This window comes from Leptodactylus fuscus, chromosome 9 (assembly GCF_031893055.1).
Source record: "Leptodactylus fuscus isolate aLepFus1 chromosome 9, aLepFus1.hap2, whole genome shotgun sequence".
NCBI classification, from domain to species: domain Eukaryota; kingdom Metazoa; phylum Chordata; class Amphibia; order Anura; family Leptodactylidae; genus Leptodactylus; species Leptodactylus fuscus.
In genome coordinates this window covers 24,479,049-24,593,034 of record NC_134273.1, presented here as the reverse complement: position 1 = coordinate 24,593,034, position 113,986 = coordinate 24,479,049, and the positions used below count along the sequence as shown (strand labels likewise).

At 44.5% G+C, this 113,986-nt stretch overlaps 1 protein-coding gene across 1 annotated transcript; it reads left to right on the top strand.

The window, feature by feature from the left end:
- Positions 1–27,103: 27,103 nt before the first annotated feature.
- Positions 27,104–109,040, top strand: LAMC1 (laminin subunit gamma 1). Its single transcript, XM_075286265.1, has 28 exons — positions 27,104–27,839; positions 81,307–81,611; positions 82,164–82,294; positions 82,827–82,993; positions 84,409–84,597; positions 86,423–86,540; positions 86,629–86,727; positions 87,456–87,592; positions 88,731–88,853; positions 90,234–90,423; positions 92,267–92,379; positions 95,242–95,463; positions 95,646–95,834; positions 95,923–96,168; positions 96,300–96,453; positions 97,936–98,078; positions 98,216–98,394; positions 99,659–99,815; positions 99,901–100,106; positions 100,914–100,993; positions 102,017–102,154; positions 102,276–102,420; positions 103,013–103,162; positions 104,429–104,543; positions 104,630–104,829; positions 106,200–106,358; positions 106,442–106,541; positions 107,454–109,040. The coding sequence occupies exons 1-28, from the start codon at positions 27,476–27,478 to the stop codon at positions 107,708–107,710; spliced, it is 4,776 nt and encodes a 1,591-aa protein (XP_075142366.1). The 5' UTR covers positions 27,104–27,475; the 3' UTR covers positions 107,711–109,040.
- The last annotated feature ends 4,946 nt before the right edge of the window (positions 109,041–113,986 follow it).

Sequence of the window (113,986 nt, the reverse complement as noted above, 5' to 3'; positions counted from 1 at the left end):
TTTTTTAACCGGACACAAAGTCGGACATGCAGGACTTTGTGTCCAGTTAATAAAAAAAATGGTTTCGCCGCTGAGAGCACAAAACTCTCACAGCCAGACACGGTCTTCCAGGTTTCTGTCTTCTGTTGGCAGAAGACGGAAACCTGAAAACGGAGATTGGGCGCAGGTGTGAACCCACCCTTAGCCTAAAAGTTACATTTTTACAGCACAGTTTTTTTCACTTTTTACAATCTTGGTCATCTGCAAAGTGACTTACTGGATTCAAGCTGAAACAACAAGGGGTTGAGCCATTATAGACACTGCCATTATGTGCCATTATAGACACCCGACCCCCTCTGATCAGGTGGATGGTGGACCGAAAGTCCCCTTAAGACTGAGTTAACACAGAGTTTTTTTGACCGGATTTTGACACGACATCCACCTCAGAATCCAACTCCAAAAAAAACACCTCCCATTGACTTCAATTGGAGCCATTCACTTCTTTTTTCCTCTAGCGTTTTTTTTCCGCTCGAGGAAAAAAGAAGCGAGCTGCCCTATCTTGACGCGGATTCTGCGGCTGAATCCGCCGCGGCGCGAGACTCCCTTCCAACTAGGCCCATTCATTTGGGCCTAATCTGGAGCAGAATGCCGCGGCTGGTGCACTGCGTCGGCATCCAGTTGTGGCTAGCCGCGGGAGACTTTTTTTTGGACTGGATTCTAAGGCGGCCTCCGCGTCAAAATCCGGTCCAAAAACTCGGTGTGAACTCACCGTAAAGCTGCTTCGTGCTTGTGTGATCGGCACTCCATTCACTTCTATGGGGCTGCAGGAGATTACAGTCCTGGTAGCCTCATAGAAGTGAATGGAGCGCCAGTCAAACGATTACACTGGCGCTCTGTTCGCATAGACTATAATGGGGGCCACATTTTTCAAGTGGATTCGGGGACAGAATCCCTGAACGGAAACCAAGTGCTGGTGTGAACCCAGCCTTAGCCTGCTTAGGGGCTCCTCTAGTGCACCTAGTGTTGCTTTCTATGGTTAAACTGGTTTTTGGAAATATTAATATGAATTTAAATATGGCTGACATGTACATAACCCAAACTGCAATATACTTACCTTAGTAACTATAAATGTCAGCAGTGCTGATACCGACCTCTCCCCATTGCTGTGCGTTTACCATTTCTTACACAATAAGGTTCATGTCATGTAATTGTGGGAGATAAAATTGAAAAAGTACAAAATTATAAAAGTACCCCATACTATACAATGCTTTACACATAACAAATCCTATCCTAAAAATACTGGGTCCCTTTTTAAAAACTAACACTACATAGCAAATGCTTGTTTCAAAGCTGTATGTACAGTGCTCCCTGTATACAGTATACGTGCTTGGCAGCAGTGCGGAGCATTTCTACAGCATTTATAATCAGTTTTAATGGTATAAATGTATTTACCGTGGGAATTTTTTGTAGGGTAACAGATACAATTATCTGGAAGTTAAAGACTCCAAAGGCAGATTGCCAGTATTTATGTAGGGCATACATGGTCCAAGAATGAACATGTACACATTGTATGCTGAGAAAGTGAGAGTGTTGTACGATATCTGTTACTACACAAGTGGCTTTATTAAGACTCCAGCAATAGGACTGCATTCACATGGGCATGTTTTTATAGCATGTGTATTTCCTGCAAAAAAAACAGTGCACGTTTCTTCAGAAGAAAAGGTAGTAAAAAAATCAGCAGTGTAAATTTTGCTCTTGCCTGGACTCCAGCTCCAGTAAGGTTATGTTCACACGGCGGAATCTGTACAAGCTGAAAATTACTCGTATATACTCGAGTATAAGCCGAATTTTTCAGCACAGTTTTTGTGCTGAATAAGCCCCCCTCGGCTTATACTTGAGTCAGCAAAAAAAAATAATTTAATTTTTTTTTTTTTTTTTTTTTGGGGGGGGGGTGTCTATGACCAGCCACAATATCAATGTATAGAATCTCCCATAAAATAGTGGAGAAAAAAAAAGAAGCTTTAAAAGAAATACAAAAAGTTCTAAATCACTCCTTTCCCTAGAATACATACAAAAGTAGAGAGTTACTGTGAAACACATTATACAGTACATTAGGTCTCCCTGTGTCTGAAAGTGCCCGGTCTACTGAATATAGGGGATCTGCAGGGCTCCTGTTCCGTCGGAAATGGGTTAATAGGAGCACTGCAGATCCCCTATATTCAGCCAGGCTGAATTCCAAGTGTGGGGGGGGGGAAACAGCCCTCAAGCTCAGGGAAGGGGTAGACAGACAACCAAAACACCCCCTCCCCTTCCCCAGCACCCAGCAACTACTGCACCCAAAAACTCCGACCATTTTAATTTTTGCAATTTTCCAGTAGCTGCTGCACTCCCCCCCCCCCCCCCCCCCTCGGCTTATACTCGAGTCAATAAGTTTTCCCAGTTTTTTTGTGGTAAAATTAGGGGCCTTGGCTTATCTTCGAGTATATATGGTATTAATTAATATTATAATATGATATTATATTAATTAATCTTTACTTTACCAGTGCTGTGAGCATTTCCATCAATACTGCGGTTAGCGGGGCCCCTGAAGTGAGTGGTGAGCTGCGTTCAGTATTCACTGCTGTGCTCTGCACTTACTCTATGCTATGGGTGCTGAGTGTTGAGTCCAAAAGTATGGGGTAAGCATGGGGCAGAGTGATGAGTATTGAATGGCAGCACTGTGGGTGCTCAACAGTGTGAGACGGTTTTTTGAGCCGGATTCTGAGGCGGAGTCCGCATCAAAATCTGGCCCAAAAAACCCAGTGTGAACTTACCCTTAGTGGTCATGTAACCACTAAGGCCAATTAGCGGCCTCAGGAAAAGGACCTGTGATGTCACAGGTAGTGACATACAGGCACTTTGCTGATTGGCCTCATTGGCCATGTGACTACTAAGGCCAATCAGCGGCTTCAGCACATCTCCAAAAGAGACTCACCGGAGCGAATGAACCGGGAGGTGCGGGAAGACACCGGAGCAACTGGGATAGGAAATATGCTTTTTTTAAAAAAAAAAAAAAATCACTGCCCACAGCTTATTTAAACGTTAAAAGGGTTGTCCATTTTCTCTTTAAGAGGTTTGAAAACCTAATTTTTACTTATTTGTTGCCAAACTGAGGACGATAGGAGACAAAAACCACTCCCCAATAAATCCATAAATTTAATGTCTACTCCGAGAGTCTCTAAAAAAAACTTTGATCTTTGGTAAAGCATATATTTAATGTGGCTGGAACTTTTCTAGCAAATAGTGAGCGTGACCCACATTTTCTCTGCCCTAGTGCTTTCTAGGAACTGCTGCTTAATCCAATGATTTATATGATTTATCTTCGTAATCCACTTGTGAACGCAGATTGTGAAACTTTTAACCTCAGTGGATTTACCTCTACAATAGTCTATACAATGAGAACAGAGATGTGAAGAGGCTTGTCAAGGACTGACGGTGCTGTAAAGCTGCAGTAAGTATGAGCATGCCAACATTGCTCCTCGTGAAATATGTGTTAATGCAGGCAGGTCGACTTTTAATAGCTGATATGACTCAATTCTCGCTGGCGTAAAAATCTAATTCTACTTGTAATAACGTGTACCCAGGAAAAATCCTGAATTGTCATTGTTTATTTATTTCTACTTTGTATGTGAATTTTCTAAACAGAACGTCAAAAAAATTCAAGTCATGAACTGCAACCACTTATGGAAGGAATGTGGTCATTTTCTTAGAAAGCAGAAAAGAGGAGGTTTGTAAATATGGAATGCATACCAAGAGGGCCCCATACACATCGGGGGAGCTTTACTTAGACTTCTCCCTTCTGCAGACTTTCAATTGAAAAAACAGAGAAAAAAAAATATGCAACAAAAAATGCAGCTATTCTACAACGTGTGGCCTCAGTCTAAGGAGAATTTTCTGATAGATTCAAGAATATATTCTGATGTGGGCAATATACTGAATTTACATGCAAACTTAGATAGCCAATAGGAAGACATTGGCCTAGATTTAGTATTGTGGTTAGGGCTAGATACTGGTGTAAACATGGCACAATGTGACACATCTGGTTTGGGCTAAAAAATTTTGACTAGTGGTTATGGATTTTCAGAAAAAGGGGAATTGACTTAAAGGGGTTTTCCGGACGGAAAATCTTCTTTTTTTAGAAAGGTCTGTTAATGCTAGTAATGAGTTAATAAGTGCACCCATATATTTTTAGCAGTGTTTGGAGTGATTTCTAGGTGTCTCTGGTTGCTGCTGGCATCCTCTGCATTTGTTTACATGGTGTAACTTCCTGATGTGCAGCTTCCTGGGTACCTTTTACACTAGTTCCCTCTCACTCAGCCCACTCCCTGTCTCCCTAGCTAAGCTATCCCACCCACTACTAGTCTCTCTCCCTGTCGCACTAGCTAAGTTATCCTGCCCATTACTAGCCCCTCACACCCTCCCCCAGTCTCCCTGGCTAAACTATCCCGCCCAATACTAGCCTCTCACACCCTCCCCCAGTCTCCCTAGCTAAGCTGTCCTGCCCATTACTAGTTCCTCACACCCTCCTATCCCCAGTCTCCCTGGCTAAGCTATCCTGCCCATTACTAGCCCCTCATACCCTCCCCCAGTCTCCCTGGCTAAGCTTTCCTTTCCATTACTAGCCCCTCACATCCTCCCCAGTCTTCCTAGCTAAGCTATCCCGCCCATTACTAGCCCCTCACATCCTCCCCAGTCTTCCTAGCTAAGCTATCCCGCCCATTATTAGCCTCTCACACCCTCCCCCAGTCTACCTAGCTAAGCTTTCCTGCCCATTACTAGCCCCTCACACATATGACTATGCCAACTTGGGGAATGTGGCCCAAGTTACATGTGACTATTGTGCAAAATTCTAAAGTATTGGCCTCTATTGTACCCTTGCCTCGGATTTTGGAATATGACATAAATAAGTTATGTCATTCATAGTCCATCAGGTGTGTTATGTACCTAGTATGGTTTATAGGCTGGGAATAGTTTTGTACACTGCATGCCAGCACTATATAGGTCTGTTCTAGAGAGCTGTACAGCCTCCATGTGCTGTAGTAATTTACATTTTAGTCCCTTTTTATGGCCTCATATTTTGCATGTACTCTCATCAGTGAAGACAGAGAACAGAATTTATCCCAGCTGAGACACTATCCCTCTCATGTGCCAATTAAGCCTCATTCAGACAGCGTGACGCAGCCACCCCTGGAAACATTTTTGTTTACCAGCACAATCTGGCTGTGTGGACCGCACTAGAAGACAGCCGGAATCCTGTAAGGGAACACCTGCCAGTACTTTTTCACATCTGTGGGTGGATTTTGTGACACTGATGAGGTCCAGCTTGTGGAAATTGTTGGCACAGAAAAAAAATCACATACCAAAAAACTCCCTTGGGCTAAAACTTTTTTTTTTCTGTACTAGTTCAATAATGTTTTGACCAAGACGTCTTTATGATACCAGAACAGCTGGAGAGTTATGTACACAGCAAGGCCATGTGCACAAACCCCGTGCACCAGCGCACGAAGATCCCACAAGTCCGTATTGTGAACCTGTAGGCACTCGGCAAGATGACAAATTGCATCTGTGATGTAACGTATTCTGCCCTACAAGTAATACCTGTGCGAAGGAGCCGAACTTGCCAGGGGATACGTCTATACTAATCCCATTTTTTGCCCACATTTTTGTTTTTTGAGCTAATTCCAAAGCCAGGAGTGGATTGAGTAGAAGGGAGAAGTATAAGAAGCTTCCTGTATATTTCCCATTCCTTGGCTTTGGCAAGAATTTATTCACTTTGCAGGTACTTTCTGCCACTGCCAAATTGTGGAGTTTATGCTACATGGTGCCCCAGCCTCAGTTACACTCACCCTACCTTTACGAAGAGGTGCAGAACCAGGGATGTGGGATATTTTTGGTGCAGACATGTCACACACTAAAGATGCACCACTTTAGCACCAATCTAGACCAAAAAATTGACGTAGGCAGAACCCCCACATTGAGGAAACAAGGCTTTTTTTGTTGCAGATTTTGTTGCAGTTTTGGAGCCAAATTCAGGAGTGGATTAATCAGAGGCTAGAAGTACTTACCCTTCGTTCACATCTGTGTTCGGTATTCCATTTGGGGGAGTCCACATGGGGACCCCCGAACGGAATACCGAATGCAACCGCAAGCGGTGTGCAGTGAAAGTAAACGGACCCCTTAGACTATAATGGGGTCTGCGTGCTGCCTGCATGAGCCATGCGGATTGTGAACTGCTTTCCTGTCCTCATGATCCCTGTGGAGATCTGCCGGCAAGCACATGGACCCCATTATAGTCTATGGGGTCCGTGTGCTTTCACTGGCACACCGCTTGCAGTTGCATTCAGTATTCTGTTTGGGGGAGTTCTCACACAGATTCCCCCGGATGGAATACCAACGCACATGTGAACGAGGCCTTACTATATCTTTCCCATTCCTTTTGCAGCCACTCCTAGGTTTGGCTCAAAAAAACGCATCAAAACCTGCAACAAAAGAAGCTGCGTTTCTGCAACGTCAGGCCCCAGCCATAGGTAGTTTAATATATTCCCCCCATCGTGTCTTCCTCTGCCCCACATCAGATCAAGTACATTGGTATTATATGCTACATATATTATGGCTTTAGTGGTGTAGTAGTGTAGCCTACTGTTACAGTAGACCCAAAAGCATCCTTAAATGCAAAAAGGAAGAACTATAACCCTTATTGCAGTTTCTACATATATACATACCTGTCCTGTAACACATCATAAAGGCCGTAAATAAAACATATGACTTGTAAGTTAATTGTACCACTCGCAGCCAGTAAAATAAGGACTAGTAGGCAGCAATGATAGCGGCAGAAAAAGAACATTAGGCCAAGGCCCCATGTAGTGAGCCACAGCAAAGAAAAAAAAAAATGCTGCGGAAAAGACCACAGACTTTGTGCTCCTATTATACCTATACGGAAAACGCCAGCATTTCCGCGTTGACATGCTACAATTTTCAAAAACGCAAGCATTTTTGAAAACAGCTTTTCCGATCCAAATTTTTTTCTGCAATGTATGGATGGAATTAGCTAGAGTGTTTTTTGCCACCGTGTGTCTGCCGCGGATAAAACACTGCCTGTTTGGAACGTGGAGCCCTCATTTATCTCTGTCGCAATCTTAGGGCCCGTGCACACGATGTAACGCAGCGCTGATTCTGACAAGTAAACTCGTGCCAGAGTCAGCGCTTCAAAACAGAATCCCATTGACTTCAATGGGTTCCGTTTAATGCGCGGAACACATTGAAATCAATGGGTTAAAAAGCCTCCCATTGATTTCAATGTGTAGCGCACGTAAGACGGAACCCATTGAAGTCAATGGGATTCTGTTTTGCAGCGCTGACTCTGACACGAGTTTACGTGTCAGAATCAACAGCGTGTTACATCGTGTGAACGGACCCTTAGTTATAAGGATAGGATCTATAGTCTATAGCATGTTATAGAGCAAGAAGAGCTAAGAGGATTGATATACAGCTTTTTGGAAAAAAGATTCAATATATTGAGTAGTATAACTTATTGATTGAAATCCCTGCTCTTTCTGTGGTTAGGAGTCAAGTGGGCGGTCCTAATCAGTGATTGACACCATATGTGAATGTAGGCTCATACAGGGAAGGCTGCCGATCGCTGACTGAGGCCTTCCCACTGGACTCCTAAACATAGAGCACAGATGGATAAGTGACATGATACCGGTAGATTGGACTGTACGTTCATGGTGACAGATTCCATCTAAAATCATTTACATCTTAAGAACGTATTACTGCATTTATTGTCTTTCAGCACAACCATGGCACTAATGTAAGATAAATCCTGCGGGATTAGCGCTATACGTCACGCCATGGTATAAGGATCTAGGCTCCCACACATGTGTCTACACCTGTCTTTCCTGCATTATAATTTTTGTTTCGCATTTCCTTTTGTAAGACCATCCCCCATACTGTCATCCGCACTCTTGGCAGGGGGAGCTTCCCTGTGGACTCTGTTAGATAAAAGTATGAAAAGAATGTTCCCGTGGAAAGCCGCGTTGGATAGGGACCTTACAGTTTATAAGAGAATGTCATAGATCAATATGACATGAGAATTCTCCCACAGAATGTACATCCTTAGTAAGCCCCAGGGAAACTGCGAGGTAATGCCGTGAAGGCCTTTATGTTATGGTGTTGTCTATGCTTTATTTGCTGTGTATGTTGCTACTGTAAATACGTAATAAATACATATCAAGTCTAAGAGTAAAATTTCCAAAAATGCTGTATGTATAGCCCAGAAATGTATTACAATTCTACACGTTGCAATGTCACTCACTTGTTCTTTGCTTTGGTACATTAATGGGTTGTCCATACTCGCTAATATTATTGGTTACCTTGGACATACCGATCACAATGGGTGTGAGAACTTCATGGACCAGCTGTTTGCAACTGGGGAACTATACTGCATATGCTGTCCATCGCCTTCAAGAACGGGAAGCTGCTCTTGGAAGGCTTTCAGTGCTTGCTAATGCTGCCATATACATAAGACAGCAGGCACTGGACTGGCAGCTACGGTATGTATCAATGGGTGACGTGCTCTGATGTTCACATGCCATTGTAGGTGCTTTAGACAGTGGACAGAGGTTAGCATGGACTCTCTGACTTGTCTGCCAATATATACAGATGTAGCATTGTTGAACTTGGCTTTCTGCAGCGTGATAATTTTCTGCAGCATAACATTTGAGGCCATTGAAAGTCCATTGCAAGAGTTGATTTAACATAGTGTTAATCTTTGCTACATCTGTACGTAACAGGCTGTCATACACTTTGTGTTCTGCCACCTTTCTATCGTAATCAGCATAAACTTATTTGGCAATGTGTTTTACGCTAGGTTCACACCTGTATTCCGGTTTCTGTTCTTCAGGACCTGAAAAATGGAAACCCAATCTGCTTAGAAAGCGGTTACCTGCTATATTGGGGTCTTTCCATTTTCTAACAAAAAAATGCGGACTTTTCTCTCTGCGTTTTTCAAGTGGAATCCCCCAATGGCGATCAAACGCAGATGTCAACCCAGCCTTACAGTAGCTTTTGTGGAATCAGAGCAGACTGCTTAACCATTGATTCTCATGAGCATTAAAGGGGCCCCAAATGCTTTTTCATACTCAAAACCTATCCAAGCGCCAGAAGCTACAGCAATGGAGGGGGAGCGGAAGTAGTCTGCTCCTAGCCAAGTAACAGGGGCTGAGCTGCTGCCCAACCACTGTATAGTGGTGATGTCAGGGAACTACGAGGCCATTCTGCTTCTGGCCACTGCTGTTGCTTCTACTGCCCAGAGGTAGCTTGATCAACAGATCTGTTTGAGGCTAAGCTGTTGGATCCCCACAGATCAGTAGATCAGATACTGATGACCGATCCTGTGAATAGGTCATGAGTAGAGATGAGAGAACACTATTCGAAACAGCCGCTTTGAATAGCACACTCCCATAGAAATGAATGGACGTAGCCATCACGTGGGGGGTTAAGCGGCCGGCTGCCGGCAAAGTCTGCATTCTGGCTGCTTCCATTCATTTCTATGGGAGCGTGCTATTCGAAACGGCTGTTCCAAATAGTGTTCGCTCATCTCTAGTCATGAGTATAAAAAATAGGTTTGGGCCCAGAAAACTATTTCACTCTAGGTTCATATTAGCAATCGGGTCTCCATCTTTTGGGTCCATTTGGGGACCTGAAAGATGGAAATCCTATGCTCTTAGGGTCCATTCACACAGTTTTTTGGCGAGGAATTTGGCACTGAAAATTCAAGTGGGAGGCTTTTTTTCCACGTGGATTTTCAGCGCCAAAATCCTTGCCAAAAAACTCTGTGAATGGACCTTTAAAAAGTGGTTACCCGCAGAAATCAGTGGTTCCCATAGACTATAATGGGGTCTGCCTGGTTTCCTCTGAAAATGGTGAGAAAAACACCTCCTGGCAGGACTTTTCTCTCCGCTGAGTTTATGGAGACTTGTACAGAGACGTTAATGCAAGTGTGAACCCAGCATAAGACTAAGACCCCACATTTTTTTCCACAGTGTCTTACATGGTAATCTCGCAGAGTTTTCCTTTGTGGACTTTCTGCACCTATTATGCCTAGATAAAAATTGCCAGCATTTCCATGGGTATAATTGTTATGCTACGATTTTGCAGATTCGCAAACATAACTTTTTCATTACAGATTTTTTTCTGCAATGTGTGGATAGGTTTAGCCAGAACCACTTTACAGGTACTGTAAAACACTTTGTTTTCGCAATTTGGGGCTCCGGCCTTAACAACCCATGACCCTGTCGCGCGGCTCACCACCTGCCTTGGACTCAGTAGCGTAGCATAGCGGTGCAGAGGCAGCAATCACTACCGTCCTGGAGCTTGAGGGGGCCCAAAGGCCTCTCTACAACATAACAGAACACCAGCATTATAGATAGCACATGGTAAGTTGGAGCTCCATTACAGATTTTTCATTGGACCCAAAAGCTTTAGATACACCTCTGTTTGGACTATTTTTGGTAGGTACAAACCATTGCATATTGGGAATCCAACTGAACCTGAAGTTTTGGGCATATTCTGACCCAGCCATTGAGCCATCACAATCTGGCCTTGTAAAAGTCGCTCAGATCCTTAAGCTTGCCCATTTTTTATGCTTCCAAAGCGTAAATTTCAAAGAATGACTGTCTGTCTGTGTCTCCAAAGGATAACCTATTATTATGACCAGTGGGAGTTTCCACAGTGGCTCCTCTGCCATTCAGAATACCCAAGTGAATTCATCGTAACTGTGTTCGGACATGTCTATATTTGGATGGCGAGCAGAACGGTAATAACTAAATAACATACACTGAATAAAACATGTCGCAAAATATTAACCAAGATCCCATGAGATTATATATGTTCTAAGAATGGAAAGTCCCATATGGGATAACCAGTATCCTTGTTATTTGTTCTAGCGTGGTCAAAAAGACCTGCAGATTGGATACAACTGGCAGAGTTTGCTGCGCCCATTCTGCAAGCAGTGATTTCAGATCAAAGTCTGCAAATCCGAGGCTTGTTTGAGCCTGTTAGAAGATAACTCACAAACGTGCACCTGGCAGTCCTCCAAATGTGCCCTTTGCCAGCAAAGATAAAAAAAAAAAATAGATTTCATACAATCGACAGCTTGTTCCTTTGGTAACATTTTCTGCATTCTTCCTATGGCTCTCCCCAGGAAGCAAAGAGTCAACCTGGCGTCACTGGTGACATCATGACAAGTTAGTTGGGTGATGATTGAACATTGGTTATGAGGTCAGGGAAAACACACTTCTGTTCCAAAACAAGTATTAAGTACAGGATTACAAGCAAGGTTCAACATAGAGAGGTCAAACATATCCCCTCTCAAATAGGTTTACGCGATTCTCAAAGGAATAAAGTCCAAATTATCCGAAACGCAAAAAAAAATATCTTAAAGAATTATAGTTCTAATAAGGAATTATAGGGATGTGTTCCATGTGTATTTGTTAGGTGTCCTACCAAGTTTAGTCGTTAACAAATTAATTTTCCCTGTGGAGGAAAATGGAAAATTTACTTATAGATTATATGTGATTGTTGGGGACCCCAGTCTGTGGAACAGGATAAAAGGTATACAAATTACAATATACCTTCTGTATCAATTCCTCAGAGTTTTCTACAACTCTGCTTGCTATCATTCTTTGTTTATTTTCAGGAGATTAAAATCAGTCCATGGTCATGTGATGTACGGTCCATGGTCAAGTGATTTTCAGTCCACGGTCACGTGATTTTCAGTCCATGGTCATGTGATGTACAGTCCATGGTCATGTGATGTATAGTCCATGGTCAAGTGATATACAATCCATGGTCATGTGATTTTCAGTCCACGGTCATGTGATGTATAGTCCATGGTCATGTGATGTACAGTCCATAGTTATGTGATGTATGGTCCATGGTTATGAGATATACAGTCCACGGTCATGTGATGTACAGTCCATGGTCATGTGATTTTCAGTCCACGGTCATATGATGTACAGTCCATGGTCATGTGATGTACAGTCCATAGTTATGTGATGTATGGTCCATGGTTATAAGACATACAGTCCATGGTCATGTGATATACTATGCACCCGTGTTTCCATTACATGACCGAGGACTGTATATCACATGATCATGGACTAATTTTTATCCATTGATAGCAAACAAAGAACGACAACAAACAGAAATCTAGAAAACCTTGAGGCATCGATATGGAAATATATTGGAAATTTATATAACTTTTAATTATACAAAATAACATTTGTCTCCCAATATCTGTCTAAAACTGAACAACCCCTTTAATGATAGCTATTGTGTTGAATGTCATATTAATAAGACCCCTACGTGGGACACCAAGATTGATTTCCACGTCCATAGAGCCCCTACTATTATTCAGGAATTCAGTCAAATGGATAATAGATGGAGGTCCCTGCCGGGTCATCCACCCCATTCCATAATTTGTAATATAGATTATAAAATGTCCTTATAACAGCTGAGAAGTACAAGCAAAACTTGTTAGCAGGGAATGTGTAGAGTTTGCCAATCTCAGGCAGTAAAAATACGATGTGATAAGAAATAAAATGTGATAAGAAGTAATGCCATCAGAAAACCCATACTACTCGCGCAATATTTTCTATAACAATTGTGAGTTTTCCTTTACACAGCAATGATCCAATACAGAATTGTTTCCATTAGTGGAGGAAAAAATCCAAAAATAAATGAGCAAAGCCGGAGAATTTCATGATGTCTGGTTGTGCTACAAATCTATCAGCGAGCTGTAAATATAGCATTATTGCAATTACCAAATGAACGTTTGTGAATGGCAAAGAACAGGCAAGAAATGTATTTATACCGTACTATGGCACAAAAGCTGCATTGAAAATGAAGCCAACGTCCAAGTATGTTTGTGCAGCTGCTTAGCAACGAACAACAAGGGTGACAAAGCTGGTTCTTACACGTCCTTGTGCAGATGCTGAATTGTTTCCTATATTGAGATATAAGATTGTATGAATACTCTGCTTTCAGCCCTGACTACTGGGAGAGGAAGATGAAGAACAGAACACTAAATTATGTGGTTTGCAGCCTAGCCTCTACTATTACTCAGGAAACCAGCGCTTGAAGTCCTGAAAGCGCTGCATTTTTCGCCTTTTTTCAGGCGGAAATCCTGTGGACTCCATTATAGTCTATGGGGTAACCACTTTTTTAAGCGGATTAGGTTCAAGCAGACCCCCCAAATGGAAACCCGAACGAAGGTGTGAATCTAGCATAATAGGTGCTGGTTCAACTTCTAGAACACCCACCCCACACCAATAAATCTTAAAAATATGTTTAACCTAAAAACATGATTTAACCAACAGGTAATTTCTCATTTCCTGGCACTACCTTAAGGGCTAGTTCACACAGTGGAAACCTTTGTTTATTTCAAAACTTTCTTAAAGTCACCACTTCCAATAGTTTTTTACATCCATTAATAGACGCTGTTCCACTGATTCCGGCAAATAATTTTTTTCTTTAGCCCCCACCATTCCCAAGCAATAGTTTTGGTGTCTAATATGCTATTTAGACTCTGTACTGTCAAGTGGGCAGTGTCAGGCAGGAGCAGACAAGGAGTGTGAGTCTCAGCTCTGACACTGGCTACCTCTGATTGGAACTCTAAATCACACCCTCTCCCTGACATCACTGGGCCTAAATAGCACATCAGACACCAAAACTAACTGCACTTATTACTCAGGAACAGTGGAGAGAATTCCAACTGTACTGGAATCAGTGGAGCGGCACCTATTAAAGGGATCCTATCATTCAATCACTTTTTTTCTAACTAACACGTCGGAATAGCCTTAAGAAAGGCTATTCGTCTCCTACCTTTAGATGTCTTCTCCACGCCGCTGTTCGCCTAAAATCCCGGTTCTTCTCGGTATGTAAATGAGTTCTTTTGCAGCACTGGGGGCGGCCCCAATGCTGCGAGAGAACTCTCCAGCGCTTCCTCTATCTTCTTCTGTAGCGAGGTCTTCACCGCGTCTTCTTCCAGTGGCAGCTTGTAACTTCTAGGCCTCGGGCCTAGGGCAAGCCGACTATGCATGCTCGTGGCCACAAGAAAGATGGCCGCTTACATAGTATTGTGAGTGGCCATTTTCTCATGGCCAGTGAGCATGCGCAGTCAGCTTGCCCGAGGCCTAGAAGTAAGAAGACAACCCAGGAAGAAGACGCTGTGAAGACCTCGCTGCAGAAGAAGATGGAGGCGGCACTGGAGAGTTCTCTCGCAGCATTGGGGCCACCCCCAGTGCTGTTTGAGCGCTGGGGCCCACCCCAGTTCCGCAAGAGAGCTCATTTACATACCAAGAAAAACTGGGATTGCAGGCGAACGGAGAAGACATCTAAAGGTAGGAGACAAATAGCCTTTCTTAAGGCTATTCCGATGTGTTAGTTAGAATAAAAAGTGATTGAATGATAGGATTCCTTTAACAGATGATAACTAGAATTGGTGGAAGTGGTGAAAGGTTCTCTTTGAGGATAAGGCCCCACATAGTGAAACTGAGCGCCACTGCGCATGCCGAGCGCCATTTTCTTGTAGCTACCTATAGAACTCAGCATACTGCTCAGTATGCTGTTCTATAGTGCTTCAAATCAAGTGCATGCGCAGTAATGCTCTGTTCTGAGAGCTACTGCGCATGCCCGAGCGCCATTTTGGTGTAGCTCTCTATAGAACAGCATACTGAGCAGTATGCTGAGCTCTATAGGTAGCTACAAGAAAATGGCGCTCGGGCATGTATAGTAGCTTGATTTGAAGCGCCAGGAGCGAGACAACAGAGGATGTAGAGGGTACAGCAAGTGTGGTGGAGGAGGGCATAATGGAGCTCAAGCCACGGAGGGGCGTTACTGAGGTATGACGTGGGGGGTGCTCGCTGGCCCTGGCGAGCACCCAGGGTGCTCGGTGAGCCTCATTAACATATTGTTTTTACAGATTTTTACTAAAACCGGGGGGGGGGGGGGTCTTTGCAAGAACTGGAGGCAGCACCTGAGTAGCCTTTTTAAAGGCTAATCAGGCATATGCTTAGCTCAATATCCATTTTCTGAATGGTAGAGCCCCTTTAAGCAGATAGGTTTTCCATTTTTGGAAACCTGAACGCTAGTGTGAATCTAGCATGAATTACCAACTGCCGTACCAATACTTGATGACCTACAAATGACTAAATATTGTATTTTTTTTGTATCATTTATTTTTTTTAATCCTTTTTAACCTTTTTTTTATGCCGCTGATATTTTTAAAAACATATCAGAAAATTTAGTTCATTCTTTGAATAAGATCGAAAAAGCTGTCCAAAAATACTAAAAAGGGCATCCAACGGTTTTATATCACATCAGCTAAGATCCATTCCAGCCCTTTGATTTATTCTTATATCAGGATCTCTATAATGTATGTGCATATATGCTTTATATACGTGATTTTTACCCTTGTAGAGAAGTATAGGATTCAACTCTGTAATGAAATCTGTAGCACAAACAAGACAAAGACAGACCATGAGCATTCACTCTGCAGCTTTTTTGGCACAATATCACAACTCATGGATGACTGTTTGACCGATGTTCTCATTTTCTGGTTTCTCGACTCGTAGCTGCTCTGGTCCACCAGTCACCCACATGATAAGATATTTGATCATTCTGATAGCCAAAGCCTTTGTGCCTCCCACCCCTTCATTTTTTTTGCTTTCATCTGTTCTCTCAAAGTTCCCTTAACAATGAGGGTTTCTTTTTGTCTGTAATGTTTCTTTTTATTTATTGGATGGTCTGCGGGTGTCTGGAGTCATTATCATTATTATGATTGTGCTCATTGAGAAATGCAGACGAGCCTGTGGGAAGCCTACACATCATGGGGGTCAGGCCAGGGCATGTCTGAGAGGAGGGGAAGGGAGTCTAGATCCCCCTTTCCATTTGCTAGACAGGCAATCCATGTCCTTCAGACTGCAGAGGACGCCTATGGTCACATCCCACGACCACTCTCATTACTTTCCTACCTTGTGGCGTTAGCAACATTACCATCTTTTGGTGATGCTTGAGGAAACATATAATAATGAACAATTACTAACGGATGTACATGAATTATTTCAGTGCAAAATCTAGGATTCAATCGCAAATCTGATAACAAGCCTAGATGGTCTGCGCCTGCTGGGTTTGAATGGATAGGATGGAGCAAATTTCTAAAATAATAGAGAACATCAGATGTTTTCATTAGACTCAAGACACACATGAAGATTTTCCCACTTTTATAGGGCAGGTTTTTCAAGGCAAAGCCAGAAGTGGATTTAGCCTGAAGGAGGAAGGAGACCTATAAGCACTTCCTTTATATTTCCAATTTCTATGGAATCTTCTTCTGCCTTTGGCTAAAAAAAAGCAAAAAAAACACAGCACAATTTGCACCAGAAAAAAGCAACAAAAACCCATTAGGATAAGTCATCAATATCACATTGGCGGGGTCCGATTCTCAAGACCACCACAAATTGGTTGAATGAAGAGGCAGCTGTGGGGACAACAAGCAATGCAGCCTCTTCAATGTGCCGATGATATCACGTTCAACTTTTTGAAAATTTCAAGAGCTTGTAAATTACATGGGTGTCAGACTCCTACTGAGGGCAGGTCATCAATATCACTTGCCTAGAACACCAAATAATGAAGAACAAGCCATGGACAATAAATTTTAAAAAAACACCCGCTTTGTGGTCGGAATGTGTGTCCTTACCCTGAATATGAATTGCTGATCCTCTCCTCCATACAAATTCGATCTGCCTATTCTTGTACTGAAACGTCCTTCAAACAAGTGAAATAAATTATCTCAAGTATCCGAATGGCAAACAAATTGTGAACTGGCAAGTTGTGAATAGTTGACTTGATTGTCTCACCTCTGTGGTGTTATATATATATACTTACATGCACTCACTTGTAGGATTGTCCATACAGCTTTCTTTAGATTAAATGGATGGTCTGAAGAAAAACAACCCCACATAGAATGTGATGTTTGAGACATATGCTCACTGGTCCCTTTGAAAATGATGCTTTTTGGCAGAAACTACACCCACCAGTGCTCACCAATGGTCACATGATGTTATAGTTTAAAGAGGACCTTTCACATCCTCATAGATGTGCGGTATTATACACCGCTAGAAAACCACCAATGTTGCTGGAAGTACTGGTGCCATAAATTTCAGCACCAATACCACACTGTCAGATGGGCAAGCCTTACAGTTCATCATCATAGTCTTCTTCCATAGACTTGTACTGTTAGGGGGGTGCATTCACCACAGCCCAGCGGTGATGCTAGGCTGTAAGGCCCTCTGCTTTCTGGCGCTATATAATGCCACACATCTATGAGGAGTTGAAAGGTCCTGTTTAATGGCAACATTATGCTGCCACTAATGGGCAGGGTTTTGGCCACGTGCAGTTAGTCACATTATGTGTACACTTGCCCTAATATGTACATCTGCTCATTAGTGTAAATAACTTAACTAATCAATATGGCAGCAATTACACTAATAAAAGGAAGCTGAGTCTTCCCAAAGGTCTTTTTTATGTAGATTGTGAGCCCCATATAGGTCTATCAGTATGTCTTTGGAGTATGGGAGGAAATCCACGCAAACACGAACAGAACATACAAACTCCTCGCAGATGTTGTCTCTGGCAGGATTTGAACCCAGGACTCCAGCGCTAACCACTGAGCCACCCTGTTGCCCCTCTTCCCAAGGGTTTTTCACCAATACAGGAAAGAAATGTTAGTTTTAGTTATGTTAGAGTTTTTGACCATGGGGTGATTGTTGGGGCCATACAGGATGATTTGGGGGTATCTCAGGTTCTTCTGATCTCCAGGAATTTTCAAGTGCCACACTCTCAAGATGTTATAGAGAAAGTTAGAGATGAACTAGAAGCTTGTACTGAGTTCTGCAGATGAAAAGCCTTTTTATTCGGAGGGGTGAAAGAATAACGTCCAGACTTGTTCACACTAACAGGAAGGAAACAGCAACTCCAATAACTATCCATTGTAACTGTGATGTGAAGAAGAACATCTCAACCCACCATACCTGAGTGAATGCAGCTAGGTACAAGAATCTGCATCGATAATAATCAGACACAAAAAAGTACACTGCTTACAGTTACAAAAGAAAAGGATGTAATAAAAAGTTACACATAAGCAAACAGTATACAAAATAAAAGGAGTAAAATAAAGAAAAAGACCTCTTACTCACCCTGACCGTGGAGATTGACAAAGAAAGTTGGACGGATTATAAGATCTCCAAGTATCTGGTGACCACATCTGAATCGTGTTCATGTCCAATTTTGTAGGAGACTTACTTTAGCTCTTTTTGGGAAATTGGCATGACTGGGGCCTGCTAATTATATTACAAGTCAAGAGTGATATGACTTATATTTGTAATATACTATAACTCATTTGGGCCCCTTGTATTAAAATGATGTTCCTGGCAAGTGATAGAGAATGTGTTAACAAATCCAGGAGATATGTAAATTAGTTTGCTTCTGAAGGTTGTCAGTCTATGTGCTTGGACTCAGAGAAGCGTCTGTGCTCTCTCACCATATTCCTGGACGCAGATGGTTATAAACATGAATTATGACATACGTGCCTTTGGATTAGTATTGTTCCTCACTGCGCTTCCAACTTCACATCAGTTTTTTTGTTGTTGTTGAAATCATTGGGAGATTTGTCAATAGGGTAAAATCAGTTTTAGGCCAGTACTGTTGTATAGTCATCCACAAACTATGGATAGATAAGCAGATTAAACATACCCAGACCCTTTGTTGCAAATAGCATACGCAAAACACAAAAAAATAATTCATTGTAAAGTCCAAAGGATATATATTACAGTGGGAAATTCTAGCTCTTCCATGAATTTCCAGCCGAAGAGAATTTTCAAGTATTATTGTAGTGGTTATCATACAATTTATGTCAGTGTTTATGTAGTGTCCATATTGGACAGCTCAACCATGTTTTCTGTCTCATACTTCCATGTTAACAGCCCTTTGGGACTATTAATGTGAATTCGGCAGCAAACAGGATGTGTTATCAGTTCACCGCACAAATACTCCGCTAATCAAAAAAAAAAAAAAAAAACTAAAGCTCAGTAATGGGAACAAATGGTTCTTGTATGTTCTCATATCTCACAGACAAACTAGAAGGCCAAAGTTAATAATCATCAAATGAAATGAGACATACGATGTTATGTTTTCAAATATTCATTCTTGGAAAGTTCTGTGTCTTTCAATGGCTTTGGAAATCTTGCCTGGAGGCCCTTTTTTTTTTTGGTGAAAATACAATCCAAAAATGTAGCAATGATTGTAAAAATATTGACGATTCAATGGGACAGGTTTACTATGGTGGGTGCAACTCAATCTTGGCTGAAAATCTGCCAATTTTTTGCAAAATTTAGCACAAGTTACTGCATCTAATTTCAGATCAAGGGTGTGAGGTTTCACCAGAGGGGACACCATTAAAATGAGACTAAATGCACCAAATTGATGCAAAAAATTTGGTTACAAACTAGACCAACCACCTTCAGGATAAAGTTGTGCTAAAACGCACGTTGGGACTGGTGACATCCCATGATAGATATGTCTATTTTTTGGTCTTCTTTTCTAAATGTTAGTTACAATTTTGGAATATATGGGCCTTGATGTTACATGTCACATTACATATAGTTACTAGATATTGCTGCCTTTTGGATTATAAATTGTATACTTTATTATACTGTTTTGTGTGGAGAGATTGCAAGAGTCAAATGTTCACAACATACAGTTGTCTTCTCGGAGCCCTCACAAATATGCAACCTTGTATGGGTCAATCATGCATGTTTACTGCCCCAGGGAGAAGGGGAGAAGGAGCTGATATGAGGAAACGTCTTGTCCAAATCTGTAACATCTATTACGCAAGTTTGTTTTTGAAATGGAATTTTTTGCAATGAAGAAAGAAGGCAGCAGTCAAAAGGAGATCCTTACTTATTTCATTTATTCTATGGCACCAACATATTCCGCAGTGCTTTAAAGATATTGTCATCAGTCACCGTCCCAAGTAGGACTCATAATTTAGATCACTATGTCTGAGGTGTATGGAATAAATTCATGCAAACACGGGGAGAACATACAAACTTCATGTAGATGTTGATCTTGCCTGGATTCAGTCCCAGGACTTCAGAGTTGCAATGCCACTGTGCTAACCATATTTAGTAGATTGTATGAAGGGATTTTTGGTGTATGGCAGTATAATGGTCAAGAAGAAATGAGAACAGTATCTGGGTTTGATAAAACATTTGGGGTATCCTTGTGACACAGCCAGAATCTGTATGTGCTTGGATCTATGTTAGAAGCAACAGGACAGCCAGTTATGTGAAGGAATTGCACAGAGGCAGCAGCATGGTAGGAAATTGTTTAAAGGAGACTATTTAGACAGCTGTTCAATTTTTGCATCTAGGAAATAAATAACAATAATTAAAAGCACAAGGGATTGGCCCAAGTTTTTAAGTTATCCCATATCCACTGGGTAGGGTATAAGTTTCTGATCAATTGACCACTGAGACCAATACCCAGAGGAATGGCCAAGCATGTACGCTGTACTCCATTCACTGTCTATAGAACTGCTGCAGATATCTGAGCACTTGGCTATCTCTGGCAGTCCCATACAAAATGGCAGTGAGCATATCCATCCTGCTGTTCCATTCAGATAGGGGAGAATGACCCCCATCCTGTAGACAGGGGATAACCTTAAACTTGGGTCAACCCCTTTAATGACATTAAAGGGGTATTCCCATGACGCTTGTTCACTAACCTGCAGGCTGTTGTGCTCTATTCACTTCCTGCTTTGCTCGGCACATTGGTGGGCGGGGTTTCAGTTGCACGGGATTGGTTGTAAATGAATTACCACAGTGTGAAGCTAATGTAGCAAAGCTGGATTTGAGTCAGTTTGCATTACATACAGAGTTAACGGACTCCCTATCTCAGCCCTTATCAGCCAAATTCAATTAAACTGACTGATAAGAGCTCAGAAATCCCAGAGCTCTATCTGAGAAGCTCCACTACTTAAAAGACACAAACAGCTCAGAGCTGCTCCCCCTGAGAGCAGGCAGCTACATCACTTGACAAATGAGAAGATAATCCCAAGGGCCATAGAAACGAGTGTAAACAATGAAGTGAATAAGTTAAGATAGCAGCCAAACAAAGCAGTTTTGATAAAGCAATGCATTTAGGAAAAGTCTTAAATCCACATAAACTAGCAGTATAGATAGGATCCTTATGATGGAACAACCCCTTTAAGTGGGATTCATTATGTTTATGCCACAAAAGTGGTGTAAAATCTTCTCAAATCACTGATTTGCAGCTATTTAACATCACTTGAGACTAAAGTAGTTGCAAGTAGTGTTTATACACCATGGGTATGAGCGGGGTCACCACCCATGCCACTTCAAATGATAACCACAAAAGTGGTGTAAATAAAGGCCGAATCTACTATAGCCCTGCGGTTGCCATAGCTTTGCACCTAGATGTAAGGGGGCTAGGATAGGCTTAATTCATGATGGTGCACGGGATCCCAAAACCATCATAAAATGCACTGGTCTTGATAAATCCCCAATGACTACATTGATATATAATGATTAATTTCACATTTTGTTAGAATTTACATGTTATATACTGACCTAGGTGGGGTATCATAAGATACTTGTAAAAACAAAAAACATATAACATACTCTGCACTTACAAGGGTCACTGTGCAATTTATCTCTTTCAGGGACCTGAATAGGTTTAGCATGGTTGGTCCTTCATGAACCCCATGCTGACTTTACCTTTCATCTAAGCCATCTCAATAACTAGTTGGCGATTGTAGTCATCCAGTGGAACCATTCATTTGTCATGGTTTGTCACTACCATTATCCTAACCCTCTGGTCATCACTGTCATTATACAAAACCTCTCAACTACCAGCCCTGCAGAAGTAAGTGCAGTCATGCAGCAAATCCGCCCTCAGCATGGAGCGCCCTTGATCTGCCCAACATCTCCCAATGGAGGCGCTGCAACTTTGCAACCTTTCTGACACTGCCATCGAAACCTTCAAATCCATGTTTTTATATTCTAGAGAACAAGGGGCGTTTGTTCACATCTACATTTACCTTCGCATGAAGACATTTGTACAGTGTTTTAACCATTTGGATGCTTTTATGACCCTACTATGGTCTATAGGCCAGTGCTATTATTCAGATATGATGTATCTTGGTGTACAATTGGGTCTGGCTATACAGCGACTTTGGCAGCAAAAATATCTCAAGCCACATGCAGTTTAGATCAGCCACAATACACACTATAGGTGTCCCCGATTTTATCCTTTGATATGTTGGGATGTATTTTGTCACCTATTTGCAGGAACTTGAAAAGATCATTTGCTGTTGCAATACTTGGTGTGGCCCATAGGTGGTGTTACTATTCCAATCCAAACGTATGTAGCTGAAACCAATTCAGACTTACAGAGTTGTATAAAAGTGGAGCCTATGTTTCAAATTTAGGTCTGACAAGCCAGGACATGTGGATGCATGGGCCTCACCATTGGTCATCTGCAAAAAATTTAAAAAAATGTCTTAATTTTTCTAAAAGAGGATTTCCATGACTTACATATTGATAATGTATCCTTAGGATATCATCAATTTCTGACTGATGTTGGTCTGACACCCGCTGATCAGCTATTGAAGAGCAAGGAGCATTCAGACAAGCGCTGCAGCCTTTGTACCGCTCACCAAGGACAGCGATGTACATTGTGCAGCCCTCTGCTTGGTATTGCAGGTCATTCACTTGAATGAGACTGAGCTGCAAACCAGCCAAATGATAAATCAGCATGACGTCACCGGATTTTAGGATTTACCGAAGATTGCTGCCATTAATCTGTGGGGGTCCCAGGTGTCGGACTCCCACTGGGCAGATATTGACAACCTAGCCTAAGGTTATCTCATCAATATAGAAGTCCTGAAAACCCTTTCTCATTAAATTAAGTACAAAAGGAACTAATATTGATGCAAACTTCTATCTGTGCAACTTATATTACATTCTGTGAAAAATGTCTGCCCATCTGCACCTTGCCAACAACCCGGGAGCGCGACACTAGTAGTACTAGCCCCTTCACGGTTAAAGAAGTACTACAATGTGATTTCCAGTCATTTCAGTGGAAAAATTTTGCTGCATGCTGTGCTAGTTTTTCCAGCAAATAGGATGGACTGTACTATGGAGAATGAGGTCTTTAATGCAGCTGTGTACAGGGTCTTACATAGGAGTGGTCTGGGATGTGATCATTTGTCAGCAAGGTTGATAAAAATTTGATGACAGTTAGACATCTTCCATTGCCTGTCGCTGGTATATCTCCATGCGTAATGATATTACATCATGTGACCGCATCACCTACCACAGCGTTGCTCAACCTTTTCAAGCGTAAAAGTTCCAGCCAAGTAAGGTCCCATTCACATCTGCGTTCAAGTTTCCATTTCGGGAGTCCGCTTGGGGACCCCCGAACGGAAACCTATATGCATTAAAAATCAGTTACCTAAGGAAACCCACAGAGCACATAGACCATAATGGGGTCCGTGTGGTTTCCTGCTGCATGCAGGACTTTTCTCTCCGCATGTTTCGTGGGGAAACCGAGCAGAAATCACACGGACCCACGTTATAGTCTATGGGGTCCAAGGGTTTCCCAGGTAACTGCTGTTTAATTAGTATAGGTTTCTGTTTGGAGGGTCCCCAAGCGGACTCCCTGAACAGAAACCCGAATGGTGATATGAATAGGGTCTAACCCCAATGGACACTGTGGTTGTGCGTCACGTGATAGATCTAGATCCGGATCTCAAGTGGGCAAGAAAGACTGGCACACATAATGCACATGCAGGGGTGAACCTGCCCCTCTCGCCGCCCGAGGCGAACTACAGAAAGCCGCCCCCCCGCCGGGAGGAGGGGCGGAGCGGAGGGGGCGTGGCGGAGCAGAGGGGGCGTGACGATGTGCAGAGGGCGGGGCTTAGTGCCGTTTGCCGGCAGAGACCAGGCAGGGAGACGACCTGCTCTCTGCCTGAGCGTGAGAAGAGGCTACTGGAGCAGAGCTGCTCCAGTGGCCTCCCCAAACCACCGCTCGGTGCTAAGCCAGCCAGCTTAGGTAACCAAAAATGACGCCCTCCCTGAGGCCCTGGCATAGCGCGGCCAGAAGCGGTCGCTTCAGGTCGCCTCATGGGAGGTGCGGCGCTGTGCACATGCACCGAGCAAATCCTTTAGCTTGTGGGGCACCTGCGGCAAAAATACACTAAAAGTTCTGAGGGTCTTTTAGCTTCTGACCAGCTTTTCACTCATCAGATCATAGATCAGAAACCATCACTCTATTCAGCACAGATTACCCACTGCAGAAGAGACCTACCCCTTAACCTTGACCCAACGTCTTCTGATTTCTGCCTCTGATTGGCAGCTACCATGCCTCAGTATTTGAGATAGTGGGTGGTTGGGGCGGCACTAGCCCCCCCAAGAACATTGGAACCTGAACAATTGCTTAATCTGTCATTTCCATAGCACTGGTTCTCAGCTATGACGTGTATCCCCTAAGAACCACTGATCTATAGGCTACCTCCATAGGTCACAGGGGTCTCTTGTGTATTCTCACTGAAGTCCTCTACTGTAGAAGAGAAAGTAAGTTTTTCACAGGTTAGCTACCTATAGGGGGCACTAGAGAGGCAGCTTTCTTCCTTCTGAGGGGGAATTAGTTTTGTATAAAGAATTAAAATTAAAGGGGCTCTATCAGCAAAATGTTGCTGTATGAGCCCCACATACGTGTGAATAGCCTTTAAAAAGACTAATCAGGCACCGCTAATCTTATTTTAAACCTCCGTCCTGTTTTAAAATAAAACTATAAAAACATATATGTAATCATACCTGAACGTGCACCGACGTCATCTTTTGGCACGCCTACTTCTTTCTTCTTCTTTCAGGAACGTCCTCCGGTCCTGGCTCTTCCCCGGCTTCATCTTCTTCTGGCGGTTCAAATCCAACTGGTTGAAATCCGGCGCGTTCGCAGTAGCGCTCCCTCCAGAGCCACACTTTGGTGGCACTGCCATTGAGAAAAATGACACTGGAGTGTGTGCAGTAGCTCCGGAGGGAGCACTACTGCGCATACACTGGATTTCAACCAATTGGATTTGAACCGCCGGAAGAAGATGAAGCCGGGGAAGAACCAGGACCGGAATAGACCTAGTCGGGAGGGAGTGTTGCGCCGTGGACGCTGTGGAGGATTCCGCCACAGAATCCACGGCATGAAAGGCGATATTGCCTATCGCGAGCGGCATAAAATCGTTAGTGGAAAAAAGAAGTGAACTGAAGTCAATGGGAGGTGTTTTTTTTGGAGCCGGATTCTGAGGCAGATTCCACGTCAAAATCCGGCCCAAAAAACCCCGTGTGAATTTACCCTTAACACATACACTCACCGGCCACTTTATTAGGTACACCATGCTAGTAACGGGTTGGACCCCCTTTTGCCTTCAGAACTGCCTCAATTCTTCGTGGCATAGATTCAACAAGGTGCTGGAAGCATTCCTCAGAGATTTTGGTCCATATTGACATGATGGCATCACACAGTTGCCGCAGATTTGTCGGCTGCACATCCATGATGCGAATCTCCCGTTCCACCACATCCCAAAGATGCTCCTCTATTGGATTGAGATCTGGTGACTGTGGAGGCCATTGGAGTACAGTGAACTCATTGTCATGTTCAAGAAACCAGTTTGAGATGATTCCAGCTTTATGACATGGCGCATTATCCTGCTGAAAGTAGCCATCAGATGTTGGGTACATTGTGGTCATAAAGGGATGGACATGGTCAGCAACAATACTCAGGTAGGCTTTGGCGTTGCAACGATGCTCAATTGGTACCAAGGGGCCCAAAGAGTGCCAAGAAAATATTCCCCACACCATGACACCACCACCACCAGCCTGAACCGTTGATACAAGGCAGGATGGATCCATGCTTTCATGTTGTTGACGCCAAATTCTGACCCTACCATCCGAATGTCGCAGCAGAAATCGAGACTCATCAGACCAGGCAACGTTTTTCCAATCTTCAATTGTCCAATTTCGATGAGCTTGTGCAAATTGTATCCTCAGCTTCCTGTTCTTAGCTGAAAGGAGTGGCACCCGGTGTGGTCTTCTGCTGCTGTAGCCCATCTGCCTCAAAGTTCGACGTACTGTGCGTTCAGAGATGCTCTTCTGGCTACCTTGGTTGTAACGGGTGGCTATTTGAGTCATTGTTGCCTTTCTAGCAGCTCGAACCAGTCTGGCCATTCTCCTCTGACCTCTGGCATCAACAACGCATTTCCGCCCACAGAACTGCCGCTCACTGGATGTTTTTTCTTTTTCGGACCATTCTCTGTAAACCCTAGAGATGGTTGTGCGTGAAAATCCCAGTAGATCAGCAGTTTCTGAAATACTCAGACCAGCCCTTCTGGCACCAACAACCATGCCACGTTCAAAGGCACTCAAATCACCTTTCTTCCCCATACTGATGCTCGGTTTGAACTGCAGGAGATTGTCTTGACCATGTCTACATGCCTAAATGCACTGAGTTGCCGCCATGTGATTGGCTGATTAGAAATTAAGTGTTAACGAGCAGTTGGACAGGTGTACCTAATAAAGTGGAGGGTGAGTGTATGCACAACATGGCGGTGCGCCTGTACCATAAATAGACATCACAGTCAATCTAGTCTCAAAGGCGAGGCACATGCTGAAAATATGGCCAGAGAGTGTCAGATGATAAATAACTCACTAATTATATTTATTAGATTTTTATTTTAAATAAAACTGGAACAATTAGCCCCAATTCTAATACAATCCTTGTACCACTGGTGGAGTAGGGGGCGCTCTGCCTCTCTGGGTGCCCCCTAGTGACGGGCCACTAATCTGACGACCCCCCTGAAGTTCGTGTCCCGCGGCTCGGAGTTTGCCGGAAAGTGCCGAAGTGCAGCCGCCGCTCCCGGGATCCCGTTGTAAGTCATTGACATTCATTCCCAGGCTGCACCGCGATCCCAGAGCCCCCACCCCGTGTCCTCGTCCGGCCCCTCTATCCTGTCCCATAGAGGAGAGCGCTGCACACTCTATCCCCCACCCAGAGCCAAGTCCCGGGAGCCGGAGCCCTACACCTCCCCGGGATCTAACCCAACCAGCCGACACTCTCGTCAGCCTGCCCGGGAGGTGAGCTCCTGTCCTGCCCAATCTCAGCCGCACACTCCGGAGCGCAGCAGAAACTTTCCTGGGAAGTTGCAGAGATCCCGGCTGTGCTGCCACCTATGAGCGCTGCCTCTCACCTCCTCCCCCGGCTGACTGTGACCCTTCCCGGCAAGCAGCCCTAGTCTTCAGCGTAGATCCCCGGTACCGAGCCCCGGAGGATGCGGCCTCCCGTGTTCCTCGCCCTGTTGCTCCTGCTGGAGGCAGCCCGGGCCGCCATGGACGAGTGTACGGAGGGCGGCCGGCCGCAGCGGTGCATGCCCGAATTTGTGAACGCGGCGTTTAATGTGACGGTAGTGGCGACCAACACCTGCGGCTCCCCGCCCGAGGAGTACTGCGTGCAGACCGGAGTCACCGGGGTCACCAAGTCCTGCCACCTGTGCGACAGCAGCCAGCCCAGCCTGCTGCACGGCCCCGAGTACCTCACCGACTACAACAACCAGGCCGACATCACCTGGTGGCAGAGCCAGACCATGCTGGCCGGGATCCAGTACCCGCACTCCATCAACCTGACCCTGCACCTGGGTGAGTGCAGCATGCCATGTCCAGGGTGGTGGGGTATGGAGTGCAGCATGCTATGTCCAGGGTGGGGGGTTATAGGGTGCTGTGCCCACCATGTCCGGGGTATAGGGTGCAGTGCCCACCATGTCCAGGGTGGTGGGGTATAGGGTGCTGTGCCCACCATGTCCAGGGTGGTGGGGTATAGGGTGCTGTGCCCACCATGTCCAGGGTGGTGGGGTATAGGGTGCAGTGCCCACCATGACCAGGGTGGCGGGGTAACGGTGCTGTGCCCACCATGTCCAGGGTGTCAGGGTATAGGGTGCAGTGCCCACCATGTCCAGGGTGGTGGGGTATAGGGTGCTGTGCCCACCATGTCCAGGGTGGTGGGGTATAGGGTGCAGTGCCCACCATGTCCAGGGTGCAGTGCCCACCATGTCCAGGGTGGCGGGGTATAGGGTGCAGTGCCCACCATGTCCAGGGTGGCGGGGTATAGGGTGCAGTGCCCACCATGTCCAGGGTGCAGTGCCCACCATGTCCAGGGTGCAGTGCCCACCATGTCCATGGTGGCGAGGTATAGGGTGCTGTGCCCACCATGTCCAGGGTGGCGGGGTATAGGGTGCAGTGCCCACCATGTCCAGGGTATAGGGTGGTGGGGTATCTTTTGCCATGTCCATGATGTTGGGGTATATGGTTCTGTGCCCACTCTGTCCATGTTCAGGGTGGTGGGGTATATGGTTCTATACCCACCCTGGGCAGGATGGAGGGTATATTGTGCCATGTCTACGATAGTGGGATATACATTGTGCCACACCTATCTCATTCATGTCCAGTGTTGTGCCATCCTCACAACATCCTTGTCCAAGCTGTTGTGGTATTTTGTGCTATGTGGTGCCAAGCACCTCTATGCCCAGGGTGGTTATACAGTATTGTGCTTTGCCATGTCTCTTAGTGTTAGGGTATATTGTGCCATACTGACTACAATAGTATCATGTGAATAGCATGTCCTGAGGCATGGTGGTAGCCATAGGGTGGTACAAGCTAAATGTGGCAGCAACACTTTAACTGTTCTTTGGCACTGTGCCATCTTGTCATATACTAGTAGTGATCTGTGTGAATTTTCTTGCAACAGCAATGGGCAAATCTTGGTGGCCTAGGTATTACCTTAACATGTACTGGTTGTGCAGGAGAATTTTGCACACATTGGTTATGGGTGGTCAGGTTTGTTTCTGCAATGTACCTGTGTACAGGAGTCGTTTTTGCCCAGTAGCCAGTGCCCATAGGATTGTGCAGCTGGCACCCAGCTGCTTGGGTCCACCCTTACCCTCATACATGTTACCACTCCTCTATGTCACTGGCACTTGCCTCCGGTGTCACATTCTCTCTAGTTTCCTTCCACACTTGATAATTGCTTCTGAAGTTGTGAGCAGCTCTTTCCATATCCTGGGGCCGTGTAATACACAACCTCTGTTGTGGACACCATAATAACAGTGCTGTACTCTCTCCCTGCCCTGGTGCCCCTTGGTCTATCACTGATAGCTTGGCTTCTCTTGGCTCCTTACTTCTGCCTACTTGTCTGTCTCTTTGCACCCCACATCATATTTGTGTCTGCTTTACGTCATGTCAGTCTTGTTGCAACGATTTTTGCTTTTTCCACCACATCTGATGCCATTCGTTTCCCTCTAGCACTGCGCTCTGTTGCTTTCTCCTTGTCTTTGGCTCCTGACATCTGACTTTGCCATCTTCTGCTCTGCCTGTTGCACCCCAATAGCAGACTGAAAATCTTCTGCCACCCTGTTCATAACCCCGCCCTGTACATAACCCCTGTCTGGTGCTTCCATCTTTCCCCTGGAATCATACAGCCGGGACTTTGCCTGACGTTACCCCAGCTTCCTTCCTGTCACCGTTTCTGCCTGCTATGCCCCACCTTGTTTTGGCGCTTTTATACCTAGTCATTATAGCGGTGTATAACTATTAGTCCAGTCGCTAAACATTTGGTATAGAACATGACCTACACATATCCAGTATTATCAATATCCAGTACGGTGTCTTATACGGTTATCCATTGGGTCCATGCTCAGTGTATTCTCTGTATGTGAACATAGGCTTATTGTACCTTTCGCCATCATAAGCTGTGGCCACACTGTACATTCTTGCTGTAAGTTGTCAGTAGGTGTCAAGTGTGTGCAGAATTCTTTTTTTTTTTTCTGTTTTCTTTCAATTTGGAAGAGAAATGTTGACAGTAATTATATGGCCAACAAGGAGATGTATTACTGTGATGTACATATAGCCTCAAGGACGTGTTCACACTGCACAGACTTTCTGCAGCAAAATACAGTACAAAGTGACTGATCTAGAAAACCAATACAATTGAAGTGCCAAAAAAAATCTGCGTCAGATAGTAGACGTGTGTTGTAAAGGGACAGCAGCTTTTCAATGCGTTTTTCATTCATTACAAGGCAGTGACTGAAATCCGTGTCACAGCAAAATCCATATGCAACACGTGCAGATGTGTAGACTGCTTCAGCAGCGTAATGTTTATAATGTGTATGAGTATAGCTTAAAGGGGTTGTCCATGATATTTCAGTATTGTGGCAAGAGGCTGGGGAAGGTGACAAAAAAAAAAATATATAAACAATGCTTGCCTGTCTCTGGTGTCCCAGGGCTTTTCTGGAAGAAGGCCCCGCTGTACGTGACCACTTCCATGTCCTTTCCCTAGGCCACTGATTGACCATAGCGGGTACTTCTGCCATAAAACCATCGGGGCGTGCCACAAACTATGCAGTAGGTCTGGCTGGCCAGGGTGGGATATCTGTCCGTATCTGAGGCTAGGTCTATTCATTTCAGTGTATGGGTCGGTGAAAACCACAGATACCAATTTGTGTGTTATCCGTATACTGCACACGGATGTGTATATGAGGCCTTAGGGTGCATTCACACGATGTAACGTGCAGCGTGATCTGGCATGTATACGGCGTGTCAGAGTTTGCGCGCCGTAAAAGCTCCCATTGATTTCAATGGGAGTTAGGATCGTATACGCCGCGTATTGAAATCAATGGGAGCTTTTACGGCGCACAAACTCTGACACGCCGTATACATGCCAGATCACGCTGCACGTTACATCGTGTGAATGCACCCTTAGAAGGCTTTCCAAGTATTATCAGCAAGCACCAGGCAACAATCCAAAAAATCCTGAGATACCTGGCTTTGGCCTGTGTGCACATCATGCTTTTGTGTGCCCCAAAAAGAAGCTACTAAAATTCTCCTATATAGCCAGCATTTAAGTGGCGTTCACACTGCCACTGCTGTCCGCCCCAGGGTGTCCGTGGTTGAATGGGTTTTCAAAGGTGACCGCCGGTGCGCGTTTTCAGCCTCATGTCCGTTTTTTTTCCGTGGACACAAAAATCCTACATGGAGAACTTTGTGTCTACGGGAAAAAAAACAGACACCAGGCGGAGAGGCTGAAAATGCGCACGGGCGGTCACCTTTGAAAACGCATTCAAATGAATGGGTTTTAAAGCCGACCGCTCGCAAACCGCCTGCTGTCCGGTTTCAATGGCGTTTACAGCGGACACCCCGGAGTGGACAGCAGCGGCAGAGTGAACGCCGCCTTACCTGTACCTCCTGACTAGTTTTAGGCATGGCAATGACTGGAGAATACAGGAATGCTACAAATTTCAACAATTCACATACGTTTGTACTGTATTTTCTTAGAATTTTTGATGCATAATTGGCACTGAAAATCCACCAGTGTGAACAGGGTCTTCTTTTCCCCCAATAAGATCTTATTTCGGTGCATTCAAAAAGTGGGCGTGAAACATTCCAGCAGGGCTGTGTGAACCCGTCCATAATGAATGAGGTCCGGGGCGCTGATTATACAGTCCTATGAAAAAGTTTGGGCACCCCTATTAATCTTTAATCATTTTTAGTTCTAAATATTTTGGTATTTGCAACAGCCATTTCAGTTTGATATATCTAATAACTGATGGACACAGTAATATTTCAGGATTGAAATGAGGTTTATTGTACTAACAGAAAATGTGCAATATGCATTAAACCAAAATTTGACCGGTGCAAAAGTATGGGCACCTCAACAGAAAAGTGACATTAATATTTAGTAGATCCTCCTTTTGCAAAGATAACAGCCTCTAGTCGCTTCCTGTAGCTTTTAATCAGTTCCTGGATCCTGGATAAAGGTATTTTGGACAAACAATTCAAGTTCAGTTAAGTTAGATGGTCGCCGAGCATGGACAGCCCGCTTCAAATCATCCCACAGATGTTCAATGATATTCAGGTCTGGGGACTGGGATGGCCATTCCAGAACATTGTAATTGTTCCTCTGCATGAATGCCTGAGGATTTGGAGCGGTGTTTTGGATCATTGTCTTGCTGAAATATCCATCCCCGGCGTAACTTCAACTTCGTCACTGATTCTTGAACATTATTCTCAAGAATCTGCTGATACTGAGTGGAATCCATGCGACCCTCAACTTTAACAAGATTCCCGGTGCCAGCATTGGCCACACAGCCCCAAAGCATGATGGAACCTCCACCAAATTTTACAGTGGGTAGCATGTGTTTTTCTTGGAATGCTGTTTCTTTTTGGACGCCATACGTAACGCCTTTTTTTATAACCAAACAACTCAATTTTTGTTTCCAAAATGAAGCTGCCTTGTCCAAATGTGCTTTTTCATACCTCAGGCAACTCTATTTGTGGCGTACGTGTAGAAACGGCTTCTTTCTCATCACTCTCCCATACAGCTTCTATTTGTGCAAAGTGCGCTGTATAGTTGACCGATGCACAGTGACACCATCTGCAGCAAGATGATGCTGCAGCTCTTTGGAGGTGGTCTGTGGATTGTCCTTGACTGTTCTCACCATTCTTCTTCTCTGCCTTTCTGATATTTTTCTTGGCCTGCCACTTCTGGGCTTAACAAGAACTGTCCCTGTGGTCTTCCATTTCCTTACTATGTTCCTCACAGTGGAAACTGACAGGTTAAATCTCTGAGACAACGTTTTGTATCCTTCCCCTGAACAACTATGTTGAACAATCTTTGTTTTCAGATCATTTGAGAGCGGGCTGTCCATGTTCGCGACCATCAAATTTAACTTAACTTGAATTGTTTTGTAGAAAGAAATGGTCCAAAATACCTTCATCCAGGATCCAGGAACTGATTAAAAGCTACAGGAAGCGACTAGAGGCTGTTATCTTTGCAAAAGGAGGATGTACTAAATATTAATGTCACTTTTCTGTTGAGGTGCCCATATTTTTGCACCGGTCAAATTTTGGTTTAATGCATATTGCACATTTTCTGTTAGTACAATAAACCTCATTTCAATCCTGAAATATTACTGTGTCCATCAGTTATTAGATATATCAAACTGAAATGGCTGTTGCAAACACCAAAATATTTAGAACTAAAAATGATTAAGATTAATAGGGGTGCCCAAACTTTTTAATAGGACTGTACCTTTGTGCAATTAGACCTTTTAATTTTTCCCTCACATAGAAGCCATTGAAAAGCTGGTGCAGAAAATAGCACCTCAGGCCGTGTGTGAGTGAGCGCACCATCTGCCAGGCCGCCCGTCCCCTGCTCACCCCGCCTGCCATTAAAGGTGAATGAACCTTTAGTACGAGGTGTGTTACTAGTTCAGACCCGGACACCGCGCTCTATGGGATATTTCTGGGGATGAGCTCACTAATATGTCCGTCTGGGATATTTTTGGGAACAATTGTACAGTTCAGTCTATTTTCTGCCATTGTTGAAGTGGAAAGAACAATTTCGTAGATGAAGTGCAGGAATACAGAGACCCCTTCAAAGCGCTCTGTCCGCTCTTAGCGTACAGATATGGCCATCTTAAGTCACGCTATTTTGTCTATCTGCCGTGCTTTTCCTGCTGGATCCTCCCGTGCGCCCGCTGAACTTTTACTGAACTCCTTGTAATGAAAAGTCCTTGAACTAATACGATGGGAAGTGGCAAAACTAAATAAGTTCTGTAAAAAGCATTGACATTTTATCCAGTCTGGCTGGAAAGATGTTTTTGTCCCGTGTGTGTAGACAGGATGCCTCCATTTTTGTGGAGGTTCTTCATTAGCACTATGAACCACGTTTCTGAAGGATGGTTCACCTAGAAAGTTTGCAAAAATGTGCCTCAGCTTGGTAGATTTCTGGCCTAGTGTGGTGCACGTCAGCCCTTGTGCCCCGCACAAACGCCTCTATGTGGGTTGGGGGCACCTTGGCCACCTGGATTTCCTTATACTCCCAACTGATAACTTCTTTATAAGGCTACCTTAGATTATTGTGATTAAATGCAGCATTCAGAGGCCTTCAGTACGCTGGCTGTGGTGACACTACAACTCCCAGCATGCTCCATTCACTTGAGTTGGAGTTCCAAATCCAGCAGACCAAGTATGCATGCTGGGAGTTGTAGTTTCTCAGCCGCTGAAGGTTTAAAGGGTTCATTTACTCATTTGATGTCACTTCTCTAGGATATGCCTTCACTGTCTGATCGGTGGAGGTCTGACCTCCAGGACCCTCGCTGTTCCTGAGAATGCAGTGACTGCAGTGCTGAATCAGCGTTGTCGCCCCTTCAGTCTCTGCCTGCACAGCGGCGCCCGGCCACCCACCCTGCACAGGAACAGAAGTACGGCTCCACTCGAGAACCCAGAGCCGTCCGCTCCTTCCTGCAAGGATAGAGGAGAGCAATGCTCTGCAAGGAGCAATGAAAAAAAGTCAAAATATCTTGTTATGGTCAGAGAAGTTTTTTGTAGTGTCTTTATAAAAGATTATTCTCACAGGGCAGATTTATTGCTCAAAATTTGATTTAAAATCCGTTCCATTTATTTAAGTGAGGCAGGTAGAAGGCCTTGTAATTGCTCATTGAGATGAATAGAATGGGTCAGCTCTGCAATATATCTGCTGTGTGTGAATTTACCCTTAGAAATGATTATATTGCTGTTGTCGTGTAAGCGGCTCCGTGACTGGTCTGCAGGGCTTTCTACATTATGGATGCAGCCACATGTCGGCTCCACCATATAGCAATCTGATCCTGAATTCTAGTATTAGCTAAGGTAATATTTGCTTGTGAGGTGTGTCTGGTATTGTCAGTAGCACCTGCTAGACCTTGTACATATGCCGGCTTTTCGGGTGTCCTACATGCGTCGCTCTGAGGTGTACACGTGTTTGCGTGGCTATGGGTAGGGGGTAACTGACCACGGCTGGTCTGACCATTGGAGAATGGAACAATAGGTTGAGCATAGGCGCTGCTTAATGTGTATCGGGACCTCTTATGTCTCCCCGATAGTTGGAAGGTGACAGGGGAAGGATGGATCAGACATGCTGAACTTCAGTAGGGGCTTTCTTTCTCTCTTTTCAACTAATCTGAGCGTGCATGTATGTATGATACGTGGGAGGATAGCTATTAAAGGTGAATGGACACTTTCACCTTTAATCAACATGTTCAAGGACTGCAGTAGGTTGTGCCATTTGGACATCAAGGGTGTATTCACATGCTGCGGATTAGTTGCTGAAAAATCCAGTTGCCTAAAGCCCCATACGTACTTGCCCATGGCCAAAACCAGATGAAGACTGTCCGCCACAATCCCTGTGCATATGGCCTCGGAAACTCTGTTCGAACACAAAGTGATAATTGCTGTGCAACATGTTAGAAATGCGCAGTGCAGGACACGTTGCACCACAGGTTTGTTTCTGCAGTATGTGGATAGGATTTCTTTAAGTCCATACCACCACCCTACTATGCAGTGAGTACGTAACGCGTGCCCCTGGCCTTTAAGCCCTTACGGTTATTTCTGCAGCCTGTCCATGGCCGTTGGCAACCCCCATTCAGTTAAATGGGACAGTACCAGAAATGTATGCATCAAATCCGCCTAGTAGGTTGCACCATTAAAAATCTTGACAGACTCTGGTAAACGTCTCCCCTATAGACGGCTTTGGCTCCGCTCGTATCCCCAGACAGATGTTTAATAACTTTACATTTTATGATTTGTTAATCTGGGATATTGAGAATATCGTTGCGGCTTTGGATTGAACATAAAGAGTAATAATTGTACCGGATGAGTCCTCTTAGGTAGACGCACGCCGCTTAGTAGCTCCGCACGAGGGAACACGTAGTTAATAGCAGATTGTGCGGATTAGAAGCAGATTTCCTTCTCGTCTTCTGGCTCGCAGGCTCTTACTTCATATGTCTCACATCTTGTTTATATTGGTTAATTGGACTTCTATTACCGCAAAAATAAATCATCGTTTTCTTGTTGCTTTGAACTTCGCTGTTGTGTCCTGTGAAGTTGTGCGGGGCTCTGAACGTCAGGCATTGCCTTATTGCTGGGAGCTTATGGACAGAGCTGTCAGTTGCAGGTGGCGCCGCGCTCAGCTGCTGTGCACATATTTTGTAGGGTTAGGGTTTTTTTTTTTCTGGGAATCTTTGGAAACCTTAGCAATAGTGTTAGTGCAACACAGATGTGGAGAGAAATGAGTATGCACCGACTTGTCCATAGACGCCATTGAATAGAGTTGTGTTGGGCTGTGTTCACACAAATAGGTCCGTTTCTTAGCCATAAAAATTGACAGATTGGTTCAGTTTTAGCGACTATGGTGCGTCACATTTGCATCTTTTTATCATGGCTGTCATTCGGTTCGTTTTTTTTTTACCCAAGCCATTGACCCTTTTCAATGGCCATCATTCTGTTGCAAATCTGTTTTGACAGCTGTTATAAGCGGACCCAATGGGGGAGATTTATCTTGCCTTGTAAGCCAGTTTTCTGCCTGCGCCTTCCCTATGAATGAAGCACAAGTGCACTTATGTGACCAGTGCTCCATTCACTGCCCCGGGACTTCAAACTCTAGTAGTCTCATAGAAGTGAATGGCGTGGTAGTGACGTAATCACACTGGTGCTTTATTCACAGAGTGTGCAGGGGACCTTTACTGATCGCTGGTGTACCCAGTGGTTGGACCCCTAACAATGTGCCTCTTATCATCTAACCTGTGGATATAGGGGAAGTGTATGTAATGGGACAACCCTTTAAAATGTCCTGCAGCTCCCCACATGGAGGGATGATGTAACATGTGGATTCATATCACAGGCCTTGGGGGTGACGAGCCATATAGGCTCGTATCACTGCTGATGCCGATGGTTGGCTGCAGCAGTCTCGTGGATGTATGGCACATCATTGTTGGCTGCAGCAGTCTCGTGGATGTATGACACATCATTGTTAGATGCAGCAGTCTCATGGATGTATGGCACATCATTGTTAGCTGCAGCAGTCTCGTGGATGTATGGCACATCATTGTTAGATGCAGCAGTCTCCTGGATGTATGGCACATCATTGTTAGCTGCAGCAATCTCCTGGATGTATGGCACATCATAGTTAAATGCAGCAGTCTCGTGGATGTATGGCACATCATGGTTGGCTGCAGCAGTCTCCTGGATGTATGGCACATCATTGTTAGCTCGTGGTTCTATGGCACATCACACCACTAATATCTGTGACCTCTGTAGCATTGGCACTGGTCTGGTGCCCCATTAAGTAGTTTGAGTTTTTAAGTCTTAGTCTTTCTTTTTTTCACTCGAGCATGTATGTTTCATATTTTATGCGTGACGTGTATACGGTTCACATTTAGTATCATGGACTTGGGAACCTCTTGTACTTCTAGGAAGTGTCACCTCCGGCCGTCCTCTATCTCTATATGCAGGTCACCTGTGTGACTCTGATCCTTTTTAGTCAGGGGATGTAGGCACAATATACACTTATTTAGTCTAGGTTCATCTACTTGGCAGACACCGTGCCTGGAAATACCTCGCCCACATTGCCAATTCCGCGATGACATACCTGCGCGTTAGTCTTTAAAGGAAATAAAGCCAATGTTGTTTCAGGTTGTTGTCACAGCAGTTTTGGACTTTATTCCTCGTTTTGTCAGTCTAAGGGACTCTCAGGTTACGTGTTTACTTTTCTTGGTATGAATAGGAAGGGATTGCTTACTATTCAATATCCGCCGTAGACTTCAATGGAAAGGTAAGTGAGTGATCACAGAGGACTGGGGCTTCAGGACGTGCGAGATGTTAGACTTGGGAAGGAATCTTCTTTGGAGGTTCAGAAAGTCACAGCAGTGGGCTAAGGGTGTGTGTGCCAGCACGCCTTGCAAATGGTGTATTTTGCTAGTATTAGGCTACATGAACACGGCCGAGTTTGCACATAGCCACAGAAGACTGCTCTATAAGGAACTTAAGCATCAGACCCCACATCGGATGGGCCTCGGCCTGCAAAATCTAGGCCAGGGCTGTGTCGCTGCATTTAACAAGTCTGCAATGTTCTTCTGGTACTTGGCCATACATGTAAGGCTTTGGACGGCTGCGTGACATATGAACAATACTAGGTAACATTAATAGCTAAACGGATAGATCACCAGACAGATTAACACAAACACATGGAAAAAAAAAATCCCATCCACACGCACAGCGGAAACTCTGCAATTTCCAAAAGTGTTGCAGTTTTGGAAATCGTAGCAAGTCAATCATACCTATGTAAACACTGGAAGTTTCCCTATAGGTATAGTAAACAGCACTGCGAGAAAAACCACAATGCATTGCCTCCGATTTGTTCCACAGCACTTTTTTTTTGCCTTAGGCTGAGGCCCCGCGTTAGGAGGAGGATTGAACGTTAGGAGTGGATTGATCAGAAGGTTAAAAATCTAAGGACTGACTTGATATTTCCCATTCCTTTTGTAGCCATTCTTGACTATGACTCAAAAAAACACAGCAAAGTCTGCAAAAAACCCAAAAAGCATTTGTACAATGTGGGGCCTCAGCCTAAAGGGGTTCTGGCCCCAAATATTTATTCACTCCTTTACTGATAACTTGTCCACAGGACATCTGGACAATGCACAGATCAGTTGCTTGCTACATGTGTTGCACCCCTCCCAATCCCTTTAAGTACAGACCAACCATCATGTCTCCAGCAGGACGTTAGGTGTGAATAGAGCAGTAAGACGTCGCATTTTGTAGATCTAACTTAGTAAACACTCTGTTCAGTAGAAACGTGCGCTGCATGAGCTGGGTATAAACCACTTTGCTTTGTATGCCAGTGTGTGCCCTCACCAGTAAAGTATTTATTGTTGACACTGAGAATTTTAACCCATGAATTACATTTTTCACATACTTTCGACTCTATAAAATCAGGATCCTGAATCCAGACTTTTCCCATAGATCTGGAGCGGCACAGATGATGAAATTACATAATCCGCCGCCTACTCCTTCTGGAATTTTGGGAAAATAAAGAGAATTGTGTTTGAGAAAACAAGGCGGCATTATGGAGTGGGCCCATTCGGAGAGGAATGTGTTTTAAAGGAGGCCGTTCTCCCTTAAACACTACACATGGTGGAATGTGATGTTACATAGGCAAGACAATTGGTGCTGTATTCATGTGGATGTATGGGCATGGAGCGACCCTTACTTAAAGGAATACCTAGACATGGAAGTGTCTCACTGTACAAGTGTCTGAGAAGTGATTGGTGCCGTTGCAGGTTTTATCCAGCTTTCCTTATAACCCTGATTGACACAAATGTGCATTACTCGGCCTCATGGTATATAGCGGGGTCTGATTTCTTACAGTTCCATACAACAGCCCCATAGACACTCTTTGGACTTCTGTATGACTTTGTATGGGAGCGTTCACACTACCGTCGGTGTCCCACAGCTAGTGTCCTCTGCTAATATCCGTGCAAAATCTTGTGCGGACATTGGCATCGGACACTAGCTGTATCCGTGACATTTTGTATTGATTTCAATGGACATCGGGTGCGTTCTTTTACTGTCTGTGTCTGTCCTTAACTGTCCGTTCCCAAAGATGTCCGACTTTTCAAGCGGACAGCAAAAACCTACATATCGGGTTTTGCTGTCCGCTTGAAAAGTCAGACATCTTTGGGAACGGACAGGCATGGACAGTAAAAGAACGCACCCGATGTACATTTAAATTAATGCAAAATGTCACGGACACAGCTAGTGTCCGCGCAAGATTTTTCACGGACATTAGCAGCGGACGCTAGCTGTCGGACACCGACAGTAGTGTGTACACCCCCTATGGCCAATACTCATAGGGAAGAATATCTCTACAATATGTGTTAGAAAACCAAGGTATACTTTGCTACCGTATAGGCACAGGTATGTATCCTGTACAATGTATACATGTGCCTATACTGTAGCAATGTATACCACTGATTTAAAAGCTGGGGAAGAATACCTCTATTATATAACAGTGTACCCTACAAGTGGTCACATTGCCCATGGTGCTGTTATACCCATTATCTATGGTGGCCATATTTCTGATTCCCAATACAGATTTCTACCCTTCCCGCACACTTATTACCACTTTACTGTGCAACTGAGCTTTTTCATTGCAAAGAATTTTAAGGGGTATTCCCGCACCTTACTCCAGTCCTCTGTCCCAGTGGTTAGGTGGCTACTGAAGAATGAAGAGCGTTGTCTGCTATATAAATGAACTTGTTACCTTAGTGGAGCCTGACTCCATGTGTAAGGAGGAATCCGGACTGGAAAATCCTGTCCATACATCATCCAGATCTCCAGGCCTAAACTCGGTCTGGAGTCCTGGTCTTCCTCCACCATAGTGAGCTGTGATTCCAGCAGTCACTCAATCACCAGGGTTCCACTGTCCTATATAGTATACAGTGGTGAGGCAGGGACTCTTAGATCACTATAATGGAGTGTGTCTCGGTCTGGGCGGCTCAACTGGATTTTCCCATGCTGGGTTCCTCTTTGTCCATGGGGTCAAAGTGTGCTTAACATTTCCTTGACTTCCATAGAAGTGAATGAAGAGAGTCTTACACATTGTCACCAACTCTCTATTCACTTCTCACCTGGATGTGGCTGACCCTGCATCTAATAGACAGTAGTGGAATATCCTATGGATAAGGCATAAATGTCGTAGGTGAGTATACCAATTTAATGCCATCCAGGAAACTTGTGATAATCCGTGCCATGGTAGTGCCCATATAGTAATATTCACAGCCATATTGTAGTCCATGGGATTGTAGGAGACACTGGTATTCAGAAGGTGAGAGATGTCCAGGTTTGTTGGCATCTATACATATACGCACAGTATGTGTACACACGCACTACTGGTGGTGAAGTGACTAGCACATCTCTTCCTGGTAGCGGGGCTGGAGCATTAGAGACATGATTTACATCGGTGCATCCTCAGCCGGCAGTGTACTATAATCAGGAAGCTATTAGTCAGTGACCTTTCAGAAGGACAAGCAGCCCTCGTACATTAATGGGGCTGACCCCTTGATGTGCTTGTGTCTGGCCCTGGCTTTTTCCTTTGATTTTTAAAATGGAAATAAAAAATATTCTGTTCATGCGAAGTAACTTGCAGATGAACTGCGGCCTGAGTCTGTGTAAGGAGATATATATATATATATATATATATATATATATATATATATATATATATATATATATATACACACACACACACGGTATATAATCTCTTGCCTTGATCAGAAATACCTCTAGTTACAATCATGCTTTGGAACAAAAGGAGAGACCTATTGAGTCTTGTAGATGTTGGCTTCTGATCTTGTGTACAGATATACAGAGGTTTTTGGGTGTTTTGCCATGGATTCATATGGAATAAGACCTTATTAAGACCATTTTCAAAATCTGTAAGTCTTTTTGACAGATCAGAAAAAAAAGGGAACATGACCTTTTTCAGGGTTCCATAAGTGATCATCCCCAATGATGCAAAGTGGCTGTGAAAAATGGATGTTTTAATCCATCTTTTACAGCCATTTTTAGCACGGTCATGTGAGTAGGGTCTGTGCCTGTTTTCTCCTCTCTTTCAAGAACTAAGTATAAGTTATAAAGGTTATAGTGCCTATGTTCAGCTCTCCAAAAATGAAGGCTACAGGGGCACATCGCTCAAAGAAGTGCCTCAGGACTTGCTTCTTGGGAATAGTCAGACGCAGCCACTTGTACTTCTGTAGGTGAAGACTCTAGAATGTTTTAGGACTAATGCAGTCATATATGTGACCAAAATAAACCTTAGGCCTGGTTCACATCTGCATTCGGTAATCTGTTTGGATAGTCCGCATGGGGACCCCCCCGAACGGACTACCGAACGCATTTGCAAGCGGTGAGCAGTGAAAGCACGCGGACCCCATAGACTATAATGGGGTTCATGTGCTTTCCGCACGAGTCATACGGACAGGAAAGTAGATCACAAAGTACTTTTCTGTCCGGATTTTCCATGCAGACACTGCGCAGAAAGCACACGGACTCCATTACAGTCAATGGGGTCCGTGTGCTTTCATAAGCTCACCGTTTGTCAATGCGTTAGATAGTCCGTTCATTGGGTCCCCATGCAGACTGCCCAAACTGATTACCGAACGCAGATGTGAACCAAGCCTTAATTGTTTAGGGCATATAGACCTTATAGAGGGCGAGGGCTGCATTTTTTTTTTTTTTTTTTATGAGCCAAAGCCAGGGGTGTTTTGAGCATAAGGTAGAAGTATAAGAAGTTCCTGTACGGGGCAACACGGTGGCTCAGTGGTTAGCACTGCAGTCTTGCAGCGCTGGAGTCCTGGGTTTGAATCTGGCCAAAAAGACATACTGATAGGAAGAAAAAAAAAGACGTTCCTGTATATCTTCTATTCCTTCTATGGCCACTACCAGGCTTGTCTCAAAAAAAAAAAACACCACAAAATCTGCAATATAAAAAAACAAAGCAACATGTAAAACTCCGTTTGTATAAAACGGCATGCAGTTTTTTATTTTACAGGTAAAATCAGATATAAATGAGTGAAGACACCGCACCAAAAACTGCAACCAAAGCATCAGTTAGGTGCAGCCAGAACTGCAAGCAGTGTGTGAATGCGGCCTGAGAGTTTGTTTTGCTTTACATTTTCTTCCCATAGTAATTGAATCTCATCGTTCCCGTCCTTAATTTTTGCAGCTAACCAGTGCCACCTGTTCCCTCCCAGCAGCCGGGGCTACATGTCCGTCACGCAGGAAAAAAACGCTTGGACGACTGTTTTGCAAACTTGTCTCTGGTTTCTGTTGTGGATCAATCTTGGGAATCGAGGCATGTTTCCTGCCCTGGTCAGGGGGACACATTGGAGAGGCTGAGGTCAGGGGAAGGGAATAGGTTTTGTATACTGTTGGGACTAGAGAGGGGAGCTTTTGGGAATGCTCATGGATATTCTGGTTGTGTTCACCTCGCATTTGACGGGGGATGGGTAGGGATTTTCCAGATCACAGGCTAAACTGCCTTTTTTGTAGCATTCCAGCTTCAGTAAGCCCTTTTTTTCAGCTGAGTTAAAATGCAGGCCCATTCCAGGGACCGGGACGACAGGGGGAAACAAAGGGAGCGCTGTTGATCGCAGTTGGTCAGAAATGTTCGGGACAGTCGTTGCGTGTGTCCTTGTCCTCTCCGCTGAGATGAATTTTCCAATTTCCGAGTGCTAGGAGGGGGCAGAGGACAAAGCTCCGGGGAGAATTAAACTTAACATCTGTATTTTTCCAAGTTTTTGTTCTTCAATTTCAATTTTTTTTTTTTTTACATTTCTTTTTGCCTGTGGGCCTTTGAGCATTGCTCCCACGACCTGATGTTAAGATTTACTTAACCCAGACAGTGCTGGCGCCGATGTATCCCTGCCACTTTATTTTTATATAAGGAGCGAGCCTGAATACAACGCTTGGCATGCAACGCACGGATAAGCCACCCTTTGTTTATGGCATACACTTCTTCTATAATAGTAGCAAGGTTTGCTCTGTGGGGTATGTTTGTCACCATACAAAGGAATGGTCATCTGAATGCCGGGGACAGAGATGTTTGTATCTTGACATATTGGTCTCTAAATCGGATTGGGAATTAATTTGTGTACAAGGGTTTTGTTGGTAGAGTTGCGAAGAGGCACAGTTTTCAGACAAGTGCCCTTCGGGGGGGAGGGAATGGGAAATGAACGTCGGGTGCAAATGAGAACTATGCAGGTCTTGGCCTACTTCATCCACCGTAGATTCTTCTCCGCAGACCCACCTCTGCTCTGAGGCAATCGTACAAGAGGAATTCCAAAAATCCCCCATGGTCACGTCATAGGACCGTGAGCTTTTCTGAGGTGTGCACCCGCCGGTTTGGCATTTGGTCTCCAGGCCTGAGGTTTGTCAGGAGCTCTCAGGGAAATGTTTGACTCCAGATTACTTTAAGAGGAGTCTGGACCTTGTGTAAACACTCGAGTAATCCATATTGCAACTGTTGGCGAGCTGAATTGGCTTAGTATCCTCAGGAAGTGATGCTGCGATCTTCAGTTTTTGGCTCCGGCCACTTCAGTTCCTCCCCAGGGGTGAAGATTTTTCTATTATCGGTCGTCATTCCTCTCCATAGATAATCTTACAGCGCTCGGTTTTCCTGCTATCATATTTCCACCCACACTTTAAATAACATTCGAGGCCGAGAATTATCTCTTTCTACAGGAAGAATAACAGTTTGACTCTTTTCTGAATTGTTGAAGAAAATGGTATGAGAACGAAGAGAGCTTGTTTGTGGAAATGGCGCAATAAATCTACTATTGTCTGCCAAGTTATATCAGACGAGGGATGTCTATAAGTGGTTATCTCTATTTTCCGCTTGGATCCTTCTTTCTAGAGCTATGTTTACATTTGTGCCGCGTCTGCCTGAAGTCGGTGAACGAATAAGTCCTGCACGGCGGTCTTTTTCCTCTGGCGCATTCAGTTTTAAAATAATGTCCATCTTCCAGACCCCATTATAGTCAATGGAGTGTGGCGGACTCCGCGTGTAAGAGCTATTACAGCTGTCTGTATGTCGGTTGTCTTGGTCCCCTCACGGACTAGAAGAACGGAAAGGCGAAACTAGCATAACTTTGACCTCCCCATATAGCGGTCACCATCTAAGAGGAAGATGAGACTCCACGGACTGTTATACCCCAAACCATCCCCCGATACCCACCCAAATGCAACTCCCCCCCCCCCCCCCACTTTACTAGCTTTGGCAATGCCAAATATCTATTCGGCGTGCCAATAAAGCTTATTTGATTTGATTTGAATGCCTGCCTTAAATTGACAATTGGGTGTTACTGTCCCCCGTGACCATGTGCAGGTACGCACCTCCAACTGGGAACACTCGGTTGTCAGTTTATTCATATATTCTTATACCTATATTCACACGAACAAGCCAGATTTTGACCATGTTTAGCATGGATCTGTGTGAGATCTGATGGACCCATTCATCAGTAGGGGAAAAATAAAAGCACACCCCCTACTCTTTCCAGGACCGCACACAGCCGAGTAGACTGGTCATATACTGTATATATAGACTAAGGGGAGAACGGCACAGTGTCCGAATGAAGTATTAATTTCATGGGAATACAGTTATTTAAAAGGAAGGCCTGTCAGGAGAGGTGACCGCTTCTCTATAAATTGGTATTCCCAATAACCACACTTACACCTTATCCTGGGGCTATAGAGTAAGTGATCACAGGTGGTCCGCCCATTGACTTCTATTGTACTTATCGAGATGGCTAGGTAAATCACTCACTCAGTCCCATAGAAGTGAATGGAGTGACTTCTGCTCTGTTTCTTCCATAGACTGTATTTAGGATCTTGTATAACACTGTTCGCCTCAATCGTGCTGCATATGTTGCCGCTTAGCCAGGAATTGCACAACGCAAATCGCCTGCGGTTTTATTACACATTGCTGCAGTGAGCCCAGGGATAGCTCATAGAAAACGAGAACGGCGGCATTTACCGTACTTTTTACCCTGTGATTGTTGTTATAAGGTTTTTGACTGCATAGAATAAAATGCTGTCTAAACGCAACGTATGAATGTGCCCTTAGGCCATGATGATATGTGGGATACGCATGCATTTGGTCTTGTAGCGATAAACCATGGCATTACGGTACCATCTGAATATACCTTTAGGGGGATTGTTAGAACGATGGGGTTGCTGAGATTGTATGTTTTTTAGTTTTTTCTTCTTCTGCCATGGTACCTATAGATGTAAAACGCAGGTGGCTGGGAGAAATCTCACAAGATTTCACAGGGGGGTAAAACCTTTGCATGCACAATGTAGCCGACCTCCTGCCTTCACTGTATAAATACGGGGTCATTGTTTGAAATCTCTTAAGGTTCCCTTTCGTGACTTGCTGGCGTTTCGTTTTCTTTATTGACATTGGCCTGAATTGGAAGGAAAGCTAAAATCTCACAGGGGTCTACATCCTCTTATGCCTGTCGTGTCCGGCTCACTAAGCTACGACATGTGGATTATAGTATGTGCCCGTCTCCCTTATGCAGCAGTTCTCTGTATATAGCGTCTTTGCAACCGGTATACAATGTCAGGTTACCCTACGACGTAATCCGTGCATGGAATTACTTGTCAGGTGACACATTGCAACAAATATGCAGCTTGGATGGTGTCCCATATGATTTATTACTAAGATGTCATTCCGATTGGGGGAGCACTTGTAATATCTCAGTGCACCCAAAGCAGCAAAGTGCTAAAGTCTCAGAATTTCTCCGAGCTCCAGCCTTGGAATTCGTCTGCCCCCTTAGGGGGTCTCTGTCAGGCATTCTGACAAAGAACTGCTTTTACATGTATGCATGTCTGGACTAGAACAGGTTACAGCACACTTTTATGTTTTAAAGGGGCATCCTCCCGCTCCCCTGTTAAATACCCCCTTCATTCTTTCTCCTTTGTCTCTTTAATTACATTTTTGTCTCCTTTTCCGCCCTTTTGCCTTCTTTCTTTTAATCACATACACCCCCACCCTTTGTGCGGGCTCATCCTCCTGCCTGGGAAGCTTAGCCATTGAGTCCCGTGCTTATTTTAAGGCACTGCCAGAGTTAGAATTTGATGGCATGCTGCAGCTATTTGCAGAAAGGCTGAAGTGGAGTGTCAGGGTGGGTGGGGTGGGGGGCATGGGGTTGCCGCCGCTGACTTGCCTGACGCCACTGGCACACACTTCTCAGACAACATCCTGCACTCACCTGCAAGCTTCCCTTTCATGTGGAGAAGACTTGACCCTCTCCAAGTCACAATGGTGTATTATAAATGACATATTAACACTGAGCACCTGGTGATCGCCCAGCAAATATTCACCCTCCCCTTAAGCGGGGTCTCCTATTTTTATGTAAAATTCACAAATCTCCTGAGTCAAAGGCCTCGTGTTTGAGGAGTGTGTGTGATGTTCGCCTTCTCTCCAGGATATTTGCAGCTCAACTTAGTCTGACTTTACATGGGACCGTATAAGAAGCTGTCCGAATATTTGCCTCGACCCGGGTCTGAGTTCTGCATTAACAATCAATCAATCTGATACACTAGCGCTATGTACCCCTGCTATTTTTGACAGTGGGCGCTGTGGTTAGCATTGTTGTCTTGCAGCCCTGGTGGTCCTGGGTTTGGTTCTGCTAGGGGCCACTTTAGAGCACTGCAGCTTCTCTAACCAAGCGATCCTTGGTAGGCTATATATTGCAGTTATCGGTCATATTGTGCGTGGATGGGCCCGATCTGCCAATGTTAAAAGGGTTTTCCAGCCCCCAGACCATTTTTACACAGGTTAGGCCACCAATCTCGGAGGGGTTCATCATCCAGACGCCATACAGGTTGCTCCAGACGTGCGGAAGCTGCTGCTGTCGATTGGGATAGAAACTGCTCAGCTGTTATTCAATAAGGTGCAATGCTCCGTAACACAACACCACCACTATAGAATGGACGCCCCTATTCAACTTCTATTCCCATCCACAACCCAGAAGCAGCCTGAGCAGTTGGTCGGTGCGGGGTCCAAGTGTCGGACTTTTGGATAGGCCGTCGGTATGAAAACTGCTTATGGAGTCCAGAAAACCCCATTAGGCCAGCTAATATGTTTTAGATAAATTTTAGCTGACTGTTGATTTTGGCGTGACCGACGAATGTGTATGGGGGCCACCCGAAGTCCCACCAACTCCAATGAAGGGTCAGGCATCCTAGATTTCAAGATGTCCAATCCTGTTCTCTGTAAGGTAACCACCACCAGAAGAGTTTGGTGGGGGGCTTTTCCTCTTCCCCTTTCAAAACATGTAGACTGGACTGAGCTGGGGAGGTGGGCCTGGGGGATCTGTCAACAAATATATGGCTGACCTTTGACTGCAGCTCTCCGTTTGGGCTTTAAAGGGGTGTCCCTATTAAGATGTCTCTATACTCTAAAAGGACAACTATGGGTTGGCCATATACCCTACTGGACATGGCAGTGTCTTTACCATAGAAGCAACCCTAAAAGTTAGGTGCTAGCAACAGATTACCTCTTGGGGTTTGTCTTAGACCAGGTATAAGGAGGTTACGGATAGCTTCTACATGTATGAGGCTACGGAGCTGTATTACCTCGGCTCTCAGACGGAAGGATTGTGCAAAACTATTCCTTTTTCTTCTCTATAAACAGCGCCATATTAGTATGTTGACTAAGAGTGGTATTGCAGTTTAGCCCTTATGATACTCCTATGTGTGTATATGAAACCCTCAAAAATGCATTGGATATGGTTTGCTCCCCCCTCCACTCGTAAAGTCCCACATAGGAGGCAGCAGCCCTGGCACACGCCACAGACACGATTTCTTCAGCGCTGCTCTAGGTGTGCCGAACGTCTCTGGAGAAAATCACGCTCACCTGCAGATTTCCTCCACTTCAAGTTTATGCTTAAAACATATAGCTCTGCCCTTCACCTCGCCAAACAAGACTATTTCACCGCCCTCATCTCTTCTCTCTCCAGCAACCCTAAAAGGCTTTTTGAAACCTTTCACTCCTTACTCACACCCAAGGTGCAGACGCCATTCACAGACCTTAGTGCTGATGACCTGGCCATGTATTTCCATGATAAAATTGATAAGATCCATCAGGAAATTACTGCCCAAGCCCCAGGTGGCATTGACTCCCACACCTACGATAGTACTGTTCCCCTCACCAGCCGCACTTCAGACTGTCCATTCTCATCTTTTGAACCTGTCACAGAAGAGGAAGTCTCCCAGCTACTTTCTTCATCTCGCCCCACAACCTGCAGTAGTGACCCCTTCCCCCTCACACCTTCTCCAATCTCTGTCCCCTGCTGTCACTATTTACCTTACTAAAATATTTAACCTCTCTCTCTCTTCTGGAATCTTCCCATCCTCCTTCAAGCATGCTGTTATAACCCCGCTACTGAAAAAACCCTCCCTGGACCCATCCTGTGCTGCTAACTATCGACCCGTCTCTAACCTCCCCTTCATCTCTAAACTTTTGGAACGCCTGGTTTATTCTCGGTTAATCCGTTATCTCTCTGCTAACTCTCTGCTTGACCCCTTACAATCTGGTTTCCGCGCTCTGCACTCTACTGAAACAGCTCTTACAAAAGTCTCTAATGATCTACTAAAGGCTAAATCCAATGGTGACTTCTCTCTTCTTATTCTTCTGGACCTCTCTGCAGCTTTTGACACTGTTGACCATCAACTTCTCCTCACTATGCTCCGCTCAGTCGGCCTCAATGACACTGCGCTCTCCTGGTTCTCCTCTTATCTCTCAGACCGCACTTTCAGTGTATCATTCGCGGGCTCTGTTTCCTCCCCTCTTTCCCTTGCTGTTGGGGTTCTTCAGGGCTCAGTCCTAGGCCCCCTGCTCTTTTCTCTCTACACAGTCCCCATTGGACAAACCATCGCCAGATTTGGCTTCAGGTACCATCTTTATGCTGATGACACCCAATTATACACATCTTCCCGTGACATCACCCCTGCACTCATACAGAACACCAGTGACTGTCTTTCTGCTGTCTCTAATATCATGTCCTCGCTCTATCTGAAACTAAATCTCTCTAAGACTGAACTACTACTGTTTCCACCATCTAACAGATCTGTCCCTGATATATCCATTGCAGTCTCAGGCCTTACTATAACTCCTAGGCAGCAGGCCCGCTGCCTCGGGGTCATATTTGACGCAGACCTTTCCTTCACCCCTCATATTGAATCACTCGCACGTTCATGTCACCTCCACCTCAAAAACATCTCCAGAATACGCCCTTTCCTTACCAGAGATACACTAAAGACACTTATTGTCTCTCTGATTCATTCTCGCCTTGACTACTGTAACTCCTTACTAATCGGTCTTCCCCTCACTAAACTCTCTCCTCTACAATCTATTCTGAATGCAGCGGCCAGGCTCATCTATCAGGCTAGACGCTACAGCGATGCCTCCGGTCTGTGCCAGTCACTACATTGGCTGCCTATTCATTATAGAATAAAATATAAAGTTATTACTCTCATCCACAAGGCTCTCCATAATGCCGCACCTCCCTACATTTCTTCCCTCATCTCTGTCTACCGCCCAACCCGTGTTCTCCGCTCACTCAATGACCTAACACTTACATCCTCTATTATCAGAACCTCCCACGCTCGTATACAAGACTTCTCCCGAGCTGCACCACTTCTCTGGAATGCTCTACCCCGGACAATAAGATTAACTCCCAACTTCTACAATTTCAAACGCAAACTAAAGACGCATCTTTTCAGACAAGCCTATCACAATTCCTAATGCACAAAATTGTCTGAACACTGTATAAGCAATGCCGCCCCTGCTACCTCTTGTGTCACCCCCTCTACCTCATAGATTGTAAGCTCTTTTGAGCAGGGCCCTCAGTCCCATTGTGTGAAATGACGTTCTTTGTTATGTATGTCTGTATCTGAACCCTATAAATTGTACAGTGCCGCGGAATATGTTGGCGCTATATAAATAAAATGTATTATTATTATTATGTGTGCTGTAGACAAGGGCTCGTGTGAATATTTGACATATAGTGCTGTGTAAGACATGAATGAATGACTTCATGGTTCTAGCCTACCGGCTCTCCAAATGTCGTTTTTCTTTACATTTTCCATGTCCGCCACACATAAATGACCATTTTGTTAGTATGGCGGCTGGTAATTTCATGGCTTCATGCTTGTAATACGATAAGTTGCTTACATAGCCAATGTGTCGCTTTGCACATAAAGATTCATTATTATCCAGTGTTTGTAACGGAAGAAGGAAGGCGACTTGGAAGAATTGGATGTTGTGAAACCTGAAGCGGAAGAAAAGGGTTAAAGTAGAGGGAAATAGAATTGTGGGGACCTATTGGGGGGGGGGGGAGTTCTTCTTGCATTAAGAAATGGGGTTTTTATATTGAAACCGCAGATGGGCTTCCGATGTGAGGCTGAGTTTGTAGCGAAACGCAATCGAAGGACCCTCAGAGCGACGTCCATCATGCAGTTACTTCTATGGGGGCTTCTGATTCGTTCTGATGAGTCGGAACAAGACAGGATTGTTCGAAAATCATCGAACGGATCGGACGCCCCCATAGATGTCCATGCTTCACAGAATGCACTTGGATGTTGCTCCGAGTGTCGTCCAACTGCATTCTACAGCAACTTTTGTCCTGCGGAAATCCATAGACCGCATAGACTATAATGGGGTCCACCTTGGGGTCCATTTTTCTATCTGCCAATTTTAGGCAGGTGTCTTGCAATGGTGTACTCCCCTTCCAAGCATGCATGTATATGTGGTGTCAGAAGGAATATCTGTCATATGGTCGATATTGTAGAGAGAAGCTTGGCTGACACATCTAACCTGTCATATTACTCAGAATATCTTGGCAAGTCTATTTTAGCAAGACTTGCACAATGTCTTCTGACTGTAGATTTTGGATTCCATGTTTGAAGCCCCAGGATTGAAGAATGAGGCCGTGCTGGAGAATAGTACGTGTGAGGTCTGTCTGTACCCTCATAGTCCTACAGTGGTGGTATATGCTGTCACTACTGTAGCTCACAGATACGGTTTTATCCACATTATGGCAGCGTTGACAAGATGGGTACAGATTTAACGGAATATTTTAGAGCTGGCATTGTCATGTGAGCCGATGTGCTGCCAAGTTTATATGGGCGCAAATGCTTTTCTATTTACTTAAGCTATCTTGATGGTGGTATTTTGGCATTGCGTTTACTATGGGAGCCGCATTAATATCTTACTTGTACGTGTAGTTTTTCAGTCTCAGGGATCCGCATGAGTAGTTACAGCCGTACCGGTTATAACTTAAGCTTAGTAAAACCGTAATCCTTGACCTTGTGCATACTATAACTATGCCATGCTGTAGGGCAAGGGATTTTTTTTTTTTTTTTTATATATATAGGGGATCACAATGTACTTTTTTTTCCCTATCAGTATGTCTTTGTACTATGGGAGGAAATCCTTGCAAACACGGGGAGAACATACAAACTCCTTGCAGATGTTGTTCCTGGTGGCATTCGAACCCATGACTCCAGATCTGCAAGGCTGCAGTGCTAACCACTGAGCCACCGTGTTGCCCGTGGGCAAGGGATTACTGTGAATAAATTAAGTGCTTTACGTATTTGTGTTGTAAAATGAGTTGTATATCCATCACTTGTCTCTTGTAAAGTCCTAGGAACGAGTCAGTAAGGACTGTAGGATGATCAGGACTTTTACATGATAGTGAATTTGGCTGATCACAACAACTCTACCCAGTGTACAACATCCATTTTTGTTTTCTAGCCCTCTAAGTGATTGTTCTTGTGAAATCTGCTTAAGTTATCGGGACTGAGCATCCTATAAACCCAAGTTGGGTTCATTATTGGCCTGTTAAGGTTAAAGTTTCCAGTTAGTCCGCTGTAGGCCTTGTGGGCACTACAGACCCCTGTAAAATATTCTGGGGCCTGTTCTGTACCTCTGCGGCTTTCGATTCCAGAGTTTTATCCCCACAGATTCCTTGACAAGTAAATGCTGCATTTATTCTCCCATAAGAGAGCGTCGACAGGATTCATCCTGCAATAAAGTGCCATACAAAGTGTCTGCCTGCCACGGGCATGAGTCCGTATTTGCCATGTACATGTAGAATTTTTACCGCTTTTTTCTGCAGTGGTAAAACCACTACAATGAACGGTTTCAGACACCTAGACACAGTCATTTACAATCTTTAGACTGTCGGTAACCTAGCAGGATACGAGGTTTTGTAAAGACTATATGTGCTTAAAGGGGTAAAGGGCGAGGTAGAGGCCCTAACTAGGACCCATCATGTATCTCCGAGTGCCCTACAGCAGTCACTTGTTCTGCCTCTGGTACTTATGCCCTTGAATACAAGTTGTATTTCTGGCAGCCTATATTATTTGTGAATGGACAGAGCCGAGGGGCCGTGGCAATGTGCTGATGGGTCATTCTGACAACCCCCTCTCCCCCTCCACTCACTTTAGTTGACATGTGCTTTTCTCAATGGGGGCAGCGGCCCCAGCATTTTTACCTGCTGACGTCTATTATGTGTCTAGCACTAGGCTTTGAAGTTGTCGGGTTTAAAGGCTGCCCGTCCTTTGTAGATGTGTCCGGGCCTTTATTCATTGGGGTGTATTTTCATCCTCTCCTTCTAATTGACTTCCAGGTGTTTGAGTATACGGCCCATCCACTCGCCCACATAACGGCACCCTCCTCCCTTTACTCAGGAAATGCCATCTTTGTCCTTTTTCTAGTCAGCTTATCTCTTGTTGCTGGGGGTCGCTCATGGAGCGCTCTTTGATGCTAAATCCCTCCTGCCCATCGCATGCCCAGAGGGAAAGCCCTGCTGAGTAAGATTTCCTGGAGAGCGCCTCGCAAGCTCTGAATCCGTGCCCTGCGGCCCCTACTAAGCCGATCACATTGATTTGCATTGTAGATTAATTAATTATACTCGCTGGTTTCCTTGGCGAAACAAAAGGCGACCAGGCGGTTTCTCATTTGTGAAATATTGGTCGAAGTCATTAGTGTTGCGGAATGATAACAAGCCGCATTAGCGAGACATCACTCCGTATTGGCATGGTTGTCGTTGTAACCACACCAGGCCCTCTGATATTTCGTCCCTGGTCTACAGGAAACAAACACTCCTTATTATAAGGGTCACTATGTATAGGTCTGTATACCGCAGTGCTATGATGGAAGCCGTTGTCGCCTAGATCTCCATATTTCACTACCTTACTTTAAGGAGCCCATTCACATAAGAGCAAAGTTGGACAAACTCCCGGAGTGTATGGCGCCGTACGAACTCTTCCCTGATAAATGAAGGATTGGGTATTGTGAATGCTGACATGCCCAATACTTCTCAAGAGAGCCAACCCACCACCAGAGTTGTCTGGCAAGATCTTGTTCAGATAAATCGGGTGTGTACATATATGGGAGGGCTTGTGGGGTCAGTAGGAATGGCTGGCAGCTATTGAACGTGTATGGTCAGCGTTATACAACATCATCCTAAAAGATGGAAGAAATTACCAATGGTTCACGATCACAGATCGTCTAGTCTTTACCCATCTTTAAACTGGTTATAGACCTTAGATATGACTTGGACTTCTAATACTTTGAGGTCTAGGGGGCTTGTGGCCTTCACCGCACATCTGAAGTCTCCTGTTCTGTGATTTGCCCCCACGTTAAGCAGTGCCAAAGTTGTCCTAGAGCGGATACATCCCCAGGAAGACACTAGTTCATACACCTTCATTAGCTATCACGTGAATTCGGAAAGTCACTTTGGCCGACATTTCTCTCATGTGTATGGGGTCCTTTACTGTAAATATCTCTGGTTTGCTTTGTGTATGAAGTGTTGATCTGTTCATCAGACATCTAACTTTGCGCTTCTTCACCCCCCCCCCCCATGCGCATTATATTTCACAACGGCACTTAAGTCTTCTTGTAAGCCTTCACTTTAATCCTACCACAGAACAATGAAGATGTCATCTTTTCACGACTTTGTTTTCTTCTTCCGTTGCGAGCAATAGTTGACCTTCTACCTGACATAATCCGAACTAACGGAATCCTAGCAGAAATGGCACTTGGATGACTGAATTCTTTTGTGTTCCGACTTAAGTAGGTGTATCTAAGTGGCATCGGATCAAGGCCTGGAAGGTCGTCTTATGTCTGAGCTTGTTGTAGATCAGTTGAACAGATTAAGAGACTGGTGAGGTGGGGGATATTGTGGTTAACCAGCGGCGCTCGACTGTGGGTGGAGAGATATTTAGACCCATCAGTCCGTTCTGATCTTCTCTTCAAAGATTCATTCCAGACAATACATCTTTTGTAGAATTTATTCCTAGTGTAAATGAGTCCCCTGTGTCTTCGGGTGGTGAGATTCCCCGAGCATGCACCCATTAGCTTACTTATTGTCTGTATTATACAGTAACCCGCTTTTTTAGCCCGTTGACATTTTTGTAGAATGTCGAAGATGTTTCAGAACATAGGATAGGTTGTGACGGCGCCATAACCGATGCTTGTAAAGTCAGAATAGCTTCTTTGTTCTAGGTCCATACATTGCTCCATGCCTTGTTGTCTGTGTAAGGATGCATTGACTTGGAAATTATCATTACTGCGGCAAATTATGACTCATAACAAGAAACACATAATCCAGTGATATAACAGTAATGGGATAATATTATGGTCCTTACCATAAATGCTTAGACACTGGAAAGGAGATGTCAAGACAAATATGTCTCCTCCTATTTCAACTCTTGTCCATGGTTATTATGGTCAGATCTCTTGTCCATAGTTGGATATGGTCAGATCTAGGAGAATTTGTGTCCTGAAGATATCCCCAGTCTATATTAGGGCACGTGGACTTCGTGGAGATAGATTCCCCACTCATGACCCCTTCTGTGGGCCAGAATTGGGAGATGCTTTGAGTGGTGACCCCAGTACTAGCAGACATGGATTGTCCTTGTATTACGTCTGTTACATTCATAGGAATGACTATATTTTCTCAGCTGTAGCCGCCACAGCCAAATAATCTTCTTACCGATTTGTCATCAGGATTAGCTGATAGGGATGCATTCTAATAAGGAGCCATCTCTTCAGGGATCACAAGAAGGCATGCCCATGAGTGCCACATGTGAATGGAACAGTGGTGGGCATGCTTAGCCAGTACCTCTGGGATGGCTGTCTTTGGCAATGAGCAGTGGTTAAGCCCTACATTCTACCGCTTCATTGGCAGACCCCCCATCACCGGCAGTAACAAAATACCCCCAACAATCTAATATCTATCCCTAATCCTTTGGGCAGGGGATAAATATAATTAGTAGGAAAATTGTTGAATAAAATAAATTTGTGGTAGTAGAAGAATTCTCATTGTGGGGGTGGATGGAGCGGGATGGGATTGGTTTGGGAACATTGGCTAAGAACTTGTCCAGCAATAAAAACATGGAACAGTCACCAGTAAACAATACTATGTCTGCAACTGCAATTTATGGGGGCCTTCTGGAACAGATTTGCCTTAAATAATGAAAAAAAATTGTGTCTCGTACTTAGAACAAAACAATTCTCATTTTCCAGGCAAAATTTCAAAATGTTCGCTGTAGAAAAGCATGCAAGTGGATGTTGCAATCCCGGAGCGTACAATGATAAGTGCCAGACATCTCCGAAATACAACTACAGTTTAACAGTAACATTAGATTATACTATCGACATCTGAATAGTTAAAGGGACTGTTCAGCCAGGATCTCGAACAATTGTGTAAGTCAGTCCCTACAGAGGAAGGTTACCTGCCAACTTTTTGGTGTTTATTGCTTGTCTGCTTTGTAGCATTGCTCCATTTTGGCCGAGCTATGACTATAGTTGTGCTACTGCTGTATCTATAAGGGGTGTGAGGTAGTCTTAGACACACCCCCTTCTGATCATTGGTTCAGACTTCTGCTCTGCCTCCTTAGATTGGTTACAGACCAAAAGCATCGATCAGTTGTGATCCAACAACCTGATTCCTACCTAACCCAATGTCTACTTTTGGGGGAGAATCAGGAGGTTGTTGTTCACATTAGATGGTTTCGAAGACCTGCCGAAATCAAACAGTCATCATATGTGTGCAGCCATCTTTAGTTACCTTGAACATAGAATGTAGATGGGAACCTCCTTAAAGAATTCTGTAGATCTTGTATGTGAATAATCGTTCTCTCCAGGTACAGCGCTGCACTCACAGTTGTGGCTGGACATGGTACAGCAGCTCAGTTTTATTCACAGTAGCCGGACCAGACCCTGCGCTTGTTTAATCATCGAATGGCACCCTTGAAAGGGCCCCCTTCATTGTGATGACCTTCCCCCAGGATAACCAGATTTTTTTTCTATAGAGAATTGCTGATCTGAAAGGCTCAGCAAAGCGTTTCAGGTGAACAATGGGTTAAACTGGAGTGCAGAGGAATGTAAGTGTGTGTGACTGTGACTAGGCCTGCTTAGAGAGCAGAAGTGCAGCCATTCGTGAAATGCAACAACTTCGGTGATCATTGATCTTCCCCCAGCTGGAATATGTCAGTTTTCACCCACCGCCCCTCACGTGCGACACTCCGCAGATCTGCTGAGGCTGGTATTTGTAGTAACTCTATTCTTATTTATGCCGATTAATCTTTCCATGACATCGGAGTCATTGTGGATGTCTTAAACAATGGAGAGTGGGTGAATAAGTCAGTGCAGTCAGGATTTCAAAGGGATCTTCCTATCTCAGACTTTTATGGCCTGTGCATTGGATAAGGAATGCAGTTGTAGGGCTAATAGTCTCGTATCTATCTGATCGGACCTCCAAGTAACTCCGACTTGCCAATGTTCATATGATGGCGCTATACAAGTAAGAATAATAATAATTCATAAGTACCAATACATGGAGTGCACTGTGAAAATGTTTGCATGACCATGTCCCCTTTTAATAAAGCCTGTCCCTTTTGTCGGTGTGGTGTGCCCCCTGTTGTAATGTGGGCGTGATATGTGCTACTGCCTATGTCACGTATACTATGACCAGGGACCCGGTGGGTGGATTGATCTGGGAGATTCTCCCACTCTTCCGAGACACTAGGAGGTCTCCCTTTTTTTTTTTTTTTTTTTTTTTTTTTTTTTTGCAGAAGGTTCCTGGACATCTCGGAAGACTTGGAAAATCTAAGTTTATGGTTTTTTAAATTTGGCAGGAAGTGTTCTGTTTCCCTGCAGCGCCATCACAGGGGAAATAAAGTATTACAGCGTGCCCATACAAACCTGTGTAGTGTAGGACAGGACGGGTCCAATGGTGCAGTAAAGCTCGAGCTACAGAGGATGGACGACATCAGAGCAGTACACACTTTGGGTGCTATTTTGGGATGATTCCAGTGGTGCCCAAGGGACCCTATTGATTATAATTGGGTCTTTTTTTCTCATGTTGACCATCATTCAATGTGCAAACTAATGCATTATCTTCTCCTGCTTTTTATATTAGTCATTTTTGCAGCGCCTTATAAAGTCAGTCACGTCCATTTCTTGAAGCCTTAATGCTATCCTCCTTGAGATGGTTTATACACAAGTGAATTTTTGGCTTCTGCAGATCTTGCAGTTCTCAGTGCTTTCCCTGTCTCCGGGGAAGGGGCCTTTATAATTTGGCAGAGTGAAGACTGCAGTTCAGTTTCCCACAGGAAATTCACTAATATTTAAGACTGATCTGTATCACATTAGCATTATAATAGTCACCGTGTGCCATATTTATCAATGAGCGGCTGGGACGGCTCTAGGATGAAGTCAGCGCGGTGTATTTATAGGGATGGGGAAGTAAAAATAAATGGCAGGCCTGGTATTGGCGGGTATTTATGTGGAGAATTTGGGAGATTTGGCATCAGAGAGGTTGCATATATAGAAGTATAAGCAACATGGCAATCTCTGTACTGCGGCTACAGAGCTACTGTATAGTCTGCCCCCGATCCCCGCTAAAATACACACACGTATATATATATGTGTGTGTGTGTATATATATATATATATATATATATATATATATATATATATATATATATATATATATATAATTTAGATTTGTTGCACCCTATAAAAGCGTTCTTGACTAATATAGATCCTTAACATCCTAACAAGTGTTTTCTATCTCCTGCTCCCTAATGTTGCCCCTGTCCTGTCCTGAGAGCCGGGCGGTGATCTTTGTGTGGGATCTCCCTATGTGCTCACCTGCAATGACATCACCTGAAGATAGCAGGTCCTGTCATCACTTGCCAATCCTCTGCTCACCACCCTAAGAAAATAAGCCCGGAGGGGAAGGGAGCAGAGCGGAGCCGCTATTGAACCTATAATACACCTGGTTAAATACGGCTCTGTACCTCTCGTAAGGTGCAAATGATTTATGACCATGTTGAGTTGGTTTTCTTCTGCTAGACTTGTCACGAGACCTGTGTGGCCAGTGTCTCGTAGTCCTGAGAGCGCGGCCCCTCCGTGGGGTCCATTAATAACTATGCGGGGTATGATTTCATTCACATAAATAGACGGCAGGACTTGCATTAGACGTATCTTTGTATGTTACTTGGATTACACCTGGGGACGTGTTCAGACTGGGACATCACCGTGACACATATAATGGCCCATTTTATATATAGGGAAAAAAAAAATATTTGCGTAAGTGAACCCAGGTTTATATTATGAGATCAGAGACCCAATAACTTCTTGAGCATCGAAGCAAAATCAGTATTGGGGCTCGTACTTACCTTGTGCCACTAGAATAGCGGTTTATTTACATGGCTGAAGGCCCTTCAGGGCCCCCTCAAGGTTCAGGGCCCAATGGCGACTGCTATAGCTACACCTTTTATAGCTAACCCCCCCCCCCCCATTGAGTGTTACACTTGGTATGACCCACCATGGAAAGTGACTATTGCCTATTTCTTGCCATCAAAATGGCAGTCACCCTTCAAAACCATTCATACGTGGTCTTATAATCCAAGCTGACTGTGTAGGCTACATGACTACCAGAGCCCTAAATGTGTCTGTAGTGTGCTGTGTACTAATAAGGCTGGTCTTACGCGACCGTATTGAATGTACGGTCTGGTCCGCAAGTTGCTGATCAGCAACATAGACTCCGCAGACGTCCGTGTCCTGCCGCACTCGCCCATAGAGTTCTATGGGCGAGTCCGTGCAGTGCCGCAATTCACGGCCATTACGGATATGTCTATATAAATTGCGGGCCACGGTTGCGGTCCGGCCACACCACGGATAAAATATCCAGTGGTGTAAGAGGCCACATTGAATATAATGTGTCCGCAATTGAAAACCCTCAATTGCGGACCATTTGCGAACTTACATTACGGCCGTGTAAGACCAACCTTAGTGGTATACGTGAGAGAACTTCCATACTATAGTGGAGATGTACTTTAAGGCCCTTCTTCTAATTCCCTGCATTGTGCCCTGCGACTGACTTAGACTATGACTTTCCGTGGTCATTGAACCCTGGACAATCCTCTTTCACATACATTAACAGGCACTCTAACTATGGCGACCATGTGACGGCACTTTTTTGAGTATTTGCTCCTAGTACTAAAATGAAGAGGTTTTATAATACATGCGATAAATGGTTTATGGATCCTGACTGTGTTCGCTCTCCTTGTGTGGTTGGCTTCCGGCCTCCATGTCCTCTGCACTCTTTCTCCTGATATTGTGACCTCCGGCATGTAGCTGTCACCTCAACCTCTAGCAGGAAAAATGTTGCCTGGAGCGCTGTGTATTTAAGTCCCTACCCTCTTGTGCTATTGTTCAGTGTTTCCATGAATTAGGGAGGGCACTAGAAAGGAGAGTGAAGGGTGTGTAAGCAAGCGAGAAGGAAAACCCTATGTCCTCATATAACACCTAGTGACACAAATGTCACAAATATTCTAGACCGGGGAAACAGGTTGACTCTCTTGTGTACACCAGTAAGGTATTAGATGATATCTGTGGCGCCTGTCTAGGATTGAGATATAGAATTTGTCTTGGAAGTACCACAATGGAAATGAGAAGGATCTGGGAGACCTTGGCAAGTGACAAACTGTTATGGCTGGGCTACTTGTTGGTGGCCCTGTCACGTTAATGGGACACTTGTTTTTTGGTCCCTTATCAACTCTAACCCCCCAAAAATGGAAGAAAAGGTGATCAAAAAGTCATATGTACCCCATCATGGTCCCCTTATCACACAAGACTTCATTTTTCTACAAACCGAAGTATAAAAAAAGAGAGTAAAGAAGACAGAGAGTGAGTTTAGGAGTCCTGAGGAAGGTACTGTGTTGGAGAGATTATGACGGAGTAGTTTAACCAGGATTACCAGGTTCAAGAAAATGTTTTGCATTATGTTATGTGGAGTCATGATGATAAAGTACATCTTGTCCCACAAAAAACAAACCCTCATACTGCTATGTCAACAGAAAATTTTTTTAAAAAATCTGGAATCGGGGGGAAAAATGGCCCGGTCTTTATGGTGTTCATGAATTATGTCCTAAGTAGGTGACTATCCCTGAAAATATTTTGGAGGCCACATTTCTGTAACCCAGTGAACAGATGTTATTGTCGTGTTCTGTAAGACTGAGTAGCGGTCGGGTACATCCACCCTTCATTTGGTATCTGGCCGCAGTTCAGAAATTAATATTTCCTAAGTGTTTTTACACATTTCACGTCTCATGACCGGGATGGATGAATGGTCTCTCGCGAGCAAAATGTCCATCCACCATCCATCAAACATCACTATGTCAATATAATTCAGTATTCAGCTGTACAGTCTTAAAGGTGTAGGATTAGGTTATTTTACATTCTCTCTACCTCTAATCCATTAAAGGGAAGGGGAGTCTACCACCACCAAAATCTCTTTGAGACCACTTATATCCTGTTGTAGGTTCGATTCCTAATACAGACGTACCATTTTTTTTATTTTTTTTTTTAGTTCAAAGTGCCATCTTGCTGTCAAGAAAATCTTTTTATTCTATATGCAAATGAGCTGTTAGGTGCACTGAGGGCGTGGCCATACTGTTTGTGTGCATATTTACCTGTGGCACCACCCACTACAGTACCCTAACATAAATATTGACAGGCACAGACTTAGGGATAGTTCACGGATTTTGACCGCGGATTTTGCCTCAAAATCTGCCTCCATACAATGGAGCCCTATGTGAAATGCTAGCGTTCGATTTTCCACTAGTGTTTTTTTTCCGCTTGTGGAAAAAAGAAGTGGGCTGCCCCTTCTTTAGGCGGTTTCAGTGGCTCAGTGAGCCGCGGCTTTTGCTTGGCGGCAGCAACCTCTGAAGTCGGCCCATTCATTTGAGCCGTTAGGGGGGGGGGGAGCCGCGACAGTCGTGGTAGGCCGGTTTTGACCTGGGAGTAACACGGCTCCACGCGTCACTCTCTGTGCCAAAATACCCCCCCCCCCCTTACCGTAAACCACAGGTAAAAACGGGCACTTGGGTAGTCATGGCCACACACATGGGTGGTCATGGCCATGCCCTTGGTGCTCCAAACAGCTCGTCTGCATACAGAATATTTTTCTTGGCAACAAGCTTGCACTTTAATAGACGAAAGCTATGTTCACAGTGTGACAAACCAGCCCTGCCTCAGCGTATAAGGGGCTCAGAAGAGATTTTGGTGGTGATGGTAGGCCCTCTATAGAAGGTGTGGGTGTAATATTGCCTCGTGAGAAGGAATGTATATCTGATATCTCCTTCTACTGCATTGTAATTGCCTGCCATTAGTAGGTCTTACATTCCTTGCCGGCGTTGGGTTATGTCAGGATTTGTACAATCCTCTCCTTTTAAGTCGGCTTTCTTTGTGTTAGCATTGTGAAAAAACTTTTTTACCCCCCTAGCTCAATAGTAAATGCGAGGTGGGATCTGTAAGGTAATTGACCTTACAGCCTCTTAAATCACAGGCCTTGGATTGGGAGTCAAACATCGCTCTTGTAAATGTCATTTTCTCCTGGAGACTGGCACTAGGTGTGTATGTTTGCACTTGGAGAGGGAGGAGGAGTAGAGAGAGGAATCTCGGGGAGGAAGGAAACACTGTCCAGATCTGGTCTACAGAACAGAGTCCATAAAGATCCCCCGCCTTAGATTTATGTATGCTCCCCTCTATAATGTGTATAACATGGAGCTATGGCCTCGCCCACACTGGGTAATCCTATCGGAAGGGTTCCTACAGTACAGGATCGGATCTAGATATTGCAGGAATGTAAGTGTCCTTGTCCCACCCGCTTGTAGTATTGTACTCTGCACTTTTATTTCCATTGTCATTACTCATAATAGAGTCATGTGGAGTGGAAATTGCCTGCAGATGACATGCCAAAAACTTCACACAAGGATATCTTAAGTGTCACATATTTTCACTGCAAATTTCGGTACCTTACTTTGAAAGCAAGATGGCCTCCACTTCCTAGCAGTAGAGGATGGATTAGGAGGTAGAGATTACATCTACCGGTAAATTGCTTGTCCAGCCAGCAAAAAAATAGTGGAAAAAATCAAAATAGTGTAAAAATAATTGTCTGATTTGCCACGTTCCAGTTCTGTAGCGTCACAGGTCCGCTGCTAATCTTGACTTCCTGTTCCCTCGCAACACACAGGAAATGACTGCTCGGCCAATCACTGACCCACTAGGGTGGGGCACTGTTTTGGCCACTGATATTGAGTGGTCATATTGTGTGTTGGTTAGGGGGTCCCAGAAAAGGCAGTGGTAAGAAATTGGCTAGTTTAGTTTCACATCACTTGCCCACCCAATACCATGTTATTCTTTAGAAGGGAAATCCAGCAAAAAAGAATATGACATGTCTAAGGCCTGGTTCATATCTGCATTCGGTATTACGTTCAGGAAGTCCACTTGGCGACCCCCAAATGTAATCCCCAAATGTAATAGCTAAGAAACCACATGGACCCCATAGACAAAAATGGGCTCAAGGCAGCATGGTGGCTCAGTGGTTAGCACTGCAGCCTTGCAGCGCTGGAGTTCTGGGTTTAAATCCTGCCAAGGACAACATCTGGAGTTTGTGTGTTCTCCCCGTGTTTACATTCCAAAGGCCTCTACTGATAGGGGGCGAGACTATAATGTGGTCCGTGTGTTTTCTGCGTAGTGGGAAAACCCACTGACCGCATTATAGTATATGAGGTCCATGTGTTTTCTTAATAGCTTCTAATGTGTTCAGTAAACCATTAAGGGGGTCCGCGATCGGAATACCGAATACAAATGTGAATCAGGTCTTAGATGATTCTCAAAAGACCACATTGAGGAGCCCGTAAGCTCAGTTTTTCTATTAATTTCCATGCATAGGTCTGCGGTACTTTAGCGTCCAAGCCCACCGAGTTCACTACATGACTGTGATGTATCCAAGGACATATGTTATAGTGGATTTCCCATTTCTATTCATTCCACACCACATCCTGCAGTTCCCATTTATAGTATTTGTCCAATCCATGGAATGTTTTAAGTGCCAAATTCTTAACATTCCAGATTAGCCGGCAGACCTTGAAGTTATCTCAAGATGTGCATTTTAGTGTATCTTTAACTTTTAATAGGATAGTTATTAAAAATGAGCATTTGCCTGGTTCTCGAAGACCGAGGGATGAATGTTAATTATTAGCGTTTTCCATAGACTAGGAAGTCAAAGTGTCGAAGGCCGGTCAGGAAGAATCCGGTGGAATTACACATACAGCTTCCATGATGCTTTTACCACTAGGCCCGCCGGTAACGGCAGGTGGCAATGGATTCAGACCCTTCCCCCCCTTATATCCCATCTGTTATGACGCTCCAATTTTTTTCTCCTATAACCCCACCTTATGACCCTCAGGCCGCAATGACATCACTTCCAGATGATGTCGCCTCTGGATGACCCACCAGCTGTAGATCAAGAATGAGCGAAAACGTAACAGGCCAGCATTGTCTTACTGTTGGTGTGACCCTATAGCTTTCTGATGAGGGCGATGGCGGTCACTGGGTACGGGGTGGCTTCTTCTCTCTCGTGAGACCAGCTTAAGAACATCTGGCTTACATTTTGGATTCATCACATTGTGTCGGCATCTGCCGCTCATTTGTCTCCTATTCCTCGCCGTTCATGACGTTTGGTACATTTTTTCCTATTTTAGGTTTGCATGGCTGACTCCTCCTAGAAATTTCTGTTTAGAAAGTCTGGATTGCTACGGGTTGTCAGTGAGGTTTTTATTAGCCCGCTGATGAATCTAATCTATTTTTATTGCTCCGAGAATAAAAACCAGGACAGCGTTTACAGTATATGCATAAAATAGATCGGCCTAATGGAATCCTTTTTATTGTGCTGGTCATAAAAGCTGTTGGCCCCACATGCTGTACGACCCCATAGTACGGCAGGATTGGCGGCGCTGTATCTATTGCTGCGTTACACCGACCACTGATGGCGCCATTCTCTATTAAATGATGTATATTGAAATTTGACCTAATTGATTTTTTTGCTTCTTATATCGGAAGTCCAAAATGAATTTCCCTAAAATGGGGTCTTAAAAGTGTTTTTAGTGGTGGAGTCTGAGTTCAGGTGAGTTTTGGGTGGAGTCGGCGGCGGTTTGACCTTCCAACTCCACAGCCCTGACCATTTTATACATTCTGAAATCTTAGTTGCTTTTACAGCCGCTGCTTGACATTGAGTACTTCTTCTTTAGCTTACTTGTAACCAGAACCATGATTGGGTAATGGTTTGTGAGGGATACATGCCATTCTTTAGGTTTTAGGGCAGTGGGAATCTGGTGCGGGTTCTACCTCTCATATGGGTACATGGTACTTGCATGGTATACCACATCATAGGCTTCTCCAATGGTTGTACTGTAACATGGGCCAGCTCATAGTCTGATCATAGTTTATGGTAAAGTCTGTAGCTATTGGTACCTTCTTCTATTGCAGGTAGAACATTTCTATAATGTCATCCCCTCTATCTCTCCTGATACAGTAGGGCCTCTAGATCGTTGTAGAACCCCTCCACCCATTCCTCTTATTACTTTATCTCTGTCCCCATACTCTATCTTCAGGAGAACAAGTGTCTCCCGAGATTCCAGATAATATCTGGCCGCATCACCGTGTCAGGCAGATGTTACGAGACAACAGGACAAGCTGCATATGTTCTCTTCTTGAGGACATTTTTACGACATTTCCACAGCTGCAACCTTCGAACGTGAGAGTGCGGCCAAGCAAAATGTACAGCGGAATCATACAATCGGATACACAATTGTTTGTGCACTTCAGAAATTGGCTCGCTAATGGTCATTGGCACGTCTTCCTTTACCGCTGCCCTTCTATTGGTATGTTACCAGGGCCATTGCTGAATGTAAGGCTACGTGCACACCTAAAAGTCTGCAAAAATTTTGAACCCAACATTTGGTTTTGGTTGTGGATTTCACCCCTTATTAACATAGGTGAAAACCTCAGTGCAAATCTGCCCCACTGATTCTGGTTCCGTTGGAATTGCCGTTTTTCTCTATCCCCCACCAATCCTGAGCAGTACTCTCTGCGATTTTGATCTCTGCTGTCAAGTGGGAGGTCCCTGTCTATCTTACCCAGCCTAGTACCGCCCACCTGACAGTAGGTAGTGTAATTGTGCTGAAACTAACAAAAGTTGTAGCTTGAGAATGGTGCCGACTAGAGATGATCGAGTAGTATTCGGTTGAGTAGGTATGTGATCGAATACTACGTTATTCAATCAAATACTACGGTATTCGAAATACTCGTACTCGGTTGAATACCACGCGGTAAACGCCTTGTACGAGTATTTCGAATACCATAGTATTCAAGCGCATACCTATTTGATCAAATACTACTCGCTCATCTCTAATGAAGACTAAAGGAAAAATTCCAATTGCGTAAGGATGAGTAGATTGATGCCTATAGAAGACTACAATAAATTGGAGCTGGTGAAAGGTCGTCTTTAATGGTGCAGATTTTCCGGATTAAAGCCTACGCTTAAGCTGCAGTGTGTGCACTACCCAGGAATCCATCCTAAGGGCCACCTTTTAACAATCTTGTCGTTCTCCATTTGTTTTATGTTGGTTTTCTTGGCTTTCGTCCATGGTGTATGGAATTGGAGAGAATGTACGTCATGTGGGGCAGTTCTCCTTTCTGACAGTGACACGATGGGGCTGTGCGCCTCTTCTGCATGTTGTGTAATGTTTAATTGTTCCCCACCTCTTGGGGTCCTGCAGCTGCACACAAGATGTTAGCTTAGTCTGCGGTCGGATGGTTTAAGTTTTTAATGGGCTTCCTGTGCGGCTTCCTGCCAAACAAAAAGTACTCCTGATGAACTTGGCGACTACTCCACACTTATAGAAGGGTTAGTGCATACAAAAGATGTCTTTGATACCTTGCCATTAAAAAGGGTCCTCTTTACATCCATTGTTTAAGGAACCAAACTATGAAGACATTCATGTGTGCCCCTTAGCCTCCTGGTTTCTTATCACTAATACCTTCTTTTTGTATCTTCCGATGCCTGACATTTTGTTTGAAATGGGAGAACTTAGCACAACATGGCCCATAAAAAGCCCCTTCCGATTTCCCTTTGCCTGTGTCATGACATGGCTCCATCTTCGCCAAGTGGGATAGTCTCTTGCAAGATCATAACACTCCTCTTCAATTTTCCATTAGACTTCAGATGTTCCTGTCCTTGCCCACATCAAATGTAGATGGAGATTCATATTGAGATAGAATTATCGGTAGAATGTGCAATACAGATGTTCTGTAAGTAAAATCTAATACCTGAGTCCATATGACTCCATAGATCTGCTTTCATCTACATTTAGATGATGCAGTTGTCTGTTCTCTTGCTCCATGTGGTATTCGGGATCCAAAGAAAAGTATTTCCAAGTATTAGATCTATTTTTGGAAATGTTGGTTTTCCGAGAAATTGGAGCAACCTGTGGGGAGACCAGAATGGGTGTAAATGGGATGAGGCAGGGGGAAGGAGACATTCTCCCCTGTCTCTGGAGCTCCATTGTTTGGACCTGCACCCTTTCCATTGTGTGCAGGCGCTCACACCACCTGAAGACATGATGCTTACGTGACTTCTGAGACCAATCAATGATCTAAAGAAGGAAGTGGTGACGTCCATTGTCACCCTCCATCGACCACTGAATGGTCTTGATGCTCACGTAAGTCTCACGGCTTCCAGCGGTTTGAGCTCCGACACCTGATGGTAAGGGGGGCAGGACTAGATAATGGACCGCCAGGGACATGTGAGCCACAGATTGCTCCAAATCCTGAACAAGCCCTTTAAATCAGTTGAAAGTGGTACAAATCAGGTGTCAAGAGCAAGAGATGTTGGCTATATGCGGCTCCTGGGTTTTCTCCAGTTGTAACATGGGTTGTCAAGTAGTTGTACCTCCACCTCTGCATACGAGTGTCTTCCCAAAAAGTGTTGACTGTGGTTACAACTTTGTCTCCAGTTACAGTAGGAAGGACAGCTCTGGGGAATAAACTGCTGCTGGAATAGCTGAAATATTACACAATGTAAGACTAGGACTAGCCTATGCACTGACCAAATGTTTTATGGCTCTGACATAATGTTCAATAACTTTATATGCTTCATACATTCCTCATCCCTCGCACTGGGGGAATAATCGTACGATATTCAGGGTGATAAATGACACCCAAGTTCTATGGCGGCCGCTTATCTTGCGCCCCTTATCAAAGCTCAATTTAGTGGAATAGTCGTGTATATGGGAGAGCAGATAACACAACGCAAGTTCATGTCTAAAATATACAGTATGCACTCTTAAGACATTCTTGAAATAGCAATGTAAAATGGTGCGCAAGTGGAGAGTGATCCCTATTTCTTCTATATTAAGCCTATTGTCGTATGTTCTGCTCCACCGACTGTTCATACACCGACATTATGGATGGAATTTTATGTTTGCGAATGAAGCTGTCGGATCATTATCATCTTCTATTTTGACACCTAGATCACAAGAACTTGATCCTTTTTCAAAGTGGTTTTGTTCATTGGGAAATTCCTGGGCGGATAGTAATCCATAGGTATCCGCTCCTCTATGGCGATGTTCAAGGTGTATACAAATGGGTTGTGGCAGAGGGAGATGGATAGAAACCGTGCCACTCCTGTCCACAGGCTGTGTCTGGTATTGCAGTTAAGCCCCTTTTGCTGCTATGGGAGTTATGTTAACAGCATTAAATGGGCAGAACCTGTATTCATTCTGTGGCTGGGGTCACCATCGGGTCCCAAATCTATCAGAAATTTGCGGTATATTCAATGGATAGTAGAATTTGGAAATACAGTTTTAATTGACAGAATTAAAGGGATTTTCTGGGAGTTCAATATTGATGAGCTAACCTTAAGATGCCAACATTGATGCAGAGGCTGCAGCGATCGCCTGAATGCTGCAATATCATCAAACAGCTGATCAATGAGATTCCTGTTGGTCCGACCCGCTATGATATATTGATGACCTCTAATTGCAAAAATATAACCTTTGTACGGTTGGGTTTTTTTGTGCCGGCTATTTCCAGTAAAGGTGAGCCTGCTGCAGTATATAAGTGGTCTTTGGTCGTCCCATCATTTGGATGACTTGGTATTCGTGCTGTGATGGCGACGTGAGGGTCACACATCTCTGGGCTCTTCTGTCTACTCGCAGAAACAGCTGTGTCCACAGAGCTCCTCTTTGGTTTTCTCAGGGTTTGCTCTGTCCGGGGATAGATCATTATTTACTAGCTATTCGTTAAGGAAGTCAAGGCTTTAATTAGTGCAGTGTTTGATATGTCAACAAGCGGTGTAATTACTGCCCGGCCTTCTGTCTGTGCTATGAGGGGATTATTTCATGGATACCTGCAACGAGATCATTGCTGATGTATTAAACTTCAAAGTCCTCACATGGCGGAACCGTTCCTGTTCACTTGCATGGCGGTTGTATTTCTTTTTACTACCGTATGTACTTTGGCAATTATTGCAATATTTGTGTATCTTGTTGGATGTTTGGTACGTACCTAAACATATATGACATCAGCGTGCCCTGTTAATCCACACTGTGTGCACCATCTGATATGGGATGGGTACAAATTTGTTTTTCTTTAATTGGAAAAACTCTATAATGTTATTGGTTGCGGTCATCCATGTCACTAACACCCTGGCCACTAAGCCTAATAATAGGCTGATACTTGCCAATTGTGTAGAGGGTTTCACCTCATTCACGTCACAGACAGAATTAGAAAAGAAGAAAATACCTCTATAGATAACACTATTGAGCCATCATTATATCTGCTATTTAACAATAGATGTTGTCACTAGAGATGAGCGAACAGTAAAATGTTCGAGGTTCGATATTCGTTTCGAGTAGCCCCGCAATATTCGACTACTCATATCGAATCCTATTATACTCTATGGGGGAAAAATGCTCGTTCCAAGGGTAGGCAACATTCGATCAAATTGAACTTACCAAGTCCACGAGTGAGGGTCGGGCTGGATTCTCCGAGAAGTCTTCTCCGTGCAGCTTCCCCGCGGCGTCTTCCAGCTCTGAATTCACTCTGCCAGGCATCGGGCCTGGGCAGAGCCGACTGCGCATGCCCGCACTACAAGAAAATGGCTGCTTACAGTCATAGTGGCCATTTTCTTGTAGCGCGGGCATGCGCAGTCGGCTCTGCCCAGGCCCGATGCCTGGCAGAGTGAATTCAGAGCCGGAAGACGCCGCATGGACGCTGCACGGAGAAGACTTCTAAAGGTAGGAGAAGAACCAGCGTTGATTGGCCGACTGTATAGCATTCAGCCAATCAATGCTGGTTCTGCATCGAACTTTTACATTCGAATAGCGAGAGATACTCAATCGAGTACGAGTATTTCAAATACCGTAGTATTCGATCGAATACCTACTCAATCGAATACTACTCGCTCATCTCTAGTTGTCACGGTTTATCTGCTCCCCCTCCTCAGCATACCTAGCTAACTCCCAAAAATCTCAATAAGGCCAGGTTCACAACGGCGCATGGGTCTCTGTACGTATTTTAGTTAATGAGTCACCTCTAGTTCTCCCTATTTTGGTGGGAAACCTTCTTAATGTTCAGCTTCACTGGCTGTATCCGGCATTGGTTTCTCTGTTTAATGGACCGTTGTTAATTATAATCTTCTCCCTGTCTATACTTCACCCAATCCTACTCCCTTTGAATCACGAGAGGCCGCCATTGTGCATACAGAACCAGTATAGATGACTGTTCATACGACTTTTCAGTCGACTTCTTATGTTGATCCTGTCAATTTCATTCTTATCTTCCAGTAATACAAATTAGAGGGACTTGTTCCTGTCCAATTTTGCGGCCTTGCTTCCGTGGCTCCTATTGAATGATATTGGCCGTGGAAGCATGGATGGCACACGGAAGACATCCAAGTGCCGACCGTGCCGTTCATTCACAGCTGACAGGTAGAACACGGCTTTATACAGAGCTATACTATTCTAGTATAAGGACCCGTTCACACGAGGTGTGGATGGCGGATTTTGGTCCTGATTCGGACGCAGGAAGCCGCTTCCGACAGTCACGGCTCAAAGAAGTAGGCTCAAATAAATGGGCCTAGTCCAGATAGTGCTGCCGCGACACGGACGCCGCGGCTCAATGAGGCTGAAGAAAGGGCAGCTCACTAGCGGTCTACATAGATCACCATTGTGAGGGGGCGGATTATGACGTGGATTCAGTGCCAAAATCCGCCCCCTCTTGCCCCATGTGAACAGAGCCTAAGGCTTCTCTCTGCCGGTTTCGGTATAAAATCGGAGTAAACCGATGGACACCTGGCAGACCTAAATATAGATCTGGGGACGATGAAGTTTTGGGACGATAGAGTTCACACGGCCTATACCACTTGGAACCTTTTCTACTTGGCAAGGATTAGTTGTTTTTTTTTTTTTTTGTTTTATTCCAACCATTCCTGACATATAAACTTTACTGTACACATATAAAGAATCTCGCACAGTTTATAGACTCCATAAAAACCATAGACAGACTTCTCATGAGTTCAGAGTGCGTGGCATGCCGATCCATAAAGAAAAATAAATCCTATTTTACCATTATTTAGAGACCTCTGCTCTCTGTTTCTCCTCCGGGACGTCCTGACCTTCATGACTAAGTCATAACTTCCTATGCTGGTGATATATGGAACATCTGTGCAGCGCCATGGACTCCGAGCGATGGTGTAGAGACTTGAGCTACACGCACATCATTGTAATGATCCTTATTCCTCAAAAATACGTGTCTGTATGGCAATAAGATGTCACCGGTAATTGCAGTTCTGCAAAAAAAGACCTGTGTGATCCCAAGCACTTGTATGGGCAAGTCTGTGCCGGAAATATGGACGGGAATTGGGTTGATTACGTATTTGGCATATGGTTGCTATAGCCCATATATGCTGACCTGCAAAATTTACAGCCGTCTATATGGCGCCATAGAAATTTAGGTCCGTATCCTATCCATAATTACAGATTGAAAATATAATTACTGCAATAAATAGAATAAAATACATAATAAGCACAATATAGTTAACGGTCATGGACATGGGGTCTTGCTAGTCTACTATAGACGTTCCTGATTTTGTTTCTATGATCTGTTTATTTGCAGGCAAGAACTTTGAAAAATTTGATGGAAAAATATAGATTTTCTTGCCATGTGTCATCATTCATATGCTACGTCTATCATGTCTGATCAAAACCTAAAAGCTATGCGGCTCTGGGGAGGGGGTTAGTGGTTATCTTTAGATAACATGTAGGACTGGTTCGGACTTGTGCAGGAAGTCTAGGATTTCTTGTCTGTGGAAAAAGCATCAAAATGCACCAAAAACTATTTTATCGCACAGGTTTTATTGTGTCTGCATTTTTAGTTCAGGATGTGTTGGATTATAGATGCAATGGCGAGGGTCACCGGAGTCATACAATGCTCTCCCCTTGTGAATCGCTGCCTCCATTGCCGACATATCGTGGTTTACCCTACACCTATCTCCAGTCCACGAGAACACGCTGAAGATCTGTTAGACCTGTAGACTATGAATGGCGACATGGCGTGACCATTACTTTATTGAAATGGGAACATGGCTCTACCACTTTTTTAGCAATCAGATAGGTGATCATTGTTGTATCTAGGTGAAATCCCTAATAGTCTGTGATGGTAATTCTGGATTCCTACACAAATGACAGAAGATCCCTGGGGTCTCCACAGCCACACATCCTATGATCGGCTTATTGTCCAAAGCAGACCACCGCCTAAGGTGCCATGACTGCAGATTTTATCCACAATTGCGTGTAAAACTACAGACCCATTCAATTCTATGGGCCCAGACACACGACCACTTTTTTGCAGCCATGTGTCCGTGCCATATACATGGGCCGCAAATTATGAAGAATATCCTATTTTTGTCCGCATTTGCAGGGCGGATGAGCCAGTTAGACTCTATGGGCACATTCGCATTGCGGTGAAGCCACAGAGTTTGTGGCAGAGTTTTTAGGCAACACAGGGGAAGTTCCTGTAGTGGAACCCCGACTATAGATGCACTATGGTCTGCAATTGTAGACATTGGGCTACAGATCCAGATGACTTACTAAAGACCTATGGGACAGTATATAAACTACGGGCGGGTTCATGTAGCCTTAGAGTGGCCATTTTAATTACATTTTCTTAATGTAACTTTATGTACCCTGTGTTGTACATATCCCAAGGCCCGGTTCAGATCAGCGTTTGGGTTTCCCAAATGGACTCCCCGAACGTAAACCTATACGCATTAAAAAGTGGTTACCTAATAAACCACACGGACCCCTTAGACTATAATGAGGTCCATGTGGTTTCCGCTCGATGTCCGCACAAAACATGCAGAGAGAAGTGTTGCTTGCAGGACTTTTCTCTCCACATGTTTTGTGTGGAAACCACTTGGACCCCATTACAGTCTATAGGGTCCGTGTGGTTTCTTAGGTAACCGCTTTTTAATGTATATAGGTTTCCATTCGGCAGAAACCCGAACGCTGATGTGAACCGGGCCTAAGACTTACCCAGACACCTTCCAGCAGTCGAGACTTTCAAACTCTCATAAGGGTTAATCCAATAACTTTCGGTATATTTACGGGCTGGTGTCTTGTAAGGCGCGATGGAATTTTTAGCACATAAAAAAAGCACTTGCCTACAATTCCTCCTCTATCGGTCTCTTCATTGTTTGGTTTTAGAGATTATGGCTGTTTTTGTCAAAGCTTTTGGCACATTTCATCCTTCTCAACATAACTGCCAAATTCCCGGAAGTGTCCAGTATATACTGTGTTCCTCTGGGGCAACTTAAATTACAATAGAGGAAAAAACATAGCCTCAAGGAGGGAAATATATGTAAGGGGTTTCTGGCTGAAATGGTCCGCCGTCCTTATTCATCACCCACTGAGCCGACGAGGAGGAATTCATGCCATTTAAAGTAACATAGGAACGGCTCTGGATACAGAGAGCGACGCTGCGCCGTGTCCTGGGGAGAAGGAAACAGCTGCTTTACAGTGGAAAGATGACATTTTGTGTAAACCGCTTCTAATTATAGGGGTTTTCATTGTAGGGCTGCCGACATGTTCTACCTACATTATGTCTTACTCATACTCGGTGTAGGACGGGAAGGATGTTCTGCTTCTGTAGCTCTAGGCCTAATAGTTTGTGCAGATGTCCATATTTACAGCTTGTCTATGAGCCATAAATTGGGTGCCAAGCACTGGATCGGATCTGATCCTCGGAGATCTGGAAAGCTTTTCTAAATCTCTTGTTCTTGGCACTCGGTATATGCTGGCTTCTGTACAGAACTGCAATATGTAAGGTGGATTAGCTGTAAGCTACATGGGTGATTTGTAGTCGTATGATCATGTTACTAATAGGTCTGGACGGTGCAGGCCGCCATGTTCAGCCTTTATTTTGGAAGGATCCATTACTTTCCATGAGACTAAATGACATTCGAAGGTCATCGTTTTAAGGTGCCCATATACTGTAAATCGGGGTCAAAGAGGCCAACTATATTAGGGCGAGTTCACATCTGCGCCCCGTATAGCCAATCATGCCAGTTTTCGTCTACTGCCCCGCGAAAACGGACAGGAGATGGAAACCCGACGGTCCGTTTTCAAACCTGTTCACTTGAATGGCTTTGCAAAGGTGACCGCCCGTGTGCAACTTCTGCCTGTCCACGGGGATACCTGTTTTTTTTGTTTTTTTTTAACCGAACACAAACTTCTGCATATTTGACTTTGTGTCTGGCTAAAAAAAAAAAATGATTTCCCCCGCGGACAGGCAGAAGACGCTCACAGGTGGTCACCTTTGCAAACTTATTCAAGTGAATGGGTTTGAAAACTGACCGCCGGGTTTCCGTCTCCTGTCCAGTTTTGCGGGGCAGCAAACGGAAACTGGCCAGATTGGCTAAACCAGAGACCGGGCGCAGATGTGAACCCGCCCTTATGTGTATGGTGATGTCCCCACTGACCATACCATTGACTTATTTTTTCACAGCCCGACTCCGAGCAGTAAAAAAGTCAGCAATTGAGTTCCTATAGAAAGTAAATGTACAACAAGCTCTCCGTCTAAGGACACAATATCAGGAATTGTATAGGAATAATATACAATATATCGTGTCGGGAATTTTTTCCGACTGGGGTTTCTGGGTGGGGATAGGAGAAGAATCAGGCTTCTCAGATTTAAGATGCCCAATGGTCTTGTTCCCAGTGTAGATGAGCCATTGGCAGAGGTACAAAAAAAAAGGTATTTTACAGCTCACCACAAAAAGTTTTTTTCTTTCTTATGCTTCCACCTGGGAGACCAGAAACACGGATTGGACTTCCGACTTCAGAACGATGATAAATAAAAATAAAAAAATTGGCAGAGGTGTCCGGCATCGGCTTGGGGCTGTGTAAGACCTAAAGATTTTTGTATCAGGCGACGCTCGTTCATTCGGAGGTTGGCGGCACTATTAAGCTGGGTTTCTGGTTTCAGGTCTTGGTCAGGTTCTTTGTTGCTGGTTTTTGAAACTAAAAACCAGTGCAGACTGAATAAAAGAGGAGGAGCAGCAGCTGCATTAAGTATACTTTTTCACACCTGGTTTTGGCTTCGGAAACTGCAAAAAAAGAGCGTGAGCGAATTCCGACTGTGCTCTTCTGGGCTGCAAAATAAGGTATATCAATGTAAATCGATGTGAATGAAGGGACCAAGAGCTTTCCAGGCACATACCCTAAGTATATAGTGTGAATACACATCTGTTACTACTCTTCCTATTCTACTAAGGCCTTATTCACACATCCACGATTGTGTTGTGTCCTCATATGTTGGCGTCCTTTTTTTAATACAAATGTGAAAAGCAGATCAACCACGGACAACACAGAACCACAAATAAGCTGGTGGTGTCTGTGAATAGCACAGACGTCACACATCCGCAGATGCCCCGTGTGAATGAGGCCTAACTTCGTGGGAGGCTAAAATGCACAGATTTTTGTACAGAATGTCTTTGAGGACCCAAGAAGATGACGTAGATAGAGCCTCGTACTATTAAGACTCTTCAGATCTCTGAACATTGTGTGTCGTGTTCTTTGCTTTATTCTTTTGTGTGACTTCATGTGAAAAAAAACAAAACTAAAGTGAATATTTCAGTTTTGTTCCGGATGTGACAGCGAGTAATACGAGCCATAGAGAGATATGTCTACATGTGATTTCCATTACGTGGCCGCTATAGCCTGATCGGTTCAGTGATAAATTACTATTATTTTTAGCCACATATGAGGTGTCTGACTGTTCTGTTTTCGGGTCTGTACCAGGTGCATCCATTCATTTCTATGGAGCGTGCTGTTCGGATCGGCTGATCCGAACAGTACTCGCTCATCTCTAGTCGTCTTCACATAATGGTTAAGTTCGACAATTATTATTAACTATAATGGCGTCCGTCAGGTGTCCGTTTTTATAACTGGAATTGTTGGACTAACATAAGGTTCACATTACTGTTGGTTTCTCAGTCACTCAGGTCCGCACGGAAAGCCTGTCTGCTAAAAAGTAGCCGAAAAAGTAAGGTTTGAACAATTTTACGTCCATTAATTGCTGACGGATCAGCGCAGACGTGTATGTAATCTGTATGGGATCCTTCAGGATCTCTTGCTGTCCATCTATAGACGGACTGTTTTTATTGTTGAATTTGTTTTTCTGATCCTGCGACTGACCAGAACACACCCTACTAGTGTAGATCCTGACGGATTAGGTGCTGAGAGGATGGAGTATATTTTGGGAACTGTAGCAGTCCTAGACTATACAGCTGATCCGGATGTGCTGTACATTACCAGTAATGATCCACATACAGTGTAATCTATCATGGCTGGCATGTGAATGTGTTCGGATTACTTGGGGTATGTGATAGGAAGGAAGCGATGAGCCGCATTCGCCTGGTCAGTAAACACACGCAGACGTAGTAAATGTATGGATTATGATGCTTAGGACCGACATTACTCATTCACTCCTCTATGTTCTGTGCACTATGACAGCAGGATATCATCCATAGGACCCTGTCGTCTGTGGCTTGTGACTTTACAAGCCACGAGGGTCAGAAAATAGACTGCTTTGGGGTGTATAGGCCATGACGTAGATGTAAGGAGCCGGCTGTTGTCAGATTCTGCAAATAGCACATTCTGAGACGAGTGTCTCCTAATGAGGTGTGAGCTATGTCTACACAGAGCACGGAGCCGAGGCGGCCTACATAATGTGACGGGGATGGCTATCGCTTTCCTGAGATTCCTACTGTATTATGTACGACGCCTTAGAGCGCCGCTCGCTGTCCTATCTACATTCACATCACCCAATCCAGTTAAGTGTAGGTTATCTGTTCCTATCCCCAGACTGCGCTTCCCCTTTTAGCCATGAAAGCTATAGATGGTTCTTGTGATTTAGTTTGTAGTCGAGCATAGTGAAGAATCTCGGGAGACTTATTTAGTTAATATGGCGGCTAATTTTAGGTTGTTGGCTGGAGATAAAGTGTGACATATGGACAGCATGGCATTGTATGTCACATAGGCCTATAGTATGTTGGTTAGTAAATTTTTCAGACTATAAGACGCACTTTTTTTCCCCAAAAAATCTGGAGGGAAAATGAGGGTGCGTCTTATAGTCCGAATGTGTCCTGCCGCTGCTGGCTTCCTGCAGTGACAGGAGCGTGGCAATGCTGCAGGCCCCGGCATCTGTGCCGGCATCTAAAACCCTTCCCGGCATCCGCCGTTCTATTTCCAGGATGCCGCGTCTGTAAGAATAATGGCGGCCGCTTCTGCAGAGCGGTCGCCATAGCAACCAAGTCTCCACTATACGCAGAGGCCCAAAGCTAATGCCCGCAATTAGAATGTATTCTAATTGCGGGCATTAAAACTTAACCCCCCTTCCCCCCAAAGTGTAGAATACACCCCCATACCTTTAAAGTTGCTGGCTGGCTCCTGCGCGGTGAGGTCGCAGGAGCCGACCTGGTCTGGTGACAGCCGGGAGCCAACCGAAGGCTCCCAGGCCTGTCACTGCTATATTACTATTGCGGTTGGTCTATGACCAGCCGTAATAGTAATGTAGAGAATCTCCCGTAGACGGCAATACAAGTGTATTGCCGTCTATGGGACTTGCAATCAAATGATTGAATGTTCAAGCCACCTAGGGGGGAAGGGGCAATAAAATAGTGAAAAGAATTGTATTTTCATAAGGAATAGATTTTCTTATAACTCTGCATTGTGATATTCCTCTGTTATTCCTCCTGGCAATGTAGAAATAAATAATAATAAATGTTTACTTTGTTAAAGAAGCATGATCCTACACTGTCAGCACCAATGGACGACTGTCAGACTGTGTAGGGTAACACGTGCATGGTCAAACTTTGTACAAGTTTCCAGGAGGAAGAGCAGAGGAACAGCACTGTGCATAGTTATAATATAAAATATGCTTCAGAATTGTTGTCTTATGGGGAATATATTTACTATACTAGAGATGAGTCAGGAGAGGTGATTGGGTATTTGGGTAGAAATGTCTGAATGGGGTTTAAAAGAAGCCCTGAAGGCGGAGTTCATGCTTTATAGTGTGATGCAGTAAAACATGAACTTTTCTTTAAGTAAAAGGGACATGTATAGATGCCATGCTGCATATACATAACATTACGTTGACTTCTTGACCATAGTATGGCGGTCAGTATGTTTCTGTGCTGTGTGCCAGGGGTGTAACTTGAGGGGTGCAGAGGGTGCAGTCGCACTGGGGCCCAGGAGGCTTAGGGGGCCCATAGGAACTGGTATCAGTAGTGAGATTGCAGCATCTATCTGGCCCATAGGCCAAGGAGCCCCACAGATTACCATAAACTCCTTAGCGCCCGTAACCATCACTATCAAGAATTCGCTGTAGGGATGAGGTAGGGGCCCCGGACAAAAGATTGCACCGGAGCCCACAAGACTCTAGTTACACCACTGCTGTGTGCCATATTGTGGTCCAAACTGCAGTCGTTCATGTGTATGGGGCCTTAATCTGAGGATATTCTGTTCCAGGCCTGTGCTCTGTATAGTTACTAGTAATTGGGTTCCGCACAGATAGAGGAATGATGGAGGCGCAGATTTTGGGGATTTGGAGCTGTTGCCTTTATTCCTCTCCACTGGGCACTTAGCGGTATAGATTTTCCCACAGTCCTTCTATCTGTCCCGGCCCCTTTCTCAGCCTTTCTGCCTGTTTCTTAGCACCTGTTTCGCTATGTCTCTTCCCCCCTCCGCTCACTGGAGTGTATGGAATTTTGTTTAGATATTACACACATCCTGGAGCAGAGAGATTGTTTCCTGCGACCATCTGTGTCAGTCCGAGGCGCCCGCCATACCTGCTGGGAGTAAGTGTCCAGCCGCAGACTTGGGGAGGGGGGGGCGTCTGCCTACACAGAACAGGGATAAGGGGCCATTTATAATAATGGGGTTACAAAGAAGTCTACAAAGAAGATGGTTACCCCTCAGTGTCTGGGAGCAGCAGTTTCCTTTCAGGTAGTCACCCAACTTTCTCACACACCAGAATGGCAGGTCTTGTAATGTTCCAGTCACCACTCCTATAGCTCTGCATAAATAGATCAGGAGGAATTGGGACCCGTGTGTTGTACACTGTATGAGTTGTAGTGACAATCTTGTAGGGATTCACCCAGCTTTCCCAGAAATCGATACAGCTCAGTAGAACTTGACTGAAGTGCGACAACCTCGATTTATAGTTGAGTGGGTTATAAGGGGGGGGGGGGGGGGGGGGGGGTGTGTTTAATAATTTTTTTTGAAGTAGTATACCGCCAGGTCCGAAATCTCAGAATAAATGCGATGGATCGAAATCCATTTGGTTTTATGCGAGAATCGGTGTTTGTACGTTTCATATTGTACATGGATTTTGGAATAGATTCTGCACCAAAGTTTGGCAATGATCTGCTTTAAATGAAGATACATTTTTTTTATTTTCAAATTTTAGATTTTTTTTCAAACCATTTGACGGCAATGGAAAATTTCAGGTGAATGATTGATTTTATTTTTTTGTTGCACTTGCACTACCCTAGAAGGAAACCCCCTCCTTTACCCCCCTCTGTGGGAGCCGAGACTTTTGCATTTCTGGACAAATGATGTTACAGTTTTGCCCAAATTGTGGCCATGAAACACCGCAAATATGTAGCCCATAACTAGACCCTCAGGTGAGGTTTTTCTACAATGGGCTGTGGTCTGTCACACAAGAATGTGGTAAAACTACATCGCACATCCTGACAGAGACAGACAGTGTGAAATCTGTTATGTGGCTACATGTACATAAGCTGCCCATGAGTCACGAGGCGATTTGTTCCTCTTCCCTCAGATGTCAGTCGTGCTCCGTACATGGACACACCAGACTCCTATGAAGACAGATTGCTTACACATTAGACATCGCCTTGTATTATGTATTATTGCAGCGTTGGCATGGCAGGGTAACTTAGTATTTAGGCTGTGCCCGGTAAGGGGGCAGTGTGAGTGGCAGGAGACCCTGGCGAGCTGCGTGGATGTGGATGAGGCTCCCATAAGCTAACAATGCAGCAGCTGGTTTGCAGCTGTGCTCATCACCCTGGGAACCTTCGTGCCGAACCGTTGTTCCAGATGTTCTGTGAAATAATTGCGTGGGGGGCGGCCGCCATTCTCACTGACACTCTGTCTGTATCTCTCATCTTTCATTTGTTCCCCTCACGTCTTTTATTTCATGTGTCTTTCATATGCATTCTTCTTCCTTTACTCATTTTCTTAACTTCTGTTCTAATGAACGGGGAAGTGTCTGTCTGTTGTACACATCCTTCATCCTGGTCTTCATTACCCACAATGCCTTGCCTTTAGTAGCGGGAAGGTTTGGGTCATTACCCACAATGCCTTGGCTTTAGTAGCGGGAAGGTTTGATTCATTGCCCACAGTGCCTTGGCTTTAGTAGTGGGAAGGTTTGGTTCATTACCCACAATGCCTTGGCTTTAGTAGTGGGAAGGTTTGGTTCGTTACCCACAATGCCTTGGCTTTAGTAGCGGGAAGGTTTGGTTCATTACCCACAATGCCTTGGCTTTAGTAGTGGGAAGGTTTGGTTCGTTACCCACAATGCCTTTAGTAGCAACCTTAAATATGTCACCCTCTGAATTAAAATGTATTTATCATGCACGCCTCACGTTTTCCTTGTACCTGACAACTTTCTTGTCCCCGCTGACCACTAATCCTCATGGTCTCTCCTTTATCCTTATAGGGAAGGCCTTTGATATCACTTATGTACGTCTGAAGTTCCATACCAGCCGCCCAGAGAGTTTCGCCCTATACAAGCGGACCCATGAAGATGGTCCGTGGGTCCCCTACCAGTATTACAGTGGCTCGTGCGAGAATACATACCACAAATTCAACCGAGGCTTCATCCGCACCGGAGAAGATGAACAGCAGGCTCTGTGCACTGACGAATTCAGCGATATCTCACCGTTGACAGGCGGCAATGTCGCTTTCTCCACCCTTGAGGGCAGGCCGAGCGCCTACAACTTTGACAACAGTCCTGTTTTGCAGGTACATAAATGGGGCTAAGCTAGTAGACAAATACAATATAGTTTGGTCTCCTTCCTGCTGTAAGATCTGTTGCTAACAAGTTGCTCACTTTACGGCAGTTTCGGGCTAGCCACCATGTTAATCCGCATTTTCCTTGGAGCGGTCAGTTTGATGGCTTTGATTGTTGATATAAAGTCACCAGCAGTCCCAGAGCTGTGGAGTCGAAACGCCAAACCACTGACGCTGACTCCTCTGTTTTTCCACAACCAAACTCCGACTCCTGCTCCGAGTGACTGTCGTAAGGCGGTTCGTACTGCAGAAATTGCTGATGTCTGCAACTCTGGCAAACCAGTGCTGCAGTAACATTACGGTGCGCGTTGGGCAGCTCAGGGCATGGCTGTATTTTACCCTACAGCACATGCGGAGTCTTTGTTTATGCCACAATGTAAACCATGGGGTCTGGTTAGAGCAAAGTGTGTGACTGTTTCAGTGACTTGTATATAGAGAGATCACTAAGGCCTAAGAGTGCATCATAATTAATCCTCACAATTGTTAACCCTTTTTTCCCTGCAGGATTGGGTGACAGCCACAGATATCCGCGTGACACTGAACAGGCTCAACACATTTGGAGATGAAGTATTCAGTGACCCTAAGGTGCTGAAGTCTTATTACTATGCCATATCTGATTTTGCGGTAGGAGGCAGGTAAGTCGGTTTACCTTTCTTACTTTGCAGACCTCCTTGTGGGTGGATTTTACGTCCTTTAATATTGTAAGTTGCAGGGCTCTCTACAATGGGGGGGAAACAGGGTGATCCATTTGAGAGTGGAAAGGTCTTGTGCAAGCATTTTAATAGACCCCAGGAGTATGGGGCTTTCGTGTATGATGTGGCTGGTCATACTGACATAGTGACTCTGGAATACATGTATATATTCTGTTTACAGACAGTGGTGTCGGATCTGAAGGGCTATCCTTCTAAGAGGACTCATTTTATCATGCCAGTTGCAGCAGTTTATTATATGATGATACTTCTGCAGTGTCCTCCTTATGTGTTAACTAGTCCTGCCTTCCAGCTTCATTCTCATATTGTGCAACCTCCTTCTGGATAGGACATCTTGAGAACATCCTTGTTGGTGTTAGGACATTGGTGAACAAGCCAAGATTTGTAGGGTGTAGTTCCTTTTCAGCTCCCCCGAGTACTGTCAACTTCTCATCCAGAATCCCTCTCTTGTTTTCAGGTGCAAGTGTAACGGCCACGCCAGCGAATGTGTGCGCAACGAGTACAGCAAGCTGGTTTGCAACTGCAAGCACAACACATTTGGTGTGGACTGTGAAAAATGTTTACCCTTCTTTAATGATCGACCCTGGAGGAGAGCGACTTCAGAGAGTGCCAATGAGTGTCTGCGTAAGTTTCCTACCCCCCTAACATGGCTTTACCATTATTTTACCGTATTACCTTTACATTACTCATTGAACAGCTCCACTGAAATACTAAATATCAGGCCAGCTTATTGTACTGACTCTTCTGAAGGCAGATGTTGGGGAGGGGAGAAAAATTAGTCTTGTTGCATCTCAGCATGGCTGATCCTTTGTTCTTGCGGGATATAAACCATTGCCAGAGGTATCTGACAGGGGTTTACTCACTTTGGCCTATTAAGAACATATGCACACATGGCCGAGGAATAAGTATCAGTCAGAAGAGTGTTCGACTAAAAGTTATCTAAGGTGTATGGCCACCTTAGAGAGAACCTGTCGCCCTCCTGACTCGCCTGTTTTAGTAAATGCTTATATTTAGAGATGAGCGAACAGTAAAATGTCCGAGATTCGATATTCGTTTCAAGTAGCCCCTCAATATTCAACTACTCGAATCGAATATCGAATCCTATTATACTCTATGGGGGGGGAAATGCTCGTTTCAGGGGTAGGCAACGTTCGATCAAATTATACTTACCAAATCCAAGAGTGAGGGTCGGGCTGGATCCTCTGAGAAGTCTTCTCCGTGCAGCGTCTTCCGGTTCTGAATTCGCTCTACCAGGCATCGGGCCTGGGCAGAGCCGATTGCGCATGCCCGCACTACAATCAGACATGCGCAGTCGGCTCTGCCCAGGCCTGATGCCTGGCAGAGTGAATGAAGAGCCGGAAGACGCCGCAGGGAAGCTGCACGGAAAAGACTTCTAAAGGTAGGAGAAGAACCAGCATTGATTGGCCGACTGTATAGCATTCGGCCAATCAATCCTGGTTCTGCATCGAACTTTTCCATTCGAATAGCGAGTACGAGTATTTCGAATACCGTAGTATTCGATCGAATACCTACTCGATTGAATACTACTCGCTCATCTCTACTTATATTCCTTGTGAAATCACAACCGTGTAGCAAAGCTTCTTACAGCTCTGCGGGTTCCTGTTCCTCTGTCATTCCTCCTGAATATTTATAAGTGTGAGCTGCCGTCCCCTTATCAAAGTGGTGTGTCCCTACAAATTATCCGCCCTCATTGGATAATGTTAGGGTGTGTACGGACATACCCCCAACTGCTAACACCCAGTTCATAATTTATTCACACGTTTCTAGGAGGGGTAACTGAGGAACTCCGCAACACTGAACTGTAGATGGTACATAATTGAAGTATAACATAAAATACAAAGGTCAGGAGAGGTGACAAATCCTCTCTTTAGGTTTCTGCAAATTAAAATATGCACCCTACCCCATACAGCAGCCATAGTATAATATATGATGCCCCTGTCTGAACTATAATTACATTATGTTGACGAATTTTACAGCTCTATATTTATCCTTGTTTTCTATTTGATCCCTTTTTTCAGCCTGTAATTGTAATGGCCGCTCTCAAGAATGTTACTTTGACCCAGAGCTGTACCGTTCTACCGGTCACGGTGGCCATTGCACAGGGTGCTCGGACAATACGGATGGACCAAACTGCGAGCGGTGTAAAGAAAACTACTATCGGCAAAATGATGACCAACCCTGTCTGGCTTGTAATTGTAACCCTGTTGGTGCGTATATATCTACAAAGGGAGCTTCTATGTACGTTCCAGTAATGTAAAATGTGTGTTATGCTTTAAGAGGTTTTCCAGGATAATATTTTTGGTCCGTCTTTTGGATTTTCCATCAAAATCAGATTTGTGGTGATTCGGATGTCAGCACCATGCCGATCCACTGTGTTCCAGTGAGAGTTGCGGCATCTTCATGGTTTGTCAGTCTGGCTACCTGCATGCGTTCTACATAGTCGCGGCTATTCTGGGTATTAAACTTTTGCCCCATTCTAGTGAATCTGTGATACCCAGCATAACTGCGACTAAGGTTAAGTACACACTGCAGAATTTTTGTACTGGAATCCGCTGAAATAAAATCTGCGCCTCATTCACTTCAGTATTTAAAAAAAATCAATGGAAATTAGAAGCGTCCTGCCCGATCTTTGGGCAAGTTCCACCCAAACCTCCTATTGAAGTTAGTGGGAGTGGGAAATTTTCTTCCCACTGCAGGAAGGTTTCCATGGCGGGTCCCAACACAAAATTCACTATGAGAACTTACTTTGACTCTATAATGGTTCTGTTTAACAGGCCGAGGTAAACAATACAAAAAAATTGCAGCAGCCCCTTCACACAGCAGATTGGCAGGGGTACTAAGTGTAGTCCAATCAACAAAAAAAAAACCCTTATTAAATTTGCCTTGCAGAGACTTGGGAAAGCCTGGTGGCGACCCTTGTGTAAGTTGCAATGGTGGCCATTAATTCTGACTGAACAGCACTGCTTTGGGGAGGGGTTTTCTGCTCTTTATGTACTTCACAGAACATACATTTTCCGCCACCCCTTGCTCTAGGATGTCTGTTTTACTCCGCAGCCTTTGGTGATGCTTATCTTAACATCCTTTGCTGGAAAATCTCTCCTGGGTCTGAAACAAACAACAAAGCTCTCTAAACACATTGGTTTGGAGCAGCCTGTGCAGAGCGTTGCAGCCCTGTGTAAATAAGCATCATGCTGTCTTCTAAACAAAGGAGACCTCACGCTGGTTATCTGCCCCTTTGACTTTAAGCTCTGGTCTCCTTCTGCATTCCAGCACTGCGATGTAAGATCACATATACCTGGAGCGTAGAGCCATAGTGCTCACTATATATCTGCATCTGTATACGCTGCAAGCTGCCGTAACAATAAGGACAAGGATCATTCTAAATCTTCGATACAACTTCTATATAACTAGCTGCCAAAAACAATCAGTCAATGGATTTGCATCCAAAGTATTGTTCTCTTGTATCGTACATCCAGTTCTAGTTTTGGAAGACCCAAGGAAATGCTGTCTCCTTATAAGAATGTTCTTGCCGCTATTTTTCTGCTTTATATTACAAGTTCCAGCAGTATATAAATATTGAGATTGTCAGCACTCTTTGAAGAGCTGTCAAGCTAGTTCCAATGGAGACTCCACCGGTTTCAGTTTGATAACCATGGACATAAGGAATATATCTGATATATCTGAAGAAGAAGCCGAGAGCTTCGAAACGTTATCTGTCATCATTGAGCTAGCCATTAGAAAAGGTATCAACTACTGAAGACTTTCAAGTTTTTTGTTTCTTATATTTCATAACCATGGACATTCAGTGGACTCCATTCTAGTCAATGGGGTCCATCGATCTCTGTGTTGTACGTTTCTGCCTAATTTTTATGCACCTCAATGAGAGTTCCAGCCGACAAATCCACCGTGTAATATTGGCCAATGATCTGATCTGATATTTCCTGTAGTTTACAAGTATGTATTAGATAGGCGAGTTGTCAAATATTCTGATTTTGCTTCTAATTCTCTCTTCGTTGTTCTGATACCCTCCAGGTTCTCTTAGCACCCAGTGTGACAACTATGGGCGCTGCAGCTGTAAACCCGGGGTTATGGGAGAGAAGTGTGACCGATGCCAGCCAGGGTTCCATTCCCTCACTGAAGCTGGCTGCAGGTAACAACCTTACGTCCGATTTACTCAACAGCCATTCCATATCTATCTCTGTGTTATACTGAATATGCCCAAATCTCCTTCACTTTAGACCCTGTGCCTGTAATGCTGCTGGCAGTACAGACGATTGCAATGTGGAGACCGGACGTTGTAGCTGTAAAGATAATGTCGAAGGCTTCAACTGTGAAAGGTAGGACGTGTAAAAATCATAAACCAGCAATGAGGCCCATAGACATCTTCATCTGGCCTTGTCCTACACTAGGTTATGGAGTCTGGCAGAGCCCTGGCCATGGTTTGATTTTAGTTGCCAGGCTGGATTTCTTATATTATCTAGGTACACAAGCTTTGTAGTCTCTGTCCATTTTAGATTTGTGCACGTATACAAAGCTACCTTTGCTGTGACTGTATTCACCATGGAGGTAATACACAGGACTAATAGGGGTCTCAGTGGGGCCTCCCAACTCTCCCCTGATCACAGATGTCAGGATAAGGAAGGATCAGGCTGTGGTACTTCAACATGTCCAATCCTTTTGTTTGCAAGGAATGTAAGCCACAGTCACAGGTTTCTGGCAGCGGCTTATTCCCCTTACCCTATTGAGAACATGTTCATACATGGCCGTACCAGGAAAATGTGCACAGGAGATTTGGAGAACTAGCTGTCAGATGACCCAACATGTCGCCTCCAGCTATCTAAGGAGCTGACGTTTCTACTGCACACTTCAGCAACACAGAGGGCTAGTTGGTTGTGTCCGGTCAGTCACCACTATTAAGATAGCCAGCGTTTGCACCCTTAGAAGCCACAGGGTAAAGAAGAATATAAAGATATCCCAGGAATTGTTTAGTAGAAAGAAACCTGACCCTCTAGCCCCCTGCTATAAATAAGGTTATATACAGTGATCTGCCTCCTCTCTCATTTAGGTGTAAGCCTGGTTTCTTTTACATGGATGCGGCAAATCCTCGCGGCTGCACTCCCTGCTTCTGTTACGGCCATTCCTCCGTGTGCAGCAGCGCTGAAGGCTTCACCATCACCAAGATCGTATCCACGTTTGAGACCGGTAATTGTGTTCGGGGGATGGGAATTTTGTCACCCTCTCCTGTGCTCTAAAATAAGCATATTGTTAATAACCCACTTAAGACTGTAGCGGCTACTGTTACACATCGATAGGGGTCACATCCTGACTACTTAGCACTGTTACTAGTTGTCTGCAATGTGGCGTGCTGTCCATAGATATGGGAATGGATCCTCTATTGAGGTTCAGCTAACATGCATGTCATACCAACGTGATGTAGTTTTAGGCCGAGGCCCCACGTTGCAGAAAAACTGCTTTTTTGCTGCGTTTTTTTGAGCCAAGGCCAGGATTGATCAGAAGGGAGAAGCATAAGAGCTGCTTATACATTTCCCATTCCTTCTGTAGCCGCTACAAGGTTTGGCAGCAAAATCTACAACAAAAAAAAAATCAGTTTTTCCCACAATGTGGGACATGGGTCTATAAAGAGGTTATCCTGGAATAATAAAACATACCATTACCTTCCCAGCACTGGTTAATCCTTATTATTAATATACATTGCACCCCCCAGAGCCCATTTATTACCTTTGACGACGGCATCTTCCAGTGCAGGGAATGTACTAGTAATCTTTATGATGGCATATTCTTAGGATAGGAACTCTTTGGAGCCCTGCCGATCAGCGGATTGAAGAGGCTCCATTGTTTAGGGAGCACCGCAGCCTCTTTAATACCAGGCCCAGTGTCATCCTGTAGTGGCTCAGCCTGATACTACATGTAGGTAACTTGAGTGGGACAGAGCCACAATACCACTTACAGGTAGTAGAGATCTTACACCATTGTGCCTTGAGTATAACAGCCCCTCAAACAGCTGATCAGCGGATGTGCCAATGGCGGACCTCCACTAATCTAATATTGACTCAATTACAGGCAATCGGTGGTGCTAAAGTTCCAGAAATCCACAAACTATAAGGTCTTTATCCTAATGTATGTTGTATAGCCTTTGCAACAAAAAAAGTGATTTCCATGGGCCGCAGGATATGTCCAGTTGTCGCAGATACATGTGGTTGTTTGCAGAATGTGTGATACATTGTATATGTATTCCATGACTAACACAAAGGAAGAGGAATGATGGATTTTGCTTTCTCCACAAGACCTTCCATGTAAATGCCTATGGTGTGTCTTACAGATACCGATGGATGGCTGGCACAGCAGAGGGATGGTGGAGAATACCCCCTAACCTGGGTTTCTGAAAGCAGCTCCTTATCCGTCACCTCTGAGAGCTACTTCCCCATCTACTTCATTGCGCCTGGTAAGTCCAAAGTAAAACTCCCATTACTATGTGCTTGTGAACACCGCAGCCCCTTCATGGCTTGTGCACAGCACCTTATATGTATGAACGCTGATACTTGTTACTACAGTGCAGTCCCATGCAAGTGATAGGAGCTGTTCTGGAGTGCAAGACCCTGCCATGTATAAAGGAGCTGTCGTGTACCATCATTCTGTTGATCCACCATTGATACATGGCTTACACTTCACTCCATTGTCTTTGGTAAATGCCTTCTCTGGTCAGTCATCAGGTCACCGCTAGTACATTCCCTTCTTCTGGAGAATAACCCATATGAGCGCTGTGTTTTCTGATGAGTATTTGCTGAATATTATCATTTAGGAACATACAGTTCCTGCGGCGTGAAGAGGGGCGCAGCAGATTTTTGGGCAGGAAATTAATAAGTGATGAACTCTGTTATCACCGTCATCTTCTGCACTCTGGTAAAATGTTATTTGTAGCTGGCAGACACAATATTATATTAGGAGAAGGGAAGGCTGTCTGTGGCTCAGGATGTGGTTTAATTTAGATCTGCGGTCTGCAGGAGGTCAGGCTCAATGTCATCGCCCAAAATCCCATGTTATCTGCCCTGACATCTAGTGGCTAGTGGTGGTACAGCGCAAATTATAATGCTGCATTACAGAGCGAGGAAATTCTGACTCATTGTTTAAAGGGATTTTCCCACGAACAATGTTTAATCCCTATACATAGGGTAGGACGTAAGTGTCTGACTGCTGGGACCTCTCCAGTCACAGAGTCTCCTGTGTGCATAGACCTGTAGTGTACATGTGTGACCATCACGCCATTCCCTTCTGTGGGACTGACATTTGCCTTGATGATGCTCACGCGTAGGTATTACGGCTACATTTGCAGAGGGGTCTTGGATGTAACAGTTTTAATCTATACTGGCCTCAACATTGGGACCTTTAGCAATCCGAAACTTTAATAAAAATCCCTTTAAAGTGGTGGTCCAGTCAAAAATTGACAACTCCTTTAACTGGGGATATTGAAAAAAATAAGAAAAATACTTGCCTATCACTAATTGTAAGGTGTCCTCCGGTCCTTCTGCTGCGCAGGTCTCTTCTGGAGTTTCATCAAAGCTGCTTGGCTCCCCAAAATCATGTCGCCCTTGGGTATATCATGTAATACAGATTAGCTAAGACACATTGTACAGGCTTACATTATGTCCTAGGCAAGGAATATATTTAGGAATCGGAAATAATAGTGGAATCTGGATGTATAGCCGATAAAGGTAGAAGTATCTGTTTAGTAGTAGTAGACAGTTCCTCGATTTGGGAGAATTTTTTTTTTTTAATTTTGTTTATACCCCGCCTTATCATTTTTCTCAATTCTGCCTCCTTGCAGGAAAGTTCCTCGGCAATCAGGGTCTAAGCTATGGCCAGAATTTGACCTTCAATTTCCGAGTGGAGCGGCGGGATACTCGTCTCTCTGCTGAAGATCTGGTCTTGGAAGGGGCCGGGCTCAGGGTCTCTGTCCCTCTGATCGCTCAGGGAAATTCCTACCCCAGCGAAAGCTCCTTGCAATATGTATTCCGGTAAGTAATCTCCCCTCTGGATCCATCACCATACTCTGAGATAAATGAAGCACTTACATCCGCTGATCTATAGCATGCGCCTGTTTATGTTACAGTGACAGTGTTTACCAGCGGACGGTATATTAACACATTCCTTTCTAGGGGCCGGGGCCTGGCAGGTTGAGCAATTCACATGTGGCCTCCAGCAGATACAGAAGATGAGCTCAGATACTAGACTGAGGCTGAAGGACACGTGTTACAGGATCCCCTGCCATTCTCTAGCATGGATCAGCCTTTTATCTTCTGGTTACGTTTTTTCAGTGAAGCAAATAATGTCAGGAATTTGCTGCATACCTCCTGCTACGTACATGTGGAGACAGGCAGACCTGAGGGAAGGAAAGGGTTACCACTGTAAATACCAGGAAAGTGACACTAATTTCATATTCCGTGATCCCGAAACCTTCTATTTCCGTCGAGCCCTTTGTAATATGCGCTTAGTGTCCCTTCCATCTATTTTGTACATAAGACAGATGGGATGTTCCTTTCTTGTACAGGATGTCTCCAGTAAACTTGATTCATGCCGTGCAGGGATCTGGGATTCATTGATCTTTGCAGTCTTAGCATGCATTTTCTCCCAGGGGGTTTCCCCACAATAGACATTTGTCATCTATCCACAGGATAAGTGACAAATGCCTGATCTCGTGGACCCCCACCAATCCACTAACAGGAGTTCTGGGGTCCCCTATACCCTTGTTCTTCCTTACTGCACAACTACAGTGAGGAGTCTGAATAGAGCAGCGATCGAGTATGCCCCCCGCCGCTCCACTCATTGTCCATGGGGCTGACCATAGAGATTGCAGAGTACAGCTTTGTAAAGCATTGCTCAAGACTCCTGCACAATTTACTTTGTTTCCTTGAATAGAGATCCTTCCTTATTCCTGTATAACTACGCAGGTTTGCTAGGACTCTAGTATCTCATGCAGAAGCTGTAAAAGTTACTACAATCTGCTGTAGGTTTTAGCTGTGTAAGGATGGGTCCGTCAGTTTGCAAGTCTCGGAAAACCACATTATAAGGAGCTCGGCAGGGAGGTTGTTCCCACCATCTTGGAGGTTTCAGCACGGATCTTATGTGGATGTCGGCTTGCTCCAATCCTTCTGTCTCTTCATGTCATCCCAGACAGACTGGATGATGCTGGGCCCCTATCATCACTTCCAGGACCCCTCCTCCAAAGGGCAAAGGTCACACCCAATACTGATGAGATTTAGATTTCCCTCTTTTTTTTTTTTCTTCATTCGTTTTATTTGGCATCAATTATTAACCCTCCTATTTCTAAAAAGCATTCGATTCCCATACCTGCCTAACACTTTTGCACAGCACGTTGTGTGTAAATAGGTAAACAATGCATTTAGGTCGAGTGAAATCGGAGGCAGAACCGCCATCTCCCCCCCCCCCCCCCCGGTCTAATCTCGGCTGATGTTTTCCTTTTTTTTTTCTTGTGAGACATCTGCTTTTGTTTTAAAAAGGGGGGGGAAGCGCCTGTCATTGATATGTTGACCTATAATCACATAACAAAATCTGCCTTTTTGTTTACGGGATGGAAGATTACCAGATGTTACACAATCCAAGCCAGTTGTGTGTTTGTGGGAAATTGACAGATCTGAATCTTTTTGTGCAATTTTAACTTGTAATAGATTCTTTTCCCCCATACGGTAACATAATATAGTCCTCCCGTTGTTTGGCTGTATGATAATCCAGTATGGGTGATGACCCCGCACCTCTCTGCCCCCTGTAGTGACCTCATAGGAATTCTGTTTATCCCTGTTCTCCTGGCTATGTAAATGATGATGATCTCCATTCCTGCAGCCTACACGAGGCTACCGATTATCCATGGAGGCCGTCCGTTTCACCCTTTGAATTCCAGAAAATGCTCCAGAATCTTACAGCTATCAAGATCCGAGGAACATACAGTGAAAGAAGTGAGTAGCAGCTGCGGTTGTGTGACCAGCCGGCTCCCTGCACCCTGATAGTTCATGTAATGCTTACTTACCTAATAACCATAGGCCACGACTGAGCGCCGCCGCTGAATGATCTCTGCCATTCCCACGTCTCGGCTGCAGTTGCTATAGCTGCGGCTTTTGATGAAGTTCTGGCTTCTCAGCACTATCCCTTTTGTGTCGGCCATTATAATGAGACTGACTGTAAAGGTGCATTATAATATTCATCTATATGCAGTGCCATAGTAGACTCGCTCTATATAGCGTCTTATTATGAATTTGCTCAGGATCATATTAGAATGCAGGTCCGGTGTCGGCCGCTGATGTCATGGTAGGAATATTTGGAGACCTCACAATGAATTGGGGGGGGGGGCTCCAGATCTCACCAGCAGTATTGCAGGGTACCTGTTAAAATCACTAGACGTCCATGGTTTGTATACCGCACTGGATGCAGCTCTTGCTTCAGAGGCATGTGGTTGCTTGCAGAATTTCACCATTTGTTATCTTGTGCAGCATTGACAATTTGTGTTGTCATCTGCCCCCACGTGTCCTGCTCTGGGTGACTAAATAGCTGCCCAGAGTAACCACTTTAGATGCAGATGAGTGGTGTCGCTTAGTTTCCCCTGTGTAGTAGTAAGAGGCTTCCAACACACAGACTTAAAGGGGTTTTCTGGGATAACACATTGAAGATGGGTCAGCAATATCAGATCGGCGAGGATCTGTCACCCAGCACCCCTACCGATCAACTGATAAACAGAAAATGTAGCAGACAGCGCTGTTCTCGGTATAGTGGCCAGACCAAGTACTGCAGATTGACTTGCATTCACTTGAATGATAGTTAAGCTGCAGTGACTCTTTTCAGCCACTGTATAGCGCTATTTCCTGCTCCATTCTCTTTGTATCAGTTGCTTAGAACAGCTGATCATTGGGGGTGCCAGGTGTCAGACCCCCACTGATCTGAGGTCATCGGTCATTTTAATCCAGAAAACCCCTTTAATATTCCCAGATTTTTTTTCTACCCACATCACAGCCACACATTTCATCCCAGCTGCGCTTCGATGACTTGAGTCTACATGGGGATTTCTGAGGCTGACAGTTCAGGTTATTAGACCCGAGATCAGAATGGTGTTTGCAGCCGTAATAGGGTCCAGAAAACCTGGATACATTATGGCCGCATCCAGGAGACCTCATTGTAGCTGTTAAAAGTATGAATTAGCTCATGGTCTTGGACTAGTATCTGATCTGGAAAAACATACCTTACATGGTTTCCAAATATCAGCTGTAGTCTGAAAGAACTTCTTAAAGGGATTCTACTATTAAAGTAAGTTTTTTTTTTTGTAATTACCACGTCGGAATAGCCTTAAGAAGGGCTATTCATCTCCTACCTTTATCAGTCGCCTCTGGTCCGCCGTTCGGTATAAATATCGGTTTTTTACCGGTATGCAATTAGGTTTTCTCACAGCATTGGGGGCGGGCCCCAGCACTCAAACAGCAGTGGGGGTGTCCCCAGTGCTGCCAGAGAACTCTCTCCAGCGACACCTCCATCTTCAGCTGCAACCGCCTCTTCTTTCGTCGGCTTCCGTCTCTCTCCAAACTCCGACGCCTGCGCAGTCGGCTCTGCCAGTGAGACACAAGCAGAGCTGAGTGCGCATGCCGGCCGGCGGCCATTTTTGGGAGGCCGCTCGCTCCTGTAGTTCTATGGAGAATTACAGGAGCGTACTGCACATGCGCGCAAAGATGCCAGCCGGTCGGCGTGCGCACTCAGCTCTGCTTGTGTCTCATTGGCAGAGCCGGCTGCGCAGGCGTCGGAGTTTGGCTAGAGACGGAAGACGACGAAAGAAGAGGCGGTTGCAGCTGAAGATGGAGGCGTCGCTGGAGAGAGTTCTTTTGCTGCATTTAGGACTCCCCCACTGCTGTTTGAGCGCTGGGGCCTGCCCCCAATGCTGCGAGAGAACTCAATTGCATACTGGTAAAAACCGGTATTTCTACCGAACGGCGGACCAGAGGTGACTGATAAAGGTAGGAGACGAATAGCTTTTCTTAAGGCTATTCCAACGTGGTAACTACAAAAAAACTTACTTCTAATGATAGAATCCCTTTAAATTGTACCTGTCAGTATCTTTTATGTTGTGCTGTTCCTCTGTTATTCCTCCTAGAAATCTATGAAGAATTTGACAGTGGGTGTTACAAGTGGGGGGTGGTATGGTTGGGGTGTCCCTACACGGTCTGACATTGTCTAATCCTTCCTAATATAGTCACCTTTTCACAAGGGCAATGGTTAACATCCAGTTGCTGACTTATTCCATAAATATTCAGGAGGAATAACAGAGGAACACCACAACATAGTGATAAGAAAAGATGCTGTAGGATTGTTATTTCAAGGAGAGGACAAGTGGGGACAGATCTTCTCTAAGGGCACTTATATATTGGGCCAGTGACCTGCCCCCCCCCATGTCTAGACACAGCTGAGGTTTTAGTGGTTTCACCTGACCGTTGTGACTGTGTACACACAGGGATATTCTTTGTCTGACACTATCATATATGGTAACGCTTTTCTATCCCAAACCAGCTTAAATCCCCTTTCATGTACTTTATTATGTGTATTGTGCTGCTTTTGGTGGAACGGACAGCCGTGCAAAGTGGATTTTCGAGGCGAGCAGCCGCCGCGTCTCCAGCTATTGTGGTGTGTCAGCCCGCTGGGAGACAATAAGCTGCAGCAGCTGGGCAGCTCCAGAGTACTAAATGTTTCACAACCCCCAATATCTTCATTTTTCATATTTTAGTCTTCTATTTAGATCTTGTATACTCTAGGTTGGTAAGTAATCCCTTGTCATGTCTTTACAGGTGCCGGTTTCCTTGAGCAGGTCACTTTGGTCACTGCACACGCTGGAGCTGGTGACTCTGCACCATGGGTGGAGGTATGCAGCTGTCCTGTTGGGTATATTGGGCAGTTCTGTGAAAGATGTGCCCCCGGATACCGGAGGGAGAACCCTAACCTCGGACCCTACAGCCCATGTGTGCTTTGCACTTGTAATGGTCATAGTGAGACTTGTGACCCCGAAACAGGTAAGTGACAATGGCCGCTGGTTTTCTTGTAGAAGAGTGAGCTACAACATACAATAAACTCCATAAATATCTGAAGAAAGGAGAATTATACTAATTCTACAATATCAGGGCACTGACATTTCTGTTGAGTTGTGACCTATAGATGAGATTGTGTAGATCTAATTCTCTCCTCCATTCTGTAGGTGTGTGTAACTGCCAGCACAATACCGCAGGGCCACATTGTGAGCGGTGCAGCGAGGGCTTCTATGGAGACAGCACTGCAGGTACCAGCACAGACTGCCAGCCATGCCCATGCCCCGGCGGGTCCAGCTGTGCTGTAGTACCCCGCACTAAGGAAGTGGTGTGCACCAACTGTCCCTTGGGAACTACAGGTGAGACCTCCATGCTTTTGTGCAATACGGACTCCCTTTTTTTTTTGCTATTCAGTAAAGATGATAACTTTATCATTTCTGTCTATAGGAAAAAGATGTGAGCTTTGTGATGATGGATATTTCGGCGACCCACTTGGTCAGAATGGTGCCCCCCGCCCCTGTCGTGCCTGCGAGTGTAACAGCAATATCGATCCAAACGCTGTAGGGAACTGCGATCGACTGACTGGCGAATGTCTGAAGTGCATCTATAACACGGCTGGATTTTACTGCGACCGCTGCAGAGATGGATTTTATGGAAACCCTCTGGGACCTACGCCAGAGCAAAAGTGCAAAGGTATCTTATACAGTCACATAAAGAGCAACCCTATACAGTGCCATCTCCCTGTCTTAATGATATTCTTTTAATAGAGCATTGTATAGTACCTTTGGCTATGAACATCCATGACCTGGACTGTCTTATTTCAGCCTGCAGTTGTAACTCTTATGGCACCGTAAAAAGCCAGAGCAATTGTAACCAGGTGACCGGCCAGTGCGAGTGTCTGCCGCATGTTATCGAGAGGGACTGCTCAGCCTGCGAGCCTGGATTCTTCAACCTACTGAGTGGGCAAGGATGTGAGCGGTAAGGGTCTTTATTTTCCGTGCTACATATAACCACCTATATCTTATTGTTTAGAGATTAAAGGGGTTGTCTGGGAAAAAATTTTTATAACTTATACATAGGTCATACATAATCTGACCCATGGGAGTCTGCAGATAGCCCCTGCACAGATCAGCTGTTTGGGTTTGGGGTTGGGAGCCTGAAGCAGATTGCTCTGTGCACTGTATATGTGGCCAAGTCAGTCTGCTCTCATTAATATGTCTGAGCTGCAGTTAGCAACACTTTATATACGGTGCATGACTCTCTCTGCTTCAGTGTCCATGCGCTGTGTAGTAAATCGGACATCGCCCTGAATAGCTCATTCCCTCAAGGACTGGCTGCTGGCCCTCTACCAATCAATTAAAGAAGACATGGCCTCTGACATTGGCAGCATTATATCCTGCTAGAAAGCTGACCGTGTGCTAAATACAGCTTTGCCAGTATGCACCGCATTGCCAGAGATATAATGAACAGCACCAATATCCCTCCGCTGTCCGAAGGGCAGACCTTACAGCCTAGCATACCCCTGACAGTACTCTTACATAGCCTTGTATGGCCAGGGGAAGGGGGCATTGCTCACAGCTCGGAGATGATACTGAGTTGTAAGCCCTGCCCTTCTGAGGGTCAATGCACACAGAGTTTTTGGGCGCGGATTCTGACACCGATTTTGTGTGGGAAAAAAAAAGCCTCCCATTGACTTCAGTGGGTCCCTTTTCCGCTCGCCTGCAGGCGGATACAAGTCAATGGGAGGCTTTTTTCCCGTGCGGATTCTGACGCAGAATCCGCACCCAAAACTCATTAACCCTGATAGTTTCGGCACAGATATCCCTCCACGAACTGCACCGATCGATATATCTGACTGAATTTAGCGCACTGTCAACTTTCTAGTAGTATATAATACACCCAATGCCAGAGGACATGCAAAGTCCTCTTTAAGGCCTATTTTAGGGATAAGCCTAGCGCCGCACCTCCCATGAGGCGACCTGAAGCAAGCGCAGGGCCCCAGGGAGGGCGGCATTTTTTTCTTACCTAAGCCAGTCCAGGACAAGCTGTCCTGGACTAGCTTAGCACGGAGCGGTGGAGTGGGGAGGCCGCTGAAGCAGTGCTGCTCTGGCAGCCTCCTCTCACGCTCAGGCAGAGAGCAGGTCTTCTCCGTGCCTGCGAATGGTGCTAAGCCCTGCCCCCTTCACTAAGCCACACACCCTCCTCGGGGGGGGGCTTTCTGTCGTTCGTTTCGGGCGGCGAGAGGGGCAGGTTCACCCCTGGATAAGCCCTAAAAAAAAAAATCCTGTACAACCCCTTTAATATATAATTTCCCATTCAGAATTTGGCTTAGTAAATCCCACATATTTCTTTCTGAAAATATGAACTTGGCCTTATATCATTCTCCATTACACTAAATTCTCTGACTACTAACAATAAGCAATGTTCTAGGTTTCTAATTCCCTGTTTTGTATTGGCTAGGTGTGAGTGCCATCCCCTGGGATCTACTAATGGGCAGTGTGATATTCGTACTGGGCAGTGTGAATGCCAACCAGGCATCAGTGGACTGCGCTGTCAGCAATGTGAGCCCAACCACTTCGGCTTTGGACCTGAAGGCTGTAAACGTAAGTGTTTTAATATACCGTGTCTATCTATCTATCTATCTATCTACATATACATATGTTACCTCCATCACTCACTATACATACAGCATTACGAGGGATCAGACTTGAGACCATTTATTTCTTGTTCTATCTTGTAGCATGTGACTGCGACCCAGAGGGCTCCCTCACTTTACAGTGCAAGGAGGATGGCCGTTGTGAGTGTAAAGATGGCTTTGTGGGACTCCGCTGTGACCAGTGCGAGGAAAACTATTTCTACAACCGCTCAGGACCAGGGTGCCAGGAGTGTCCTGCCTGCTACAGACTGGTAAAGGATAAGGTGAGCCGGCTTCGTCGTACAATAGAGATCTAACACTAGCCACTGTTGCATTTGTGATGATCTGTCATGTCATTATTTTTTTCTGTTCTCCACTGAACCAGCAGATGGCACTCATGCATCTACAATATAATCATACATGTAATTCTTTCAAGTACGCAATGATTTTTGAGTATTGCGTTTGAAGCCTGGCATTCTGGTTATTGAGACAGCAGATAAGTAAATCCATGTGACGCCGGGCTTCATGAAACGATTACTGAATAGACTATGGCTTCTGCCGTGCATTTGTCAGTATCTCAGGACTGAGTGTACTTTGAGACCTTTCTGAAACGTCAGTACATGCACAGATCACGTTAATAGAAAGAGCCCATGAACAAGTCACGTAACTTAAAGTCTATGGACGATGTCGTGACTTTTTTTTATTAATAAAATATACAGTTTTCACACAAAAAAATCACTTTAGAAACTTTAATATATGTATTTTTTTTGCATAATTTGGTTTTAGCTGCTTCTATGTATCACAGTACATATCAAGCTGCAGAATCTCTGCTGATGTATGGGCATAGTTTCTCTGTCTCCTAAGCAATTGTCTAAGCTCTCCTCTGATCAGATCAAAGTCTGTTTACTGTAATGTGATCAGAATTGAGCCTAGAGAATTACTTCGAACAAAGAAGCTTCTAGAGATCGAGCACTCGGACAAGCTCTGATCGATGTGCAAGTGAGTGGCATCCCGCAGCTTGCAATGTACTGTGATACACAGAAGCCGGATCATGCAAAATAATAATAAACTAAAGAGATTTAAGGTGAGCACTGATGAATAGCAATAAAGGGGTAGTCCGAATTGGTATTTTATGATTGGTCATCAATATCAGATCAGTGGGATTCCAACACCTGAACCCCCAATGGTATGCTGCTGGAGCAGACAAGGTAGGAGACTGCTCCATATAGTATGTAATGGCCGTGCTGTGCTATTCCAACTCTGCTCCCATTCACTTAAATAGGAACTTGACAGTAACCCTAAAAAAACAAAACTTGGAGACCCCAAATAAGTCCATAGTCTTTAATCTCCGAGCATGGCTCTTCACTTGGCTGTGGCGCTAGGCTTATGGACATTGTGGAATTCTAACATACAGAAAGTTAGAAAACTTAATAAATCAAGGAGTAAATGTGTACAATATATTGGCTTTAATGTCATCCGAATTGAAACACGTTGTATATACTAGGACTGGTATAGAACAGATCAGCTGATATATTTTCTGTTTTTTAGGTGTTGGAGCAAAGACAAAAACTGCAGGAACTGGAAGAACTTCTCAAGAACCTGGGAACAGGCGATGACCTCGTCACTGATCAGGGATTTGAAGAGCGACTTAGAGATGCCGAGAAGGCTGTCAGTGACCTCCTTTTGGATGCCCAGGGCAGCAAAGGTACAGTCGTCTTTCATCTTTTGCCCTGCGTGATAAGTGAAATAATGTTATTAATACTCCCTGACCTTGTGCTGGTTGTTCTTAGATGTAGATCAGGGAATGCTGGACCGACTTGCTGAGATAAATGCCACACTAAGTTCTCAACTGGAGCGTCTGCAGAACATCAGAGATATGGTGCGTGACACTGACAAACAGGCACAAGACGCTCGGGACCGTGTGGAAAGCACAGAGCTTATCATTGAGTCTGCAAGAGAGCAATTGGAGAGAGCCAAAGTGGCCATCGCTAATGTGGTAAGTACTGATGTAGCAGGATGGTGGCTGGCCTGAGCACGGCACTGATTCATTTCTCATGAATTGGTGTGTAATTTGCTTTAAAGGGATTTTCTGGTCATGAAAGGGATTTATACATGGCATAGGAATTGGTGGGGGTCTGCCACCCAGACCCCACACCAGTGAGCTGTTCGGCACAGCATCCTAGTGTCAGAGACTTGTACGTGTACATAGCCAGAAGCAGAAGGCTTCGATGGACCCGCCACCTGACACTGATAACTTATTCTGGATAGATTAACCAGCATCGACAACCTCCCTGGAACAGAATAAACTTTTAATGCATCATTTAAGTCATTCCAAGGAAGTATAGATTGGCAAATCTTAGGGGCCTGTGCAAATGGCCCTGTTATGGCTCTGTTTGGTTTGGAACCATAGTAGTGATGCTATAGAGGTCAATGAGGACCTTTGTATACCTCTGTATGCTAACAGGCATGTAAAACTATATATTACTGACAGGCCTTGTACAAACCAGTACATGCTGTCAGACTCTATATGTGTTATATGTCCAAGTCAGACGGATCATGTACAGCAATGTATGGAGGCTGTATGGCTGTGTACGGAGGAGCCATGTGATCTCTGTGCGCTGCCATACATGCAGAGCTTTTCTGTGTGAATGAGCCTTTACCACGAGCTAAATATGTGCAGTTCACTACCGGCTTTAGCACTACTTACTCTATTTTCTTTTCACTTTGCTGAGATTTTTAATAGAAATCTCGCAGTACAAATCCTCCTTTAAGCCTTTTATCTTCATTTACCTTTATTTTTCAGTCAATCGCCCCACCAGAGACTACCGGTGATCCCAATAATATGACGCTGCTGGCAGAAGAGGCAAGGAGACTAGCTGAGAGGTGAGTGCACCTTACGTCCAGCAGATCACAAGTCTGCTCATTGTTGGCACAGGAAAGGATAGAGTTAAAGGAGTCTTCTAGGACTTTGATATAGATCAGCAATATGAGGTTCTGACACCACAGACTCCTGCTGATCAGCTATATGAACGAGCCATGGCCAGCGTTGTGACTAGAGATGAGCGAATACTATTCGAAACAGCAGTTTCGAATAGCACGCACTCATAGGAATAAATGGAAGCGCCGGCATGCAGACTTTGCCGGCGGCCGGCCGCTTAACCCTGCATGACGGCTACATCCGTTCATTCCTATGAGTGCGTGCTATTCGAAACTAGAGTTTCAAATAGTACTGGCTCATCTCTAGTTGTGACCTCTTCACTGTTTACTTCGCTTGCAGTTTTTTTCCATAGTGGCCATGCAATGACATTACAGCCTCTTCCTGTTCTCTTCTATGGGACAATGTACAGCCGCTATGAAATGGATGGCATTTAATGTAAACTGTGAAGGGGGTCATACACCTGCATGAGTGCTGTGACCCCCTTCAAACATCTGATCAGGAGGGTTCTCTAGCCCCATATCCCACACTAATCTATTGATGACCTATACTGAAGATAGATCATCAATAAGAATGAACTGGAATACACCTTGGGTATGAAAAGTGTGAGTCTGACTCCCCAGCACCCCCAGTGATCAGCTGATTGAAGGGCCGGCGGTGCTCCAGACTCAGCTACTTGTGTCTACAGCCCTTATGCAAATGTGTAGATCTCAATAGTAACAGACTACACGGACACGGTGTAGTCTGATTCTCCAAGCATATATACTCCCTATTATCTGCCCCCTTACCTTCTTATGTACATTAGGTTGGAAATTACAATACCTACAAAGTTTTATCTATCTATGTGGCTCGGCTCTATTCCAGTCTAGCAAATAAAAAATGGAGAGAAAAAGGTTTTGCTAGTTGTTCAGTCTGTATTTATTCTACTGCTACTTTCCTTTATACACTAACTTAATAAATTATACGTCCAGACACACCCAGGAAGCTCGTGAGATTGAGAAAATGGCCAAGGAAGCCAACGACACAGCAAATGAAGCCTACCGCCTGCTCCTGAAGACTCTTGCTGCTGAAAACCAGACGGCATCTGATATTGAGGAACTGAATAGGAAGTAAGTTTACACAAATCAGATATCTGCAGCAATCTATAGCTGTATACCAGGCCCTTAGTGGAGGTATACAATAAAAGGTAATGGCATTCTAATATCTTGTTTTGCCTTGTCTAATAATAAGGTATAATCAAGCTAAGGAGCTTTCCCGGGAACTGGAGAAACAGGCAAGCAAGGTGCATGCAGAGGCGGAAGACGCAGGAAACCGGGCATTGCAGATCTATGCCAACCTCACCAGCGTTCCTCCAATCGACACTACAGCTTTACAGGTAAGGGAAGATCTGGGAATGACAGGATCAATGGTCCTCTTATTCTTCTGGAAGGGAATTGGTCCTTAAAATCTTTAGATCCCTCATGTGACTTCCTTGTGGCGGCACAGATGTTCTCCAGATCCAGAATTTCTTTGATAACCAGGTTCGCCATCCTTTTAACTCAAAGATTCAGATGCATGGAAATTGTGGCCATGTCATACAGATATCAGATATCTATTGTATATGGCAGATCCTCCTGCCTTTCAGTTCTTTTGTTCCTGATAATGTCCAGATCCTTGAGCAGGTGGCTCTGTGTAGTCTCTGCCAGATCCTTAGGATATTCCAGTCTTTCATGTCAATACTCAAGATATCCCATCAATATCTGTGCAATGCATTGATCTCTGCAACCAGGCCCCATAATCCCCCATCATGCCTAAATGGGAATTCCATTTTTTTTTTTTCAAAGATTGCAGTCATTTTGCAGCCTAGTCCTTCAGGATCCATTTAAATATGCTGGTTGTAAATTGATGCCATGGTTCTAGTGTGAACAAAGCTTAGCATTCAGTGTTCAGCCCAAAAATTCCTATACTTGTGCTTTTCGTTTCACCAGAACGAGGCTGAAAAGATCCAGAAAGAGACGCAAGAGCTAGATCTACTGATCGATAGAAAGCTAAAAGACTACGAGGATCTGCGTGAGGACATGAGGAACAAGGAGATGGAGGTGAAACGTCTGCTAGACAAAGGCCGGAGCGAACAACAGGTGAGTCCATTCTTCTCTTGTCTATGCCAGCCATGTTATAATCCTTGGAAATTTAAGAAGATTCTAAAAGTTGCACTGTTTCTGTCCAGTACATATTAGACAAGCTTAGGATTCAGAAACAATATGTTTTGCAATTTATTACAGTGCTGTGCAAAAGTTTTAGGCAGGTGTGTAAAAAATGCTGCAAAGTGAGCATTCGCTCAAAAATAGAAGTGTTTATTTTTCTCAATTGACAAAAATAATTGAATGAAGAAAAGAGAACTCTAAATCCCATCATAATTTGGTATGACTTTTGCCCTTTGGAAGAGGAGTCCTGGAGGGAATGATATGGACCCCTGATCTCAACATCATCCAGTCTGTCTTGGATGACATGAAGATACAGAAGGATTGGACCAAGCCGACATCCACAGAAGATCTGGGCTTAGTTCTCCAAGATGGCGGCAACAACCTCCTTGCCGAGTTCCTTCAAAAACTGTCCAAAGTGTACGGAGAATTGATGGAAGGCAAAGGGTAAAGGTCACACCAAATATTTATGGGATTTAGATTTTTTTTAAAATAAACTATTAACACTTCTATTTTTGAAAGCATTTTTGCACAGTACTGTATCATGGTTTATTTTAAAATCTTACTGTTCTGTGACTGGTTAGATAAACCGTCTGCATTCTGAAATATATATGTTCTAGTCATGTGAGAGAATGGAATCCATCCTTTTTATATCATCGCCAAGTTGCCTCCATCTAAATTCTGCGTATCTCGGAGCCTCGGTTCTTTTTCTGCCTACTATGAGTTGTGTAATCCAATGACACTGACCCATAGTAGTAAATGCTGCAGTTCACCCCACTATTATCCCCAACCTCATTCACTATATTACTTGATGACGCGGACTTTGTGGCCATTGGAAGACTCCATGATTGTGGCTTACGGCCCCGGTTACACTTCCACGGGGGTCGACTGATAAGCTTCTACGTCATCTGATCATCCTATCTTTTTGCTGTATGCCGAGGTCGTGAGCAGTCACGTTGCTTAGTGCTCAGCCCCATCCCCACCCTTGACACAACACATTTCCCGAAGGCTTTTCCACCTACAAAATGTTGCATGTCATAGATTGTGAGTGTCATAATAAGGAATGTCTGGGGGCGTTTCTGTGTCTGTCATAGCCGTGTTGACTAGGACTCGATTTCTAAATGTAAGATTGATAGTCTTGTTCTTGTTTTTTTAATTATTGAACATATTTGCCCTTTTATTACCTTTCCTGTGTCTCTTTAGACCGCTGACCAGTTATTGGCCCGGGCCGATGCAGCCAGATCTCAAGCGGAAGAGGCCGCAACGAAAGGTCGCACTACACTACAGGAGGCCAATGACATACTGACCAACTTGAGAGGTTAGAGTGTTATCCATAAGGCAGAACTGAAGAACATGGTTTGTAAATCATCTAATATGTTGTAACTTTTCTCCTCTCCACTACAGATTTTGACAAGCGGGTCAATGACAATAAAACTGCAGCAGAAGCCGCTTTAAGGAGAATCCCTGCCATCACCCAGACTATTGCTGAAGCCAACAACAAGACCCGTCAGGCTGAAAGTGCACTAGGCAATGCCAATGCTGATGCCAGGGGAGCAAAGAGCAAAGCGGAGGATGCAGAGAAGATTGCCAATACCGTCCAAAAGGTGAGCGGCGAGCGCAGTCTGTTTCCTTGAAGGGGACGTAAAGCTCGAAGCGGCTATAGGTTTTTTTCTGAAGCTGCCAATACACATTAGATATCCCCTGAGAGCGGCAGCCAGTCTAATGGAGAATAGGATTTCTTGCCTATTACCAAGCTTCATTTCCCCTCCTGTCAGCACAGAGCCGTGGCTTTGATCTGATAAGCCAAGTCACATCTGGCAGTCTACTTACTAGGAATGTAGTGCAGTCTTTTTATATAGGGATGTCAAGCAGCAAATCCTTAGCAAACCAGCCTGTCTCGCAAAATCTTCAGTTCGAGGTGGATTGGTGCACTGAATAGAGTTCTGCGATCTCAGACAGAAGTGTTGGCTGAATAGACGGGTTAATGATACCGCCTGCTCTCTGGATTTCTTATTTCTGCATACATTACTCTTCTCTCCAAGATTTCGGGCAACCCTGTCATTATCTGCTTAGGAGATGTCTGCTTGGTGAGAAGTGAAAACATTGCATGTCTAATTGTGGTTAATACAAGTAGCCATTACTCTGTTCTGCTGTATCAGAAGCCACAATTACATGGAACAAAACTGCTACATCGAGGCAAGTTGTGAATGTGACCAGTGCCTTCAGATGTATACTATACTATCCTAGGGATTTAAAGGAGTCCTCTCACCCATCCTGACATGTCTGTCTAACTTAAACACGAATATTCTCCATGAAATAACAATTCTGGAGCATCTTTTGTCTTCACTCTGTGCTGAGCGGTTCCTCTGTTATTCCTCCTAGAAGTTTAGTAATAAATTGTCCGGGTGTAACCATTCTCCTTATCAAAGGGGCGTGTCCCTACAGACTAACATTGCCAGCTCTGATTGGACAGTTCCAGAGTGTGCAGGGACACGCCCTCTACTGGTAATGGCCAGCTGTCAATCAACTTATTCATAAACTTCTAGGAGGAATAACAGAGGAACGGCACAACACACAGTTATAAGGAAAGCTATTCCAGACTTGTCATTACCTGTAGAGTACAAGTGTATAGAAGAGGAGACCTGTCCTCTAGAGATGAGCCAATAGTATTCGAAACTCTAGTTTCGAATACCTCGCTTTATACGAATGAATGGAAGCGGCCAGCACTTAACCCCTTGCTGTTCGGCCACTTCCATTCATTCCAATGGGAGCGAGGCATTCGACACTATGTTTCGCATTCTATTCGAATCAACTCTTTTGTCCTCCTTAATGGTGATCCAATCCACAAACCCAGTGCAGGTGTTGGTCTATGAAACCGGGACAGCCTTGTGGTTGTCCTTGGTCTACCCTCAATTTTTAGGAAGAATTTGATAAATGTCTTGGGTTTCCTCTTATTTCTATATCTTCCTTCCAGAATGCCGCTGCAGCCAAAGCAGACGCTGACAAGACTTTTAAGGACGTCACAGATTTAGATGGAGAATTACAAGACATGTTGCGCCAGCTGCAAGACGCCGAGAACCAGCTGAAGAAGAAGCAGACGGAAGCAGACGAAGACATGATGATGGCGAGCATGGTAAGTGTCTGTAAAGAGACTCTGCGTGAGAGAAGGGGATTGTGGGTGTCTGCAGGAACTAATAACCCCCCCTTTCTTACCAGACCACTCAAGCAGCTCAAGAAGCCGAAGATAACGCCAAGAAGGCAAAGAACTCTGTCAATAATGTCCTTGGAATTATTAATGACTTGCTCGGACAGCTCGGTGAGACTTTTTGTTAATATTTTATTGTAAAGCCAGATAACCATTAATGGGCAGAGATCACAAGCTCCTATGGTCGGTCCGATGTCATTAGGCTCCTGGACCTATAGCGAGACCATATAGTTTATACCATATTTCCACAGTGTATAAATAGAGTTCAGAATTGTATTCAACTCTCTGAGGCTGTCCAACTAAAATGTATAGAGTTGTCCCAAATTTTCCCCCATGGCAGATATTGGGTCTACAGAAGGATCGGTATTGAGTCTGTTGGACTTCAACATGTCCTACGTTTTTGTTCCATAAATTGCAATGACCGCTTTTCATTTTTCTCTCCCTATTGGGATGATCTGCATGCTTAACTGAGCCAGGAGTGCATGTATATTGAGTAGTGAGAAGGAACTACCATTGACTAAACACCTACTTTTAAAGGGATTTTCTGGGATATTTAGGTCATCAAAGTGTGAGACTCATAGGGTCTGTTCAGGTCAATGGGCCGAGGTGCGATGCCACACACAGCTGCTGTACAAATTCTGTACTGTATGGTGTTGTGTTGGTAAGTAGTGAAAAGGCTGAATGCTGAAGGTGCCCATGTTGGACCCCTACCAATCTTTAATTTACGAGCCATCCAAAGGATAACCTGGAAACCTTTAAAGTGTATGGCCAGCTTAGGCCACGTTCATTCTTGTCCAGTGCCGAAACACATCAGATCCCGTAAACATGCCGTACAATGTTCTGTACATGTTCTACCAGAAGACTTTATAAAGAATACCTGGAGGCAAAACAAATACTCTTGACGGATTTTCTGATAGATCATATCATGCAAGGACTGGGTGTGTACAAACCTGTTTATAAGGTGCTGTAGGTAGTGGGTGATGGAATGGTAGAAATAATTTGTCTTTCTGCTTCCTACGACAGGTAAACTGGATTCTGTAGATGTAGGAAAACTCAACGAGCTGGAAAGGACACTAGACGATGCAAAGACCCAGCTCAACGAAAGCGATCTGGACAAGAAGGTGGCGCAGCTGGAGGAGTCGGCGCGGCTGCAGGATGCTGCCCTGCTCTCGTATCAACAAGACATTGACCAGATCTTGAAAGACATTGATAATCTGGAAGACATTAAAAACACTCTGCCTCCCGGCTGCTACAACACCCCCATCATCGAGAAGCCTTAAGCGCTTGGCGAAAAAACAAAAGGAAGGACTTCAGCCACACTTCCTTCCTCACCAACCTCCATGTTTGGCTGTGAAGTGCCTTATTACTCACCCACCCCAGACTATCTGCCCTACACATCGATCACTCCATGCCCTCCACATATTGAACTTTAAGGGGGCGGTATCTGAAACTGTATTATTTCACCTGAACTTTACCACCGTACTCTGTGTACAAGAGGCATCCATTTGAGTTTGTTGGTCTTGCTACTACAGAGAGAATTAAACGTTTGCTGTAATGGTGAGAGAAACAAATGCTCAGGCGCGGTAATGCCGCGGTGCCATGCCGTGATTAGCCAAGGGACTGTTTCTAGCAAGGGTTAACCGCTTCATTGACGGCTGCAGCTTTCAGTGCTATCCATTTGAATGCTCTGCAGCACAGAAGTGGTTAATAAAGCTATGCTTTCAGCCTGCTAGAAAACTTGGGCCTGTTGCCCCAAAAGTCTACGGAATCCACCCGTTCCTCGTCTACACTCCTCTTACCTTCCATTCCCTTTGACTAACCTACTGCCTGGCCTCCTGCCCTGTAATGTAGCCACACAGCCAGTATTATCCCTGACAGCGCAGAGCCCTCACACGTATAAGGGCATGGGCTTCTGAACTTTGCTGTATAGAAGGGACCTGTAATGCGGAGACTGGGAAAATCCAATTGACTTCCCGCCTCGGCAGTAAGCTGGTCTACGTAATATGTTACTGACTAGAGCAATTGTGGGCGCACAGAAGCCGGGGCAAGGTATTCTGACCACGTGATGGTGTGGGCAATTGTCCTGGCATCTCAGAACTGTACACCAAGCAGCACATGGCACAGAACCCAGGGGCCACAGGACGTCATTTGCATACTCAAACTCTCCATAACTAGAACAAAGTTATCATATCAGGTAGCAAATGGCCTAAGACCTTTGTTCCTCCCATAAAAATATTAAAAAAAAAAAGAAAATCCACTGGAATATTATGTAGATGCCATAACTTGTATATACCTTTACTATAGTTTATATGTTGGCAGTATCAGAGGAGGTGTTTATATCCAGTCCATAGCTATATATTTGAGATTTCTGCACTCTGTAGTATAGTAGAATATTATTATTATTATTTTATTATTATATGGCCACTTGCTGTTCAGAACAAAGGAAGGATCTTACTAGTCACATATGCTTTTAGGTGAAATTCAGGTGAAATGCCATAGCAGCCATGAAAGCCAATAGACCTGCAGGATCTTATGGTCAGCCAGTATGCACATAACTCCCAAAACAAATGGGGTCATCCAAACTTAGAAAAGGGGTCATCTTTTATCCAAAAACAGTTTGGTTTTTTTTTTTTCCAATCCTTTTAAGCATCTTTTAGGACCCACTCCCCTCTAGATAATTGTAGAAATCTGTTCCCTTATTTAAAAATTTCGACAAAAATATCCATTTGACAAAAAAAAATCTAAATCAAAAAAGTGTAAATCCAATTGGTAATCCAGTGCATTGTATGATCTGTATTGTGGCATGCTACCAGTCTTCTCTTTGGGATTTCCATCATGACTTTTTTGGCAAAGAAGTTGCCAAGAGATTGTGAGACATGCTGTGTCCCATATTAACACAAGTAACATATTTGTAACTAACCTGATGTCGCACAAGCATTGTGTTTTACCGATACCAATGATTCCAGGCTGTGTAAGACGGGTACCCACGTATTATTTGGGGCTCATAGGTTCATCCTTGTTTTTGTGAGTTATCAGACTAATTCAAGATTTATCCATCAAACAGAACCTGGCTGAGCTGCAAGAGATCCAAAACTAGGGCTATTCCCATCTTCTAAAATGATGGCTTAACACTGGCATATGCCATCCTGAGAATGAAGGGGATACAGCACTGATGTAATTTTGGGAGCCCCTCACTATCTTAACTGTGCCCCAGGTATCTGCTATGAAGGGGAGCTGCAGGACCGCTTCATACAAGTATATAGGTCCTGGCTGCAGTTCCCCGCACGGTCGGGCGCCCAGAGCAAAACGTATAAGGGACAGCATTAAACCAGCCCTACATCTCCTTCATTCTGAGAATCATTGACCGTCTGATATGTCAGACCCCCACAGATTATAAAGTAATGGCCTATTATAGAGGTATGCTGTGTCTTTTTATAAAAAGGTTTATATCCCTTTAAGTTGAAGTTTGGCCCTGACATTTTCCTAAAGGATCAGTCCAGACCTCACTGTATTGTGCTATGCCTAGTTTAGGACTTGAACGGACAGTACATGACAAAGAGAATATCAATATGTCACGCACTATCCTACTAGGCAGTAACACGGTATTCAGATTTTCTAGAGTGTTCCTTTAAGATAAATGAGAAACAAGATGAAGCTTTGTTCTTTCTTCTTCTTGAGTTGGTATCCATTTCTGGTAAGTGTAAACCATGACGGCATGAATGGCCACAAACCCAACCTGTAGGTATTGCGAAAAAGGCCAACATAGTAAACTTGAGTACAACAGCTTAGATTTTCGTGTTAAATTCCATGATCTGTGCACATATGTATAGCGTGTCCATGTGAGAGGAACCAGCCACATACCCCCCCATATAGCATTAGGGAACCCTCATATACCTTAGTAACAGCGGAGGGGCGGCTTCCGTCTGACATTAGCCTTACAGTTCTGAGAAACCGTGCATCTGTTACATCTGATCTTCTATACAGCAATCCCTCATCTGAAGGACACTCCATCCCCGCTCCCTGCTCTGTATCTGGGTGCTGTTGGAGGGTAACCCCCCCTTTTTAAATGACACTGGTGCTATAAATGATTTTCTGATTTGCTTGATTCCTGTGAGTGTTTTATTTTTTTTGTATCCAGATTATAACTCAAGTTGAATGTCTATTTTGTTCCAGTTTTTATCTTTATTTCTGTAAATATGTTCCTGGCCAGGAGGAGGCAGAGTCTGCAGGAGAGGGAGGGGGATCGTTCATAGGTAAGGTGCCCCGACCCCCTCTCCCTCTCCTCCTGTTCTCCATCCGTCTGGCGGTCTCTCTGAAAACATTACGTATTACACCCCTGTAGAAGCAAAGACACCTGTGTAGGGTTACAGCACAAAGCTAAATTTTACTCCTTCACTGAAACTCCTCACAGACCCTAACTCGTGTCCGTGTTTCTTCTCTGTTTTAACCTCCTCATGTGTCACTCTTCATCAAAGACCCTTCCCGAAAAAGAGATGCAACCACGTCGCTGTTACAAAAGCTCCGGTGGCCGCCGCAAAGCTGTGTGCCCAATTTGCTCTCTTTTGTTAGCCATGTCTAATATTGGACTTACAACAGACTGTTCAGAAGGGGGGGAGGGGGTCATCTGTGGTCAATTTTTCTTTTGTCCAGGGAAGAAAGGGGTTCAACAGAACACAACACATTTTTTATGTATAAAACAGTATTTCTTATTTATAATAAATTGAATATTTGTAACCCCTTACCATTCTGACGTTGTGCATTATTTTTCCTCTTCTTTAGCGCTAGTTGCTAGTTTATTTTAGTATTCAGGAGTGCTGTGGTTTTCATATACAGATATACATCGTAGTCCCCTCCTCCACTGAGCAACAACTGGTCCAGAGTGCCAACCAATTCTGCTTAGGCCTGCACAAGACTGGATTCAGTCCTACAAACAGGCCTATTTTTGTCCATTTTCACAGATCCCACCATATACTCATGACCATGAAAATTGGTGTTTGTCACAGCCATTTTGCATCTCGGTCATCTGAATGTAGCCTCAGTTGGCCGGGGTCAGTCCGGGAATTTGGTCCTCATACAGACCATGTTTTTTGCCACTGAATACGGACGTGTGTAGGAGGTTAAAGGTTTCATTCTTCAGATTTCATCGTAGATGGAGCCTGCATACTTGAGAGGAATTCACCACCAACTAGAGCAAATCCGGTTCTTGGCATCCTGCTTGATATTCCCGCAGATGGTCCTGACATGGAATTCACAGACCAAGGGCCCATTCACACGGAGTAAACGTGCGTGTATTTTGGCTAAATACACGTGCAAAAATAAGACTCCCATTGACTTCAATGACATTTTACATGTGTATTTTGACGTGTTTTTTTTTTACAATTGTAAAAAAATGTAATTGAAGTCAATGGGAGTCTTATTTTTACACGTGTATTTTTCCAAAATACACGCGCGTTTACTCTGTGTGAATGGGCCCCAAGGCTCAGTCTTACTAGCCCCATTGTGTCTGAAGTTAGTAGGCCAGATGACCAACTCAAGTTCATCTCTATGTTCCATCGTGTGAACCCAGCCTAGATGCATTTTTTTCCTTAAGCATTTAACCTGAGAATAAATGGTCTCCATATGAAATGAAAGCCCCACAGATGTGCAATATGATCCTATAATCTTCTGTGGGTGTTGTATTTGGGAGCCAGGCAAAATACAGAGGCCTGAAAGTTGGCCATACGCATTCAGCACCTGTCAGGTGAGCACTGGTATGGTTGACAGGTATTCTGACCTCCCCATATAAGTGCAACCTACCTGTGCTATGGGGGCTGGCTTTAGCTATTGTCTGCCTGCCCCCATAGCACAAGTAACTGTGAGATCGGGGATGTAGCACCCCAAGGGTCGGAAACAGGCCAGAACCCCCTTACGTCCCTCATCTACCAGTGTCCATCAGATGAGGATAATCTTAACTCCCTGGTTGACGCCTTTAATTATGTCACAATACAAAGTGCAGCTTCAGCGCCGATTACGTAAGACCTGGGTTGACCCATTAGCTGCAACATACAGGTAGATACTTTCTTTCCCAGAAAATGCAACAACAAACACCTTGCCGGTTGCTGGGTTCCCCATTGATCTACTATAATGTCAGGCGTCCTGACAGCACATGTTCAGTTTTACTGCAGTGCCCCCACAGGAGAAAATAAATATTGCACGGTTTCTCATTGAAATCACATAGCAAAGATTGGCCCCTACTCGCTTGGCTCTGTATAAAGGATGAGGGTCATCTCCTTAACTCTTGAAATCCATAATGGGATGATGATACAAAACCAGACAATTCCTTTAAAGGAGACAATGTCAATAAAGCTAACGCTCCTTTGCAGATTGCAGAGCTAAGCATATTCTAGGTACAGCTTATTTGGATACATTTAGGTGAGACTTGTAAGAACTATAATGGGTGTGGGTACTATTTTAATAATGAGCCTGAGGGGTGTAACTGGAGGCAGATACAGCGTTCCTTACCTTAGTAGTGGCAGGCAGGTTAAAACACATCTCTCCTGGCACAGGAACAGGGTGTTTCCCGATCAACTGTACATGATGTGACTGCTATTAGATCACAGGTCTTTTTTTTATGCCGGTAGATGATTTTTGGAATAGTCTCGCCCCTTTTCCCTTTCCGTAGATTTCATTGCATCTATATGTGCTATAAGCGTTCCTTATTTTCTGCAACTTCCTTAGGCGGTTTGCTCTGTTACCCCCTCAAGCCCATACAGGGGGTGATCGGTGACCGTAAACCATCATGAAGTCCCCGGCGGCTAAGTTGTGATCTACACTACCAACATTGTCGGCATCGGCTGAGGCTAAATGGAGTCTATCAGTACCAAAATCAATTATGAACCCCTTATGTGCTATTGTAGTTACAACCACGATCCCTTCAAACAGCTGGTCAGCAGGGGTCCTGGGGGTTCAACCCCTTCCCCCAATTTCTTATTGGTGACCTATCTTTAATTAATCAATAAGAACAGAACTGGATAATCCAATGAAAGGGGTTGTTCACTTTGAACATTACCTACTTAAAGGGATTCTACTATTAAAAAACTTTTTTTCTAGGTAACACGTCAGAATAGCCTTTAGAAAGGCTATTCGTCTCCTACCTTTGGAAGTGCTCTGCCGTTCGTTCGAATTAGCAGTTTGTACCGGTATGCTAATTAGTTCTCTCGCAGCGATGGGGGCGTCCCGCAGCGCAGGAGATGCGATGGAAGCGTCCCCATTGCTGCCCGAAAACTGACTCCAGCGCCGCCTCTGTCTTCTTCTGCATCCTCCCCTTCCTTCTTTGGCTGGACGTCGGACGCCTGCGCAGTACGCTCTGTTCGGCGAACTTGCGGTGTTGGCACTATGGCCGCGGGCATGCGCAGTACGTTCAGTGAAGTTCGCCGAACAGAGCGTACTGCGCAGGAGTCCGACGTCCAGCCGAAGAAGGAAGGGGAGGACGCAGAAGAGGACAGAGGTGGCGCTGCAGTCGGTTTTCGAGCAGCAATGGGGACGCCCCCATCGCATCTCCTGCGCTGGGGGACGCC

Excerpts from the sequence above, each read along its gene's own strand:
- LAMC1 (XM_075286265.1), top strand. The coding sequence starts at position 27,476 with ATGCGGCCTCCCGTGTTCCTCGCCCTGTTGCTCCTGCTGGAGGCAGCC. Across the intron at positions 27,840-81,306 it reads CAACCTGACCCTGCACCTGG|GGAAGGCCTTTGATATCACT; the intron begins GTGAGTGCAGCA and ends TTATCCTTATAG. Across the intron at positions 82,295-82,826 it reads GATTTTGCGGTAGGAGGCAG|GTGCAAGTGTAACGGCCACG; the intron begins GTAAGTCGGTTT and ends TCTTGTTTTCAG.